At 47.4% G+C, this 142,065-nt stretch overlaps 6 protein-coding genes and 1 long non-coding RNA gene across 15 annotated transcripts in view; 3 read left to right on the top strand and 4 right to left on the bottom strand.

Moving 5' to 3' along the window:
• Positions 1-40,934, bottom strand: part of epha4b (eph receptor A4b) — a 61,682-nt gene extending 20,748 nt beyond the window's left edge. For both annotated transcript variants that reach the window (XM_048989679.1, XM_048989680.1), the window contains exons 1-8: positions 40,615-40,934; positions 29,793-29,857; positions 26,222-26,882; positions 7,374-7,529; positions 5,512-5,859; positions 4,058-4,170; positions 2,385-2,547; positions 1,968-2,076 (exon numbers count right to left, since the gene is read on the bottom strand). In XM_048989679.1, the coding sequence (XP_048845636.1) occupies positions 1,968-2,076; positions 2,385-2,547; positions 4,058-4,170; positions 5,512-5,859; positions 7,374-7,529; positions 26,222-26,882; positions 29,793-29,857; positions 40,615-40,702 (1,703 nt within the window). In that variant the 5' untranslated portion in view covers positions 40,703-40,934. The remainder of the gene's footprint in view (positions 1-1,967; positions 2,077-2,384; positions 2,548-4,057; positions 4,171-5,511; positions 5,860-7,373; positions 7,530-26,221; positions 26,883-29,792; positions 29,858-40,614) is intronic.
• An 18,532-nt stretch (positions 40,935-59,466) lies between these two features.
• LOC125717089 (proteoglycan 4-like) lies at positions 59,467-74,059 on the bottom strand. Of its 4 annotated transcripts, XM_048990059.1 has the most exons (5): positions 73,958-74,059; positions 73,511-73,707; positions 69,386-69,522; positions 61,981-62,095; positions 59,467-61,506 (listed from the first exon to the last, which is right to left on the bottom strand). In XM_048990059.1, the coding sequence occupies exons 3-5, from the start codon at positions 69,450-69,452 to the stop codon at positions 59,877-59,879; spliced, it is 1,812 nt and encodes a 603-aa protein (XP_048846016.1). In that variant the 5' UTR covers positions 69,453-69,522; positions 73,511-73,707; positions 73,958-74,059; the 3' UTR covers positions 59,467-59,876. The 4 variants fall into 4 exon arrangements, with proteins under 4 accessions (XP_048846016.1, XP_048846017.1, XP_048846018.1 ...); XM_048990060.1 differs by lacking the exons at positions 69,386-69,522; positions 73,511-73,707; positions 73,958-74,059 and adding an exon at positions 62,694-62,830 and having other exon boundaries at positions 59,467-60,105; positions 60,175-61,506; XM_048990061.1 differs by lacking the exons at positions 69,386-69,522; positions 73,511-73,707; positions 73,958-74,059 and adding an exon at positions 62,694-62,830 and having other exon boundaries at positions 59,467-60,174; positions 60,313-61,506.
• LOC125717091 (uncharacterized) lies at positions 60,025-67,282 on the top strand. 4 transcript variants are annotated; one of them, XR_007384477.1, is made up of 4 exons: positions 60,025-60,036; positions 60,106-60,174; positions 60,313-60,450; positions 67,161-67,282. It is a non-coding gene; the product is annotated as an uncharacterized LOC125717091 (long non-coding RNA). The 4 variants fall into 4 exon arrangements; XR_007384476.1 differs by having other exon boundaries at positions 60,244-60,450; XR_007384475.1 differs by lacking the exon at positions 60,025-60,036 and having other exon boundaries at positions 60,094-60,174.
• A 448-nt stretch (positions 74,060-74,507) lies between the features above and the next one.
• LOC125716747 (C-C motif chemokine 13-like) lies at positions 74,508-75,960 on the bottom strand. 2 transcript variants are annotated; one of them, XM_048989400.1, is made up of 3 exons: positions 75,790-75,960; positions 75,339-75,453; positions 74,508-74,925 (listed from the first exon to the last, which is right to left on the bottom strand). In XM_048989400.1, the coding sequence occupies exons 1-3, from the start codon at positions 75,860-75,862 to the stop codon at positions 74,787-74,789; spliced, it is 327 nt and encodes a 108-aa protein (XP_048845357.1). In that variant the 5' UTR covers positions 75,863-75,960; the 3' UTR covers positions 74,508-74,786. The 2 variants fall into 2 exon arrangements, with proteins under 2 accessions (XP_048845357.1, XP_048845358.1); XM_048989401.1 differs by having other exon boundaries at positions 75,339-75,450; positions 75,790-75,956.
• A 7,804-nt stretch (positions 75,961-83,764) lies between these two features.
• ccl34a.3 (chemokine (C-C motif) ligand 34a, duplicate 3) lies at positions 83,765-85,694 on the top strand. The gene is made up of 4 exons (XM_048989996.1): positions 83,765-83,923; positions 84,526-84,643; positions 85,085-85,159; positions 85,333-85,694. Exons 1-4 carry the CDS (start codon positions 83,848-83,850, stop codon positions 85,382-85,384), a joined length of 321 nt encoding a protein of 106 aa, XP_048845953.1. The 5' UTR covers positions 83,765-83,847; the 3' UTR covers positions 85,385-85,694.
• Positions 85,695-91,672: 5,978 nt separating this feature from the next.
• On the bottom strand, positions 91,673-94,262 carry ccl20l (C-C motif chemokine 20-like). Its single transcript, XM_048989357.1, has 5 exons — positions 94,218-94,262; positions 93,158-93,380; positions 92,398-92,515; positions 92,118-92,195; positions 91,673-92,035 (listed from the first exon to the last, which is right to left on the bottom strand). The coding sequence occupies exons 1-5, from the start codon at positions 94,245-94,247 to the stop codon at positions 91,939-91,941; spliced, it is 546 nt and encodes a 181-aa protein (XP_048845314.1). The 5' UTR covers positions 94,248-94,262; the 3' UTR covers positions 91,673-91,938.
• A 6,661-nt stretch (positions 94,263-100,923) lies between these two features.
• Positions 100,924-127,999, top strand: LOC125716914 (ephrin type-A receptor 4-like). Its single transcript, XM_048989750.1, has 17 exons — positions 100,924-101,167; positions 102,613-102,680; positions 104,071-104,734; positions 114,332-114,487; positions 115,629-115,964; positions 118,227-118,351; positions 119,045-119,204; positions 119,358-119,469; positions 121,540-121,598; positions 121,876-121,989; positions 122,122-122,307; positions 123,915-123,976; positions 124,170-124,379; positions 124,481-124,630; positions 125,101-125,294; positions 125,912-126,073; positions 126,173-127,999. The coding sequence occupies exons 1-17, from the start codon at positions 101,080-101,082 to the stop codon at positions 126,285-126,287; spliced, it is 2,961 nt and encodes a 986-aa protein (XP_048845707.1). The 5' UTR covers positions 100,924-101,079; the 3' UTR covers positions 126,288-127,999.
• The last annotated feature ends 14,066 nt before the right edge of the window (positions 128,000-142,065 follow it).

The raw sequence follows: 142,065 nt of genomic DNA, 5'->3' as shown, positions 1-142,065 counted from the left end.
TCATTCATTCTGCTTTAAGGGACAAATAACGTACTATACACATATAAACTAGTCAGAAGTATGTTTCCTGTTACCCTGTGGACAAAGCCAAGGTCGGCCCACCTCCCCCAGCCCAACTATTTATCCCAGAGCACTTCAGCTGTTCGAGGGTCTCTTCCATCACCGGTGTTCCCTCTGGGGCTGGTCTGTAGGACATTCGGTCAATGTGCTGAGTTCTGTGACCCGTGACAGTTTCATCTGGACCCACTACCCAGCAAGACTGCCACGTGCTCAGGTGATGGGCCGGCATTACAGGTGATGATGTCTGCATTAACATTCACGCACGCACATACACAAACACTTCCATGCCTTCACGTTGTAGTCCGCGCAGCAAATACACAGTTAATTTGTCTTTTACAAAACTCCCAATCCAAATATAACATTCTAGTGGCTTTTCAGTTGACGCCTCATTCATTTATCAAAACAAATCATTACTGGAACAAAATGACATTGGTGTCGCTAGAAGAAGGGACTATGGGTAATAGTTATGTGTCTATTTAGGGCTCCAGTGACCCCCAGACTTCCCCCTTCCCCAACCACCACTGTGGGAGCAGGGAAAGCATGAATCCCAGAGCTGAGACAGACAGTGAGAGGTAATTACCAGCCTGTAAGCCCTTGGGAACCTTTCTGAGTTTTCATACCTATGTTGGCACTGAACTGCACTGCATATAATTCAAATTGCACCTAAAAATGCTAAACCTCCCCCTTTATTTCTCTCCCCTCCCCCACCCCGTTCCAGTTCTCCTGCTCTCTCTCCACCTGGTCTTCCTGAGCTGCACTCCTCATCCTGTCTCCTTTTCATTCACCCCCGCATCCTTTCTCATTGTCCTTTCACTCCCTTTCTCGTGCTCTTGCCGGCCTCTGCTTTGAAGTGCTTTAAGATCACCCCCTCTATTACACATACACACACTCATAAACGAACATGCACTTTCTCTGAAGGCCTTTTGATGTGTCTCAGTTGAGATGCATCAGCGAGTGCCTCTCATTCGCATTCTCTGTCAATGCTCCCCCCCCCCCCCAGCATTTCAGCCCACCTCACCAACGTGCTTTTAATTTGGCCTCCGCAAAATGAAAAGGCAGCAATGAGTCATTCCTGGAGATGTATCGACTGCCCCGTAAAACCTGGTTAGCACCTAGTTTGTCAGATGCCTCGCCAGCTAGCTGTAATTGCCTCTCCCCTTCGCTTCTCTTTGGCCCAATTTCTTGGCTCTAAGGACTAGACAGCTTCATCACCGATGATACTGGCGTTAGAAACACTTATACCAGTTGGGGTGGAATTTCATATAAAATGCTTGTGGAGGTAGCAGGGTGGGAGTATGGGAAAGATGCGTCAGTGGGCTGCACACAGGCCTGTGCATCTTGGGATGAGTTTGTGTGCGTGTGTCCATGCATCTTTATGATTCACAGTGCAGAATGTGTGTATTAGATCACAATGCAGTCAATACAGAATACACCACTCAGCATCACGGGCAATCACATTTGATCAATATTAATGTTTCTGCAAGCTTTGTCATAGAATGGAATTGAACTCTGCCTGAGTTTATACACAACAAACTGTTTAGAGGCAAAGTAACTGACTAAATTACTCAGTCGTGACTTATGCTGTTCTGGAAACCTTTTAAAGGCAGCTACGACAATCTTATGTTCCACTTTCAGTGAGAGGAAACCAAACACAGATCCTGAACACAAACAATGTAAGCCAGGTGAATGATTTTGGATTAAACCTTTGCTGCATACACAGAGATCCTTAACACAAACAGTCTGAGCTATGTAAGATTCCTCAGATTAAGCCTTATGTAAAATAAATTTAATTTAAACTGACCTCAATCCAAAAGCTTCTCAACAGTTTCCCACTCTTCATCAACAGACCACAGACATCCCACAATGCAGCTGGGAGAAACCGTAGACATAATAGCTAGAAATCTCACCTCCCACTCACGACGAAACATGCCACGAGAAACACAAGCAGAATGACGCCTCCTGCGATGGATATCGCCAGGATGGTCGACTGGTTGGGGTCCCCGATGGCCAACATGTCTGTCATGAGAAAAAGGCGGAGGGAGGGAAGAAAATTGTGTCAAAGTTAACAAGAAATCGTCCAAGATTTTTTGCTCAAGTTCAGCATTTAGCCCATAGCCAGACACCTGTCAGGAGCCATAAATATCCCTGACACAGAACAATATAAAATTCTATTAATCTGTACAACCTAAAGATTTGCACGATGCACAACGTAATTTAATGCAGGACCCGCAAGCATGTTCAAGGGAAACATGGTAAAATTGCTGCTTTTCAGACTTGATCAGCAAAAAGCTCTTTTTCATGATCACGCACATTCTGGCACTCACCATCGTGGCTGGTCTCCAGCTCAATTTCTCCTCCGTAGTTTCCATACCCACCATCCATGCGTGCCCGCACCCGGAACACATAGGTGGTGCCCGGCTTTAGACCATTCACAGTCATGATGTTGGACTTGGTCTTCAGGACTGTGTAATTCTGGTCCCTCTGATTCTGATTGACGGAGGAAGGCAAAACAACATGAACGCATATGAACCCTACGTACACATTTTACTTCTGCTTCAGACACTTTTGTTCAAAGCGACGCATGAGCCGGATAGCGCATTGCGTGTTTACAGCTGCCGACTAAGGGGCCGACTAAGCATAAGTGCAGCGAGGCTGAGCTGCCAATGAATGCTCATTAACGGGTGCAAATTAGCATTGGAGCAAGAGCTATACAATACACTACAAAAAGCATTGTACCAACTCAATAGAAGCTATTCAAATCAAAGACAAGTGCACAAAACAAGAGCATCCAAGAACAACACAGGTAGGCGGCAATGAGAGCACCGTAAAAAAAAAGGAAAAGAGCATAGGAAAGAAAAAAATAAAAACTGATCTACCTGATCTAGGAGATGTTAGTGTCGTACATAACATTCTTGGTGCATAAATTGATATTTTGTGGTAACATGAGAATGAGTTTTAGGCTTCCATTGTGGCACTACCCTTCGTCAGATGTTGAGTCCAGATTATGAGTGACCAATGCTGAGATTAGACCCCTTTCGGGGTTCTTTGCACATTCGCCGCACGTCAGCTCTCTTCGTTATGAGACCCTGAGGGGGAGGGTCATCTGTAATGTTTGGATTCACGTACGACAAACGGCTTGTTAAGCCGCCACCCAGGAAACAGTGGGGTGGCCTGAGGGCTGCGCCAGTTAAGTTCATGTGAACATAGCTTGACTGGGATGGATATGGACGCCATGTTTGTTTGTTTGGCCCACAAACAAAGACACTTAAGAATAACGTAAAAGAGACGCAACCCTTTTCAGTGGCCCAGGGCGGCTCGCTAAAGACCAATGAAAGCTCCATTATCTTATGGTTAGATAGTGATGCATCAAGGACGGTGGAAGGCATGTCTGTGTGAACTCAGGGGATGCCTGTTTTCTGCTGCTTCTCCAGTACGCCATGGTGCCTTCCAGCGAACTGTGTTTTCTCTGAAGACTCTGGCTAATGGCCGTTCGCTTTGAGGAGCCATGCAGGAGCGCCACCAGGCACTTCCGCCCCATCAAGTGATCTCCAGCCCTTCTTCCCAGCGGGATCGCCGGTACTGGGGATCCCCACCCTTCACAAATGGGGCAGCATTCTCACTCGCTTTTTAAAGGTCACTGTGGCTTTAATGCACATGTAATTGCAACTTTCAAGGGAAGCACAACATAAGATCACTGTGACACCAGCCAGGGATGTGCATGATGGAGCACCCCTGCCTGTTATGTTCCGTCATCCGATTTCTCTGCCTCTTAATGTGATTTACAAACTGCCATTCATTACATGCATGTGTATAACAGAAGACAGCCAAGTTCTCAGACGATAAGGAGGAGCTCGGTTTATGTGGAATGGCTATAATAGATGAAAGCAGCCATTCCCCAAAGCCCTGGGACCTATAACACGCCTCACTGGCTAGCTGAGTCTTAGTCCCGCTTGGGTACGATACATGGGGCCGGCTGGCCAGCCTGGCAGAAGCTCACCTTCTCGTAGTAGATCACCTCATACTCCAGCACAGCCCCGCTGGCTCTGTCAGGACCCTGCCAGGCCAGGGTCACGCTGCCCTTCCTCTTCCTCTCCTTCAGCATCACGCTCACTGGGGCAGAGATGGCAAGACACAGCCTGAACATCGTCTGCCAATCTCTGCTTTTACTTACATTTCCCATGAATCTTTTGAACATTGTTTATTTTGTTTATTTTTAGTATGACATGCAATTATCGTGTCTAAGTGCAATGCTTAGCTGTATGTGAATTTTGTGCTGCGTACACATGTAAAACTGACGGTGTATGTATTTTCTGAGCTCTCCATGTATGTCCGCGTACATGTTTTAAGGTTTGGCGAATGAATTAACAAGTTATCGCCCCAATAATGCATTGAACTGAAACTAAGAGAGGGAGGAAAAGAAACAGGAGTGGAGAGAGAGCGCGAAACCGAGAGAAAGGCAGAGATACAGGACGAGAGAGAAATGTAGAGGAAGAGAGAGGCAGAGACTGAGGAAGAGAAAGAAAGGTATAAGAGCAGAGAGAGGTAAGGAGAGAGAGAAAGAGGGAGAGGAGAAGAGGGAGGGAGGGAGGGAAAGCGGGAGAGGAGAGGGAAAGAGTCATGGAGTGGAAGATGGAGAGAAAGGAAGGGAGGTAAGGAAGGAGAGGACAGCTGATGTGACAGAAGTAGTTAAAGTGCTGAGGCCCAGCAACGGAGTTTGACTTCTCTCATCTGACTGGAGGTCTAATTGGAGGCACTGGAGTCAATGTGGAACACTGGCCTGACACCTCCCCAAGTGACCCCCCCCCCCCCATCCGCCTTGCCTGGCCGAGAGACGCCCCATCTGCCCCCCAGGTTGACCCTACAGAGCAGTGTAGCTAATGCCCTGACTTCCCCAGACCGGAGAGGCGGACAGGAGCATGGCTGACATTTGCCCCCTTTACCCCTCCCCCAACATACAGGCAGCATCTCCAGTGATCCCCCCCCCCCCCCTTTGCTCTCAACAAGCGCCTCTATCCACTTCCAACATCAGGTAATTACCCCCCCCACCCACACACACACCACTCAGTGAAGTGCACCCTAGGTCCCGTTGTCGAGGCTTCATGCATATTTAAATGCGCTGCCTCCAGGCGTCAGTCCGGGGGGCGGCTTCTTGTCATTTCTAAATTACCCACGATGCCCTAGTGAGCCAAACTTTATCGCCGGCTGTGTTTTTTTCTTTTTTTTTTTTGTCCACAGAGAGAGCCTCTTCTTGACGAGAGCTTACAAAAGCACTTCAGAGAGCTTAAAACTCCACAAAGTTCATCTTCTCAGCCTCTTTGCTGAACGGCATTTTTAAGGGGGGGGGGGGGAGAAAAAAACAAATCATTTCAGCGCTCTCCGGGTTTCAGGCTGACGTGCAAGCGACTTTAAAACATGTTCAGGCCATTATTGTGAGGCCTATGCGCTACCCACCTGTCTGGCTGGTCGTGATGTTTACAGACACCTGCTGCCGGGGGGTGGGGCTCAGGTGGGACACACCATTGAGGGCCTCCACGCTGAAGGTGTAGTTGGTATGGGCCTGCAGCTCTGTGACCAGCACCTTGCCCATGGACAGGCCGAACTGGCGGGGGGTGAAGTGTGGGCCGCCCCCCCCACCGGAACCACAGGGCCCGCAGCTTCGCCCGGCCCCCGGACAGCGAGCACAGTGCACATTGTAGGTGACGTCCCCCCGGCCCCCATTGTCAAGGGGCGGGCTCCACTCCAGGGTCACCGACGTCTCGTTGATGGTCGAGATGGGATTCTCTGGGGCAGATGGGGGTCCTAGCAACAGACAATGGGGACGGCGTGAGGAAGAAGATGGTAGGAGGGATGAACCCATCAGTTAATGTACAAACTTCCCTCCACAACGACTTACTGCCATTAACCTACTGGAATGAATTTCGGGAACCCTGAGCCGCTGCGAGGTCCTTCACTAGGGAGGATGGCAGGTGAAAATGGACCCAGCTACCAAGTAGCGGCCCTGACTCCTTGCCTGCTCGACACTGTCAAAGTGACGTTATGGTAATTCCGTGTCAGACACACTCCCGCTGGTAGATGGCTTTGGCCCACCCCCAGGACAGCGAAACGCTACACCTCGCTACCCCCCACAGCGTGGGGCACGGGGTGGCGAGCTGCCAGCCACAGCCTCCCGTTTAACGCGCAGTCGGCTGTGAGCTGCTCGCACCCCATGGCGTCACTGGCTTCCTGTACCGCTGCCCCCCCCCCCCCACCCCGAGGCAGCATGGAGGCCACACTCGGGGTGCTGATGCCAGTGCTCTGCCTGTTTGTGTTAGTTTCTATTCACACGGCATGCCTGGTTACTGATTGTACCACATACTCATTTGGCCCAGAGTCACACCAAACCTTTTTATTCAGAATGACTCACACCATTTATTTGCTTATTGTTCCATTTTTCCAATGTGGCCAATTAAAATTTCACCTGTTTATGCCTCAGGACAGTTACCGCTCGTGTGTGTACCCATGAATGACTCTGTTAAAGTAACAGGCAGCGGTTACCGTGGTACCTGGCCTGCAACGCATGTTAATGTTTCCACGCATGTGGCAGAGTGCAGGCGTGTGAGGTAAACACCGCGTCTCCTTGTGCGTGTGTGGGTGCGTGCGGCTGGATGTGTTACCGCGTGTGGCACGTGTGAAGTGCCACGGCAGAGACCCAGCCATGTGTGCACGGGCTCATGATTGCGAGCTGTCTAATTAGACTGGCACATAATGGCCTTGTTCGATGGGTCCCTTATCTAAACAAACCCTTAGATGTTCCCCACCATGATAATAGGGGAAATTATTAAATTAGGACACTTCTGCTTTAAAAAAAAAAATGCCTGGCGCTGAATGTATTGAACCTGAATTTCCTCCTTTGTCCTTCTAAAGCTGCTCACCATCCTCCCCACTGCGTTTCTTTTTTACAAATGCTGACAAGGTAGTAAAGGGACAGACTTTTTCTGTTCGTGTGACGATAGGGGATACAGAGGAGGGTCGAGTCTCATTCTAATCCGGTAGGGGTGTGTGTGTGTGACCCCCGAGGACGGTCGCATTGCCTGTGCAGAGCCTGTGGTGATGAAGTATCGCACTTCCCTCCCGCTGTCTCTTCCTCCCTCTCCCATCCTGTCCATCTCCAAGGCAGCAAACCTAAGGTCATGTCTCTCATGTCATGTAATCTCCCATCATGCACCTGCTGGCAGCTACCAGCTGAGTGATATGCGGCAGTCTGGGTAGAGGCCTGCGTGTGTGTGCGCCTGCGTGCGTGTGCCCATGAGGGAGGGTGGTTCGGGTGGGCTTACTGGTGCAGGCCATGGAGCGGGAATCCGCCTCGGCCCGGTAGTAGCCCTTCTCGCAGATGCACTCGGAGGCCTGCTCCTGGGGAGAGTGGCTGTGGCCGGGGCATTTGGTGCAGTAGGCATCCATGGCTGACGCCTTGTAGGTTCCTGGCCTGCAGGCTGGTGGGAGGGAATGAAGCGGGGAGAGAGATGCCTTACAGCCAGGCCATGTGCATGCATGTATGTACAATCACACACACGCGCACACCAACTCACTCCTATATACACCATACATACCCACCCCCACTCGAGTTTCAGCGATACCAGTACTTCAAAACCTGCAAACCCTCACTGCCAGTTCCTCAAAGATGTTAGAGAAGTACATGTGACATGTTTTTCGTAGGCTACATCATAGATTTCAGCTGTGATGATTTGCATTACAGATGAAGAGCTAAAACGGTTCAATTAAGATACAAAGTATATCAGTGCACTAATGTACACTGCAAATGAAAAGATACTCCCTCACATACTTTGGCAGTCCTTATACTGGGTAACAAACTGCATTTTCATGTGTATACCCTGTACTTGTTTAAACACCATTTCAGCCTGCTAGACTCCTTGGTTGTTTCAGTGATTCTAGAGCTACTCCACCTATCAACTCCCCCCACCCCCGACTGCCATGATAATGGCTGCACACCTGCCGGATGACTGTGGAGTTGTGTATACCAGGCAAATCGGCCCAGTGGCACAGATTAAATGGAGACACCATGACTACAAAGCTGCAAGGATCAGGTGCCCCGGTCAGTTTTTTAAAGAGGAAACACAGGGAAAGTTTACTTATTTTCTACTGGATTTGCACATCTGATCGGGCACAGCTAACCAGTGCACATTTGGCGGAAAGCACTGCATCCGCTCCCCAGCCACGCCTGCTTCTGCCTCCCTGGGTGCCTGTCCACTTTCCCTGAAGTCTGGCCCACTTTCTCACACTGCCTGTGGGACTGGCCCGCTCTCCGGGGACGTTCTCCTTGCTGTATCGCTCGTCGGCGCCATACCTCTGCCTGTCCGCCTGTCCAGCACAGTACGTTTGCATGTGCACGTATGTGGCTGTTTAGTATGGAACTGGGGTGCGTTGTGGGCAGCAGTGAATTTTCAGTATAAGAGGAGAATACGACAGGCGTCCTATTGTTTGTAGAACTTTCTGGAACACTTGGAAACCACATCAGAAGCCTGACAGATTGTAATTAATCAAAAGGCATTTATGTGCTCGCAAGTCACATATGCAGATGACATAAAAGCATATTTGATGAACGAGAGGACAGTTCCCTTTAATTAAAGGAAGTAGTTGTTTACAGCTTCCTAGAGTGGCATTGCGTACAGGGGCATAAATCCAGCCTGGTAAAGTCATACAGATCCATGCCAAGTGCCGTGAAACAGAGGGCCAGGCGGACCTCAGAGGGCGGAGCCAATCATGTGGGCGGAACCTCAATCCAGCTGATGGATCAGCGGCACGCGGGTATTCTTCTTTTATTAAAATAAAAAAATAAATAAACAAAAAAACACTGACAGTGGTGCAGAGCAAACCATCAAAGCTGATTTGAGCAGAAGTGTCAAGCCGGAACAGAAAGCTGACGATAATTAAAAGATCGGGAAAAGCATTCCTCCATCTCCCGAGAATTTTTCCCGTTAATTAAAGAGAATTGGAGAGAATGCATGCAAATCCCCGGGACTTTGAGTCGCTGCAGAATTCTTTTGTGGGGAAGGATGGCGGGCTGAAAATCAACATGGCCGCACAGTATACGAAGGACCATGCCGCACTGACAGCAGTCCCCCTGAGCGCGAATGTCAGACGGCACCCATCCGGTTGGACGGGACGATGCAAGTGCCACCGACTGGTTCCTCGGCAGTAGGTCTCATGGCAAGTGAAGTCATTCTAATGGGCAGGGGGGAGGGAATAAGGAAAAATGCCTGTTATCTTAAGGAGGTCTGTCCTATTAAATATTAACATGCCACTGGCTGTTCTCTTGGTTTCTAGCGATCAGTTTGCTTTGAAATATACTCTGTGAAACCAGCAAGAATGGGACTAGAGTGGCGGGTGGCGGAGGGGTCAAACAAAAAAGCTGGAGAAGCGTGAACTTTTGTTTACTAATTGGTGTCATTCGTTTTGCTGCGAGGAGGATTGCCGTCCAGCTTCGTCATGCTATGTGCGAGGTGAAATTTGCCTTCAGGATGCATCATCTGTCAATGTGTGTCTTTTTGAGAAGCAGTAGCGAGGTTATCGCTCCTGTGTGCGGGTTTGTAGTTAAAAGCTGATTTCATGGCTTTCTGTATGTGATACCGCATAGTTGACCTCGTGCAAGTGGAAGAGAGAATATTTGGTGCAGATATCACAGTTAACGGTGTGTGTAATCAATTATGAAATGAATTATTCAGCACCCCAACACTCGCCGGGGTTCTGCACTCAAGGCGAAGGCTGCCGTTCGCTTCCCGCAGTTTACAGAAGGTCACTTTGATCCCCGGCATCTTGGGACCGCCATACCGGCCTAAGTGCCCTCACTGACAGACAGTTGTCTGGCAAGCGCCGTAAGGAGCGGCTCCAGGGGGGCGTAATGGCGCCTTAAGCCCGGTAACAAAACGTCCCATTGACTCTGTGGTTCATTTGTCTATTCGAAGTCCGCCACAAGCGTTTATGGTCAAACATGGATTTCACTAATTAAGCAATATTTCAAAGGCAGACCCAGTGCATTGTGTCAGGCATTCGTTATTGTCCTCATTTTTGTTGTTTTATAGGTACAGCTTTGAGAACAATACAAAATGACATTGGTGCATTGATACTTCATACTGGAACAACTACGGTGTATTAAGGTGTGACTGAATTCCTGTGCTCGGGATTTAATATTTAATATCGGCAATGTTCTTTCAGTGTTTTGTCTTTTAAAAGCAAAGTAACATAATCAAGAAAATTCCCATAATCTATAATGGAATTTCCATAAAAAGAAATACAAGCATGTTCTTGTGTACAAATACATCAGTGCCTTTATTTTTATTGAGAACCCAGTGAAAATGGGATTTGCTTAGAATTACAAATTATTCCTGGCAATTTTTTCTTTCATAGCTTATCTGACACCTTTATTTTTTCAAATGTATATTTTTTAAAGTGTCTTTTCCCTCCTTGCTGCTGCAGGAGTGAAGCAACCCTGTGCAGGCCTTCTAACCAGTCATTACCAGCCATTAATGAAGCATTTTTATGGGGGGTGGGGTTGGGATTGCATGGGGGGACAATGGGGGAAAGGGGAGGCTGTGTGGACACTATCTGCACCTGCAGATGCCCGAGTACTGAGGGAGTCACAGGAGAGCTTTGCCGAGTGTTGAAATAGAAACTCGTCAGTCTTCAGCAGAGCAAGCACAAGGGGCTTTGTGTGTGTGTGTGTGTGTGTGTGGGGGGGCGCTGAAGGGGAGGCGTGAAACTGAGCAGAAATAAAGCCGTGGTTGCCATCTTGATATCTCCTCCACCGGAAAGGTGGTGGCAGCCGGGCAGAGGAGCCCCCGAAAATGGCACACTTCCGCCTAGCCGTTATTCACACCCCGGCTGATTTCAGGGAGAGCCGCCATACAGCACAGGCCCAGCCACCCCCCTCCACCACAAAACTCCAGCCCTCCTGTCTGGCCTTTGATAAGCACTGCGTCGTGATATCAGGTACAGACGTGAGTCTGACAAGCAGATTAGCCAACTATACGCTTCCCGGGTCATGTAATATCACAGAGAAAAACTCCTTGCCTGCCAGGAAGACTCTCTCTCCTTCTCTGTCATATTAGTCCTGAGCTGGAGGCCGACAAGGGTGGTCATCAGACAAGACTGCCTCCCCCCATAATCAAACAGGCTGCATTTCATTTTACAAAATATAGACGACTAGGGATTATGCAGTGAAACATTACTGTGGTAATGCACAACATAAACTGCAGGGGCAGGGGACGCATGTCCTGTCCATGGCTGTTCTGTATGCAAAGTGTTACGTTTCCAAACGTATAAAAAAAAAAATCTGAGGTCTCTGAAGCTAACATAATGGTGACCATGGCAACATAATTCTGAAATAGAGCCCCTTTTGTGGGTGAGAATTCCATCCTGAATGGCACATTTCCATGGGATTGCCAGGCCCTTGTTCTGCCCATATAACTAGGAAATGGACCTATTGAGCAGAGGCCGGAGCTGGCTGAATGTATGGGTCTTGCATTATTGTGAGGAGTCCATAGGGGACAGATGTAGAATATGCTTTCAGTGGGCCTCGGTGCTGTGGAGGCGCACTGTGCGACATAAGAAGTGTGTCCAATTTATCGTTATTTAATAAGATTCTGGAGTCCCAGAGCTGTTACCCAGAGCATGGTAAACATCTTTTATGCAGAAGCATATAAACACCTTAGTGAAACATCACCCATCATCCCAGCTCTCAAACCAGCATCTCCCCCAGGAACAGCACACCAACCCCACGCCAGAGCCCAATGCAATTTCCAGCTCCAGCAGAGGATGCAAAGCAAGCTTTTCTAGAAAAAAACGATGGGAGAAAGACATGGCTTCTGAGGGGATTTGTTGACTGGTGCAGTGTGTGGTGACACGCTGATAGAGGTGGCTTGCCATGGTCACCTATTTCCACGCTTTCCCCGCTGTGTGCTGGTAAAGCACATCTCTCTGCCCCCCCCCCCCCCCCCCCCCCCCCCCCCCCTCCACACACATACAATACCAGGCTTCTTAAGTTGCCTCTTCACCCGAAAATTGGTTCCCGTGATGTGTGAGTAAACACACTTGATGAGGGAATCCTCAGTTCTGGCATCAAAGAAGGACTAATATACATTGTTTTGTGTAAGATCAGCTACCAAGACAAACTTATTACCCAAATCCACGTGGAACCGCCTTTCCGGTGCCACAATAAAGCCACTGACTCTCTTTTTGAAGCCAGTTGTCCAATGAGCTGGTCCTGAAACATTCTAGCACCTTACTATAAAAGGCGATCCATCCGATTGCTGGGCCACGACAGTCTTATTCAGATGTCACTACTGTGACACCAGAAATCGGGTTGGTGGAGTCTTAGGCAGAGGCTCGGAAAGGATTTAATTCAGTTTAAGGTTTTACAGCTGTCGCAGTTACTAAGCATTGTTTCTAGCTAAGCTAAATGCCAAATGCTATGAATAAAGGTCAGATCGGTCCACTTCCTTGCGTATTCTGCTTACAGGTGCAGTTCTGGTTGGGTTCCATCTCTTGGCTATGGTGGACATGCAGGGGGTAGCTTCTTTGCTAAGGATTTTCTGTGCGTGATGCTGGGTAGCCTGTTCCCCCCCATGCCCTATGGCCTTTCTGCAGGTGAAGACAGCCGCCCACCCCTACCAAGCCTGGCTCTTCAAGAACTGGGAGTCTGTCTGCTTCTCTGAGAGCTGAGTACCCATCTCCTAGCCAGGGAAAGCCATGCCAGGTAACACTAACCTGCTGCTACCTCCAATTCAAGACAGACCATTAAATAGAAGTCTCCATTAATGATGAACCATTATGACTGAATGCCGGATGACGAAAGAGCGTATGTTCAGCTCAGTGTTGCCCTCACACGCTGCCTCCTGCACCAGAGCAGCGAGCTAATGGGCCAAGATGGCCTTCAGTCTACTCGTCCAACCAGAACATAGAGGTCTGCCACTTCTGTTCCGGGTCACTCCCCCTCCTCAACCACATGTCAAGCTGTCCAACGTGAGCCAGATGCCATCAGACCTCAGAGGCCACCATCCGACCACATACAAATGAACATGAAAGCAGAGGCACCTAGATGGACACACAGACACGCCCACAACATGTATGCTTATATTCAGTCACGCGTACATGCTTCAGAAGTACTCTGTCGCGGGAATCCTGTCCAATTACTGTGGTTGGTGAAGGGGAACTATTGAGCTTCTTGTCTTTGGAAAGCATCCTGCCTTTTGCCGTCTTCCAAAGGACAGTGGTCTTTAGAAGATCGCCCCCCACCCATCACAGAAGCAAAAGCAATGACCCCAGCCTCCAAGGAACACAGAACCATGGTGGTAGGTTCGAGTACTGACACAAGTGCTCAGCATCTTCGCTGAATAACACGTTTGCATCCTTTGTCACAAATGCATCGTGTGCTGCAGTGGTGATCACTTTGGCGGTCCGGATGAAAGGTTTTTAAGATGCAGCCTAACTCAAATTCACAGCCACGGCCAACACAGGCACCTCACAGACATCTCACAGGCACCTCACAGACATCTCACAGGCACCTCACAGACATCTCACAGGCACCTCACAGACATCTCACAGACATCTCACAGACATCTCACAGGCACCTCACAGACATCTCACAGGCACCTCACAGACATCTCACAGACATCTCACAGGCACCTCACAGACATCTCACAGACATCTCACAGGCACCTCACAGACATCTCACAGGCACCTCACAGGCATCTCACAGACATCTCACAGGCACCTCACAGACATCTCACAGGCACCTCACAGACATCTCACAGGCACCTCACAGACACCTCACAGGCACCTCACAGACATCTCACAGGCACCTCACAGACACCTCACAGGCATCTCACAGGCACCTCACAGACATCTCACAGGCACCTCACAGGCACCTCACAGACATCTCACAGGCACCTCACAGACATCTCACAGGCCTCGTGGCAGCTGGGCCTGGCATTCCTTTCATCACCTCCTTCAGCAGAAGTGTAACCATTCTCTAAATCTATGGTTTGATTAAGACCTTTTTTTTTGTGTTTTTTTTTTTTTTGGTTGGATGAATAAGAAAATTCAGAGTTTTATTAATCACCAACAGTTTGGGACAGGAAACAGAGCAACACTAAAGAAAATGTTAGACCGCATAAAATACTATAATCTGCTGGATAACCAAAATGGTCCCACACCGCTGCCTTGAATGTCCCTGCAATCTCAGGGTTATTGTCCATCTTGAGCTAATGAAACTAGCATTTACCACAGGTGTGATCCCTCAGTCATGATTGAACCAAAATAGTCACGTGACACACGCAGTTGAAAATCAATAAAATAGGTGTAACATATAAGATTATCAGAATACACAGCTTGCCCTAACTTTAAATGTAATAATAATTTTGTAATTTACATATATTATTATATTATAGTGTTAACTGTGAAATGAAAAATGAGTTTTATAACACTACCAACCCTAACCCCCCCAACACCACAGGGACTTCATCTTTATAACTATTTTACAATCACAAGGTTAGGACTAGTCCTATACAAGCTCTTGAGCCAGCTAACCAGATAAATAAGTAAAGTAACTCAAACTTTCACTCGCAGGGTGTTACAACTGACAGCACAGTTAAACCATGACAAAATCTCCATTATTAAACACTGTAAGCCGGCACGACCACAGCTGTGCCCTCAGCACTGGCGCTGGACGACCAATTTGGGACGATTTAACCAAGCAATGAAAAGCAATCTGAAGTGATTTTTTTATATATATACCAGGCGTCAAATCCCTTCGGGGTAAATCTAGCAGAACGACACGTGCTTGTTATTCCACGCTGACCTTCGGGTACTACAGCAATGAGTGTGAAATAAAATAAATATTAGCACGGCGGATCTGTTGAAGGTCAGAGCCGGTGGCTGACAGGCAGAGGGACGGCGGCTGTCTGGCCAGTGATGTCCTCTGCGGTCGCCGCCCATTGAGGAAGAGCTGCCATCCATGTCCCCAGGCTTGTGTGAGCTCTGTGTCTGCTTACTTTTCTATCTATAGATGGCAAAACTGGAAAGGCAGACATTGTAGGGACCAAATACTTCAGGGGCTTAAAAAAGAAACGAAACACTCGGTATTTAACTGTGGTTACCAAATGTAATGCTTTTTAGAGTTTAAATGATTTAGTATGAATAATTGCATTAAACTGTTCAATGCTATAGAGTGATTTTGGTTACGAAGATGACAACACACTGATTTCATACATTGCAAGAGGCGCCACAGTCTGCTGTAAAAATGGAAGCCAGGTGCCTTTGCATGTGCTGTCTCGTTTTGGTGGACAGCGAGGATTTGGGGGCTTAGACCGATGTCCTGAAGTGGAATGACGCTTGTTTTTATTCACGCGGCGATGGGGCAGGAGACTTAAGGGGTGCAGTGGAAGATCGGGGCTCCTTCAGCTGGCATGCTGGGGCTCTCCCTGCGAAGTAGGGGGGAGGCACACTCAGTTACAGGTGGCAGACCATGACAGCCTCACTCTGTGGGTTTTATCCAGATTGGGGGGGGGGTAGGAAAAGGGGAGGGTAGGTTTGATAATGCTGACTGCCTCCCAGGATGGGAGACAAACCCGGCTGTAAAATATTTAAAAGCACTTTTAGTGCCTCATGTTTGACTGTCATCTAAGAGGGCAGTTTGCTGTGGGTCCACTCCACTTAGCATGGAGGATGGTTTATAAAAGGAGTGTGGCATTCTCCTGAATACCACCGCTTTTTCAAGACCTGATGCCACTGCATGACAGAGGCCCCCGATGTACACAGATTAAATTATACCCACAAACAATGTCCCAGCTCACTGCTATATGCCTGGGCACTGGCGACAGATCACTGGTTGTTGAAGAATGTTGCTGATATATAAGTGTGTACAGTTACACTCGCGTAATTGCTTGTCCCTTACAGCAAGGCAACAGAGCCTCGGCTATTGACTTCATAATCCAACAGAGCTTCAGCCAGGGGAGTTAGTGAAGGGCTCTGTCATGGTGACTGCGCACAGCGGACAAGACTGGGAGAGACAGTGAGGCTACTGCACTCACATGACCCCCTCCCTCCCACGCCCATTTGCTGACATCATCTGCCACAGGAGAGTTCCCCATGAGGCCCTGGGAATGGCGAAAGTCTGTTAGTTTATTAGTTTATTACGAACTCATCTCTGTGACATCTCAAATAAAAAAAAAAAGAAATCTAACTGAAATGAGTCCTAATGCACTCATGTCAGAAACGATTGTTACATGTGAGATAGAGACAAGATTTCTATAAAATTTTCAAATGCATTTTTTGGAGGATGCAAAAATAAGTGAGGAACGAATGGTACAGTGCCACATGGTGTCTGGGCAGACTTTCAAATGCCAAAATAAATAAGGAGTATCCGGGCCATAAGTACCGCAGCCATACTCTCCTAGCACCAGTGGGTTGTGTTGGTACAGGAAGCCACCCTTGTCTTAAATTCAGTCTGTTAACTCAATAGAATGAAATTCACATATCTTAGGAAAATTCATTTTCGCTTCCAATCTACTCTTGGAATCTGGTTTTGTTGAATTAGATTCACTTGCATCCTCGTACAGACTGTATTCTTTTCATTTGCTTGTTAAAGGACTGCTCACTTAAGTGATAACCTTTGAAAACTGGAGCTCTTGACAATGCCGCCTGCCCGGACCATTTCCCTAATTCCAAATCCATTGTCTGCAGTCCTTCCGCAGGGATGAAAGTGAAAAAGGACCGGGTGGCTTATTCCCATCTTCACTCATTTGCGGTGAAGATTGAAACACACCTCGCTATTCAGTCCCAGCATTAATGGGGAGCGATTGTCTTCTTCTGATGGGAGATGAGTGGGGTAGATAGCTGATCTACGTCAAAGAAGCTTTGAAAGCACAGACAAGGAGCTTTCGTACGGAGCTCCTCAGCTTCAGAGATGGGTTTGGGGTCTGCATGGACACCTACACCGAAGCCCCTTTCAGACATACACTGCCACCCTGAACTTTTCTAGACATTGCCCGGATGACAAATGTCCAAATCAGCTGTATTGGACATTAAACGGACTTTATCCTGCTAGCTCTCTAGTACAAAGACCAGGTAATTTCCGACTGAGCCCCCGTGTGTGAATGGACACGTGATTCTAACCGTCTGTGTAAGGGCCTACACCGAAATCGTACGACAGATTCACAGAATGGCAAGAGAGCTGTGTATCAAATTACAAACTGGCTACTTCACCATAAACAAGACGCTGCGATTTCCGCAGCCTACTTTTTGCATCATGTCCTGCCTCCTTCATGCGCTACCCCAGCGCCACCCTCACCTAAACCAGCTGGAGTCTTTCTAATAGGTTTGAATGCGTCTGACATGGACAGTCTCCAGTTGTGTGTCGATCATGTTTAAGAGCAACTCCAGAAAATGTCCAAACCTGGTTCTCCAGATAATGTCTGGAGTTCGTGCTTCAAAATGAGTCAGTAAACAGATCTAACATCAATCATCCTCAGTCTCTACCCTAAGAACGTGACTCCATGTTAATTGGATGCAAGAATCCTTCCAGACAGTGGTGTGCAATGTATGCAGCGAGGGTGGATGTCCTATCCTGGTGCCCATTTGAGGCATGTAGCATATGCAATTAGCAGCTTCTGTTTGTCCTCTAGGAGACTGGTGCAGGGAGTTTGGCAAGACACAACAGACAGACAGCCCCATCTCTATCCTGTCTGTCTTTATCTCTCCCGCTCTCACATATTCTGTCTCCATCTGTCTACACCCCTGACCCGCAGCATGTTGCCGTGAGTTACCACGACAAGCCATTTCCCCAAGCATGACAGAGGAGAAGCCCGGTTTCCTGCTAATCCTAGATTCCCATTCTAACCCTTGCCGCCCTCTGCGCCATGCCTGTCAATCAGACAGGGTCGCCCCCTGTGTGTTGGCTTCCTCTCCAATGCAAACTCAATAAGGTAAGTAAGAGGAAGAGGACCAAACAACTGCACTACGATCCAAAACACATTCACAAAGAAATGTAATTAATTTTGAGCTTAACGGTACATTGCGTTTTGTTTATATGGCACGTGTGCATGACTAATGGTAATATAATTTTCCTTCCTTGACAACTCAAAGACAATCATACCCTCCAGTCCCAGCTACACAGCTGGAGTTTACACTTCAGGGCTGGCAGATGGCCGGCTGGCTTCCACTGACATCTCACTGGGTCAGCTTAACCGCTATTTGCTCTGGGAGTGCGGCTGGTACATGAAGGTGTGGGAAGATCCCAAGGAGTAGACGCTGTGCCTTCCCTGCCTCCATCTTTGCCCGCAACTGCTTTCAAAGGGGTGAGTAACGCACACAGCCGGTCCTGTGACTTCACCACCTAGGCCTTTCTTCCCTCCTGTGGCTCGGTAGCTGAATTATTAAGCGCTCAACTGAAAATTAAGGTGGTGGGGGGGTGATGCTGAGGCAGCCTACGGGAGGCTGCGGACACGTGCAAGCCTCTCTGCCTCTCGCTCTCTTTCCTTGTCACACACTGAGCTCCCAGACTCTGTCTGAACTCACTCGGAGTGCACAGTAGCTTCTGGGACATACTAAGATTGTGAAAATTGTAATAACATAATAAAGGCTACTTTTGCCTTTAGCACAGTATCTTCGGTCATGGCTACATCTCGCAGGTTAGCAGGTAACCCTTACAGAGCTGATGGGGGAAAACCCCAAAGTGCAGATGGGGGGAGAGGCTTTCGTGGATCTGAAATGGGAGACTGGGGTGCGTGGATATCTTGGGGGCCCAGCTGAAGTCAGCTGATGACCCCACTCATTCAATAAATCCATCCCGATCTGCCTTTTTGTCTCAGCTATAGTAAACATGCCAAAACCTTGCATGCAGTTGCCTTCTTGCATATTTTCCCTGTGCTGACACCAAATCGGCTGCCTTGTTTTTGTTCCTCCCTGCTGCTCCTGTCACACGCACACACTCCCGTCCCCAAACAAGGTGCCCATTTCTTCCTCCCATTCGCCTGTCACATGCTCCTGTTCACTGGCCCATCCCATACCGAGTATTACAGCAGACAAGAGCCACAGCCGCTTCTGCTTACGGATCCACATTCAGATTCAGTGTCGATAAACCCCGTAAGCTCCATCCACCTGGGACTCAGAAGGGAATCTCAGACAACTAATATATCTCGGGAGTAGCCAAGGATGAAGGTGTCTTCAATCAATCGATCAGCTTTAGGTACCTCATCACCTCACTACAGCAGTGATGGCAAAGAGTAACCTTTGTACCTTAATAAGACAATAGGTACAGCAAAATGAAAGAATGGGGAAGTGGAAGTGAAAGAAACTTAAACCCACAGTTCACGTTGACTGAAAACCACTGCATTGCAGGTCTTCTGAAGGCCCTGGGGATTGTGGGTAATCTGCAGCATCGCAGAAACTTTCACAAATCCTTTAACTCCGGTTGTGGTGCGGCAGCCAGTTTTCCGAACACACTCACACAATCATGAAATCAAAGGGTGTTTCCCGCAAAATCTGTTGCGACACCCCCTATGAGGATCCCGAGGTCAAGGAAGGTCACAGACTGAGAAAAGAGGATATTTCTGCCCTCTTCTGTCCAAACAGGTCACAGCAGGACCTGGCTTGTCCCAAGCTGGACCTGGCACAGCACAGTTCTCCACATATCTAATCTGACCAGCCAGGCAGCAACAAGATTAATGGGCCAATTATGGACTGTCCTCCAGCCGGTTAAAAGTACAGCGACAAAATAATCACAAGCCCGACAAAAAGTCAGGCATGGGTAGCTATGCTCCCCCCCCCCCCCAAAAGTGACCTGATTAAGATGAGTAAAGATGAGTAGAACAGATGTTACGGTTTATGAATGGCCAACACAATAAACCGAGAACATTCTTCTCTAACAAGTCCAGTGTGATGCCTGTCAACTGACGAGGGTTTGGACGGGAAGGACAATCTGGGGCTAATTAAGTGAAGAAGCAGGAAGACAATGCGGTGTGTAAGTTGGAGCCTTAACAAAAATTAAATTCGCCATGAAAAACGTGAATGCGAAAGGATAAAGTGAAACATTTGGACAAGATAATGCTGCGGTAAATGCGTTTAATGTATCTCACGCTCATCGAGCCTAAATGCAGACATAATCCTTCAGATATCACTTTTTAAACGCTTATAATTTTCAACACACTCTGTATTCCTTCTTCCATCAGAGACATTAAGAGGACATTTAAAGAGCATGATTTTGAACATGTGATTCTTATCTGTCTGTCTCTGTCTGTCTGTCTGTCTGTGCACACCCACACACATATAGACACGTGTCTATTTATCTGTTTGTCTGATCAAGCTGAGTATATGTTTCACCAAAGGATGAGAGCATAAAAAACACCGGTTCTGGTCTGCAGGGTGCCCCCCCCCCCCCCCCCACCACCACCACCACCACCACATGATGACACTTCTGCAGTTTCTTAAAGGAAAAATCAAGGGGATTTTAATCGCTAGGCAAGAGTTCAAGAAAGTCCTTGTCCTTAAAATGCAGTGCGGATCTAAGGTGACCAGGTGTGCACGTTTGAATTCGGAGCAACTGCTGCTGAAAACGACCGTACAAACACACACACACGAACACACGTCACCACTCAAGGGCTGTTTTCCTCTAAAGAGTGCGTAGCGCCGCCAAAGAGAAGCCTTTGAAATGTATTAAAAGAGCCTTGATTTCCCAACAGAGCCTCAAAAGGACCCAAAGAAAAGGGGAAATGTCTTTACCAGCCTTGATGATAACCTTTTTTCCAGTGCAAGCGAATGTTAGCGCTAACGTGTCATTACTTCGTAGTTACTTCAACAAGACAGAAAGTGCCGTTTAATAAAAATTCAGCAAGGAGATTTACCCCTTCAATGTTCTCAAATTTCCATTCTTTTCAAGCACCATCAGACCAAACTTCAAGCCTCGACCGCCCGGCGTCATTCACACACTGAAAGCCCCGCACTGGCAGCTGCATGAGGTGATATATTAACAGCAGGCATAGAACGGTGTCCAAGCAAAAGCACGCAGCAGCACCACATGTGGCAAGCGTTGCGTATTACAAGGTGGGAGCACCGTGCAAGCCGCGCGGCGACTGCAAGAAAACCTCGCCAGACTGTTTATTTGTCAGAGATGCGTTACTTTTGCTGCAACCGATGTCAAAAACTGGCACCACCGATAGTCTGTTTTTTATCATCTCTCCCGTAAAACCACATGCCTCGTGTCCAGTGACCCAGAGCGAACACCCAAAACCTAAACGAAAGCGGAAAGCGCTGAGATCCGTGTTCGCGTTCCGCACTTTCCTTTTCGTTTCCTTTTCCCCCTGGATCTCGCTGTTTTTCCGAGAAGCAGAAAGGCAGTCCTGACGAGACTTCGCTTTTGTTTGATGGAGTTGCTCTGTGAAATCAGACATGAAACAGGCCTTTTGCGCGGCCACTTTCATGACCTACCGCCATAACCCTCCCCCAAATTACATTACTTATACATTCCACAAGGAGGGCGCTACTTGCTGAAATCATGTGAGTGACATAAAATAATTGACAGCTGTCAAAATAAACACATTATCCACTATATATATCCCAGGGAAGAAAATTAACTGACTAACCTTGGTATTGTCTAGCATCATCTAGTGTGACTCATTTAAAAGTCTCTCTAAAATGTGGGGACATACATATTTATAGTCCTTTGAGTAAGTAGGTTGTGGTGTTTTCAAACATGACTTTTTGGCATGGAAGCCAGCTCTCCTGGGCTGGTGTCATCTACACAGCAGATTAAATCACATGAAATGATTTCTGAAAGTCAGATAAAACAAAAAATGCAAAAGTAGTATGAATGCAAGCCTGTCAAAACCTGAAGGTCTATGGACCTGGTCTTTTGAGGTGCGACCGTTCAAGCGGGTTTTAACAGCCTAAACATTGAAAAGTCAAAACTGCAGGATCAGGGCCCTCGAGTGTTGGATTTTGAGTGTAGATCTTCTATAGAAAATGAGCTGCATGGTTACACTGTAGCATAGGGGACCCAGTCCAATCTGGCCCAGGGAACCTCAAGGGTGGAAGGTTCCATTACATTGGCTTTGCTTGAGAAGAGGAGGGGGGCATGATATTGGCTGAAGCCCGAGTAATTTGTTCAGCTCAGCAGCCAAGGGAGTGTCATTAGATGAGTCTCCCAGGCCTGGACTGAACCACACGAAGCTGGAGGAAAGTTACAATCATCCCTGTTTTTATCTCTCCTATCTAGCCTAGCCCTGTCACAGAATCATCCAAAGAGAGACAGCAGAAGGAGAGAAAAAACAAGTGAGGAGAGGAGTGATGGAGACAGAAAGGGAGTGAGGTGACAGGTGTCCCAGCACCACTGGACTCCATGCTGGTGTGGTAATGGTTTGTTGCGAACATGACCCACATAGACACCAGGCCGTGGTTCTCCTGAGGTGGTCAGATGTGAGCAGTAGGTTGCCTCACAAACAGTGCTGTATAATAATACATTGGGGTGGGATGGGAGAATGTTGCAAGAGACATACAAGAGGCAAAGGGGCTGTGTAAGGACTGCTCAGCTCCATTTCATCATCATATAATCCCGCTGTCATTACTAATGGGTCATTTCCTACCCTTCTCAGGATTCCACTCCACTGCAGGAGAAGGAAAGATAGCAGGCAGTACTTCATTGTGTGGAACAAGTGAAAAGAACAGCGGATAACACCTTCTACAGGGATGGTGCCAGCCAGGGTCTAGCACCTCTTACTCAGCATAGCGATGGGAGGACATCTCGAGCTTCTGAATACTTCCCGAGAACCTTGACACCTGAGTGGTCGGGCCGACGCAGAGGCCATCAGCGGACCAATTTGCAGAGGCAAGGAGTGTGTGGGCCACAGTAACGAGCATGGGGGCCCCCATCTGGCTACACTGCCATGGCGGCCAAGGGGTAACAGACGGCATGTAGGACAAACAGTGTCTGGTGTTTAGAGGCAGCAGTGGAACACGGACACACACAGGTAAACAGATTTGTACCCAAATCATTTATCAGATAAAGCCACAAACTTACGCAAAGCATATCAATCCTAATTCCCTCCAGTGCCCTTGATGGGATCAGTGATGGGTTTTTCTATACAAAGGGCTGGAGCCGCCCACCCTGACAGGTGAGCCTGGGTTACAGGCTCCAAGGGAGGACGTCCATCCCAATCTCCAACCTGGAGTTTTAATGAGGAATAGCTGAATCTGGCAACAGTCTGTAAGCAAGGCACACTCTACGTGATCACGAAACCAATCTCATTTCAGCAGGACTCTCTCCCCTGCCCCCTCTGCTACACTGCCACCCTCCATCAAAGCCACTGACAGGAAGCAGCTTTTCTGCTCTTGACAGATCCTCGTTTTCTCAGCAGTGTTTCCTCTTTTACTCAGTTTTTTTCCGAGTGTCCTTTTCTCAGACATATCGACTCTAAGTGCTCGTTCTTTAGAACACAGGTGCTGTGTTTTCCTTTGTGGGAGTGACGGAGCTCGCGCTTGTGCTGTGTTACTTCTACAGTCCGTTCCATATTTCCGTGCCTGCTCCATCCCGCCAGACCTCAACCGCAGCCACACAGCAGAGGCGGCCTTGGAATCACGCCTGACAGCCAGTCACAGAAACGCCAGCTCCAGTCCAGAATGAGCTTGACAAATGACATACTTCTGTTTTCTTTCCAAGAAAACGAGATCTCATAGGGCTGTTTGGTCTACATGTCACCGTGGGAATGCTGAGCAGTAAAGCTTAATGCTTCGCCAAGTTATGATTCAGACATTCAGGTATACCTTAACGGGCCATTTAACAAACCCACACATGTTTGTCTGAAGAACGCCATGAGTTGAATTGCTCTGCTTAGTCACCATTTGCATGCCAAACCTACAAACAAGCACCACAGCAACCCTTCGCAAATGGTGGCCAAAAGCACTCTGGATTTCCTTATTTACCTCCCTTTTTTGCATGTGGTTACAGAGCTGGACCCTCGAGACATGATTAATGTAGAAGCACATCACTGGACTTGTGTAGGAACCGCTCGGCCATGGCATCGATGCTGTGCTTGTACCCTGACTTTCGCCGGAAAGCTGCAGCGAATTGGAAAATCAGAGACAATAATTATGAGCAGCAGAGGTGCCAGCTGGAGACTGGGCCATGCTAATGAGATCCATTAGCACCTATCGCATAAAAAGGAGAGATAAAATGCCTGTATTACGGCAATTGCTGTTTTCCAGTGGAAACCAGGCACAGAGCATCCCTCTTTTCCCCCTGACAACAAAGGATGCTGGCCCTGTTTACCAAGAACTGCTCGATGGAGCTTAAAAGCTGAGGATTTATCTCCGCCATGGACCCACCTCTCCTTCAAGAGCCTCAAGAGTTCCATCGCACTGTCGTTCAGAAGACTTGCGACATTCCACCAATGAAATGCTAGATTCAGTTTACCCTGGAAGCCAACTGCCGCAGTACAACACAAGATACCATCCATCGCAACCAGGCCACGGTTCACCACTGGTCCCCAACTGCTTATTTAATTTTATTTTTTTTTGAAGAGTCCTTGTTCTGCTTGGCATGCAACACAGGCAACGAGAGCTAAGCATTTGCTGAAAAAGCAAGAATGATTTACGGTCCTTTTCTTCTGAGAGTGGAGACCCTCCTGGGCAAGTCATTAAATGTTTTTGGCAGAGACAGGAGGAATCTCTTCACACTCAATCCAAATAGCAGGAAAAGAAACTCTCAATGGGCTGGTGTTGGCCTTTTAGTGAAGACATTTTAACCCCCCCCCGACACACACACCCACCCCGCAAAAGCACATTTTTATTATTCACCTCAGTACCACCCCATCTCCAACCTACCCTACCAGAAGGGTCGGAATAACCAGGTGGGGGTGGAGAGTTTTGCAGTCCTGAAGCCTCACAGCCTGTTAATTGTGATCATGGGGATGGGGGCATGACAGGAGGTGGTGGGAAGCAACTTTTCCTCCATTGTTAACGCTCCAAAAAGAAAGGGTGTCATCATTTTCCTCTATTCCCATTGTCTGTTGAGCATGCAAGTAAGACTCAGCAGAGATCCACAAAGCAACGTTATTCCACCCAGCCACTATTCACACGGTGCACATGTGCAATCTCAATTATGGCTATTTTTCTCTTTCCCCTGCCCTGATCTTACTCCTTAAGATAAATGTCTGATCTGAGGCTCATTCCGCTATATACGAGGGCAGGACCTCGATCAGTTTCCCGTCACATAATCAGTGGATGAATTTTGATTTTGGCTTTGCCGCTGCCGCACTTCAGTAAAAAGTTCATTCTGGCTGCCGTTCTAAGCAACCAAGGGCGATAAAGACGTCTTTCTTAAACGATCTGGATCCAGGTTCAAAGAGACAGCTCTGTCTCCTACATTTTAGGTCTGAAGGCCACTGGGACCCATCAGCCTCACCACGAGGCTCGTGGCAGCGGCTACTGCAGCGCTGTTTGTAGCTTCATTGTGAAGGCAAAGCAAGTGAGCAAAGATTAAATTCCTCGGGGTGAGGGGTGGCGATTATTACTGAAAGTAATATTTATCAGAGGAAGCGGTACACATGGGCATAATTGACCGCTAGGCTTCATAACACTCGGCAGTGTTGTGTGAAAGGGGAACTAGGCTGTGACACGCGGCTGGTATTTAGCAGCACGGCTGGGGGCACCAGGATAACACTTGCTTATTTCCATCAAATGTCAAGCACAGGCAAGCAGAAAAGCACACCTGCACCCCCCCCCCCCTCCAATGACATAGCATCACCCATGCACACCCCAGCGAGCAAAAATGGTTTGGCTCAGGCTAGTCTTTTAGCGGAAAAAAACAAAAAACAGCATCCCCCACTGTCTAAAAGCTCACTGATCGGTTTAACTATGGAAAAAAGCTAACAGATATTCCCGGCAAAGCCCAGGGGATATAATACTGATGCTCGGTCTGGTGTTGCACCCAAACTGACATTAAGCCTTTTCGCACAGAGTCAGTGCAGGGCTGCTCTAATTCACTTTCAGGCAGGGGGAGCAGCTCATTTGGGCGATGGTGCTAATCCAGCTTGAGAGTGTCATACAGCGCGTTTCGGCAGCGTGGCGAAGTGTTAAAATAAGCGGCGTGTTCGACACTGGGGTCAGGGGGAGTACTCACGTCGGCAGGCGCCCTCCTCCTCCTCGAAGCCCGGCTTGCATACGCAGCGGCCGATGGGCACCAGCCAGCCCCCATCGGCGCCGCAATACATGCGGGGCGCCTCCAGCTCCTCGGCGTCGACCACGCAGGAGCCGCGCACCTCCACCAGTGCCGAGTCGCCACCTGTCACCGTGTCGGGGAACTGTGCCAGGTTACGGACGGCCAGTGGACAGCGTTTGTAGAAGACGCGCACGGAGACCAGGGCGATGCAGGCACCCACATCCTGGAAGGCCAGGTAGAAGCCCTTCTTGCTCAGGTTGCTGATGTCCCGCACCTCCGTGTTCAGCTTCATCACCCGATCACCCACATCCACCTGCGTGAAGCTCTCGTCGGCGGCAATGGTGTCGATCTTGATGAATTGGCTCTCGCGCACATGCCTCAGGTTGGCGCTGTTAGACTCATAGTAGTACATGTTAAAGGTCTCCTTGCAGGTGCCTGGCACGCCCGGCAGGCTGTTGCAGTCGCGCAGCGTGAACTTGATCTCCACGTAGACGCGGCGGGCGCCCTCGCGGGCGATGTGCCCCGTCCGTAGCCAGTTGTTCTGGCTGGCCTCCATCACATTGCACACCTGGTAGGTACGCATGGGCGTGTTCCTCTCGTCCATCACACTGATCTCCTCCCACTGTGGAGACAGGGATGGCTGTTAGGGACCCAGGGGCCACCACACAGATGCCATAGCAGCCAGCTTGAGTGTCAGCTGACACGGGTGCGTGTCTTTGTGCGCATGGTGTGACGGACGCGCTCGATTTCAATGTCGCTTATCAGTGACATGCTCAGGCCTCATGCCATTAGAGCTACGGATGAAGGCCCTAAAAGCTGGCTGCCCATTCTAAGCCGTCTCTACTGCATTCAGCAGAAATGCTCTCATGAGTGAAAACCATATCCTCCTCCTAGCTAAATAATTACCCAGATGTGCCGGTGAAACTGCGAGTATGAGCATGTGATTCTCCGGAACAAAAAGAACACGCATCGGCAAAATGAAAAGGAGCGATTTTATCGGAAAAGAACCCAGAACTGAAATAGGGAACGATGCTCAAACCACCTACAGCTTACATTAGCTTATTTGAGGCTTCTTCTCTGCAGCACGCGAGCCTGTTCGTACGTGAGGAAACGAGTGCGGATGAAACACGTGTTGGCCCTCCCGCTCTGCAGTCAACATCTGGGGGCCCCGTGATCATCGCTGCATGCTGTTACCCCCCGGACGAGATGCTAATTCGCCTTGACTGCTGTATAATGGATGTGATGCAAGAAAGGTTGGGGGTGCAGGGAGGGGGTGCAGTGCTTCTGCTGCAAGCTTTGACAAAAATGTTTCTTGACGTACAAATAACCTTGCACAACTTCCATGCATTATGCATCATGTTTATCATGATGTCGGCCGAGGAGATTCCAGGGCTCCAAGTTCTGTTTATTTAGCAGGCAAATCGCTGCTGAGCTGTAAGACTAATTTAGACACCGTTCTCATTCCTGGGATGTTTTAATTTCGTTATAAATGCTTCCTGTCCTGCGATGGATCACTTTGGCCTGGTAGCCATTAGAATGGTGTTTCATTTAAGACCAGATGTTAAGCAGTTGGGATGTTCCTTCTATTCTGGGAAAACGGCTACGCAAAACACCGGTTGTGGGAAGATTTGTTTTCTTTTTTTGAACTGGCAGGCAGGTGAGTAAGTGACCTTTGCACAGTTGCTTCACTTTGAGCTGTAGCAGATCAGACTAATGTATGCCGAGGCCAAAGGTTGCCGCTTGTTGTGGCCAGTTGGTGAGAACTTTCCTTATGGAGATAAAATGACGCTGCTTGGACAGAAGGGAAAGCTTAGTCCCTCACCAGCCCACGCTTGGGGTTTGATCTTTAATTAGGGACTCGGCCAGGGGTCTGTCAAATGCTTCTGCCATGGAACTCAGCTTGGAGCGGTAATTGAATTTCAGACAGCGCGATTGCTTTGAAGCCCGAGTAAATATGATGGTTCGGGGACTCGGTGAAACTCTTCACTGGCTCATTCTCATTTCGCTGGCCAGTCATTCAGCAGTTTGAGGTACTTAAGCATAATTGGCTTTAAAACCCCAGAGAACGTCTGCTTTACCCTTGCAACTGAAGGGTAAATGGTTTACCTGACTTTTCATTGACCGTGCCGTCCAGCCCCTAGATGAATGCTGTTGATCATCTCAGAATCCAAGGCAAACACTTAACATCTGGTTGCGTAGAAAGCCTGTCGTGCTTGATATGGCCTGTGGGACCACCGGCCTGTGGAGAAGCGTATTCACAGGAACGGCCATCTCCCCTTCCCACCCAACCCCAGACAACTCACGCTCTGAGGTCAGATGTCAAGGATCAACAACATAATCTCCTTGAATTAAATACAGACATTCGGGCTGTGCAGAAAATGGTTAATGGGGAGCGGGGGATGGAGGTACTAGATTCCTGTTTCATTTTTTTCCACTGCACCATTTGTTTATGTCAAGACCTGTGTGTCACCCCAAGGTCAGTATACATAGCCTCCTTATCTCTTGTCTCTTTAACATTGGACTTTGCAGGTTCCCAGTAGGCGCGAACGCTGTGCCCCTTGCCCCAGTTTGTAGCTCTTACTGGGCACCCCTTGATCTTCCTTCCCAATCTTGGCCCTTCGGCCCTCCAGCACCCATCTGCCTTACATCCTTCTTCAGGGACTGAGGATCGGGACAGCTCCACAAAACTCCTCTTTTTCCTGTGACGTGGTAGGTTCATACCATACGAAGAACCATCTACTGCCACAGCTATTAAATGATCTGTAACCTCAGCTTGTCTCCGGATTTAGCCGCTAAGAGGTGGTGCCCTGCCTCCCCGCTCCCCTTGTTGTACACGGCATAACGTGGAGCCATCTGATACCGGTCCCGACAGCTCAGCTGAATCATTTAATAGGCCGCTCTAAAAACCCAAAGATTGATTTTCTTTAAAGCTCAGTATGAGTTTTGCTAACTTGATTATTTTTCGGTCACAGTGGCTGAGTCATAAAGAAGATGAAGTAACCACTCCCTCTTTAAGACACGTCGGCCCCCAGCTGCCGGAGCTGGTGGGACCTCATTAGGAGACTCGGCCACTCTCTGCCGGCCCGATAAGAAACAGGAAGTACCGTTGGGTTATCTCAGTATACATTTGAGGGAGATGTGGTTCGGCGTGCGTACAAGACATAGCTTTGCCCGTCCCACATCGGACTCTGATTTGACTGGGAGGAGGTGAGGGAAGCCCGGAGGGGCTCTACCTTGCACATAAACAGGAAGTGTGGCTTTCAACAGGCACTGCCAAGGCAAGGCTACCGATGGCAAGTCTGGCCGTGAAGACAGCGGACATGTGACTCACTGCTGCTGCACACGGACTGGTGATGCAGTGAACCTGGGGTCCGCACGCAGTGACTTGAGAAAATAGCGGACCTTGGTGGGAATCTGAGGCAGGATACACAGGGGCACCTGTCCACTCAGCGGCTCTGCTTTCCACACTTGTGCCGGTGGAAAGAGGTTGCTCGTGGGTGGCGAGGCGGCAGGGTTCGACGGCGGCACTCACCCCCTCCGCCGGATAGGCCTCCCAGCCCAGATCACCAAGGGCCGACATGGAGTCCAGCAGAGTGACTGGGAAAACAGACCGGGGGGGGTGTAGAGGGAAGAAATGATTAATGAATTATTCAGAGCAGCACATAGTGTGGTAGTTCAATAAGAAGGACGTGCTGCTTGGACACAATCACAGACTTATTTTGGGGGGGAGGGGTCTAGTGCCATGGAGGCTACTATCTTCTGTACAGGTGTGGCGTTTGTAGTTCCGCAGCTCCGGAGACTGCCCCCCCCCCATCCGGATCCACACACATGCCTGTGGTGCCCCGTCAGCATGCCGATTCCGGGACCGGATGCCACTCAGCCCTACGGTGCCGCTGCCTTAGCAATAGGGCAGAGCGATTTACTCCAAACTAAAGGGCAGGAGAAGAGAAACAAATAAAAGCGAAAGCTAAGTGGCCATTTAACCCCCCCCCGCCCGTCCACCCCACCCCCATGGTTGCAATCCCCTGCCTTCCCGAAACTCTCTGAACCACGCTTTCCCCTTTCAGCTTCATTCCAAGCCAATTAGAGTCCCAGCACCGTGAGTGATTAATTTTTAATTACATCCAATCTGCAGATGTTCCTCTCTCACATGTGTTCCCAAACACTCGCCCGGCGCCGGAGCGAAGGCTGAGCGCATCCCCGTAAAACAGAGAACACTGGAAACGGAAACCAGACGCACAGGGATAAAACTCAAATGCATCAGGGGGAGATAAATGTGTGTGTGCGCATCCTGGGGAAAGGCGTAGGACGTCATAATAACGCTTTTCCAAGGTCGCTCCATATGGAATAAAGAGTAGAACTGCTGATTTAACATGGACCAGATCTAAAACACAGGCGTGGAAAAAGACGTACCTTACAAAGTCACGTTTTCTTTTCTCAACAGCGCTATGGTCAACACTAATGAGACACAAGTTTGTTTGCTGTGCGGCACACACACACACACACACACACACACGCACACACACACACACACACACACACGCGCTGCATTCTGAAGCCTCACAACCTCTCGTCTCCCTAAGGGGGCAGAGATCCCATAGGGATACGAGTCCTGGCTGCTGTAGCAACCAGGAGTAAGCTGTACCACCCCCACCCCCCCCCAACCCCGGCCTCATTCTCTCATTTCCTCTCTTGTTCCCCCCCCCCCCCCCCCCCCCCGAAATACTGCGGATTGATGAAGCCTGCTTCCAACGAGAGGTGGCCGCCAACTCGCTCTCACAAAAACGGCAAGCCGCTCTCCTCTTGTGTGATTTGAACGGGCACCTTTCAAAGGACGGCAAAGAAGACAGTTGAAGGAAACAGAGCACTGGGGGCCTTTGATGCCCGTTTTTCTAACAGGCAGGTAGCTGAACACCCTCTGAGGCCAGGACCCAACAATGAGAACAGTGTCATCTTTTTAAACAGCAGATGATCTCCGCCGCTCTGCGGGCCTAGTTGCTGCTGGGGCTAGACCTCAAAGGGAACGCGGGAGACACTGGAGGTAACCCCAACTGCATATCTGCGTGCAAAGGACAATCCACAAACCGTATTATGCCAAGGCACTAATCTGACTCCAGGGAAGGCTTCCATCCAGCGCATAAATTCTCCATTTCCATACTGACTCACATTAAAGCAAGAGTCTTGTGCCGCCTGCACTGGAGAACGAAAATGTGCAGTGAGCGAAGTGCGAGCTCCGCCGCGATGTTTACAGATCAGCGGCGCAGTGAACACTGTCCCAATCACTGCTCACGCATCACTGACGGAGGTTCATTTGGGAAGTGGGTGAACGGAGGTGGCGTCCTCCATCCAAGGCCCCCCAGGTATGTTTCTGTGGATGCCCCGGTTTGTGTTGAGGCTGCTTGTGGTTCAACCACGTCTTCCTCCCTCACTCCGGGGACTTCCTTAGACCGACACGCTGCCTGGATTTGAAATTTCATCCTGGCTTAACCCCCCTCCCACCGAGATAAAAACCCTGGACCATTAGTCACCTTGGCTGGGATCGTGTTCGATATTATCTAATAAGCATAATAGGAAACATCCACAGGGTAGGTGCAGGGAAATGCCTTCTCATCTGGGATGATAACAGCGGCAGCAGATGAAGTTTCCGCATCATATTGGATTCGGCCGGGCACATGCGCGGGTGCTGCAGTGAGGCTCAGTCACATGCGCCTCGTCCTGCCGCCTGTCCTGCGAGACACCACCCCCCACCCGCCACGAGCACGTCTGAAACATCATACATCAGCTAACTCCATTAATAAACACACGATATGGGCTTCCCAAGGGACACAGTATGGGATTTTAGAGGGCTTTGGGTTTCAAAGAAACATACACAGTTATTGATTATCATGCATTTTGGGCTTTTTTCAGTTACGGGGGAAAATAATGCGATGAAGCCAGAAGACAATGGGAATACACACTGCAAAATCATGCCATCATTTCACTTACATTCATTAAATGTGACTTTCTTGGGTGTCGGGGATAAAATAGCATTTCCAGTTACTGTAAGGAAACAGAGCTAACGTCCTTCACGATTACGCCCTACTGTTGAATGTTCTGCCAGTTTTTTAAAAGAGTACTGTGTGACTTACAGTCATAAAACCCTCATTACAAAGTCCTCAGGTGGCATGTGTCCAGATGTACACTGGCCAATCCATATCTTCTAAATTAAGCACGCAGGACCTGTAACCTTAGTTCCATCAGTCAAAAGGTAAATACAGTTAGGTGCTCATTACCGGTGCAAGAAATGAGGTTTTGAGCAAAGCTTTGATTGGCAGTGCACAGTGATCCCACCCATAGGAGATTTCTAAGCCTCATTTCACCCATTGCTGGATCTAGCCGCTTCAGCAAGCTGTTAGCCAGTGGCTCATGGTTCTGACTGAGCCAAGATGGCGGCTCCACCCACATCACTGCAGCACTCTCCAGTGAGATGGGGTACATTTCATCTGCTGTCTTCCCTGACACACGCCATTTTTGCAAAAGTGGCATTAGCTAGTCACATTCTGGATTTCTCTTTGAATGTCACAAGTGTTACTCATTTTGGTAGGTTAATCTACCAAATTAGCTCTCGTCTTCCCTGTTGAATCGAGTACTCTCTTACTAGCATACTTTTTGATGCATTGGGTGGAAAATCCAGTGAATCTCACTCAGAGAGATATACCACGCAGTGGCGGATTCAAGCACACACAGTATCCACACGACCCACTGCAATACCACTGAATCGCGCTAATAGAATTCAAGTATGAGTGCTGCTGTCAGATTTCAAACAGGACTGAAAAATCTGGGTCTCTGTTAAGCTGAAATATGCCATACGGGTGTCTCACTGAGACTGGCATTCAGTCATGAGAGAGTGAATTTTCTCAATTAGCACACAACATTGACTATATCCAGTTCTACCAGAAATGGCCTTCTGCTTATAAATCTTTTCATGTTGAAACAAAGATAATTGCTCTCTTTGCTAGAAAGCTACTATATGACATTTAACAGACATTGCAGCGTAGCGACAGCGGTTAATGTAATCGTTTAAAATAATCATTTCGAAGAGTCCACTGCAATATATTGAGAAACTGGAAGTATTAAAATCAGCTGTCAGTCGAGGTCACAGTAATAACAGACACAGACACTTAAATACACACACTGGCATGTTCTGGATGATTGGCAGTTACGCATTACAGTATACTCAGGGGACTTGCCATGGGTGCGTGTGGGGGGGGGGGCAGCCACCAAGGGTCACACGGCAGCCAACGTTGCATTAACACCAGTATAGTCGCCACCCGCAAATCACATCCCTCTACCTGAGTACCGCTCGATGTGACTCACATCCCCGACTATGCCTACGCCATTCATCGTCGGAGGCCGGCCTTGCCATTTGCTGGCAACCCACGTTGGGTCTGCCAGTTATCCAGGAATCTCATTTGATATCGGCGTCTGAGAGGCGTGGCCTATTACCAGCAAAAGGCCAGGGACAGCGCTAAGTAGGGTAATGAGTGTTTGTTCACATGACTCAAGCTGTTGCAGAGAGTCGCAGGTGTTCGTAATTGCACGGGGAATAGTCTGCGGAGGAGCGTTCTGGCTCAATGGCTGAATGTGGAATGAAAACGGGGCCCCTGACACCAGCTGCCGCCAAAAGGGTCGAGCAGAGCGCCAGAGGAGCACGGTGTCACGATCAGACCCGAGTGCCTTCACCACTCCTGTGTGGCTCTGTCTTCTGTCGCAGCACGATTGGCAGCTTGTGTCCCCTTGAAATCCTCGGGAGAGGATGCAGGAAAGACGGCCGGGAGCAGGTATTCCAAAGGGACGTCTCCCTGCACAGAGACGCACAGCATCCACCCAGGAGCTCGTCTCGCTCAGCACGGCCCATGTCTGGGGGGGGGGGGGGGCGTCATTAATATGAAGAATAGATTCCCTAAAACTCATCAGGTTGCAGTTGCTTCAGCTGGAACTTCGTACCTTAACTTGTGGCAAATATAACATTCGCAGAAAAAAAGCTGAAGATTCTCCATATTTGTGAATGATTGTCTTGTGAAAAATGGGAAGTCCTACACCTTGGCCAAAATATAGGATCTTCAGATGTACTCCAGAGTTAATGCTGCCAATGTGTTTTCAGGAGCAGCACGCAGTACCAGATGGACGCCACACAGTTAATCACACACAGCGGTAAGCATTTGCTGCCTCTGTGTCTCCCAGCGTAACTCCCTGTCCTGGGCCGTTATGTCTCTGACTCATCAGACACTGATAATGGCACCGGTTAATGGAGGTATAACAAACACCCCCCCCCCCCACAAAAGGACTGAGTAAACCTCTCAGGGTCAGATTGTGCCTTGTTCTCAGTGCTGCCGTGGAACTCGATCCTAACTCTCTTGCTAGACATGGCACCTATGAGAGAGATCGCATGCAGCACCCAACACTCGCTGGGGACCGCGGATATTCCTGTGGTGAATTACAGTATCCGATTCACACCGCTCAGTCACCTAAGAGGGACTTGTGTCTGGTTAACGGCGTGATACTCCTACATGACGAATCCCGGGTCTGATAGAAATATGCGCTTTTAAACATATTCAAAGGTCAGAGATCTTGTTTCTTGGTTCCCCACATGCGGCGTCGGGCCAAATTAAGCAGCCATCAGCAAGAGGCAGCAAGGGGCTTCTACGGCTGTATCCATGGGGAAGGGTAAGTGTTTTCAGCATGGAAGGGACCAGAGACTCAAAAGAGCTGATGCAAGGTCAGAGCCACTGGGGGAGGGGGGGGGCAATGGCCCCCGTCACAGACAGCCCTGACTGCTAACAGGATGACAAGAAGTACTTTCACTAGACTGACTGGAAGTGGATGCGGAGATTGAGGGGGGGGGAGAGTTGGTCAACTTAACGCAGGCTAACCGATCCGGAAAAACTCCAGCTGTTTATTTTGCCTTCCATTAATGTTAATTTAATTTCGAAGCGTGTGAAATTGAAAAGAGCACCCTGGGAAAAAAAAAGTGCTTTAAAAAAAAAAAAAACTAAGTAGTTTACAGGAAACAACCAGGGGGAAAGAGGACTGGTGGTCGGTAGAGAGCAGGAACAAAGGATGTAGGAGGTGGTCAAAGCAGAGGTGAAGGTGTGTGGGAACAGGAGCCTGTTGTCAGGAAGGTGGATCTGCTGTGTTCTGTGCGGCCCCAGGCCGGCCAATAGAAGAGCAGCTCTCCGCTGAGGCCCAATCAGCAGTCAACCACAGCCACTAGTACCGTTATACAAGTGCAGTGAGGTAGGGGGAGCGATTCTGTGCTTCCACATGCATATTCTCTTATCCCTCTACCCAGAAAATGCATTTTATTCAGTGTAGGGTAATACTCTTCAGTTCTGACCTGTTTTCTGTTTTTACAGCTGTGTAAATACTGACTGTAGGGTGGTGCCGTGGTTAACACTGAGGCCTCTGGAGTGGGGGGGGTTCATATCTTGCCGCTGTCTCTGAGTGTGTGCGGCGTTTGCATGTTCTCCTCGTGTTCATGTAGGCTTCCTCCCAGGACTCTGCTTTCTGCTCACGTCCCAAAAAAGAGTGGAGTCAGCAGAAATGATAACTCAAAATTGCAAATGTTTTGAGTGCGTACCTTGCGATGGACTGGTCCCCCTGCCTTGTGACCTGAGATTCTCAGGTCAGCGAGAGCCTATACTGGGCACGTTTACAGGAAACAGATGGACGATTAGTGAGGGTTTCTCCTGATGGGCCTCGCTCCACGTTCCTCATATGGCGTCCGTGACATTTTCAGCCCCAGTCCGGTTCCTCGGCACCTGAGAGCTCGAGTCTCCAGTGATGCTCCGGCTTTGCCGCAGTTTCTAACCAAGATTCCGGTGAATGCTGAGCCGTTACTCCCCAGGGTGGCAGATCATTAAGATGTGCTGAGCGTTGCCAGTTGGGGGGGAGGGGGGAGATTGTCATATGTACCCACACCCGCTGAAGAAGCTGTGTCAGAACGAGGTAATCCTCAGCAACATACTAAAAATGCAAAAAAAAAAAAATAAATAAGCAGGCACTTGTAACCTACGATATTAATAATCCTACAGGAAGGAGACAGAAGTAGACAGCCACCTCCTAACTGCTGTTCCTGGTAGGGTGGGGGCATCTGTATAGTGCAGTCCCAGGCCGCACAGCGCACAGGGACACCCTAGACAGGACGCCAGTCCATCTCAGGCCGCATACACGCACCAGTTACCCTAACTAGGGGAAAACCACACACACAGAGCAGAGGTGAGACTGGACCCCTTTCAAACCTGGTGCTGTTAACCGATAGTACTACCCCACTGACCCACCTTAAAGGTCATGGAAAATCGTTTTATGGTTTTCTCATTGCTTAGCAGTTCTGTGCCTTTAATCTGTATTTATTTGATTTTAGTAAAGCAAATTTATATATATTTATATATTTATTTATTTACTTTTTTGCTGAAGGCTCCATTAACATCCTTGCTGGGATTTAAACCTGTTAGTCTATGGTGTGAGCAAGAAGCAGGTAGACAAATGACACAGAGGTGGGTTTTTGGTCAATTCCCGCATCTCCATGGTGACTGAGCAGCTGCCCTGCGCCTACAGATGAGTCAGGTAATGAAGGCCAGCTGACGGTGATCAGTGTGATCACATTGTTAGGGGTTAAATAAGATCAGCCAGGCCGCTCTGGGAGACTGAGGGCGGCCGAATCGCAGTCCCTCCAAGAACATATTTGTGTGCAGAATTGGAAGCATATGGTTTTGTTTGCTAGGTTCCCGTTTATTAAATTAAAAAGCTTTACTCTATGCTTTCTGGTTTATTTAGTTTAATAAGTCTAGTTCCTTAGGTATTCTGTTACGGGAAACAAATCCGATAATATGAAAGAAGGGAAGGGGTGTGATTCATTTAGCTGACTGCAGCATAGTCCTTATATCAGCAGGTGAAGTGCTTTCAGAATATTCTCCAGGATGTAGTTGTGCAAATGGCTATACCTGTATATCATGTTGTGTCGGAGAACTCTAAATAGGATCAGGAGAAACAAGGTCAGGGAAGCTGATATCTTTCTGCAAAGCCACACCTCATTGAGGAAATATAGGGCTATAGCGAAGCATATAAGTATTAAGAACCTGGGCAATTAATGGAAGGCTGACCCTCGGCATTCACCTGGCGGTTCAGCAATCTTGAGTTATTCAGCCCAAGCAAGCCTGTTGAACAAAGTGTGTCTGACAACAGGCTGCCAGGTTTGTGTGTGTGTGTGTGTGTGTGTGTGTGTGTGTGTCACCGTGAAGCAAATGATAGCTAAATCCTGCAGCAACTCTGGATAGCGAAGGAGACACCGGACTCCGCGCGCATATAATAAAAACTAAGTGGAGCCGCAGATGACAGCGAGAATAAGCCCGTGTCATGCTGAGGTGCAAGCGGGACGGCGTTCCTCCCATCTCAGAGCAACCCCTGACTGACGCCAGAGGTGACATTAAACACACCGCCTTGACGAGGCTGTGACGAAGGGAGAAAAAAAATCACAGAGTGCCCGGTATTGAGGATTCTTGCTGCTCACAAAGAGAGGCCCATTAGATGAAGGCTTGGGCTCCATGCGGCTCCGTCGATAATGTCCTCCACACATTGATTTAAAAAAAGTGCAAGGACAGCTGTAAGAATGGGCATCCAGGTCGGAGGTGTCTGTCCCCGATGGTGTTTCGCGAGGAGGGAGAGGCAGGAAAATGGGCAGGTAGCGGGGAGGGAGGCTCCTTTTCACGACTGACACCCTTCAAGAAAGTAAACGATCAGCTAGGACTGATTCATTAGCTTTTACACGGTCTGACTCTCATCTTTTTGCTTGCTTTCTAACTGTGAGCATGACAGCAATTCTATCAGCAGATTTCCAGCTAATAGTATCTTATGCAAATAACATTTGTTAAATGGATATTTTGTTGATAAATCTAATAACGTGCAAATGGCACACACAAGGAATTTTAGCGAACAGTTGGGCGTGGGCTCTTTTCATGCATTCGTCTGTTTTTACTTCGGTGTTCTGTCACCATGCAGACCGTTGGTGACCGACAGGTTCCTCTGAGGAATTAAGGTTATGTGACTTTTTCGCTGCAGAAAGCCAGGGAGCCCGAGCGGGTGCTCCTGAATGGCAGGTCCGTTCTGCTTGGCTCTTTGGCATGTGCTGGACTTGAGGCTCTAGGGAACTCAGACCTTGAAGAGAAGCTTGAACTACCACCCTCAGTTCATGGTCTCCATCAGGAAGTTATCCCGCCTACAAAGGTCCATTTCACTTGCACTAGGTCAGAGAGATGTGTTACCTTTTCTAATATGATACTGGTCTGCTACAGAAACCACTACCAGACCTGAGCCAAGGTGCCAAAGACCACGTCATTGAAAAGAATAGCTACTGGGGCGCCATCTGGTGTACCATGCTGGAACTGCATGTTTCAAAGCTGCCCCATAAGCTTTTAGGGGTGCTGTTTGGACAGCTATAAACACATAAGAAACAAATCAGAGGCAGTTTATCTTGGCCGTGGCATGTATATTCTATATGTAAAGCAATCACCTAGATTTTTGAAAAATGCCTTCCGACAATCTTGGAATTGTATTCACTCAACATACGACATGGGTTAATGAAAATCCCAACTCACAGCACCAGCCTTCTGTGAATGAAACCAATAGCCGAGAGAGATAAACATACAAAGTGCCCCTAATAACAGTCCCTTTACACGAAACAAACAACCCAGTCATCACACCCAACGTTTTGCAAGATGGCGCCGTCTTGTAAACAGCCCAGCAATGTCTGGACACTTTGTAACCTGGTTCAAATTAGGGTTTGGGAGAGATTCAAGCTTTGGCCCTGCCTGTGTTTGAGGGAACCACCAGAATTTGGTGATTTATAAAGAAACCAGAAAATCCAATATGGCAGCCATATCCGCCTGCTTTGTTTGAACTGCAGTGATGTGGCTTCCTGTAAGCAGAGCGCTTGGCGACCCCAATTTTAACTTAAGCCAATTTAATTTTTAAAAAAACCTTATGGAGGCAGAATTGGTCAAGGATTAAATTAAGTCACTGATGAGTCGCTGATAAACCTAATCTCAAATTCATGCAAAAGTTTAAAAAGGAATAGAACATATTCTTAAATCATTCATGGGCTGAATAATAACGTTTCTAGAATGTTTCATTGATGAACACGGAACTTTAATCCAATTTCCCAGCGCATCAGCAAAGTTTAACACAATTCTATACAATGATCCATGAAAGACACCTATAGTAGCCTCATTTCAGTCATCAATGTGATGCCGCCTGATTGTAAAACACAGACCGCCGAAGCTTCATTATAAATATTTTGCGTGCGCCGTAGCTGTCAGGTTAACGCAGAGCTTCCGCAGGTGAATCCAAACGCAGCGCTTGCAGGACGTCTAAGCGGGCAACGGCAACATGAAGATGTTTTAGAAGGAGTCCAGCTTGTAGATCCACTGTGTAACATCACTATTCTGGTACAAGGGATTTTATTGAGTGTATTTCAATTTAGGAAAATTCACTTGCTAAATACAGAAAAATAAAAACAACTGGTCGACTTTTAATTAGGAGACTTGAACACACACGCATGCATACAATTGCATATATGCTGTTGTGTTCGTGACATTTCTAGAAGACACCGGTGAGTTACGACGTCGGTGTCGTTTCGCCGCCGAGCCGCCAAACTCCGTAAACTCAGTAAAGATCGTAATTTCGCGCTGAGCTTTAAACAGGCGGACTGCCGCTCGTCTGCGGAATCAATGTTATGCACTTTATCCTTTTTAAAAATAAGCCTCCCGCAGTATCAGTTGCGTAAATCAATTGAATAGGCTGTGGCTTACATATCAGTTAGCGCTTGACAAATTGCTTGTAATTTCTCTCCCGATTTGCTTTTTGCGATAACGTTTATTACGCGCAATATTGTAAAATGTAGTTGTTTTACAGGCTATTTAACCTATCATACAGTATACGAGTAACAGATAATTAAAACTTAGGTATTTAAGGGTAGATGATGATGCAACAACACCAATAATAATAACGATTGCATTGTTCATGAAGTTTGAAATATATTTAGTTATAAAGTAATAATAAAATGTAATGCTTCTCTAGCTTTGACTTAAAAGGCGCTCGGGTATATGCGTACATAGAATTCAAATTTAATGCCAGTGCCCTAGAAAAAAAAATGTTACACAATTTTCCATGCTTCTTTCCTGTTTCCTTGCTTCATACATGATTCATTCCAACCACAGGATCATAGCAGAGACCGCACTTATATGTATTAAACAAATGGGTAGGTCCCACCACAAATCCCCGACAATTAATTTGGGTCAAAAGTGGTGTAACGAACCTACCTTCATTCTCCGGGTAACTCCGTAAGGCTTGGTTCTGCACCACTGCATGGAGGATAAGCAGACAACGGTAAATCCAGCGGAGAGCCATTTTCAGGCTGTGCTGTGTGCCCGATGCATCCCTCTATACAAAGTTACTGAGAACGAGGGGAGAAGGGAAGGAGGATCCGCCGCCAGCCTGCTCTGTCAATCACAGTGGGGTGGTAAGAAAGCGAGACCCTGGGAATCGGGGCGCATCCACACTTTTAAAGGCACACACGCCAGCCGAAGGTCTCCGAGAGATCTCAATCAGGCACCAATCAAGCGTCTTTTCAGGCAAGAAAGGGGGCAAAGAAAACTTCATATCGAACGGATGCGGTATTAAACTGCTCCGTGCTGGATGCTTAAATACAGGGTGTCAATGCCCCTTTTTTTCTGCTTGTTACACAAGGCTAGGCTGAATGGATTTCAGACGTCGATCTAATGATATATCCATGCATTGCTTTGCGTAAACTGACGTATAAACTGGGTGAATCGGCTGGATAAACGGTGGCTTTTATCGCTACTGTAACTAATCCCGACATTCATTTAAAAAAATCTAAGGTTTTTCCCGAATTCTCTTTTCAAACAGCAAGTGTGAGCAGTATCTCCGTCACATATCCCACAGTAATTTTCAGATATCTTAAAATTGCGAAAATACTATTAATGCTATGCGAAGTAGTGGCGCCATGTCCAGGGTGTACATCTGACTTGTGCCTTTCGCTGCCTGCTCAAAAAATTGCATTATACATTTATTCATGTAAGTACTGCAAAGTGAATCACACACACACCCAAAAATATCATATACATGAATATATATATAAATGGTGTCATTTATCAATAAGGAGTGCTAAAATTAATATTTGCAGATTTACAAAAATTATTTGTAAGAGTTAACAAAAAACTATGCAAACACAAACACCTAATCAGATTCCAGACTCAGTGTGTCTCAAGCAGAAAACAATACCCATTCTTTTAATGCGATTTGTGTCAAATTCTGAGTCTCTCCCAGTTTCACACCTGATTTCCGCAATGCAGTTACCACAGTTTTCATCATTATTATTGCGTTCATCTTCCGTGATGGTAAACGTGCCTCTTTATCTGAGGCTCATGTCCCGTCTGAGCCGTGGGAAGCCGAGCCCTCTTGCGTTCCTGTTAGCGCCGTAATGCTACTTATGTAACACGGCTGGGGTACCCTCCTGCTGACATTCACAGAGGCTGCTCAGGTATCTCTGAAGGCTTCGGGGGCAAGAGGGTCAGGAAACATTTGGTCAGGCGGGGTGTGGGGCGCCTTGCTCGCTGTTTACAGCCCCGGCTTCACGTTGTTTGCGCTGCAAGGCGGCAGTATTTGTTCCACCGCTACTTAATCTGCAGCACACATCCAACCTTCCCGTTGACCTCATTATTACTGCCACTAACTGATTTAGTCTTTAATTAGACCTACGTACTCCGCCGCCCATTAGGAAACAGGCTGAGAAGCACTACTTTAAGGCATTGCGAAGGAGGAACTTTGTAAAAGGAGATTAATGAACCGTGTATGTGTTGAGGAGGCAGGGGACGCCCTGCTTGGGATGCCAGTCTGGGGCATGCTCACATGATCACACGCTCACACGATCACACAGTCGAAAGGCACGGATTCACTTGCCCGCACACTTCCGCATGCAGACACGGGGAGCACGTGCAAACTGCAAACTGCACGTGCAAACTGCACGTGCTCAGAGACGTGGCGGAAGCCGACCCACAGGCATCTGCATTTACATTGAATTATTTTACATACGCATGTATGATAATAATATGTTAGAGGCGATAATCACATCAGCACTGAGGAGATCAGCTGGACTGTAAATCATACAGGTGATACTCTGCTAAGGAAGCCAAAATATCTGGAATGAGTTGGGGGGGGGGGGGGGGGGTATGGGTGTGGAATATGGGGCAGCGGCAATGACAGGCTCATCTGCCTGGGTGAGTCTTTAAAGGGTTTTCACTGGCATTGGGAGCCGCTCACTCATGTGTTAATGTCTCTATTGTTGGGAGTGGAGGCCATTTAATGGCCAACAGCCTGTGCTCTCGTTTTAAGGGAAAAGAGAGGCTATAGGAGTGCATTCAGCATGCGGCTGGCTCACACCGCCTCCGTCGCATTAAAGCACCGGGCCTGGCGCTGTCTGCAAGCCCGGCGTTAGCCAGCGCGCGGCCGGACGAACAGGGAGAGAGTGAGGAATGGATTCCCTTTCGGCACCTTCCAGACGAAGGAAGGCCGTGACAGGCGGGCAAGCCGATTCATCATGCTCCCCAGCCCCCCGGTGGCACGCTGAAGGTGAAAGGGATTGTGGGAAAGCATGCCGCACAATGTGACTAATGTCCCCCCCAGGTTTGTGGGACCCTCGGGCCGGCGCCCATTCAGCATCTCCACAGCAGGTGTCACCGGCAGTGACCCCCCCAGCCCTGCTGTATCTCAATCTGCTGCTCTGAGGGAGGCAGAAGAGAGCGAGCCGACCGGCAGGAGCCTCAACACATCCGGCCCCTGCGTCATATGTGGCCACCAGCAGCCCAGACGAGCCCAGCGATCAGAGTGCGCTCCGCTGACAGCCCTGCTATATCCCACGTTATTGATGACATCGAGCGTTGTGTTGATTCCATGACTGCTCTGTGTCAGGAGATGCCGATTATTCTTTATGGCTGTTCCCGTACACGATTCCCTGCAGAAAACTCATTTATTAGTTTTACTGGAAAAAAAAACAGAAAACTGTAAATGCTGACAAATAAGTGTTGAAATATCTACTAAAACGTTACAGCCGGACCACAAATCTTACCGCATTCCTGACCACAAGTTATCTGCTTTATGACCAGATTATTGGCCGGACCCTTTCTGGCCTTCATAGATTTGGAAGGTGTTGTGTGATTTGTCATGATTTTCCCATGAATGGTCACTGGCCATGAGAGCCGCAAGCCTATCTGGGTTCTCTATGCGCTACACTAATCCCCCCCCCCCAATTGGTCTGCCAAAGGGAACAACACAAGGTGATTGGCTGAACACACTCAGTAGTACGAGTATCGACCACGAACACACCGTCCTTAGCGTGTAAATAAAATAAGTGTAGAAGAGCATCGCTTCTCCCTAGAAGGTTCTCCATCTATTAACATCTAATGATGATGTGAAGTCAAATGCAGAACGTGGACTTGCAGTCGGCAGCTGCCCATCCTACAGACATGGATTTCCATGGCAACCATAAGCAACATGCCAAAAATGTAATGCAAGGGGTATCCCATTGACGAATGGGCAGCCTCCACTCAAAAGTCACTAATAAAAACTGGGCAAATCGAAAAAGAAACTTTACGTGGATTGAAACACCTCAAAGAGGCCCAGACATTAGAAGCGAGAGGGCGATATATCTCTCTTGCGTGTGATGGGCCATAATTGGATCTAGCAGTGCTCCTGGCCACCATGAAGACATCATTTTCCCCACGCTGAGATTGCATTACTTGTGTTAGAGGAGCTAAGAATAGCGGGTCTGGACTCTGCCCATTCATGGACTGGACCTGGAGGGCCGGCCGGCTCAACACCCACCGTTTACCCAACACCCTGCCGGGGAAGGGGGGCGCCCGGACAGCATCACCCCCGGGGAAGGGGGGGCGCCCGGGCGGCATCACCAATATGCTTCAGGCAGCCTCCTTATTCCTCAGCTGAATGATCGGTTTGCATTTTGTTTAAAATGTTTACATTCAGATTCAAGGGTTCGGAAACTTAGTCATTTAGGCAAGTACAATAAAACACTTGCTTACCTGCCTCCCTGCAGACTTACACGACATATAATAATTAATAACAATAAATGCCAAATAAGGGTTAGCGCTGTCGCCTCACATCCCTGGGACCAGGATTTGAGATTCCGCCAGGGCTCCATGTGTGCGGAGTTTGCATGTTCTCCCCGAATCGTCGTGGGGTTTCCTCCGGATATTCCGGTTTCCCTCCACAGGCCAAAAACATGCTGAGGTTAATTGGAATTACCAAATGGTGTGTGAGTGTGCCCTGCGATGGGTCGGCACCCCCATCCTGGGTTGTTCCCTGCCTTGTCCCTATAGGCTCTGGATCCCCCCCCCCCCCCCCCCAGTGGATAAGCAGTTACTGAAAATAGATGAAAATAACAATATAGTGAGAACAATAATATTGTGTGTGTGTGTGTGTGTGTATACACAATACATATGCATATACAATACACTGTACCATAACAAGTAGGGCAGCAAGATGCTGAGGTTATAATGGTTAATGACTGACAGTGGCGGCTGGAATTCTAATGCACGTTATCCGTGCGCATTTGGCATTCTTATTACTGTCTGGAAGAAGCTGTTCCTGAGTCTTGAAGTCTGGCTCCTGATGGGTCTGCGGCATCTGCCGGTAGGGAAGGAGGGTGAAACACGACTGTCCGGGGGGGGGCTCTGTCATGTGCTGGGCTTTTCTGATGCAGCTTAAGAAGTAAAACCAGAAGTGAACCGGCGGCAGCAGCATCCCAGCGACGGTCTGCTGGTTTGGTGCGGATGCACAGTCCACCTGTAGGAGGGGCTGCGAACTGAAGTGTTACTGTGGCCTCGCAGCATAAAGACTGTTTAGCTCTTTGGCTGTTTATGGCAGCAGTGCCCCCCCCCCCCAACCCCACCCTCAATAGAACGATCGTTTCTGCCATCAAAACACTGCCGAATCTCCAACTGAGCAGCGCGAATCGATTACAAGACAAAGCGTGTGTGTGCTACGACAGGGATGGCTTTTCATAATTTCGTTTAATTATCAAACAGCTGGCTCGTCCTTGGCTAGAAGTGATCAATATTTCATTAAACCGACCGGCGCTCACAGGGATGTGCAGGGGCCAGTGAATGCGGCGGCGGCGGCTGAAAATACACCCCCGTTTCGCGAGGCCGAGCCTTTCCAGAAACTGGGAAAGGGACAGTGTGGCCAGCCAAGGCATCCTGGGGACCCCCAGAAAGAAGACCCCCAGTGCGAGAGACAAAATCACAGTGCTTTCAAGCAGTGTTTTCAAACATGCCAAAGATCTTGTTAGAGACAGGTCATGCCCCTCACAGGGAGAGCCCCCAGAAAACCCTTTCAGCGTGACCCCATTTAACCTGCTTGTCTGAACAGACGACCTGCGCAGTAAATTGAGGCATCCTGTCACATGGTCGCCGCTACACGGAATAGTTAATGTTCAGCCGGCAGCCAATGGGGGAAGAAAGAGCAGATGGAGGAGGCGGAGTCAAAGCGTTGCATAAAAATAGAAAAGACAAAAAAAAAAACTAAAATGGCTACTTTTATACAAATTAACATATCTCTGTGTTCTCATAAACAACAGAATTGTGACAATGGTATTATAAACATTACGTTTTTAAAGTCAATTTTGGGAGGACTGGATCCCAAGGATACTTAAACTATCGTTACATTAAAAATCAATGCATTTATTTTTTTGAACATTGCTACAGTTGCAGATGAATATGCGCCATCTAGTGGTACGTAAGCAAATAACGTAACAGCAAACTACAGAAAACCGCGGTCTAAAGACAACGTAGTTTGACTGCTGATTTGTATAATGTTTGAGGTCTGTAGTTAGATCTGTACTCAGAATGGATATTTAGAGGTCATTTCACAAATCTTAATTATGGGATAATTGTGTAATGACTGTACATAGTAAACGTTTCCTATTTTTTAATTTTTATTTTGAAATGAGGTTGAAGTTCTTCAGTGATGGGGGTCGTTGGGTTTGTAAAATTGACACAGCAGACAAGCCGGCGAAGCGGTAAAAGTCTTTATCTAAAATGATTGTTCCTGGATCGCTGGTTTCTTTGATCTGACGTGAACCGTAAAATCGTCGCAAGCGGCCGGCAAATGAAGCTGCTTATTGACTGCAAACCGGCCCCTCGGCTGCTTTCTCTCGCCAAGCCGACGCCGCCCGCATCCTTCTGTTGTCCAAATATCCGCCCGTGGTGTCAGCGCCGTTTTGCAGACCTATGTTATGTAAATGACCGTATTTGGATAACGAGGGCAATGAAAAACACCCCCATTTCATTATACGCGCTGGGGGAAGGATATGGTGCGGCGTCCAAGTGACTATGCAGGGACCTGATGGCAGGCTGGACACGACACGGCCAGCAAAGTTTGTCCTTCAATGCATTAAGTGTGACCAGGTTAACTGTATAAATAACGAAATCATCCAAAATAAATTAAAGACTTCTGAAATAAAGATCGTGGGGTTATTAAGATCGCTTTCTCTTAAAGTTTAATTTATTGTAATGTATTTTTTTATATTGCTGGCTACAGTTAAACCCTAAAAAGGCCACAAATTTGATCAGCGTCGATATTTATTTTTATTTTTGCTTTGCCTCTTAACAAATTCTCCAATTTATGTCTAATGTGGGAGAGAGAGCTGACGTAGGCGCTTCCTCCTACCGGCATGTGACAGTCGTGCATGAAGACCTTCAGCAGCACATGCAGCACCACCAACACCGTAAATTACCGGGAGCCTGGCTAAAAATAGTGTATCGTAAGCAACTCTAAAATACCAGCTCTTCTACATATAAATGCTGAGAATGGGGAGCGAGTCCTTTATAATATACCTGTCAGACTGCTCCACTATCCAGGAGCCTTAGACCTAACTGCCTGAAGCTCTTTTATTTATTTGAGGGATTACAAGTACTCCGTGAGCCCCGCCTAAGATAAGCGGCCAGAGGATGTATGGATGGGGGCGGGAAGGAATTATAAGGCTGGCCTGCCTGGTGTGTTCTGGGTCGTATGCATTAATTAAGCTGACTAAGTACCAGTTGGATAAACAGGGGACTGACCTTTCAGTTTCAGTGGAAATTTATTCAGTCCCGACGCCAGTGAGCAGACATTTTGACATGTATTGCAATGATATTTTCAGCTTCTGGAGGGTTACAGATGTATCGCAGCAGGTCATTGCAATATCTCAGCCTGCTATAGGCGAAGAGACGTGTTAGTCTCCTCTAGCTTTAGAGAAAATTTCTTAATGTTTCAGAGGTCCAGCAGGCGTGTGCTAGATGGGGAGTTTAACGCCGGTCTTAAGAGAAGAGGCTTGAGTTGGAAATGACACCTTCGTTGACTCAGCAGAACTCAGGGTAAGGAAGGCAGGAGCTGTCAAACAGGCTGTTGCATCAGTGCCGCTTCGTCCAAGGAATCGAGCTTCAGGTTTCACGGCACTTACAGAGGGAAAGTTCCCACAATCCATTTTTTTTCTTCAGTAAAATAGTCTGGGTGTTGGGTCTTCAAGTCTGAAAGTACATGGAAGTGATGATAACTGTAAGGGCCAAGGAACTGGCATGGGAGTCAAGCCCATGTAGTAGCGGTGAACAGTCAGTCAAACCAAAAACAGCATTGTGAACAGAAGTGTAGCTGACTTTCGTGCGTCAGAGAATAACTGTATATCTTCTATGACTCATGTAGGTTTTAAAAATTTAAATAAGAGCTCACTATGGATACGGCTTAGTGTTGTGTCCCATGAGAGTCTTACGTGTTATAGAAATCACCTTCGGAATTCGGGGCGCGTGGTCGGACAAACCTACACCTCGCTGGGAACTTAAAATTTTCCCATCATAACTCCCATTCCCATCTGATACGATTGACAAATAAAGAGGGAAAAAAAACGGACTCTTTTGTTCCGTGACACTTGTAGGCCTTTTAAGATCCGCGGAAACTTGAGCCTTTGTGCTTGAAAGGGAAAAGTGATAAGAGGAGTGAGTCTTCGTGCTCCATCCAGAACCGGAGTGTGCAGAATTTTAAAGAAGGCCGTCTGTGAGCGGGCGGCAGGAGAACAGCGTGCACAGGCTGGAACGTAACCCCTTGAGTCATGTTTATTCACCGTAAAATATGACCTTAACTTGCTTTTCAGTTTAACAAGGACCATCTCCTTGTCAGCAATTATTGCAACCTTGAGCTTTTCATGAGATCGGGAGCAGGCTGAGTGTGATCCTGCTTGGGAGCAGAAGGCTGTTCTACCTGGGCCTGTACCAGGTTTGTTAAGTGCTGCGTTAGTGTCGAGGCCAGTAAAACAGGAATGCGGGTAGTATGGTGTAAATGTGCTTCAGTGTGGTGCAGCTTACTTAACTGGCTGCTGATGGGCAGAACGGCTTCCCAGCCAACGCAGGCACACAGACACACGCACAAAAGTCACGAGTGCCTGCAGTCGGCAGGTCGCTCGTACCACAAACATGACCCTGTCTGGGAATACAGGGGGCGGAGCCACAGGATCTCCCCTACTCCAGACACGCTCCAGACACGGCCTGGCTATCTCGGGTCAGGCAAATCCACCTTCTCGGAAGACTAAAGGGGAGAGAGTATCGATTTTTTTTTTTTCCAAAATCCATTCGGACAGATAAATTAAGCTATAAGCATCATGAGGCCCTGGGAGTTGGGGAATCTAAGTGAGATCTCCAGAGGGGGGCAGCAGAGAGCCGACTAGAGCAGTAAAGCATTATAGAAACATACAAAATGTTTGTATATGATGTCATTAGCTCAGTATTGCCTTCTAAACTGCATAACCTCAACTTTCCCTGTATCTTTTATATGCTGGATATCTCTCCCCCTCCACTCCCCTCAGCTCTCACTACCCACAATCCCCTCCCATGTCTTTAGGCTGGGGCAAAATCACTTTCACTCTGCGAGGTTCGCAAACTAATCACCTTTCCACTGAGCCCATTATGCAAATGACAACAGTCGTTTCAACAGCCATAAGTCCGCTAATGGTAGACAATGCCAGTCCATTGTTTCTCGCCGTGTCCCTCCCCGTAGATTAAAACCCATCCATGCTCCGCAGACACCAGTGGCTGGAGCTCCAGACCAGGATGGATATCTCCATCAAGCTTGGCGTTTACCTCAGTCTGCAAGCTAGTCACAGAGTATGGAGAATGTCCTGATGTCCATCATCCCTACATGTCAGGCTGTCTGATCCAAAGTTACGGAACATTTTTGATTTAACAGTGAACCATGATAATTTTTGATCACTTTAACATTCATACTCACTTCAGGGCGATGCCACCTCTTAACGGCTCTTAAAATCAGCCGATCAGCAGGAGACCTCTTATCTCCCAGGATGTGGGTTTGACTTCTGCCCGGCTCTGACCTCCCCGGGTATATATGGGATTCTGGTTTCTTATGACAGTCTAAAGACATGTGATATAAGTGAACTGGTGTGTCTAGCCCGCTCTTAGCGTGTCATCGTGTGTGTGAGTGCAGATTGTTCACGGCTTACTGTACGATTGGCTTCCGTTCCGACAGACAAGTCATATGTTCAAATGGACGTATGTTTTAGTAGGATGATCGCATTGACTTTTAGGTGTGGGGATGTGTGTGAGGCTGGGTGGCTGCTCCCATACAGTACAGTACTTTCTTAGTATTTTACAGTACTTTCCCACGCCGGCACTGCTGGGCGTATGGGTGACCAAAATTTATTCTTACATACATTTACTTGTTTTATTACTTAAAAAAAAACTTTGGTTATATCTACACGTCATTGTAAGTTGCACAGGCTGTACATCGGGGATAGTCTGCGTGTGCCATTTGATGGACTGACATCCCGTTCTGGGTATACCTAGTACCCTCTTTCTCCTGGTATTGGCTGTAGGATAATCGCAGCACTACAGGTCCACCTCAGTAGATAGTGTCGACTCGTTATTTTAGTACCGGGCTACATGCCTGACTGGATGTACGTTATTCCACGTAAGAGGAGCACACACCAGCACCAGCCATGTTGTACTTCAACCTTCAACCAGCAGGTGGCAACGTACATATGAGTGTTATTCTGGTTACTGTTGTTTTTAGCCTAACAAATGAGAGTTGCTCGACTTGAAACAGCAAGCAGAACCATGTGACACGGCAGTTGGGTAAGGAACATCGGGTTTATTGGGGGGGGAGGGGGGTGATGTCAACACACAGGGAAGGCACAAAGAAAAAGGCAAGAAACAAAAATTAAACTTGGGAACAAAATAAACGAACAGGGCTCAGGTAGTGTCTCAGGATCTGGTCCAGGTTTATTTTTCATGTCGTTTCGTAGCTTTAGTCACGAACGACACATGGAGTGAATCCAAATGAACAGCCGCAGTCACCTTACTCTCCCCCCCCCCCCCCCCCCACATATCCATGCCCCCTCCCGCCTTCGATTACCTCATCAATTAAATTCTTGAAATGAATATAGCTCTGCCTTGCCGAGGATTCTCATCCTCTCTGCTGCTATTTAGGTCAACGCAGGACGAGCACAAGGAGTTAAAAAACCCAGGTCTGCCTCGCCGCCTTCCGGGGCTTCATGCCGACTGAAAACGGCATCGGGGAGGCTTGTGTTTAGCCAAGTAAACAGAGCTTTTGTTTTTCATTGTCTCTCGCTATCTATCTTTTCCTCAAAACGGCTCAAGTTAAGCGCACTTTGGAGCTTTGAAAATAATTTACAGGCGTCGCGTTGCAGGCCTCCAAAATGTGCCAAACCAGTTTCCGTCTCAAACGGCTGCAGTGTCTGAATCGGTTTCTCAGTCCCCGTTGTATCTCTGGTGGCCCGTTCTGGTTGACATGTTTCACAAGGTGGTGACTGACAGAGAGTGCCATAGATGCAGGCCGATATGATCATGATTACCATGAATACTAAGAAAATAGCAAATATATCAATAATATACAAATACAGGAGGGTTACGGGAGTTCATGAAATGAAAGTCTGCTGCGACAACATAAAACCCTGTGTCATTAATCACCCTCCTATAATATAATTATGTTTTTTTCATTATGAATTTTGCATGTTCGTGAATATGAACATATGGCATGTTGGCAAATACGTGCACATCTGAATACCGGCTTTAATCTGGAGATACCAAAGGTGTTTCATGCACCTATGTCCACATGTACGAAACGACACGATAAGCATCCCTGTTTATCTCAGTGGACTGTCCCATAACAGCTGTTTAGACCTACTGCAGTATATTCATTTCTATTCATATAAACCGAGGAAACATTTGAAGTGTAATCGTGTTGAGTTGGCGAAAGGCTATGTCAACTAAGTTTTAACTTTATAATTTTAACCGTAGAAATTTAGCTATTAACTTTAGTTAGTAAGAAGTTGCATGGAATCGCACGTCCCGAATGCTGTACAAAGTGCAACTGCAGGTTTGTAGCTTCAGATGTTCAGTATCACTCAAGCTCTTTGTCTCTGACTCCATCGGGTGAATTTCTGGTTTTATTTCTCTGATGGAACAGAAGTGTAAGAAATTTGACGTTGTGAAAGGTCAACATTGCTGATGAACTGGATCGCTAACAGGTGTAGCTATCAAAATATTTTTGTCACTAGACTGATTCCCGTTGAGTGATGTCATGTTCAGGCCCTTGAGCGCGATGCTAACCCTAACTGCTCCACAGACACTGGTTGACCCCATTTTCTCAATTGTATGTTGTTTTGGATAAAAGTATCTGCCAAATATATACAATGTAATAGTTATTTTTGACGTTGTGGGGACCATTTTTCAGGTCCCCACAAAACTCTGTGAATGCCGTCAAAATAAAAAATTAAAAATGCCAAAAGTTTTGTATTTTGTTTGGTTACTAATGGTTAAGGTTAGGGCTGGGTAGGGGGTTAAGGTCGTTATGTTGGGATTAGGGTTTTCCCCATAGATATGAATGGAGAGTCCCCACAAACCTGTGTGTGTGTGTGTGTGTGTGTGTGGCAGAGTGAGGTCATTAGCCACTAGGTTGCTCCACCGCCATTGAACCCAACCTCAGGCATCAGCTGAGGCTTTGGTGTCTACTTACTGGTCTAGACTGGACAGCAGGTTGGCCTGCAGCTTGTCTTGACCTCCCTGGAGCTTGAGTAGATGCAGTTACGCCATCAGGGACCGTGTGCCATGTTCTGCCCCGCCCCCCAACCAAGACCTACCAGCACCCGCCCCCCCCCCCCCCCCACCACGTTTCCTGACCTGCGGCCTGCTATTACTCAGAAATTGCTCTTTACCCAGACAAAAACCACATAGCATGCACACGAAACAGTGCTAGTTTTTTTTTTTAGATAGCACCCTGCCTTTTAAATAAGTTGATAGGTGTTGCTGCTCTACACGTCCTTTTTTCTACTCTTCCGCAGACACTGGTCTCGTTTGTGGGCTTCCTGTGTGCAAAGAAGACACCTTGCTCAGCAGCTGTGCACAGGTCAGCCTTTATGTAGGGTTGCTTGTTCGTATCAAGGTCCCCTGGATTATAAGAAAGGTCTGCTTTGTTCCGACACCCAATGTACAGCCTACAATTCATATTCCACCTCTTTAACCTGGACAGAGAGGAGGGTCAGGACTGTGTTGAACTGGTGAATGTACTGTGATATCCTGTGCTCTCCTATTCTAATCACAGCCCTGACGCTGATTCCAGAGAAACGGCAAACACAATGACAAACCCGTTCTTATTAATGGGCTTATCGGACTTCAAGAAATAAATCATTTTATGGGGTCTAAATATCACCTGTGGTCAATGCTTATTCTACTGTTGCTGCAATAATGTTTGTTTTCAAAGGTAACAGTAAATGCTGCCTGGGGGTCTGAATCAGGATAAGACCCCCCATCTCAGCTAATGTTAGCATTAGCTAGAGAGCAGTAAAAGTTGTCTGTGTTCTATTTGCAAAGTGATGCTTGACTTTTTTTTAGCTTTGTGAAAGAGTCGTCGCATTTAGGTGTTCATATGTTTTATGGAAAATAAAAGGCTTTCAGCATCCAGCTCCTGCACAGACCTCAGCTTTGCATTTATTCACGAGGGCCTAGAGCAGGGTTTCTCAACCTGGCCCTAGGGGAACCCCAAATAGTCCACATTTTTGCTCCCTCCTTGCTCCCTGCCAGACAACCCACATATTTGCTCCCCCTCAATCATCTTGGGAGGAAGCACTATCTGGGGGTCCCCGAGGACCAGTTTGAGACACACTGCCATAGAGGGTACTTTCCCTTCCATTTGAACTACTTTTGCGGAGCTACTCCATGTCGCCCTCTAGTGGGAATATTTTGAAATATTAGGTGTGACAGTGATAATCACTCTTTTGCTTGTTTTTCCGGCAGATTGTCAAACAAGCGAACATTATTACAGAGAAAGGGGCTGTTATTGCTTTTAATTTAAGGAAATAGAGGAATACGGAAAGAGTCCGTGTGTTTCATTGTATGTTTGTATGACATTTTTGGTGTCGTAATGTGTGAGTCTGTCATGTGTGAGTATGGGAGAGTATTTCACTTAGTAGCCTGGGGTTAGACAGTGAGTGTGTGTGTGGGTACATGTGTGGGAGAGAAAGCGAGACTATGATAATGAAAAAGTGTGTGTGTGTGTGTGTGCGCGTGTTTGTAGGAGGAAAGTGTGACAGCCTGAGCAAACACTAAGGGGTGACCTTTCTGTGGTGGTACAGCTTGTCACTGCTGCCACTCACACCCTTGCTGCTGGCCACAAGCCCCCCCCCCCCCCACACACACTTTTCCGGAAATGCAAATCTACCTCATTTTCTAATCCCTTCTTAAAGTGCCTCCTCTTTCACTGCAGCACTCTTCAAATATGGTTTTATATTGCTGACGCCGTGATTATTTCTGTCTGTCTGGTGCCTTGATTGGGACGCCGTTTCCATGTGTAAGGTTAAGCACCCCTCTTGAGCTAACAGCTGCCTTCACGCCGAGTGAGATCCTCCAGTCAGTGTGCAGATCCTTGGGTACATCACTCACTGGTCCGGCCCATGGATCCTTAACAGGAGACGGAGCCCCGATGTCACTCTGATCCTCAGACTCTGACTGCGCAACATATGAATGCTGCAAGTGCCAATGTGCAGACGACAGTGGGGTCAAAGGTTATCCTCACATGCTCCTGTCCTCCCCACGTTATCCGTCTGCCGCAGTGTTAGGACTTTGCATAATTTCATGGAGCGCCCCTTCCCCCAGGAATCGTCGCCATCTGTGTTGCCGGTGCCCTGACGAGGGCCCTGTAGCCGACGCGCTCGCCGAATGTGTCATGACTGAGTTCAGCTGTCTGCCCTTCTTCCCGATCGGTACCAGTCAGCTCTGCCCTTCCCTTCCCTTCCCTGAACTCCCACTCCCTCTGTTTTCACCCGTCCCCCTGACTCTTCCAATCTGAGAACCACACTAGGGAGTGTGTTTCCTGATAAGGACGCGGGAACTCAAGCTCCTCACAGCGAACACATTTTTTATTATGTACCTGAGTGATGTTATTCAGGGAGTACCTGACTTTGCATTACAATACAGCATCGTGTTTGACTTTACAGTCTGCAACTTAACAAGTCCTTCAGTGTATTTACAGCCCATATAACAGTATGCAACACAGCGTTTGGGGGGCCGTTTTTGGGGGGGCCCTCAACCCCCCTCCCTCCCCATTTTTGTTCCAGCTTTCCCAGAATAATATGTTTTTTCTAAAACTATTTAGCGATTTGTCCCATATTCCCATAACCCTCCACCCAGCAAACTTTACTGTGGGGACCCTCCCCCCCTGGAATATTTATTTGTGTTAGGTCGACAGAATTATGAGACAGAGCACTTTGGTTCGCTTGTCTGATGAGCACGGGAAGGGTCAGCCCATTCCCGGTATCGTGAGCTGTCCTCCATGACTGCTCGCTAGAAACGCTTCGTATGGGTGGGGAGCGAGCCCCCGCTGACGAACTGTGCTGTTCTCTCCGCCAGCTGCGAGGCCTTATGGTCTGAGGCTGAACACCTCCCAGAGCAGGAAGTGATACATCCGCAGAACATGCTCTCTATCATTCATGAGTAACAGCTGATCAGCGTCCTGGAAGACAGTCAGGCCTAGTTCAGGCGACGTTAGCAGAGATGGGTTGTTTCTGGTCCATGCGAGGTCCTGCCTACTGTCATCCCCAAGGACCTTGAAGAGAGGGACCTTTTTGCGGACCCTCTCCACAACACTCCCTTCGGCGTTCTTTGCTCCTCTCCTCTTCTGCATGGCTGTTGCAGTTCAGGTCCTGCTGGGCTAAAATGAGTCTCTCCTTCTTGGTTTTGATGAGCCTTTCATCCACCTATTAGACCAGCGCTTCCCAACCCGGTCCTCGGCGACCCACAGACGGTCCACGTTTTTGCTCCCTCTCGGCTCCCTGCCAGACAGTCCACATTTTTACTCCCTCTTTTTAGTCCATCGCCCTGCAGGTAATTTTATAAATTATTTCCCCTTTTTCTTTATACTCATCTACACACTTATGCTCTCTTCTCGCTTCAATTTCTCCACGCATTTACTTATTTTTAGGTGAATTTAAAGCTTTTGCTTGTCTATTCACACATGCTTTAATCCATTATTACTTCAATCATTCTGAAGGCCACATCTTGGTTATTCAAATCGTGGTCTGAGCCCTGCTGATTTTCCCGCCTTCCTTTACCTGTGAGCCAGGTATGAAGCCTCTGGCCAATCAGAATCAGTAATTATTAAACTGACTGCCTGGGAGAACTGAAAACAAGGCCTGGATTTGGAATGGAGGGCCAGGTTTGAAGAGCCCTGGCCTAGATGTACCAAAGGCATCTCTTTTATCAGCCAGAAGGTAATGAAGTCATAGTGTATGGGGGTTTACTTTACTGTGTTTTTTGTTTGCCTGCCTGGACAGGGTGCAGGTGTGTGCAGCAATGGTAAAATACACCCCGGCATTCACTTAGGGAACTCTCACACTTGGCCCGGTTGCACTGTACCGTACCGGAGCATGATTTGCCCCCGCTGGCCTGTGCTCACATTGTACGTAAGGATCCTCACCGTCCTTTTTCTGTTAAAGAAAACGTAGGAAATAAAGCGTTTTCGCGCAGAGCGATGGGGTTCGCAATTAACGCCATAATTTAGCGCCTTATTTGGAGTCGTTTCGGGCACGATGACACACATAGTTTATCATGTACGCAACGCAGTGATTTATATTTATTCGTGCTGCTCCAATAAGACGACAGCCCTACATTTTGCCAAATATCTTTGAGACTGTGTCAGAATAATGTCGCACTTAATACCAGTACTGAAAAAGTATCGTGGTACCCGCATTTTTGAAATCTGTTCGGTATTAAATTTCTTTAGTACTGGTACTAATTACGCTATTATAGACATAAATAACACTTTTGAATCAGAACCATGGACTCAATATGTCTGAACCATCACACTATACAGGATACTAAAATATCAGCTACTTAAATATCTTCCAAGCTTCAAGTCAGTGATTTATGTAAGGGATCTTATAATATGGCATAATGTTAGCAAAGTGATCCTTTGCCATCATATTTGTGAAATGTTTTTTTTTTTTTTCACGACTCAGTTTTGCAAAAAAAAAAAATAGAATGAACCCTAATGCCTGTGAATTCCGAGGTTGCATCCTTTGAACTACGCGGCCTGTACTGTGTCCTTGGGATCTCGGCAAAAGACTAATCCATTCCTGGGCTTTATATGAAGGAGCTGTCAAAAGGGGACGGCTTTGTTACGCTGCTGTGACACGTTCCGTCTCTGAGTGTAGCCTTTGAAGGATGCAGCTTCCCAGATTTGGACACAGCTGACCTGTGTAACCTGCCCAATCCGTTTGGTTCACGTATAGTGTATATGTGTGTCAGTCGCGTCATTGACATCATGTCTGTGTTCCGTACCTGGGCGCGGTTTGCGATCACACTAGGTGCATACTGTGCCCAAATCCGACTAACCGGGTTGTGGCCCAACTCATCAAGCAGACCAGCGCTCTGGTACGGACCGATCGCAGTAGTCAAACGAATTGGAGTTTTGGGAGTCAAACGTGTTCGGGCACAGTACCGATCGATTTTAGTGCGAGTGCACCCTCAGATGGCGCTATTGCTGTCGTACTCAGGGTTTCACCGCGTGCCGGAGGAAAGTACGCCGACACTCATGGTTCTTGTGGTTGTGACTTTCCTCTCTCGCTCAGTGTGCCGCCGCTCTCCGCGTCGCAGCCCTTGAGTCAGAGGTGCGACATGGAGCGATTCAGTAAGTTGATGAGGAGGTGGAAGAAGACAGGCAGCAGACCCAGAGCGAACTTCCGCGGCGTGGTGTGGGGTCTCAGACCCCTGAATGAGGGTCACGCCCCCTGTCGGGGTGGCGTCTGGGTCAGTGGGTCTTGACATGAGGCCCGTGATCAGACGTTCACCTGTTCAAATCCCAGCTTTGGCAATAAAATTTATTTCTCTTTTCTCTGCACATTTGGCATCGCAATCCAAAAGTTAAATATTGCGATTCTTTGATTAGGTTACTGACAACGTTTTTTTTTTTTTGCCAAGTATTTGGTAATCGCATTTCTAAAGTAACCCTACTAGCTCTGGCGCTCACACCCACAGCGAGCCGGCAGGCTGTAGGAGCGACGCCCCCAGGTCGCGCAGGCCGCCACACGGAGGCAGCTCCGTGGGTCAGCTTCGCGCCCCGAAGCCCGGGGTTGGAGGCACACTCCTCCAGCTCACAGATAGCAGCGATCGCAGGGGGTTTTTTGGCATTTCCGTTCCACTCACCGCTGCTCAACGCCCATGAGTCTAACCGCATGAGCTCATCTGCGGTGTCCTAAATGGTCAGGGGTCTGACCTGCAAGAAAGGGAGTGGGCGTGGATTAATGAGTAAACTGTGAATAGACGCAAGAACCAAGTAGCTGAGAAGTATTGTTCTATTTATATGACGATGAATCCGTCCCTTCGTCAGAATTCATTTCTGCCATTGACTATTTCTTTATTTATTTGCTAAACTTAGCATCACAGTGTTGTTTGCAAATTTACCTACTTATATATTTACATAACGATACAGTGACCACACTCACAAATTTGACAGCCGTGGTTCCGGTTATTCACGAGTTGGCCATGAAGATATAAACGTGAATATTTCTGAAGCTCGCAAAAAGATCGCGGGAAGTCGCTGAGCAAAGGCGAAGGAAATAATGAAAATTATTTGAGTCACATAAAATCATATGATATCTAAACATTAGCAATAATATCTTTGGTGTAAGTGGATATTGTATCCTTCATATTAAAAGTCCTGATTTGGGTATGTCGTGTTTCTTTGTCTCGGCTACCAGCCTCATTCGTGTGTTTGCTGTCACTGTGACCACAGAATCTTGCTTTTCTCACAATAACTTTTAAACTTTTCAGTGCCATTAATTTTGCGTTTTTAATAATGGGTCCAAAACGTTGTGCTCCCAGTAGGTACAGCAGTAACTTTGTTCATACAGGGGCATAATTTACATCTTGTATATTAATTAAAAAGTTCTAGATTGGAAATGATAAAGTAGTTTGACGCGCAAAGTGTACAGTACAATACTAGCCGACTGTTATGGGTTGAGATTAGGGGATCTGTGAACTTTCACATTGGCGGTGATCTTCTGCGCTTAACCTCCGAGAATGTGAAGGGGGGTGGGTCACTGTATTTATGAGGACTGAGCCCAGGCTGGCTTTCCCCCTTTTCTCAATCCTTCACTTTTCCTGAATCACCTGTCCAGAGCAGGTTCATGGAAACCTGGAGCCCATCACCAGAAACAGGAAGCCATGGGGCTTCAGGGACCATCGCAAGGCTCTCGCTCATGTACACTATAGGAAATGTATCGATGAATCACCTAACCACAGGTTTTGGGACTGTGGGAGGACACCCACCCCCCCCCCCCAAAAAATGAGTAGAATATATAACCACCACATGTATGGGGGCAGGAAGGAATACCCACAACCCTGGAGGCGTGCAGCCACAGCACCACCCAACACAACTCGGCTCCATCCGGAAACAGGACCGAGTTTAAGGTGCACATGACATCTCAGTCATACGGAGGACAGCGACTGTCGTGCGTGTCCCCCCAAGGGCCAACCACACAGTCATTTAGTCTGTAAAAATCACACGGAAGTTTTATGCATCAGTCTGATTCATGTTTTTCGACTTCATTGAGGTGTCAAGTTGAATGGAGCATCACTTTGTTCTATTTTACTGTATAAATTACTGAATTGGAATTTAGTACTATTAATATCATACAAGTACCATTGCTATCTATTTTCATTCATTAGCAGACAAAAAATTGATAAACAAAAGCCCACAAAAGCATATTTGGTATTTTGCTGTGCTTGTTTACATTTGTTTACATTCATTTATTTAGCATACACTTTTGTTCAAAGCAACATGCCATGAGCTTACTTTATGAAATACGTAAAGTTAAATCTCATCTGGAATAAGCAAAGTAAGTAATTAAAGCAGTCTGAAGTTCTAAGTTGCACATGAAATTCTGAGAAGGTCAGGAAATGACCTGGGTGCTTTCTCTGGAGAAAAACTACACTTAGTGGTAATTTTTCATCTTTCGGTTTTGCAGTTTTATTGAGGGATTCGGTCTGATTGCTGCCAATGGGATCAAGTTTTTTCTGTTTCTGTTTGCAGGATTTTCATTGGGAAGAGGCGTGCCTTTTGTCTTTCGTTCGGTTTGACATTTTCGTTGAGGGGTGCGGCACATCCTATTGGGAGAGGCGTGTATTTTCATCTTTCGTTCGGTGTGGCATTTTCGTTGAGAGGTGCGGCACATCCTATGGGAAGGGGCGTGTCTTTTCATCTTTCGTTCGGTGTGGCATTTTTGTTGAGAGGTGCGGCACATCCTATGGGAAGGGGCGTGTCGTTTCATCTTTCGTTCGTTGTGGCATTTTTGTTGAGAGGTGCGGCACATCCTATGGGAAGGGGCGTGTCTTTTCATCTTTCGTTCGTTGTGGCATTTTTGTTGAGAGGTGCGGCACATCCTATGGGAAGGGGCGTGTCTTTTCATCTTTCGTTCGTTGTGGCATTTTTGTTGAGAGGTGCGGCACATCCTATGGGAAGGGGCGTGTCTTTTCATCTTTCGTTCGCTGTGGCATTTTTGTTGTAAGGTGCGGCGTTTCCGTTGGGAAGAGTGTTTTGAGTGTAACTGTTCTGCTGTGGGGTCTGCTTCTGCATTTCTTGGATATAACTGTATTGCTGTAGAGTTTGGTTCTTCTGTTGTTAGGTGTGCCGGTTCTGCTGTGGGGCCTGATTCTTTTGCTGTTGGATCTGGCTGTTCTTCTGTAGGGTTTGGTTCCATTGTTAGATGTAACTGTTCTGCTATGGGATCTGGATCTTCAGTTGTTGGTTGGAATTTTTCTGATGTGGGGCCTGATTCTTCTGTTGGTGGGTATAACAGTTCTGCTATATGATCTGGTTCTTCTGTTTTTTGGGGTAATTCTTCTGCTGTGGAGCCCGGTTCTTCAGTTGTTTGGTGAAAGTGTACTTCAGTAGACTCTCTGTCTTCTGTTGTTGGGTGTGATTGTTGTGCTGAGGGGTCTGGTTCTTCATTTGTTGAGGACAGTTGCTTTGTTGCCGGGTCTGTTTTTTCTGTCATTGGGTGTGACTGTCCTGTTGTCGAGTTTGGTACGTTTGTAACTGGGTGAGGCTTTTCTGTCGAAGCGTTTTCTTCTGTTCTTGGGTGTAACTGTTCTGTTGTCGAGTTCGGCACGTTTATAGCTGGGTGAGGCTTTTCTGTCGAAGCGTTTTCTCCTGTTGTTGGGTCTGGCTGTTCTACAGTGGGACCCGATTCCTCTGTCGTTGGCTGAGAAGAGAGATGTTTTTCAGCAGATGTCATTGGCTCTGGCTTTTCCTTTGTTGACTGATACATTTCCATCAAGGAGAGGTGCATTATGGTAGTGGGTGCTTCTGTCTGCTCTGTTTGGTTCAGTCTTTCCAGGTATTTCTGTTTGTTTGTTGTGTGCGATGCTTCCATTGAAGAGGGGTCCTTAATGGAAGATGTGTGTGGCATTTCTGTCGATGGTTTTTCTGACGGACGTGGCAGTTTGGTTGCATGGGTATTTTTCGGATGTGGCTTTTTCTTGGCGTCCAGATGCTTCATGGCTTTAACTGCCCACTCATCAGATGGATCTGAGCAGATAGTAATGCCCTTTACAGTAGTAAATCTGTGATGACATAGGAGGGACATTATCAGACATGGTACTACTATGCTATGTCCTGCCTATTTCCTATTCTGAATGAGACAGTAAGGTTTTCACAGTTGTAGCGCAGTATAAAAAAGAATTTTGTTGGTCGACGCAAGGTTCACGTTTATTTCGGATTATCCAGGAGTTAATGGTTGGGCTTGACATGCATAACTAGGTTACTTGTAAAATCTGAAACATTAAAATTACCTTCAAAATTACTTCATAAATCATGAATGCGCAGTGAGAATTTTCCCATTTTATTGCGCCCGAAATTCTTGGGAAACTTGAGAAGAGATGTAATGGTATTGGACGGATTTAAAACTCAATAAAAATAAGTTTCATATATGTAGGATATTGTCTGGATATAAGCAATCCAGACTGAAACTGGGTGAGCCTCCCCTTTAAGGAGCAAGTAGGTATTTTTAATGAGCCGAAATAAATAAGAATGCTCACCGAACTGCCTTCACCGGACACATGTCGGTTTGTTTGTAGTACGTCTTCAGCTTCTCCATGGTGACTCTGGTTTTACTGGTTTTCAAACAACAGCTGACAGTGGGCCCAACTACCGCTGAAACAGAACATCGGGACACATGGTATATTAATAGCACCAGCACCAATATCGTACATGGGACAGCAATCGCATTTAACCCATAATCTCGCATGCAGCTTTAGTAACGTCTTCTGCAAGGAGCAACGTGGAACACAGAACATCACACAGCAGTGAGGTGTAGCTGCCTCTTACGTAGCTAAATATAGACCTATTGAGTGTTTCAGACCTTCAACAACTCTTTCTCTTTTCTTTCATTTTTCCATCACATGTGTTTCGCCAGTGAGTGACTAAAGGTAAAGTACTGATTTTTTTAGCACCAAAAGTATGGCACCTGATGCAGTGGGAAAGCCCCCTTAGTGTCTTCCCTACATTCCTACATCACCTGTGTTTTGCCAGTGAGTTTCACATCTCACTGCACATTTCGCATCTTCCTGCTTCACACCTCACTGCTGTCTGCCTGGCGTCAGTGCAAACACATGCAGCTAATGGCAGAAACTGCATTCGCTTGGGTTTTATCATTGAAAAACGTAGATATTTCTCCACATGAAAGAGGGATGAAAGTTGTAAGGGAGTCTGTGCCCTGGTGGCCCCAGGGCCCGATCTGACAGGAACTCACCTCGGCCTGAAGGAGCCCATAACAGCAGCAGGATCAGCGAGAACCTCAGGATAGAGCTGAGTGGCATCGCTGTGGTTCCTGGCTTTCTGGTACCCGGGTCTCATTTTCTTCATTCGGGTCGATCTTATATGATCTGACTGAGTAGAGCTTATAAGCTGTAAGTCACAGTTGCTCTTTCCACACACCCCCCCCAACCAGTGAACCAATCAGCATTTAGTCAGAGTGGTAATAATAATGATTCTGGTTTACACAGGAAGTACTTTTGGTTCCATGCATATCATCAAGTTAAAATAGCACCTGTTCAGCACCAGAAGTTACATGACCAAGTGCAATTTAACCCTTAACACCATGTGTGTTGCCTTTACTGTCATCGACCTACTTTTACCGTTTATCATTCTCTTCATGTGAAATCTTTGTCTCACTGATAGGCCATCAGAAGTCTTCTAAGAAAACATGTGGTCAAATTCATTGCCGTACGAACGGGGCCCGTCTCACAGACTATGATTATTTTCCCGATAAGAAGCAGATTCACAGTCTGAGATGTTTCACATGTTATTTAATAGAGATAATTACATCGTTGTGTACAATGCAATTTTCCTTTTGAACACCAATATCAGTGATGGAAATACCTAAAAAGGCTCCTATTATATAGGATTGTTTGTAGTCTTTATTGCTTTTCAAAAATACTACACATAACAAAGACACATGTTGTGAGTATTATAGTATATTAATGCTTTCCGGTTTAGTATTTCAGTGATAGGAGAATTAATTGAACTAGAATGTGTTAACATTTAATGTTTCAGTATATATTTATTGTATGTGTGTGGGCGTTATTAGTTATTATTACTAAAGAAGGAGCATTAAATTCAGATTTTAACCAATTTGTAAATAGGTTCTGGTACCTTGGGACAGAATAGTAAAACACATGTTTCCTGGAAGAACTCAAGGGGTCAAAGGTTAAGCTATAAGCATCAGAGCGGGCAGGTACTGCGTCTTGCCTCCTGGGGTAATTGTTTCTGCGTTCGCGTCATTCTTTGCCAACACGGGCAGCTTTGTTGTTGCTGGAGCCGCACTCAGTATCTCACTTTTGGGACCCCTGGTCCCCAGTGGAGCGATTCAGAAAGTTGATCAGGAAGTGGAAAAACACAGGCAGCAGACCCAGAGCGAACTTCCGCGGCGTGGTGTGGGGTCTCAGACACCTGAATGAGGGTCACCCCCCCTGTCGGGGTGGCGTCTGGGTCAGTGGGTTATGACATGAGGCCCGTGATCAGACGTTCACCTGTTCAAATCCCAGCTTTGGCAATAAAATCTTCTTATTCATATTTCTTGTCTCTGCACATTTGGCATCGCAATCCAAAAGTAACGGGAAATCGGATTATGTTTCTTAAATATTGCGATTCTTTGATTAGGTTACTGACAACGTTTTATTTTTTTTGCCAAGTATTTGGTAATCGCATTTCTAAAGTAACCCTTCTAGCTCTGGCGCTCACACCCACAGCGAGCCGGCAGGCTGTAGGAGCGACGCCCCCAGGTCGCGCAGGCCGCCACGCGGAGGCAGCTCCGTGGGTCAGCTTCGCGCCCTGAAGCCCGGGCTTGGAGGCACACTCTTCCAGCTCACAGATAGCAGCGATCGCAGGGGGTTTTTTGGCATTTCCGTTCCACTCACCGCTGCTCAACGCCCATGAGTCTAACCGCACAAGCTCATCTGCGGTGTCCTAAATGGTCAGGGGTCTGACCTGCAAGAAAGGGAGTGGGCGTGGATTAATGAGTAAACTGTGAATAGACGCAAGAACCAAGTAGCTGAGAAGTATTGTTCTATTTGTATGATGATGAATCCGTCCCTTCGTCAGAATTCATTTCTGCCATTGACTATTTCTTTATTTATTTGCTAAACTTAGCATCACAGTGTTGTTTGCAAATTTACCCATTTATGTATTTACATAACGATACAGTGACCACACTCACAAATTTGACAGCCGTGGTTCTGGTTATTCACGAGTTGGCCATGAAGATATAAACGTGAATATTTCTGAAGCTCGCAAAAAGATCGCAGGAAGTCGCTGAGCAAAGGCGAAGGAAATAATGAAAATTATTTGAGTCACATAAAATCATATAATATCTAAACATTAGCAATAATATCTTTGGTGTAAGTGGATATTGTATCCTTCATATTGAAAGTCCTGATTTGGGTATGTCGTGTTTCTTTGTCTCGGCTACCAGCCTCATTCGTGTGTTTGCTGTCACTGTGACCACAGAATCTTGCTTTTCTCACAATAACTTTTAAACTTTTCAGTGCCATTAATTTTGCGTTTTTAATAATGGGTCCAAAACGTTGTGCTCCCAGTAGGTACAGCAGTAACTTTGTTCATACAGGGGCATAATTTACATCTTGTATATTAATTAAAAAGGTCTAGATTGGAAATGAGGGGCGGCATGGTGGTGCAGTGGTTAGCACTGCTGCCTCACACCTCTGGGACCCGGGTTCGAGTCTCCGCCTGGGTCACATGTGTATGGAGTTTGCATGTTCTCCCCATGTTGTCGTGGGGTTTCCTCCGGGAACTCCGGTTTCCCCCCACAGTCCAAAAACATGCTGAGGCTAATTGGCGTCGCTGAATTGCCCATAGGTGTGCATGTGAGAGTGACTGGTGTGTGAGTGTGCCCTGCGATGGGCTGGCCCCCCATCCTGGGTTGTTCCTTGCCTCGTGCCCATTGCTTCCGGGATAGGCTCCGGACCCCCCGCGACCCAATAGGATAAGCGGTTTGGAAAATGGATGGATGGATGGATAGATTGGAAATGATAAAGTAGTTTGACGCGCAAAGTGTACAGTACAATACTAGCTGACTGTTATGGGTTGAGATTAGGGGATCTGTGAACTTTCACATTGGCGGTGATCTTCTGCGCTTAACCTCCGAGAATGTGAAGGGGGGTGGGTCACTGTATTTATGAGGACCGAGCCCAGGCTGGCTTTCCCCCTTTTCTCAATCCTTCACTTTTCCTGAATCACCTGTCCAGAGCAGGTTCATGGAAACCTGGAGCCCATCACCAGAAACACGAAGCCATGGGGCTTCAGGGACCATCGCAAGGCTCTCGCTCATGTACACTATAGGAAATGTATCGATGAATCACCTAACCACAGGTTTTGGGACTGTGGGAGGACACCCCCCCCCCCCCCAAAAAATGAGTAGAATATATAACCACCACATGTATGGGGGCAGGAAGGAATACCCACAGCCCTGGAGGCGTGCAGCCACAGCACCACCCAACACAACTCGGCTCCATCCGGAAACAGGACCGAGTTTAAGGTGCACATGACGTCTCAGTCATACGGAGGACAGCAACTGTCGTGCGCGTCCCCCCAAGGGTCAACCACACAGTCATTTAGTCTGTAAAAATCACATGGAAGTTTTATGCATCAGTCTGATTCATGTTTTTCGACTTCATTGAGGTGTCAAGTTGAATGGAGCATCACTTTTTTCTATTTTACTGTATAAATTACTGAATTAGAATTTAGTACTATTAATATCATACAAGTACCATTGCTATCTATTTTCATTCATTAGCAGACAAAAAATTGATAAACAAAAGCCCACAAAAGCATATTTGGTATTTTGCTGTGCTTGTTTACATTTGTTTACATTCATTTATTTAGCATACACTTTTGTTCAAAGCAACATGCCATGAGCTTACTTTATGAAATACGTAAAGTTAAATCTCATCTGGAATAAGCAAACAAGTAAGTAATTAAAGCATTCTGAAGTTCTAAGTTGCACATGAAATTCTGAGAAGGTCAGGAAATGACCTGGGTGCTTTCTCTGGAGAAAAACTACACTTAGTGGTAATTTTTCATCGTTCGGTTTTGCAGTTTTATTGAGGGATTCGGTCTGATTGCTACCAATGGGATCAAGTCTTTCCTGTTTGCAGGATTTTCATTGGGAAGAGGCGTGTCTTTTGTCTTTCGTTCGGTTCGACATTTTCGTTGAGGGGTGCGGCACATCCTATTGGAAGAGGTGTGTCTTTTCATCTTTCGTTCGGTGTGGCATTTTCGTTGAGAGGTGCGGCACATCCTATGGGAAGGGGCGTGTCTTTTCATCTTTCGTTCGGTGTGGCATTTTTGTTGAGAGGTGCGGCACATCCTATGGGAAGGGGCGTGTCTTTTCATCTTTCGTTCGGTGTGGCATTTTCGTTGAGAGGTGCGGCACATCCTATGGGAAGGGGCGTGTCTTTTCATCTTTCGTTCGTTGTGGCATTTTCGTTGAGAGGTGCGGCACATCCTATGGGAAGGGGCGTGTCTTTTCATCTTTCGTTCGGTGTGGCATTTTTGTTGAGAGGTGCGGCACATCCTATGGGAAGGGGCGTGTCTTTTCATCTTTCGTTCGTTGTGGCATTTTTGTTGAGAGGTGCGGCACATCCTATGGGAAGGGGCGTGTCGTTTCATCTTTCGTTCGGTGTGGCATTTTTGTTGTAAGGTGCGGCGCTTCCGTTGGGAAGAGTGTTTTGAGTGTAACTGTTCTGCTGTGGGGTCTGCTTCTGCAGTTCTTGGATATAACTGTATTGCTGTAGAGTTTGGTTCTTCTGTTGTTAGATGTGCCGGTTCTGCTGTGGGGCCTGATTCTTTTGCTGTTGGATTTGGCTGTTCTTCTGTAGGGTTTGGTTCCATTGTTAGATGTAACTGTTCTGCTATGGGATCTGGATCTTCAGTTGTTGGTTGGAATTTTTCTGATGTGGGGCCTGATTCTTCTGTTGGTGGGTATAACAGTTCTGCTATATGATCTGGTTCTTCTGTTTGTTGGGGTAATTCTTCTGCTGTGGAGTCCGGTTCTTCAGTTGTTTGGTGAAAGTGTACTTCAGTAGACTCTCTGTCTTCTGTTGTTGGGTGTGACTGTTGTGCTGAGGGGTCTGGTTCTTCATTTGTTGAGGACAGTTGCTTTGTTGCCGGGTCTGTTTTTTCTGTCGTTGGGTGTGACTGTCCTGTTGTCGAGTTTGGTACGTTTATAGCTGGGTGAGGCATTTCTGTCGAAGCATTTTCTCCTGTTGTTGGGTCTGGCTGTTCTACTGCTGACCTGATTCCTCTGTCGTTGGCTGAGAAGAGAGATGTTTTTCAGCAGATGTCATTGGCTCCGGCTTTTCCTTTGTTGACTGACACATTTCCATCAAGGAGAGGTGCATTATGGTAGTGGGTGCTTCTGTCTGCTCTGCTTGGTTCAGTCTTTCCAGGTATTTCTGTTTGTTTGTTGTGTGCGATGCTTCCATTGAAGAGGGGTCCTTAATGGAAGATGTGTGTGGCATTTCTGTCGATGGTTTTTCTGACGGACATGGCAGTTTGGTTGCATGGGTATTTTTCGGATGTGGCTTTTCTGTTGACAGGGATGGTTTTTCTGACGGACGTGACAGATTGGTTGCATGGCTATTTTTCGGATGTGGCATTTTCTTGGCGCCCAGATGCTTCATGGCTTTAATTGCCCAGTCATCAGATGGATCTGAGCAGATGGTTATGCCCTTTACAGTAGTAAATCTGTGATGACATAGGAGGGACATTGTCAGACATGGTACTACTATGCTATGTCCTGCCTATTTCCTATTCTGAATGAGACAGTAAGGTTTTCATAGTTGTAGCTCAGTATAAAAAAGCATTTCGTTGGTTGACGCAAGGTTCACGTTTATTTCGGATTATCCAGGAGTTAATGGTTGGGCTTGACATGCATAACTAGGTTACTTGTAAAATCTGAAACATTAAAATTACCTTCAAAATTACTTCATGGATCATGAATGCGTTTTTCCCATTTTATTGCGCCCGAAATTCTTGGGAAACTTGAGAAGAGATGTAATGGTATTGGACGGATTTAAAACTCAATAAAAATACGTTTCATATATGTAGGATATTGGCTGGATATAAGCAATCCAGACTGGAACTGGGTGAGCCTCCCCTTTAAGGAGCAAGTAGATATTTTTAATGAGCCGAAATAAATAAGAATGCTCACTGAACTGCCTTCACCGGACAAAGGTTGGTTTGTTTGAAGTACATCTTCAGCTTCTCCATGGTGACTCTGGTTTTACTGGTTTTCCAACAACAGCTGAGAATGGGCCTAACTACCGCTGAAACAGAACATCGGGACACATAGTATATTAATAGCACCAGCACCAATATCGTACATGGGACAGCAATCGCATTTAACCCATAGTCTCGCATGCAGCTTTAGTAACGTCTTCTGCAAGGAGCAACGTGGAACACAGAACATCACACAGCAGTGAGGTGTAGCTGCCTCTTACGTAGCTAAATATAGACCTATTGAGTGTTTCAGACCTTCAACAACTCTTTCTCTTTTCTTTCATTTTTCCATCACATGTGTTTCGCCAGTGAGTGACTAAAGGTAAAGTACTGATTTTTTTAGCACCAAAAGTATGGCACCTGATGCAGTGGGAAAGCCCCCTTAGTGTCTTCCCTACATTCCTACATCACCTGTCTTTTGCCAGTGAGTTTCACATCTCACTGCACATTTCGCATCTTCCTGCTTCACACCTCACTGCTGTCTGCCTGGCGTCAGTGCAAACACATGCAGCTAATGGCAGAAACTGCATTCGCTTGGGTTTTATCATTGAAAAACGTAGATATTTCTCCACATGAAAGAGGGATGAAAGTTGTAAGGGAGTCTGTGCCCTGGTGGCCCCAGGGCCCGATCTGACAGGAACTCACCTCGGCCTGAAGGAGCCCATAACAGCAGCAGGATCAGCGAGAACCTCAGGATAGAGCTGAGTGGCATCGCTGTGGTTCCTGGCTTTCTGGTACCCGGGTCTCATTTTCTTCATTCGGGTCGATCTTATATGATCTGACTGAGTAGAGCTTATAAGCTGTAAGTCACAGTTGCTCTTTCCACACACCCCCCCCCCCCAACCAGTGAACCAATCAGCATTTAGTCAGAGTGGTAATAATAATGATTCTGGTTTACACAGGAAGTACTTTTGGTTCCATGCATATCATCAAGTTAAAATAGCACCTGTTCAGCACCAGAAGTTACATGACCAAGTACAATTTAACCCTTAACACCATGTGTGTTGCCTTTACTGTTATTGACCTACTTTTACCGTTTATCATTCTCTTCATGTGAAATCTTTGTCTCACTGATAGGCCATCAGAAGTCTTCTAAGAAAACATGTGGTCAAATTCATTGCCGTACGAACGGGGCCCGTCTCACAGACTATGATTATTTTCCCGATAAGAAGCAGATTCACAGTCTGAGATGTTTTGCATGTTATTTAATAGAGACAATTACATCGTTGTGTACAATGTAATTTTCCTTTTGAACACCAATATCAGTGAAGGAAATACCTAAAAAGGCTCCTATTATATAGGATTGTTTGTAATCTTTATTGCTTTTCAAAAAATACTACACACAACAAAGACACATGTTGTGAGTATTATAGTATATTAATGCTTTCCGGTTTAGTATTTCAGTGATAGGAGAATTAATTGAACTAGAATGTGTTAACATTTAATGTTTCAGTATATATTTATTGTATGTGTGTGGGCGTTATTAGTTATTATTACTAAAGAAGGAGCATTAAATTCAGATTTTAACCAGTTTGTAAATAGGTTCTGGTACCTTGGGAGAGAATAGTAAAACACATGTTTCCTGGAAGAACTCAAGGGGTCAAAGGTTAAGCTATAAGCATCAGAGCGGGCAGGTACTGCGTCTTGCCTCCTGGGGTAATTGTTTCTGCGTTCGCGTCATTCTTTGCCAACACGAGCAGCTTTGTTGTTGCTGGAGCCGCACTCAGTATCTCACTTTTGGGACCCCTGGCCCCCAGTGTAGTGACTGTCTGCTGGCAATAGGGGGCCTCAAACATGGGGGCCCCTTGCAAATGCATACAGGCAGGATGAATAGCTCGTACAATGGCTATTATATAGATTTCCCGCTTAGCCAGATAACTTGTCTGTTTTAAGGCACCCTAGATTAAATGGATTTTATCTTTGTTTACTTATATTTAGCCCAGGCTACCTTAAATCCGACAAGTAATCTGGCAAAGCAAGAAAATCTGCTTCGTGATAAGGTACAGGCCTCCGGTTGTGCTTTCCAGGTGCTGATTGACAGAGTAACAGTATAGACTAATAAAGAGCTGAGATTCTCTTTCCTAGTTCCGGGTAATCGCCGCCATGTTTGTAGTCCCCAGTGAGGACTTCAATGAGGGCACAATGTCAGCTTGGGCCAGTTGTGAAATAGGGCGTCTCCAACAAAAATGCTCACGTCTTGCAAACGGAGTATCACTGAAAGATAATTTCAGTGCTAGTTTATTCCGGAGACTCTCCAAAGTCCAACGCTACTCAGTTAGGTAAATCCTAAATATCCCCTGGTAATCACTCTAGTATGATACCTGATCGGAATTTAGTGGAAAAGATAAAGTGCTGATTTTTACCTAAAGTACGGCATCTGATGCAGTGGGAAAGCCCCCTAAGTTTCATTCCCACATCACCTGTGTTTTGCCAGTGAGTTTCACATCTCACTGCACATTTCGCATCTTTCTGCTTCACATCTAACTGCACATTTCGCCTGAAGGAGCCCATAACAGCAGCAGGATCAGCGAGAACCTCAGAACAGAGCAGCTGAGTGACATCGCTGTGTCTCCCGGCTTTCCGGTGCCTGATCCCACTTTCTGCGTACCACCTTATATAATCTCACCGAGCAGAGCTTTACAAAAGCACACAGCTGCAATTCACTCTTCCCACAGTCCCCCGCCCCGGGACAAATCAGCATTTAGCTTTAGTGACAGCATTAATTTATCTGGTTTGCACAGGAAGTAGTGTTCCACTCATACCATGAACTTAAAATAGTATCCGTTCAGCACCAGATGTCACATGACCAAGTACAACTTAATCCTTAATTTAAACCCAATTATGTGTCTAATTATGACAGAGACACTGGGCCTCTACCAGCCAAACAGCTGTAGCCCACATAAATTGGTTCAAGATTACATCCATTGTCCGATGTTTTAGCATATTAGTGGTGGAATCCTCTAATGCTAGACGTTTCCTTGGCTATGCTTGATGCTGTTTCCTTGGCATCTGATGTTTCTGACGTTGGGTGAGGTTTTGTGGACAATAAACATTCAACCATTTCAAAATGAGTCGTCTTCTCCCTCTCTGTTATCTACCTATTATCATTCTCTTCTTGCAACGTCTTTGTGCCACTGATACATCGTCAGAAGTCGTCTTAGAAAACATGCGATCGTGTTCAAAGTCCTGTCAACAGGAGCCGTTTCACAGACTAAGATTATTTTCCTGATAAGAAGCAGATTTGCAAATTGGGAAGTCATTTCACGTTCCATTTAATGGTGTCATTTCATTTAATGTTTCCCATTATGGAGGTAGTTAGATCAATTGTACAATTAAAATTTCTGTTAGAACACCAATGTCAGTGATGGAAATACTTAAGAAGGCCCTCGTTACAGAGTTTTGTTTCCAGAGCTGGGTGATATATCAATAAAATATCCAATCGTGATTATGAACTTTCATTTTGTTATCAGTTTGAATATTGTGAGTGCTGTAATATAGCCTAAGAATTTGTTTTCTTGAATTATCAAGTTATTTAATGCACAATTTTTACGCAAATTCCATCAAAGAATGAGTGACTTCTCTGTGTGATTTATTGTTATACCTGTCACAAGCTCCATAATGATTAGTAAAACAATTTGGTCACAGTCATAAAAGCTGAAAAACAATTGTCATGTTTTGCTGTTTTACACTTGTGAATTTTATAATATTCTGATAAATCTCAGTATTGTTGAAATCTATTAAAATATTTGATATAATTTTTAGGGCCAATTACGGAAGAGGACCCTGATGATTATTATTTTCTTCCTCTTATTTTGAGATCACCACTTATCTTTCTTGTGATCTTGAGATAACAGAAGTTTATCTCGACATCACAAACTTTACTTTCTGTTTTCTTGACGTAGGTGCCTGCCGTTCACTGTGTACGCCACAGCATCAGCACACAGGACCGTGCTATCAAATAAATTCCTCTATTTGAGCTCTATCAGTGGTGTAGGAGAGAGTTTGAGATGGGGGGAGGGGGGGGGCACAACTTAATGATTGTTTCTGTCCATTATTTCTGTGAACTATCTAGTACAGATCTAGTGAGTAGTAGTGGTGGACAGGGTTCTGCTAATCCGCTAATTAGCGAAGATAATTTTTCTGTTAGTGGATTAGCCCTTCTGCCAACTTTGAAAACCATTAGCAGACCAATTAGCTTCTACTAAATTTAGTTCCATTCACTGTAAGCCTACTAACATTTTTCTGCAGGTAAAGTAAGTCAACGTCCAGACTCGTTTGTGAATCCTAAAATCGTACATGTGTATTCCAGTCTGTTGTGAGCTTGTCTGCGACAGTCTGTCTGGCACGCTGTTGATCGACCACGTGTAAACACAAGACGTGATTAGTCGATAATTTCTTGTGTTTAAATTAGTCTGAGCTAAATTTAAGTTAACAAAGATAAAGTCCATTTAAACTGGGGCCCCCTGCAGACTGGGTTCGTATGGCTTTCTCCTCACAGTCAAACTAATTGGTCTGTCAGTGCTTTTGTCCACACATTACATATGTTGGTTTTATTTTTCAGGTACTGGAAAAAACATCCCGTACTCCTCCTACCAATAGCAGTAACACATGACGTATTCTCCGTGATGGGCGACATTATCGTACAAATTACTCGAAGCGGGGGATCGTAATCTCCAAACCTTGAATGCAGTTGCATGGCATGTTCACTCCTCTTGGTCAGAAAAAAATAAACAGGTGTAGCAAAGCCAGACTTAGGAATGTCATTGTTACCTTCTGCTGTCCTCAGTGAAGCTTCTCTGCCGTGCGGCTGACAGTTGGGCTTCCTGCATGCTCTGCCCCCGTCGGCAGCCAACGTGTCAAGCATCAGCTGAGCAGGATGACTGTCTAACAGGGAAGAACTGGGCAAGCACCGGCATCATGCGTCCCCACTTTTCCAGTGCAAGGTCGCGATGAGCCTGGAGCCCATCCTAGAATAGGATTGGACCCCAGGTTATCCCAGCCAACAGATACCTTGGAACACTCAGCAGTGTTTCCCAACCTGGCCCTTAGGGGACCCCAGACATTCCATGTTTTTACTCCTGTCCAGTTCCCGGAATGTGAACTGTCTGGTGGGGAGCTGGGAGGGAGCAAATATGTGGACTGTCCATGGGTCCCCGAGGACCGGGTTGGGAAACACTGCCTTCGACAATTTAAATCAATGTAAAGCTTTAAAAGAACCTTTTGAGGCTTGAGCTTCAAGGAGCAGATAATGGTTAAAGAATCTCCAACGGAAGTGCAGAGTGCCGCCCAAATGCCAGGAGTGACTGTGCAGAAGCGAAGGCAGGTCTGAATGCTGTGGAAAACGTGACGAGTTTGAGCGGGAGTGAAGTTCAGGAGCACGCTCACTGGTGGTCCGCACCTCAGTGCGGGCAGGCAGCGCACATTCTGAGAGGGTAGGGGAATACCCGTTACGCATGGCGTCCCCACATTGGTTGACCCGCTGTGGCTCCTCCCACACAAGCCGAGCATGCCGCGCCATTGGCCGCACTGAGAACATTGGGTCCTTTTGGGTGTCATACCAGCAAAATGGGTGAATTTCTTTTGAGGTCTGAAAATGTACCACTAAGGAGATGGGAAGATAGCATCGGTGCATTGACAGTGCTGTGTGCATTTTCATACTTAGATTTTCCACATTGATTTATTTATTTTTTTGTAGTTCTCACTTATTAATAATTTCTTACTGTTATTTATTTCCTTGAAAGGTCCAATTGCACATCGTAACGTAGCATTTCATAATAACCATTTTATTAAATAAATAAACATAGCTTATATACATATATAGCTTTGACATAAATACAACCTCCAGGTGTAATTATGTGCACTGTGCAATCACGTAAATGAAAAATTAGTCCATCCATCCATCCATTTATCCATTATCTTTAGTCAAACCATAATCTTTATATATGTGCCAGTTAATTTTATTAATAATAATAATAATAATAATAATAATAATATCAATATAAAGCTGCTGCTAGACAAGTCATGGGTCAAAGGTTATGCTGTGGGCTTAAGTGGAGGATGTTCTGGTGGCTGGGAATATCATCGCTGCTTTGGTCGCTTTCTTGCCATCCAGGTACCGCATGGCCCTCTGTGCCCATTGGCTCGATGGATCCGAGCAGATGGTATGGCCCCTATCAGTCCTGATCCTGCGAAGACAAAATGGTAACTTTTAACACTTGTTTTATTCACGCGATGGTTAATTAGCATGCACTGCCAATTTTACAGTGAAATTCCGGCTAAAGGAAATGGTTTGATAATCATTGTGTGGGACTGTAAGAGACTCTTTACACTGGCTATTGCATCTCATAGAATCTGATTATATTATTACAAATTAATTATTATTTCTAATTATTACTTTTATTTAATGGAATAATAAATGTGCGTATTTTGGAAAACAGATCTTAGTTTTAACTCATAGCAGGACCTTCCTGAAAGACATACAACACTGTTACTTGGTTTCCTGCTAATGATCCGAATGAATTTAATAATTATCTCTGTAACAGATACTAAGGATATTTGAAAGTTAATTATATCGGAAAGCTTGTTGAAGGATACTCACTGAACTGCCTTCACCCCACACACCGCGTCCTGCTTGTGGTACTCCACCAGCCTCTTCAGGGGAACTTTGGTGTCGTGAGTTTTCAGACAACAGGAGGGTACTGGGCTAACTGCTGCTGAAAGAGACAAAGGACACGCGTGAGATGTGTGGATCTTTGACCCAACCGATACGGATCAGAGTTTACCGAGAGCTTCGCTCAGCTTTGACCGCCGTCCGTTAGCTGATTTAGAATCTGTCTGATTTACCATTACTTGACATTTTGTGACACCAGGTACTCGATTGTCTATAAGACTCATTATTATTTGTACTGAGACTAATTGACTACAGTAGACGTACAAGCCAAGTGTCCTGTGTGAGTAGGGCACCAGGGAGTGGAAGGCGTAAAGAGATCTAGGTATGGCAAAGTCCGTCATCCACCTCTAGCAAAAGAGCCAAACATTTGGTCACTCACCTTGGCTGGATGGAATATTCAGGAACAGCACCAGCAGACAGAAACCGAGGACGGGCAAGCTGGCAGACGACATTTTGACAGAAGGATGGTTTCTAGCATCTCCATCCAAACCCTGCTTATATACGCTTCTCTTGCTCCACGCAGAGGGGAAAAAACAGTAGCACTTCTTCCAGTCCCCCTCCTCACCCACCCACCAACCCCAACAATCGTCACCTTGCTACGAGCGAACTCTTACTTTCTCTGGTTTGTGGTGGTTTTTAAATATAGCACATCTGCATCAGAAACTGTGGCGGAATGCATGTGTGCAAACACGAATGCTGAAAGTAAATCCTGCGTGTATGAAGACGGAGAGCAAATGAATGCGAAACATGTCAGGCAGCTCAGTATCATTCACAGAGCATCACACTAACAAAACAGAACTCGAAGATTCCTCCTTTAAGTCTGCGAAAGATATTTGCTGGAACTTATGTGTTACAGTAGAAAAGTGCAAGGATTCTGCATTATGTTCTAAAAATTGATGCTGGATTTGTTACTATAGCACAGTATCTGGTTCGAATTTCTCCAGATAACAGCGAGGAAATCCACATATAGCTGTTTAAATGCACAATGAAGTCTCCAGTGGCTTTTCCTTGCAGCCAAGTAAACATTTTAGTTCTTCTATGATAGACAAACAGAGTGCGGCCTCACTGTCTGGCTCAGCCTTTGTAACGTCCATCATCCCGGAGCTCCTCCTCATGCTCGCTTTCTGGAGCCATCTCCCTACATATTATATAGCTGTCCCATCAGTTGGTGACTGGTTTGGAATCCAGCTGCTCCCATGAGCCTTTCTACAACACTTTGAGGCCTAACCCTGCCTTCAGGATTCAGCAGAAGTTGCCCCAAGGCAGCAGAAGGCTCTGCGGGAGAGCCTGTGGTCCCTCAGGCCGACAGTGCGCTCGCGCGATCATCACCCCACTTGCTGAAGGTGCTGTGAGGCTCCACAGAACAGGGGGCAGTTTAGGGATCCTAGAATCTTCTGTGGTGTCGGCTGTTGTGGGCCTTCTGCAAAGGGCTCTAGACTTATTGCAAATCCCCCCCCCCCCCAAAGAACATTAACCAGTAAATAATTAAGCAAAAGCCTTGCGATGACTATTGATGACTGGAATCAGCCTTTTTTTGCTGCTATTGTGCCACAATAAGGGGAATTATCCATTCCACGATTCACATGACACATTCGCTATTCTCGTAATTCTGTCTAATAGACAGTCGTATCAGCTATTTTATTAGCAGTAGGATGAGTACTGATAACGAAGAAAAGTAACCTAGACGGACGAGTATATTCCTGATGAAAAACAATATCAGTGCATGAAATAAAAGTATTCTTAATCCTTAGAACTCAATTTGCAACTGTATAAAGGGATATAAATCAGCTTTTTTTTTTAAACACTAACTCACCTGAGGGGTCATTAAAGATTAATAGGTATTTTGTGTGCACAAATTGTGTATTATTCTCTGACATTGTTTCAGTGGTCCTTCCAGAACCGACCGTGGTGGACGTATGTTGCTATTAGCTCTCCCAAAGACCCCGACCTCTCAGTGTGTAGCAAAGACGTGTAATTGGTTATTCAGTGCGAGGAAACATGGGGGGGTGCTGGGGGGTTGTAAGTGGAAGCAGTGTTCCGTTTCTTAGTAGTAAGCTGCCTTGGCCACAAAAACCTCACCCCCCCTGCCGATGAGTTTCACCAAAGTTCACCCCCTAAGCACAACTCCACCCAGGGGGCATCAGCACCCATGTGACTCCCTCCGACACTCATGATTGGCCCGTCACAACTCTTACATAATTCCGATTGCCTGTTGCCAGGAAACAATGAGTCATGTGCCGGCTCTTGTTGAGACTCACTGATGCATGGCATCAAGTCCTTAATGGCGTGTATAATTATGCAACATCTACCCACTTGTTCTGTATGGCTGTGAAACCTGGTGGACCTCATTGGCGCTCAGTGAACTATCAAGGAGACCCACTTCTAAATTGCTTCTGATTTTCTGCGAGAAATTGCTGTTGTGCTCATGCTGGAATGTGCCACCTGCTTTTTCACTCAGATTCTTACCTACCGCCATGACGGAGATCCCACTGTAGGGTTGACTCTTCAGAGTGACAGGGCAAGGAAAGGTCACCCCGAATACACTTTATCTTGATTTTGGCGGGACAAACATTCGAGAGAGAAGAAAGGAAAGCGGTTCCTTTGTCATCGTGCATCGCGTGTGGACTCTGGAAGAGCCGAAAGCCGTGTGTACATTAAGTGTGCGAATGGGTAGATGAGTAAACCACAGACAGGGTGTAAACCCACGGGTCTTGGTTTCGTGCGCGATCTCCAAAATTTCACATCGACTGTTTGGAATGTACAGCAAATTAAAATGTGGTTTGGGCAAGGAATGAGACCCCAGATCCGAGGGTGGGGCAGGGGGCTTTAAGCAGCTAAGGCTGGAAACTTTGACAGTTTAGTTTGCACAAAGCATTAGTCAGTCTTACGCCCCTTTATGGCGAAGCAGCAGTGGAAAAAAAAAACTCTTTTTCAGACCCTGTCAACATATAATTAAATATCAGACTATATAAAAATTGCCATTGTATACACTGTATGAGCAAATGTATCGGCCAAGTAGGTATAACTCCTGTCTGTTCCTGTTCTAAGACGACACCCCCGGCGATGTTACTGTCACCGTCAAGCCAAGAGTCTGACAGTGTTCAGTGTATAAAAACTAAATATTAAGACTTTGTTTTAGAAAAGAATTAAATCTGTCACCTGCAGTAATTTTCATAAGCATCAGTATGTAGCCGGTCCCCCCTTTGCGACTGCCACTCTTCTAGGGGGGGGCTTTCCACTAGATTTTGGAGTGTGTCTGTGGGAATTTTTGTCCATTCATGCAGAAGAGCGTTTGTGAGGTCAGGCAGTGATGCTGTACATGAAGACCTGGCTCGCAATCTCCATTCCAGTTCATCCCAAAGGTGTTCAATGGGGTTGAGGTCAGGGCTCTGTGTGGGCCAGTCAGGTCTTTATGGACCTTGCTTTGGGCACTGGGGCGCAGTTACGCTGGAACAGAAAAGGACCTTCCTCAAACTGTCCCCCAAAGTTGGAAACATTGAAATGTCCAGAATGTCTCGCTAGGCATATCAAGACATTATGAACAATTCTGTGTTGACAATTGTATATTGATGCCTATGGATTTAGAATGGAATACAATAAAAGTTCAAGTGGGTGTAATGGCCTGGTGTCCCAGTACTTTTGTCCACACAGTGTATGTGTCTATACCAGGTAATATTAAGGTGCTGCGTGTGTGTTATACTAAATTTATATGTATATATATGTGTGTATACGCACACACACACACACACACCAAACACTGGCTTGAAGGTCACAGTGACATCGCCAGGGGTGTCGTCTTACAACAGGAACACCCAAGAGTAAGACCGACTTGGCTGGAGAATAGGCGACAGTTTCACATTAGATAGTTTTACATTTTTAAAAGATCATACATATTGAAATGGATGTGTTACAAAATAAACCATTTGATGTCTTCTGCAAAGAACATCCCCAAAAAACATCAAAGAAGGAGAAGGGCCATCTCTTCCTTTTACGACAGTTTCTATTCTGTCCGCCACCTTGTGTCACTCTCCTGCAAGGGCATCTAGTTTCTGGTCTGAAACTCCCAGTCAAACTGAAACTTATGAAGAGGGGGAGTGGCAGATACCAACAAGAAATCAGCCAGTTCCACTGTCTGATTCACACCGTTCATCCTTCCCGTCTCATTCCTCCTGAATGCCTGGTGTTCCAGAATGTTGAGTAAGACTGTCAAGGCTACAATAAGACGTCTGGACTTACTGTAAGCCTCAGCCACTGGTTTCTGCGGTTGTTCTCGCATTGACTCTCCATTGACAGTTTGCCTCAAAGAGCGTCTAGTGAACGGAAGTTAGACAACCTAATATCTACTGCATGAAAAACCAAGATAGACCCCTTTTTACTATTAGGGGCTGTTAACCCCTCCAGCTCCGCATTTATGACTCAGCTGTGATCTTATTGAGGGTTGCCATACTCAGGGGTGGTGGGCATACCATAGTAGGCCCCCAACCCCAGACCAATCCAATTAGGTTCCAAACTGTCCAAACTGTCTGTCACTCAGGGGCCTCTGGAATCATTCTAACTTCCCTCCCCAGCCCCCCTTTCCAGTGCCTCAGGACATGCTACCACCAACTTATTGGCAATCAACTTAATGCCATTAGTTCAGGACTTTCATGAAAACTAGAAAAAGACTCTTAGGTGCAGAATACTCTGATCCTCTCCTGGACATGTTGAAAACCAGACTTCTGGGTTTAAACCGAACAAAAAAATTCAGCTTGGTATAAGATGTTATTTTTTTAATGTTGCCATGGCCACCTGCTCAGTCTATAGGCCTCAGGTTGATGGACAGGATATAACTATTTCTGTGCCCACGTGTGTAATATTGCTGGGTTTTTTTCCCAGTGAAGATGCAACCCGGCGAGTGACTGTCAGCTGCTGGAGGGCCGACCTTCCCCAACGTCGGGTGGAAAGGTTCAGCCACTGCGTTTAACTGCACGGAGTTGACACCCTCAGGTCTTCCTCAGAAGGGATTTTCTTGTGACACTTCTATCATGCATTTTTTTTGAGAAAGTAGAGTCAGACAGTTACAGCTGCAAATGGGGATTACAAGCTTTGTTAGGGAGCTCGGCGGTGAAATCGCTCCACCGACCCTGGGATTTGAATTAGTGACCTTCCACTCGGAGGCGGAGGGTTCTGCCCCACCGACTCGCCACCCAGCAGGCGTCCACCACTCATACCTCGACCTTCCATGCGTACGTAGCGTGTGAGCTGTATATTTACTCAAATGTAATAATGGGTCATTCGATTTACTGGACCCATTGAAAGCACATTATTCTTCACACATCGGGGATGAGGGGGGGGCGTGAACATGCCAGCGTGGGGCAAAGGCAGGTAACCAGAACGGTCATTCACCTCATCTTTCCGAACCCCTAACTACACTTTTTGATACTAGCAAATGGAATTTCTCTTTATTTTAAACACAAAGGGAACTACTATAAATAGTGGGGGAACAGTCCTTGGGTTTCTGTGCAATTCCCAGTTTCTAAATCATACAGAACTTTCTGTTTACCATAACAAGTAACTCCTGATTTAGGAACTGGATTTTGAGAGGTCCAGTCTCCAGTGAATATCGTAGCGTAACTTATCTTTGAAGCTGCCTTCGCTCAGAGGTTCCACTGCAAAATTAGCTTGTAACAGGCAACAAATTAGCTGCACATTAAGGGGCGAATTATGAATGAAGAAAATCTAAGCGGAAGGAACCGAATGAGTCTGAAAAATGGGGACCTGTGGCAAATGTGAGGGGAAGTACTGGGTTTGCTGGACACAGACCATCACATTTTCACTTCCCCAATTAGTGGGCATGCTCTCGTTTTCACTGCTTATTCACTGCCAGGTCATTGGGCCTTGGAGCCGATCCCTGGCAGCATAGAGCACAAGACCTGAACCCTGGGTGAGATGCCAGTCCATCACAGGGCACATGGCCTCTCATAACTGGCAATTTAGAGACACCCAGTCACCTAATTGCGTGTTAATTGCTGGAAATCCCCAGCCGTGCAGGCATGAGGCAAGAGTGTTTCCTCTAAAGGGATATTCAATCCTGTAGCTCTACACGTACATTGCACTAATGATGCATAGGTTGTGGGTTCAAATCCCGCTCATAAAAAAGGTGCAGTCCTGCCCTCTGCTTTTTGGATGAAATCATCAGATCAATGAATAAATGTAGATTTATTTAAATGTAAATTAGGGCTGTGAAACAGACACCCTAATAAGAGGGCTTACAGCTCACAGTACACGTAGCTACGTTTGACATTCCAAAGATCCAAGGCTTCGTTACCCGAACATACCTGCTGAAGTTGAAACGGCTGTCTTTTGTGTTCTATTCCCTTGTTTTGTTAAACTCACCACACCCAGGTGAAGCACCTGTCGCTGGACTCTAATGTGTCTGTTTGCCATCGTACCCGGAGAAAGACATGCAGTCGGGTCTCTTCAAATGTGGCCCTCGATTCCAAATCCAGGCCTTGTTTTCAGCTCTCCCAGGTAGTTAGTTTTAATAATTACTGATTCTGATTGGCTAGAGGCTTCACACTTGGCTCACAGGTAAAGGAAGGCGGGAAAAGTAGCAGTAGAATGACCTTTAACCCTTTACTCTGGAATGCCAATGATGTCGCAGATATGAATATTTTCAATAGATATTGTGGCTTTAATGCAAAGGAAATGCTTTCTGGAATCTGGCCCAAAATAAAATAAACCGAAAATTCAAAGTAATAAGTTTAGGAAGAAATTCACTTCTCAGCTATCATTGAATGTCCAGGAAGGATGTTGCATCAGTCACATATCTGACCGCTAGCCTCCTGATCCAAAGAAGAGCTTCCTGCCGCAGGCCTCGTTGCGTAACGCTGTCTTTGGGCACTTTCTTCTCTATCAAGCTCCTGCCAGAAGTTGCGCTGCTCTTTCGAGATCCTGGCCTGATACAACACCGGCGAATTCAGCAGATACAGAGCTTCATAGATGCGGCCTCCACGCATCCCGCCTTTCCCTCTTTGCACTGATTTAAAATTTCTGCCTGTGGTGTCGTCAGTGAATCTGGGGATTCCCCCCCCACAGCCAGCAGAGGACTCTGCACTTTCAAAGATCCGGCCATTTCACTGTTTCCTTCCTCTTTCTGAGTCTCTTGGTGTGACTTGGCGTGGACAGACAGGAAACAACGGCGAACCAGCTCGTGATCGCCCATCGAGAAAAAGCCACGTGGCGGATGACCAACACCGTGAATTTTCAATGCTCTACCGCTTATATCATCAATTTTTAATTGGCGCTTTTTGACATATGAATGTTTTGTTAGAAACTTTATGGTAAAATAAAACTCAAGAGTCCAAGGCATCAGAAAAATGACAAATATGATAAGAACAGGGAATCCAGTCGTATGTCGTCTTCAACCACCGTGCACGTTCTCTACAGGGAGCAAAAAAATCATTTTGCTAATTGTTAATATCGGCTCCCTTGTGTCTCCCTACCATCCAGAATCAAATACCTACCAAACAACTGAACTGGAAAATTAACAGAGCACATAAAAAGCATCACTGACTCATGGTTCATTTTTGCCAATAAAGGAACGGTATAGTGTCAATTTTCTAAGTTACAGTGGCTGTGTCTATTAATGTATTTACTGAAATATTTCAATATTGTTCGTTAAATGTAATCTATTTGTCATTCATGGTCATAGAATTATAATTTGTGCTTAATAGCTAGTTCTCTGCAGACTCTAATGGAATCAAGTGAACTGAGTGATAACAAATGATTACATCTCACATTTACACATATTTATTTCGCAGCCTTTTTGTCCAAAGCGATGTGGAAGTGAAGCAGATAATATTTCATAAGCATTTAGCCATAAGTGCTACTAGGCTAAGCAACGAATGTTTGACTAGTAACAAGTGCAAAGTGTGTTTAAATATAAAAGGGTACATTTCCTAGTATGTTTTCTCACTTTGCTTAATCAATCATTAAATCAACTGATTCCTAGACCATCCAGTTCTTCTCTTCCTTGGCATCAGCTATCATGTTTAAATAGGGAATTATCAAGTGGCCTGTTAAATCTACAACCTTCAACCTGCAACGGAATACTTTTTCTCATGCTGGTCTAGATGACAAGTTTTTAAATGCAATTGAGGATAACGAGATTTCCGCTGACTTTGACCAAAAGCATGTCTGACTCAACCGCAGTGCAACACCACCCCAGAGATTTAAGCTGGGGAAAAAAAAAGGGAAATGCGCACATTTGGTTCACCAAACTTCTTCATTACTTGGAAGCAATCAGAATTATCCAACATCCTGTCAGTTCATTCATAGCGCGAAAAAAATGCTGAGTTTGACATCCTCAGCGGTATAAATATGACTCTCCTGGTAATGTAGCTACCAGTTAGTAATCTGAGCTTCATACAATCACTGAACAACACTAACGACGAACATGTCTCCCTCCAGAAGACTCACAAGCTACTTGGTGGTTCTCAGCATCGTCGTAGCCATTATGGCTGTCAGAACAGGTAAGGTCATCCACATCCGTACTGTCTTTTTCATCGACTTGGTTCAGGCCATAACTCGAAAAGCCTGAGGTTCTAAGAGTAAAATCTGCGTACTTGATGTAGCTTGAGCCGGCCTTTTGTCTCGGACATCGACGGCTGCGTGACCGACGCCTCTAATGATATCCCTGCCTGATTAGCATCATTAGCATTCAGATTTGTAATGTCAGGCTCCTGCACTGCAGATCACATACTTCTTGTGAGACTGACAGCTTTTGTAACACGGTATTCAAAGTGCTCAGAACAACCTTCCCTTTTCTTTGTCTGATGGTTTTCGACGTTTGCTCCGTCAGTTTTCCCACTGCGCGATATCTTTAAAGTATAAACTAGCTTCTATCTTCTATTTTAAGAAAAACGGATCCATGAGTTTAAATAGCACTTCAAATCTGCCGTGCATTTTCTAACATGTCTACTTAAGAAGGGACTTAGATGTTTCTGTCAATCAGCTGAGGTGACTGTTGGATTTTAATGAACATTCATTGAATTCAATTAACAAAAGCTGACGCTCGGTACGGTGCACACTCTGCATGCCACAGAGATCGATCTGCAACCATTTATCCTTTCAGATGGGGATGAAATCAAAGTCACCAGCTGTTGTACTACAGTGTCAAAGAAGAAGATCACATCACCCATCCTGGGGTACAGGACCCAGAAATGGAACCCACCTTGCGTGAAGGCAGTGATGTAAGTCCGGCTACCAATCAACAGCGATTTCCGGTGTCTTTTAAGCAATGCTTTGCTCGTGGCTGAGATCCATCCATGCCACAGCAGCAACGATAAAGAAGTCAGAATCCCCGTGTGAACAGAGAGTAATGCAGAGATGTGACTGAATGACATGTCTAGTAAAATGCGTAAATACGCTGGACAATCATGCTCCACCTGACTGACATCCTGAATAATTGGGATTAACATTCAGTTGCCATGGTGACGGACAGCGTGTCTCTCATTCAGCTCAAAAGGCCAAAATCGGTCATTCTCACAAACCAGGCTAGCATTAGCATTAGCGGCACCAGCCACCTGTTGCCGGTTAGCGGACCGCTGTCTCAGCTCGCCCTCTCCTGTTTCCCCAGTTGAGAAAATTCACAATACCTGCACAGATCAATACGTGCATCCTTTTCTCCCCAGCTTCGATACTGAAGACGGACCTGTGTGCAGCCACTGGAAGGAAGAATGGGTCTTTCGTAAAGTTAAGGAACTGGAGTAAGTACCGGATGAATCTTACAGACGAATTAGCGCATTAGCAGTCATGCTAGGTCAGTGGCAGACGAATCCTACAGATGAATTAGCACATTAGCAGTCATGCTAGGTCAGTAGCACTTTGGGAAAGAAAGCAGCCAGACCTCAAATGTGACGCATGGCTCTCTTCCATACAGGACGGCCCGGAGAACCCAGATCACCACAGCCCCCACCTCGAGGGGGGTCTGAGTGCTCCCACAAGCAGATTCTATGGCTCAAATCAACACTCCTTTCCAGTTATAAATGATGGTCTCCACAGTAGCTCAATTCACTAACATCCACGAGTATTTAAATCTTATATGTTTTAATGTAGACTTAAATTATTAACTGTTACTCATGATGCACTTTTATTTATTTCTTTAAATTATTGTTAAGGAGTATGTATTGGCAACCTTAATGTATATTGTTTTAGATTTGCTGTGGAGATTAACCGTTTATGGAAATGTCTAAGATGGATGTGTTACTGCGGTGGACGAAATAAAAAATGGAAAACGGCAAACGCTGCATTTGTTGCTCGTCTTTCGAAAATGTGCGGTTTAAAACTAAAAGCCGGAGATGCTTGGGATTTGATGTCAGGCAGCGTCTTGTGAAAGATCCAGGGTGAAAGGTGTCAGACAGCGGGGAGTAACAGGAGTCCGTGGGACAGTTTGAACATGAAAGTGCCACAGCCACCTTGCTCTAACCTCGCATGTAGGGGCAAACACAAAGTCTGTCTGCGGGGTAAATACAGATTAGCCTCATAGTGACAGAAAAGCTACATGATACCGATCAATTATCACCACAGAATGTAGGAAAAGTTGCAAGGAACAGATTAATACGAATAAGATGTTGGTCCCCATGTTTACAGGGCCACCGGCATCTAACTATTCTGTCAAAGCAGGACTCAAGCCGGTAGACTTTGAATTACAGGTAGAAAGACTTAGCCCGCCGTGCCACCTACCGCCCGTGATTGGTACTGCAGGTCATCATCCTGGACAACCGTTAAACTGCAAGACATGCAAATGGAAATTTTTCGCAATGAACGGCATGCTTTTCCAACCATGATAGATCAGTCATACCACAAATTTAGCACCTTGCACGATTTCGCCTCCAGCTGTTGTGTTTCGTACCACAGTGCAAATCTCTTTCTTATTCACCTTGTAATGACGTGGGACAAAGATGGCTCAGTAACTGAAAGTGAAATTGCCAGAGATGTCTGTCAGCTAGGGATTAAAGCTGGAATGTATGTATGTATGCATCCTTGCATATTAGATTTTTCGCTTAAAGATGAAAGACTATTAAAACTGACAATATGTGACCAGGGAAATGCGTGCTGTAGTTTGGAGCCTCACATTTGTTTGCTTACTATTTTTATCTGAAGTGCTCTAAATATCCTAAAATTTAGCACACTGAGTAAGTAGAACAGTACTAAACAGAAGCACTTTTCTGTTACAGGTTTTCATTCAGCGTTGGTATTTTATTCACAGACAAGGCCTGTAGGAAATTTCATACGTTACAGCATATTTTATCTTTATTATTAGCTGTTTTCCGTAATTCGACTCAAATTGAGGATTTGTAATGACATTGTTTTTTTCTTTTCTTTTTTTTTTTTGAAGGTAAGTGTTTTTCCGTATGTCATGCCATACAGCTTTGGGCGTAGCTCAATAACGACACCTAGTGTCCGAGAAGGAGTACAACCGGCGCTGCTTTTAACGATACAACAGCGTCCCTCCGTTAAATTGTCCAGCGACCCACCGCGATACCAGCCGGAGCCCCAAAAACCGCTGCTGCAAGCAAATGAATATAAAACCGATGGTCAGGCATGTGTCTGTGCGCCATAGGTAGGTGCTATTTGTTTTACTGTTAGTACTACTAATAATAGGTGGTCTAAGCTGGTTTCCTAGCGCGGGCTATAAACAAACTTAATAAAGTAAGTTAATAAAATATCTGTGACTACAATGAAAAAACTAAAAATGCAAAAACTTGTATTTTGCTTGTTTACTTATGGTTAGGGCTGGGTAGGGGTTAAGGTTGTCATAGTTAGCGTTAGCTTTTTTGCCATAGAAATGAATGAGCGGCCGCCATAAAGATATGCTTACTCGACATGTGCATGCGTGTGTGTGTGTGTGTGTGTGTGTGTGTGTGTGTGTGTGTGTGTGTGTGTGTGTGTGTGTGTGTGTGTGTGTGTGTGTGTGTGTGAGCGAGCGAGCGTGCGTGTAACCGTCCAGTAATAACTTCATATTACGCACAACATGGACAAGTTTAAATGTTAAATGCAGTTAGTTAACCTTTGCTTTGTTTTCTAGTTACTGTGAAAATAGGAACTTCTTACCAGTTATTGCAGTTATATGCTAACCAATTATGTGCTAACCAAGCTCATTTTGTTAGTGCTACATAAAATAGTTTTACGGTTAAAGTAAACCGAACTAAAAACCAGTCTATTATTTCCCTAATGGTATGGTTATGATAATGTATGAATATTTACTTAAAATCCTTAATTTCAACACAGAGTTTCTTTTATAAGATCCTTCAAACATTTTCCTCCTTGACTGATCATTACATGCGCAATAAATTGACAGCTGTACAGTTAACGTAAAGACACCGGTTATCCGCGAGGGACTGTGATTGTGGCTTTAAATCTAATCTTACATATCAAACACGAAACGATGTATGGTTATTCACTGATGGCGGGATAAGGGCTCCAGCTATAGGAGCCTCAGAATGAATAGCTTATCTTCGTTACAGTGCAGTAATACCTGGAGATAAGGGTACAATACCAAAGCTGATAATATCACTCAATGCAAACCTACACTGTTCTTCAATGAACTCGAACTTAGACAAAATAATAATAGTGATAATGATAATCAGGGGCGTTGCTTAACATTTTTGGCCCTATGACAGCATATCGTATTGGGTCCTCCAGTCCAGACCAATCCAGTTATTTTCTCATTTTTTTTATTCAGGGGTCGTTGGACTTGTCCTGACATTCCCCCTCTTACAGTGCCCATAATAATACTACTACTACTAATAATAATTATAATAAAACATCCATCTTCTATACAAGTGTTTCTCAACCCGGTCCTCCAGACCCACAAACGGACCATGGTTCTGCTCCCTCCCAGCTCCTGGTAGAACAAGAACGTGGACCTCCTGAGGTTCCCCGAGGGCCGGGTTTGGGATACACGGCCCTAACCACTTATTGTGAATATGATCAGGATTAATGGAGATCTGCATTCCCCTTTTGACAGCTTAAGACTGGGGTGGTGGCCCTGTACAGGGTGCCATTCCCTCACAGGTTACATTCATGCACATATTATAAGAAATATGGAGACGCATATGTGTGGACTGTAGACGCAGACCCATGTAACACAGGGAACGTGCAAAGACCGTATCCACAACGTAGGGACAAGATACAAAGCCTCAGCCAAAGACCCGAGGGAGCAAGTCGTAGCCGGCCGAGATAAACCCGATCATCTGAGATCTCTGTCATAAACATGCTCAGAATCTACAAGATAGGGTTAGGCTTAGGAAAAGCTAATTAAACGTAGTGAGCTGTATTGTTAAAGTTGCCACAGTGTCGTCGTCACAGTAGGGGGGTGGTGTGTTTCAGCGCTTAGGGCCAGCACCTCTGAGAGGCCAGTCATCCATGGAATACGCTGAGAAAGAGTGTAAATTGAACGCGATCGCTAAGATAAGGAGGAACCAAGCTGTAAAAGGGTCTGAAGGTGACTAATAGAGCCTTGCCCTACAATCTGAGTGGAAAGTGGCGAGACGCTCCATGGAGGCTGTGGTCACATCATCTAGACATGGCGGGCGACAACCGCGTCTGAGTTCGCCGATCGATGGGGGACGGTTGGGTTCATCCTGCACTTGAATGAAGGCTGCCGGTGTGGAGGATGAGATGAGAGAAGGGAGGTTGACAAAAGGGGCTCAGTTTCCATAAGATCGTGTGGGATGGGCTTATCAATAGCAAACAGCCAATCTGAATTTTGGAACTTAATGTGACAGAATGTTAATTGCCATCCGAGAGTTACCTAAATGGGCCTGGGGTGACTCAGCCCGCCTCACTGAACGCTCATATTCTTTTTAGACCCAGAATCATCTGTTTTTCACCAAGTACTTTTACATACAGTTAATTCTGAGGGCTCTGAAACCTGTCGCAGAAACTCCAGCCGTAAAACACACGTTGACCCAGTAATAATACTATGAACATAAATAAAATACTGTGTTCTAAATTGCAAAGAAAAAAAAATCCTTGTAACCATTAGGTACTTTGCAGAAATAAGCTGTAACTATATTTGAGTTTGTCATAGGTGATAATGATCATAAATGGGCAAGGAGACAGACACACCGGTGTCATGCAAATTAGTACTGAAATTAAACGTGAAACCAAAGAAAGATCCCAATATGTGTTAGTTCAAAAGAGAGCGGCTGCTTTGAATGTATGACGTTGAAAAGCAGGTCACCTGGGCTGCATCTCTGAAGGGAAATGTCAGTAAGACAGAACCGTGAGTGAATTACGACCACGCTGCTGGTAAAAATAATGATGTGACTGTGCATGTATATACACACACAGTCGCATAACACATACACTCACCGGCCACTTTATTAGGTACACCTTGCTAGTACCGGGTTGGACCCCCTTTTGCCTTCAGAACTGCCTTAATCCCTCGTGGCATAGATTCAACAAGGTACTGGGAACTTTCCTCAGAGAAATTGGTCCATATTGACATGATAGCATCGCGCAGTTGCTGCAGATTTGTCGGCTGCACATCCATGATGCGAATCTCCCGTTCCACCACATCCCAAAGGTGCTCTATGGGATTGAGATCTGGTGACTGTGGAGGCCATTTGAGTACAGTGAACTCATCGTCATGTACAAGAAACCAGTCTGAGATGATTCGAGCTTTATGACATGGTGTGTTATCCTGCTGGAAGTAGCCATCAGAAGATGGGTACACTGTGGTCATAAAGGGATGGACATGGTCGGCAACAATACTCAGGTAGGCTGTGGCGTTGCAACAATGATAAATTAGTATTAAGGGGCCCAAAGTGTGCCAAGAAAATGTCCCCCACACCATTACACCACCACCACCAGTCTGAACCGTTGATACAAGGCAGGATGGATCCATGCTTTCATGTTGTTGACGCCAAATTCTGACCCTACCGTCCGGATGTCGCAGCAGAAATCGAGAAACAAGGCATTTTCGCCCACAGAACTGCCACTCACCAGATGTTTTCCCTTTTTTGGACCATTCTCCGTAAACCCTAGAGATGGTTGTGCGTGACAATCCCAGAAGATCAGCAGTTTCTGCAATACTCAAACCAGCCCGTCCAGCACCAACAACCATGCAACGTTCAAAGTCACTTAAATCACCTTTCTTCCCCATTCTGAAGCTCGGTTTGAACTGCAGCGGTTCGTCTTGACCATGTCAACATGCCTAAATGCATTGAGTTGCCACCATGTGACTAGCTGATCAGTAATTTGCGTAATCGAGCAGTTGGACAAGTGTGCCTAATAAAGTGGCCTGTGAGTGTATATCCATCCATCCATTTTCCGTACCTGCTTGTCTTCTTTAGTGTTGTCGGGGGATCTGGAGCCTATGGGCACCAACCCCTCACAGGACACAGACACACACCAGTCGCTCACATACCCAGAGGTGGAAACTTCAGGGCCAGAAAGAAAAAAATCCAGAGTTGCGCAGCTCATTGGTTGAAACAAAATCTTTGTCTGGATTTTTACTTTCTGGACCTGAAATTTCCACCTCTGCACACTCTTACAGGCAATGTAGTAATTCAGTTAACCTCAGCACACTTTTGGACTGTGTGGGGGGGGGGAACCCCGTGATGACATGGGGAGAACATGCAAACGGCACACCTCTGGAACCAAGCCGGAGCCTCGAACCCCGGTCCTAGATACGTAAGGTTGATTCTTATATATAGATGCTGTCTTTAAATATATCTTATAAGAGCATAAAAGCAGTTACCTGTCAGCGCGCATATTTAATCTTGTTGCTGTTAGTATGTACTGCCCGGTTTTATTTGAGCTTTTGTATTAAAGTAAAAATTGCAAACTTACACAATCAAGTAGTAAGACACCAGAGACTCAAGAGTCCAGGTTGGTCTTTTTGAATTAGTGAGTCTGCATCCTTGGTCTTTACTGTAGAAATGACGTTTCCACCCGCATGTTGCCAATAGGCTGTATGGGTTCATTTGCTTTACTGTCCCCTGTAAGATTTGTGCTTCGGAATATGTAGGTTTTTATGCTGATATCGTGACCCTGCGGAGAGAAGCTGATCCGCTGAGGCGGATCCGGTACCTCAGGGACCCAGCTGTGTGTGTCGTCACATGGTGCTGATGTCACCAAAGCAGGACGGGGACAGTAATGGGGGCCGGGATGGGGAGGGAACCATTTCAATCTTGTCCATCCTCCAAATCCCGGTTAATGGAGGAACATAAAATGAGTAGATAATGATTTCAGAAGAGAGCGTTTAAAACTGCTTTGATTAATGTGTTTATTTTGATCTTTTGATGTACAGTCAATTAATATATAAGCGTACAGAAGGTATTTTAACTGAAAGCTAACATATGTGTGATAGTATAATCATATTAGAAATAAGTAGAAAGAATATGAGTCTCTATTTTATATATGTTAATTAAGAGGAAGTGCGAAGCGAGTTTATATAAAAACAGAGTAATGATTTTATTAATGGCGTTAAATCAGCTTAAGAAGTTTACTGATGCTGTTTATCTGTTTCTCATGGTTAGGTAGTGCTACCGTTGACCATCTTGAGAGCCCGGCATTCTCTGTTTAATGGGTCATCAACTTCTCCGCTGTTAGTCATCCCGTCTATCTTCTCGCTGTAAAAGGACGGCCGGTTATCACCCGATTAAACTGCTTTAGGGCACAGGAACGAGGGTATTGGGGGGTTTGGGGTGTTACCTGAGACAGAAGATGGCAGTCTTGACCCAATCGTCTTCAGGACTGGCACAGACTTTGTGGTTCTTCATCGTGACGAATCTGTACGGGGGACAGGACGCGGAGAAAGAGAAGCTATCAGAGGCAACAGTGGACCAGATTGTCTTGCAATTTCTCCGTCTGTCTGCCCTCACCTCACCCCCCCCCCCCCCCCATGTGCGTCGATTGTATTTCAGTTCTTCTGAAACTTTGATACAGCGTCTGACACCGTTGGATGGTCCATCGCCGGGTCCCCGGGACTCACATGATAGCGTCAATACGACAGACCTCCAGGGAGCTTTGCACCACGTAGCCCTTGATGAGGCGGAACGGCAGGGGTCTGCGGGTGTACTTCACGCAGCAGGCATGGTTCAGAGGGCGGTCTGTGAACGGGAGGCACATACATCCATCATGGGTCAAAAAAGTCAGGACATCATCGGGGAGAGCGAATCGGGATAGGAGCAGTTTGGATCAAAGGAGCGGTCTTTCCCATGTGACCTTCTCCACAATTAAAGAACCCGTCAGTCAAAGCTGGAGATCAAGTGACCAAGAGACTCAAACCATACTTGACCTAAACCTCCTTAGTCATTTTTATGGTTTATCAATCTTACTATAGAATAATCATGGAATAAAATCCACAAATAATTATAAGAAAAATATTATAGTAGCAACTAGGAATTAATTTCAGCTTCTGTAGCAGATAGTTAGCACAGCATTTTATTAGCAGTGTAAAGGTTGTGGGTTCATATCCCACGCAGCACATGAAAAACTGTAACTCTTCCTCTCACATGTAAGTTGCTTTGGATGAAAACGTCAAGGAAATGTAGTTTCCTTGTCCATTGTTACTCGCCATTTAGCCAAAAAGCTGTTAGCTAATTTCCAGATACGCGTCAATATTATCGATTTAATTATGCAATTTTTATAGATTCCGCACAAGTTATTGAAGCACACGAAATGACCACGTCCTACACAGCCATGTTTTCTGGTGCTGAAATCGACCAAATGAGAGGAGAGGTGAGACTCACATGCTTCTCCGGACTGAAAGAACTGGACCAGGAGGCAGACGGAAAGGGCGATGGTTGCGAGGCTCCTGCAGGAGGTCATGATGACAAAACCGGGGTTGAGTCTCACTGGAACGAGATCACCTGCCCCGTGCACGTTTATACCTACCAGGGCCAGGGGAGGGATCTCCACAAGGGTCCCGTCGGAAACCGCACTCCGGAGCAGTGATAAGATCTTATCTGCAGCCTGCAAATGTAGCACAGAAAGGCAAGGGACTGAAACCTATGAGCATGGGTGCAGGAAGGACTTGATGTTCTAGGGTTTTTCTGAGGGGGCACATTCTAATCAGTGTGCCCCCCCCCCGGGCCCACTGATGCCATAATGGTGCTGCTGAGCTCAGCAAATACCAAACGTGCTTTTAAAATGGGACCATTTTTTACCACATACAGAATAATGACCCGAGATCAACAATAAAAATTTAGTTTCTTATTTGTCGTGAAAGACATTTATGTGCCTCACGCATATCCACGCTAAAATGTCTTACAGCATATCCACGCTAAAATGTCTTGCAGCATATCCACGCTAAAATGTCTTAATTATTATGAAGCAATAAATATCAAGCATTCAAATATATATTATAAAAACTGTTTTCACGTAGATCTTCAAGCAACTTCAAAATATATTTGAAAGAATTTCAACTTTACAACAAATTAACGTGTATTAATTTACCAATCATGGCCTTGACTAGTTAACAGACAGAAATCTGTTTATATACAGAAAATATAGTGCAGGTCCCATGCGATGTATAGTAGGTTTTAAAATTATTTGTCAGCGATTGATTTTAAACCTTAAAGAAGAAGATATAATATTTAAACTACCCTCCTACTTGTCAGCGTATATTAAACATTCCATATCGTCAAAAAATGGCGGGTTTAACGCAATTTTGTTTTTCAAAATATAAAACAGCATGTGTTCTTCTTTATGGTTATTGTGAGCATGAGGGGAAAATGTATGTCATGATTGGAAAACAAAAAAGAGAACTTTGACTTGGTTGACCTATTTAGTTGTGGGAAAGAAACATACGTTTGATTTCCTTGAGATTAGGATCTTCATTGCCGGTTTCTGTCGCCATTACATGTCTGCTGACTGGTCTGACCTAAAACAGGGACGAAACGTCTTGGTTTAGAGCTGAAATGGTCGACATTGAGTCGCATTCGGGGAAATGAACGAGAGGATTTGCTGTGCGCCATGTCCAGTAAATTCCATGCCCCCCAGCCTTATCGCCCCCCCAACACTGTGACCGACGGTGTCCCATACTGTGTCCTTACTGTCCTGCCTACATGCAAAGGAGACACACCAATTATTCATAACTGATGCTTATCAGTGTCTCGTGCCAGTGTGGATATAGTACTTTTACACTTTATTTTCAAATTGTTAAAAAAAAAAAAAAACCGCGATGGATGCTGAAGATCTAGAGTCGCCGTTTTAAAATGTGCAAAAGCAGAATTTTAGCTGGTTTTTCATTTAAATTTGGCCTTCTGTTGTTTGTGATCTCTGAAATACCTCTGTGCAAATATCATTCCAGCTGGAGGTGTATGAAAGTGAAGATAAATATCTTTACAGATAATTTCGTCCTCAAAAATCGTATTGGAAATTCTTTGGCTTAAATGGTACGCATAGTATATGTAAACTGTGTTATTACTTAACTGTGTAACATTTGTAAACTGCGTTTTTCTTCAAGGAAAAAACTTTTATACATTTCATAAAATAGTTTAAAAGGCCTTTAAAAAGCTGGGGACTCGTGGGAAATTTGCACCCCCTCCTGGGCGAAGCTGGAACAGGCGCTGTGCTTCCCTCTCAGCCTAAGGGCTTCGCTACCCCGGCTTTAGCTGACCGTGACAGAATTGCCTTTTGTGTGGATAATGAGGCAGTTTTGTGGCATCGCACTGTGAGGCCTTGAAAAACGAGACAAGCCCCTGTTCAAACCTCACTACTACTGGAAAACCCCATGAGTAAATACCCCCCCACCCCCACACATCATCCACCGGATGATGGAGAGATAAGCTAAACAAAGCTATAATCGCTTATCTTGGCCTTCCACCTTAGCTTTGTAAGGTACCAGCCTTTGGGGAATGGGCTTGATTGATTTCCTCACGATGTACTGCTCGTGTGGGTATGGGTGTCCAGCGTGGCCCCGGTGGGAGTGGGGGCTCTGTCGCGCTTCTCAAGCTCCCTCTTTTTGCCAGGATGTTTTCGAAACTGTCCGACGTTCGGCACGAGCAGTGACAGCGACGTCTCGAAATCCAGTAAAGTTCGGTCTGCGCACAGCCTCGAAATTCAGATCCCTCCATCTTTTCCGTTTTTTCAACAATTCCCTAGTTGTTGTTCAAAGGTGGGTCGTCTCAGTAGGTGGATTGGGCTGACAGCCAATCAGCTGGCCTCAAATTAGTCATGTGGTCTTAAGACTGGATGTAAGTATCCATGCAACAACTATGTAATTTGTCACCCTAAAACCTCTGCTGCTTTTTAAAACTTCTTCAGTGAGTTCAGAATTTAAAACAGGACATTTTTTATGCTGGTTAAAACATTTATCATAGTCCTTCGTCACAATCTCCCACTCAGTTGTTGTTCAATGTTCCTCTCAAACTAATACAATGGCTCCGTAGGCCGTTGGGAGAGAATTTCTCAATGCTGTCCCATCCCATCATGCAAAGTATGGGAACCTGATGCTGTCTGTCATTAGCAAAGGGGAGAACTCAGCCTGGTTCGCAGGAGAACCCACACAGTTCCCTAGGAGAACCAGGGCTGTGTACAGGGTTTGGTTCAGAGGAGAATCTGCTTGGTGTTCCACAGAGTGAGAGAGAAGCTACGCGTAAAGGCGACAGAATAGCATAATGCTAATCACTCAAGGCTGTCGTCAATTAGAGCAGTACCCACTGGCCTAGAACCCAGACGCAAGCCAGCAGAGACCTCACAAGCTGCTGAAGCTGGTCCGGACCCAGTTCCCTTCTTCCCACGGCCATGTTTCCTCAGGGTCACAGCGTTACGTCACAGACCTTCGCAAGCTGCAGTGTTTCGTTAATTTTGGCTTTAGTTCCTGTCATTCTGGATGCCGTTTCACTGGGGGTGGCAATCCTACACTCATCTTCATCATCATTCTTGTCTCATCTCCATATCTATCTCCTCCCATCTTGGATGAAGCTGTCACCTGAAGATGTGAGTCAGGAGCAGGGGAATACCGCAGGGGGGGGTGGGGAGAGGGGTTTGGGCACTTCTGTTATACCCACTTTCACACACATGGCCCCCATCTACTATCCCCCACCCCCAACCAACCCACACACAGTCAACCGTGGTCCAATATGAAAGGGGTCTGGCCTGTTCCATGAAACAAAACAAACTGTGATATTGTTTTTAAATATAAAAGGAAAGAGAAACGCAAGTTCCACTTGGCTTGCTGCAATGGAAAATTATGTATATAACATAGAAATTCAACCATCAAGATCTTTAATACTCATTACAAAGGACTTCAATGTCTTTAATGTCTAATCGTTGGTGGGGCTGACATCTGCAGCGCCGGCTCACATGATGTTGCTGGATGTTGTACGACTAATTTCTTCGTGATGTTCATCTGTGTGGTCGCTGGGTTATATATAAGCATCGAAAAAAACTGAGGAATGTAAACCTTTTACTAAAGCTGTCAAACTGATCTGTGCGCTGGTAGATTTGTAGGAAATGCAAGCTGAAGTTTGAAGCACAGTCAGTATTGTGGTCACGTCTGTCCAGCTGTTTGTCCCTCTTAATGATGGGAGGGGACAGAATTGGACACTATACTCACAAGGAGTGAGAGGGTGGCCACAGGGGTCCAGGGTGGGCCAACCCTAAGCCATTCACCAGTAGTTCTGGGGTTTGGTTTCAGGTAGGAACAATGTGTAACAAATGTGTTAACTTCCCATAATTTCCCAGGTACACCCCCCCCCCCCCCCAGGTGTCCCCACCCATCAGTAACGAAAGTTACTGATGGAAGAAAGTCTCCCACCCATGAAAAAAATACAGGAGCAACAGTGAGACCAACCTGGAATGTGACCCCTTTCTGCCCCCCCCCACCCCCCCCCCAGGAATGAGATGGCCTCGCTGTGTTGAGGGTCGTGCTGTTACGTGTTCCCCCTTGCTCAGCAGACCGCAAGCTGGGCGCGGTTTCCAGAGAGGAGGGATGTCACCCTTTTTGAGAGAGCGATTGTCCCCGCTGAGATTCCAGAAAGATCCTGGGAAATAAAATAACGAAAGATGTGGTCAAGCTAAATCAAGCCAGTTGCCTTCCACTCGGGAAACAATGGGGGGAAAAAATAACACAGAAGACAGAGTGGTGTCTTGCCCCCCCTCCCCCCCCCCCCGACGAAATCCCTCTGGCCATGCCAAGACCTTTCAGCTCAAGCCGTTCATGTACTCCCACAGTCTGCAGCTGGGGGGGAGGCCCAGTGGGGATGGAGGAGGCGCAGAGTGGGAGGATAAGCTCTACAGGGGCAGAGACGGCCGGGGGGGGGGGGGGGAATCACACAAACAAGTGGGCGCTGGCGACCACAGGAGGTCTGTACCACAGGAAGGGCGCCTTTGCCTTTAAAGCACGAGAAGAATGAAAGAAGCCTGTTGGTTTGAGCTATTTGTGAACAGCCTCAAAGCGCCGGCTTCTCACTCACGCTGACAACAATGCCCCAACGTGCCCCCCCACCAAACTTGTCTGGTCCCATACCCTCCCCCCCGTAATTAGTTGCACGGTTGCTGTGCTAAACTCCAGGTTTCGGATAAAAAAACAAACACAGATCTCCGATGACCCAAATCAAGATGGATGACGGTAACGGCACGTTCCCTCGCCCTTTTCTGGGATGACCGGGGGAGCTCGGCTCCAGGCGGTCGGTCTCACACACGGTGACTCCTACACGTGTTCTTGACGGGCTGTTTTTACTGCCGCCAGTAAATCATGTCATGCCGAAACACCCTAGGAACCAGCCATAGGATGTTGTGAAACCCAGCAGGACTGTTCTGGGAGGACTGGAGTTTTCCTCTGTGGCGCCCAGTGCAGGGCGCGCATCTTCCAGAGAAGAACCCGGAGAAGGTGTGTGGTTGGACATGCGTGAGATTTTCCAGCTTCCTTGATGGGAAGCTGAGACTCTACTATCATAATATGCATCACTGAGTTCTGGTGGAATCGGAATATTAACAAAACCATCTCATAACCAATCCACAAAACTCGATCTGAAGGCCCCAAGTGCCATTCATTCTTGCCAGCAGTTAGAGCAAACACAGATTTCTGCCTGGGCTTCCTTGTAGGAAGACATTACAGTGTGAAAGGAGGAGTAGTTTGGGATAACATGACATGTACGGTGTAAACACTCCTTGCCGCCGTGACTGATCACTACACTCTCTGGGAGATTAGAGTGTAGAGAAGAGGAAGAGAGAGTGTGAAACATGGCCGCTTGAGAGAGAGAGCAGACGATATAAATCAAAACAGGTGACTGGAGGCATTTCACAGCCGTGGAAGGCTATTTTTAGGCTCGCAGAACCTCAGTATGTATGTAGGTAGTGTAATATTTTTATGATTATCGTGAACACGCCGGTGTAAATAACACACCGGCTCGGGGTCGAGGTAATATTATCAGTGAAGCTCTACCTGCATCAGTGAAGGAGATCTCAAGAACATTGCTTGCATGTGCTTGCGGGATCTATAAGGGGTTTCCACCTTTATGTTTGCAGATATTGCTGATCAGGTTTTCATAGTAGCAAAGGGGTCTGGACCATAAAGCACCACCTCCTCTATTTCTGAGATTATATTATGAAACAAGTCCCTTTGAAATAACTCATTACTCCAATTTTATTGTCATTTAAAAACACATTTTCTGTCTCCTCTGGAGAGATTCACTATTGTAATATTGTGACATTTCTTACCTTCTCAGTGTTCTTACCTCCTTAAATCTTCCTAACTTCTCAGTGTTTTTTACCTCCTCTACTTCCATATAGTAATTTGGTGAGTCTCTGGCAATTTGGCTGCTGTTTTTTCCCTGCTGGAAATATCAACAGCAGTTGAACGATTACGGCGCTGGAAGATCTCGACAAAAGGAGAATCGAAAGGGAACGTCGCAGACATCTCACGCCGTTAAACTTTAGTTTATCGGCGGGCATCACAAGATCGGCGCTATTTCAGAACCTCAGCTCCGCTCGTGGCAGGCTGAGGGCGATTTTATCGCCGGCGGTGCCTTTAATCTTGGTGCCTTCCAGACACCCACGTGCATCCAGCCACTCTTGTGGTCTGTGTCATGACCCTGTTGTCTTTGGAAGCTGAGAACCCCAAGATTAGAGATAAATGTCCTCGGATTGTGTCTGTAAAACTGCGACGACACTCGCGCAGAACGAGGGCCGCTGTGCCACGGCGCCCTTAGAGTATAACGACCACAGGCAGACTGAGAGGGTATCGCAGCAAAGCAACCAGCGCAGATAAGAGGGAGCGCAGGTCCACTTCACTACAAATGGCCCAAATGCGTGGGTTGGTGCCATCTGGGCCTCCAGGACAAAGGGCCTTTGGGCTGCCACTCAGCGAATTGTTCTGGTTCACCCAAGAATCTCAGGAGAAAATGGGACATAATCCAACGGTAATCAATCAAAAACCCAGTGACACAAATTGTTAACGAATGTCACGATGGCACTATGAACCCCCGGGTCTCGCCGCCACCTGCGACCGACCCCCCGCCCACTGGCGTCGAAGATCAGTAGGCCTCGGAGGTGCCGCTCGCCTCCCATTGGCCGAGTCGCCCGAGTGCGGTATGGTTAATTCGACCATTATGATTGCGCAGCCTGTCGAGCGAGTCAAAGGACCAGCGATGGTCCAGGCGCACCAGCTGACAATCGATGCTGCCTCCATAGCGCCAGATGCTCGGTCTATTCTCATTATATCAGTTGAGATGCTTTCGTCATTCGACTATCTAATCAAGCCACGTCAGTTTCATACCAGATTTCCGTTTTACGACATAAAACAACCAAGGTCGTTTCAAGTGAAGTTACGTAGAACATATTTATTTGAAACATTTGTAAAACCATAAATTATAATGATAGCTGCGATAAATATAACAGTTCTGATAGTTGCATGTCCTGCGTTTTTCTTTATTCCAGAGTAATATATCCATGCATGCATTTATATAAAATAAAAATGATAATTAAGTGTTTCATGACACAGGTGACTGGTTCAAAGTGCATAGCATTGGTGGGGATGTACTCGAAGTAGCCGCTAAGCGGCGCCCTTGTTTTGCCACTCTTCGCTGCGCATTGCAGTATATAGTGCTATCAGGAGAGCGTATATTGGAAACGTTTCGCGTCGCGAGCGGTAATGGGGGTAGCAGTAGGCGTTTTTCAGGCACCCTCTCTGTGTTGTTATTTTGAGTAAGGCAGCCTAAAATATACCGAACGAATCGTGCTGGTTCCCGTTTTTTTGTCATTGATCGGGACCCCAAGAAAGTTTCACAAGTTGTTTGTCTTTGCCATTAAATATGGTGCAGTTTGGAGATGGAAACGGTAATTCACGCACAGCTGCGACAATAATATTCAAGCAGACCTGTAAAAACAGTGGTAATTGTTTTAAAAAAAATCAGACCCTCTAACTGAAACCCATAATTACATTTAGTAAAATACCGCAACAATGTAACATGAAACTGGTAATCGATTGACGCTTAGGCGCAAATAAACCGCCGCTGTGTCGGACGGCAGTGCGCGAAAGGTGCGCTGCGGTAAGTGAGTTTGTAGGGATGCACGCGGGTTGACTGGCGCGTCAGAGGCGGCCGGAACGCCCCTTGGCGGCGGGTATAGACGCGGCGCTCGCTTCCAACAGCTATTCCACAGGGATACGAGCGCACCTCGGACCTGGGCAGCTCGGAGCGAAGGAAACGGAGTCGAACCCGAGCAAATGGCTGCCTTTCTTTTCACGGTGTCGTCTGTACTGTTTGGAATTTCCAGCTTTGTTTCCACATCTCGGACTTATCCTCCGAATGAAGGTAAGACAGAAGTGGGATCTTAATGGAATTTGTTCCCCCCCCCCCCCCCCACCGATGGCTCTTTTATGAAGGACTACAGCATTTTAGTCTGCGGGCATCGCTGTTAAAGTCCCGCATCGACTGAAGATGTGTTCAAGAATTTACCAGGATTTTTTCATTTTTAATTTCTTTTCTGCATGCTGTGTTTTTATGGGTTTTATGGGCGAGTTGGAAACGTCGCGTCCTTGCATACAAATTGAGACGGACTCGACTTTTTTGTAATCAGAGATCCGCGTATGCAACCTGACGAGCTTCACGTTGTGGCGATTGCTGTGCGCGGAGGGGACACGAAGATGCCGTGCTATCCAAAGACATACGTTACAAAAAGTTCGTTTTTATGCGAAATAAAACACGCAAAATCGCAACTATACATATACGTGCTTTAATGCACATATAGTTTTGTCCAGCGTAATATAGAACATAATCCTGTACTTCACCAGTTATTGAAGATATTGTTCTTTCCGTTGAATGAGTGAAGTTTATACGCGGGATGTTACTGGTAAATTTTGTGCGTTCAAAAATAGTTTGAACATTGCAATACATGCATTAAATACGGTACAAGGAGCCTAGTTAACTTTGAACGTCACCGTTCACTGTACACGTTAGACTGCGTTCTGAGACCGGTTTCATACAGACCAGATGCTCTGCGTAATTATTTGTCTTTCTCTGTTATGCGACACAATTTGTCACATATGGATTAAGAACTCGTTTCGAGGGATTCATTCCTGACTGTGAAATATAAATTCTTTGCTGACCAGTCCTTCTCGGATACTCAGATCAAACCGTTGGATCGCATCCAAACCCCCTATTCTTTTCCAGTCAGTGTGTAGATCTGATTCGAACTGCGCGTCAGATTAAAGCCATACACATTCCTAAAATTGTATCTGTTCGTTCTATATAAATACAAATATTTTGTAGCCTAACCAGAATAAATTACCGAGTAAGTAGACACACAGTCTGTTGTTTAATGGTGTTTTCTGGAACCTCATTGTTTTTTTTGCGTGAATTTTATCTTACCGTTTGTTTCAGTATTCCAGGGAACAGAAAATCAGTAGGCTATTAAATAAGTGTAGTAAACGTTTTATGTTATCATGAATTGTTTATTGTTGACATTATTATCGCAGAAAGGTCCCATTATTCATAAATATTTTTTTTTTAAAAAACTTGTTTGTTTAATATTGAGACAAAGATACAAACTTTAATGCTCAATTTAATGATCGTAAACAAGAAGGATTACGTGGGGAACGTCGCGCTACTGTGACTATGGCTATGAAATTGTAATATTTGAATTGAATTCCCTGCGCAGAGACACACACGGGGCTGAGAGCTACACTTTTGTCTTAATTGTTGCTCTTGCATGCATTTTCACTCAGCGGGGATTTCTGTTCATTTACTTTTTGTTTTAGTGACGCTCCTGGACTCCCGAACAGTGCAAGGGGAATTGAAATGGGTGGCAAGCCCAACAGAAGGAGGGGTAAGTGCACCCCTCGCATAATATCTACTCTTAAGAAAAGACCTAAATGTCTTTTTTCCTTGGTAACGCGAGAACGATGTTGTTCAGAGGCGTCATATTTCATGAATAGACAGTTAAATGAATCGTCTTTTGTGGGGTAACTTTATATCCCCCACTCGGAAAGAGAAAAAGGTGAGGGGCCTTTTCGGCGATTACAGAATCATGGGGGATCACCTGGAAGGAGATCTGGATGAATGCCGCGCCCGTGACCCGTCTAATTGGTGTATATAGGGTAACACTGATAAGGAAACAAAGTGCAACTGTTCAAAACTACCGATTACGGGGAAACGTGAACGTCTGTATCGGGCCCGAGCGGCGTGCGGACTGCGGGCTGATTAAGCGCAGATACGGGAGCGCCGAGACGTACGGGGACGCTCCAGCAAACCGCCTTTATTACTGCTGGCTTCGGAGCTGCCCCACTATGTACAGTGGCTTATTACACATCAAAATTATGTGACTCCTTGGGCTCCTTTTGGCTCATGTCTCAATCTATATATAGGGCCTAGCCGTATTGTGAAAATTGAAATATAAATAAATAATAACATTGATAAGACATTTTAGTCTCTCATTTTTGCGTTTAAAATATAAGTAAATGTATAATTACATTTTCTTTATTTTTTAAGATTAAATTTAAGATAGATTAAATTTATGGCCAATTAACTTAATTTTTATCTAAAAGCTGCAACAGCTGCACTGCGCTATTTATTATTATTATTATTATTATTATTATTATTACTATTATTATTTTTAAAACTCTTGTCCTCAAGCACACGTTTACTCGTTTTTCGGTAACTTTTAACGGCCGGTATAGCGCACTACCTGCGCCTCGGATATGGAGATCCGATGAGGGTCCGATAGAGCGACGTCCCCTGCGGCATTTCCTTTGATATACTTTCAAGAAAATAAACAGTAAACAAATGTGAATTCTCAAATCCTTTTTTGCTGCTACGTATAATGTTACACGTTTTTTCCCCATTACAGATTTTGATTACAGGTTTTTCAGTTTGCACAACCGCTTGAAGGCACGCATTTAGCTACCGATTCATGGGTAAATTGTGTCATATATTTTTTGAAAATATTGAAACTTTAACGAGAGCTTCAAGCTGCGTCTGAGAGTCCCGTTTTCGCAACAAAAAACGCCTGAGCGATTACTATCGTCCTAGAAACGAAAGGCCAGCACCGTAATTGCCTGCACCCTGCAACTGCTGAGATGATAAGCAGGCTTTCTGTTTTATTCATTTTTAAATCAATGTTTGTGACCTGTGGGCTCTGTAGGCGCTGTGGGTTCTCCCGTGTTTGGTAATGAGTAATGAAAATGAGCATTGTCCTGTTTTGCGGCATCATCTACTAGTGGGAGGAGGTGAGCATCATGGATGAGAAGAACACGCCCATCCGCACCTACCAGGTGTGCAACGTGATGGAGTCCAGTCAGAACAACTGGCTGCGGACGGACTGGATCGCTCGCGGCGGCGCCCAGCGGATCTACGTGGAGATCAAGTTCACGCTGCGTGACTGCAACAGCCTGCCGGGGGTAACAGGCACCTGCAAGGAGACCTTCAACCTCTACTACTACGAGTCCAACGACGACAAGGAGCGCTACATCCGCGAAAGCCAGTTCGGCAAGATTGACACGGTGGCAGCAGACGAGAGCTTCACGCAGGTGGACATCGGCGACCGCATCATGAAGCTCAATACTGAGGTGCGCGTCGTGGGCTCGCTGACCCGCAAAGGCTTCTACCTGGCCTTCCAGGACGTGGGTGCCTGCATCGCCCTGGTTTCTGTGCGCGTCTTCTACAAACGCTGCCCGCTCACCGTCCGCAACCTGGCGCAGTTCCCCGACACAGTGACGGGTGGTGACACCTCCTCCTTGGTGGAGGTGCGCGGCTCCTGCGTGCACAACTCCGAGGAGCAGGACGCCCCACGCATGTTCTGCGGCGCCGATGGCGAGTGGCTGGTGCCTATCGGTAGCTGCCTGTGCAGCCCCGGGTACGAGGAACGTGGCGGCACATGCAATGGTAAGTTACCCCAGTAAGGGACACCGAACAAGAGGATATATACCCCAGCTCCTCATCTTCCATCCATCCATCTACCCATACATGTGTCATATGCTGTTCAGGTTGTGTCTGGGGTCCTATGATATAGGTGTCCAACCATTTGCCTGCTCTGCTGGTTTGTCTGCAGATTGTGTTTGTACTTACCTCCAAATGGAGCCGCTCCTTCTCTTTTTGCACCCCCCCCCCCCCCTCCCCTTGGTATTTGTGTTATAAGTACATTTAGTCCATAAAAGATTATTAGATAGGAAATGTGTTTACAGAGCAGCTCAGAGCAGGAGGAGCGACGTGGAGCCGGGCGAGTTAAAAACGCCGCGCTGATTATGCGACTTGAGAAGCGCCCCTCGGGGTTTGCTCGTCAGGTGGCGGCATAATCGAGGATCTCGCTTCAGCTGCTTGCCAGCGGAATGAACTTAACGTGCGGACAGACGCTGGCCCACCCCCGAGAGGCCGTTTAATCGTCCCGGGGACGGGAACAAAACAAAGGACGGCAGGCAGAGGATGAGACGATGTAAACGGCATCGGAAAGATGACGGCCGCTTGCCCTTGGTGTGCTGCATGGACATTTTGAGGGTTTGAGTGGCAAGACGGGGCAGGGAGTCTTAAGAGCGGGGTCAGGGGTCAAGTCTGCTCTGGGAGGGTCGGGGGTCAAGGCTGCTTCGGGAAGTTTGATTGCCGGTTAACACCCCATCGCCGAGCCCTCCACCTCTGCTGGTGCAGCCCTCCAAAGGGATCCAGACTCAGAATCTTTGAGGAGCAGATCAAGCTGAAATGTAGAGGAGAAGCTAGAAAACGCCGCGAGACGCTTTCACACGGAGATTAGGCAGGACGTCCGCTTTAATCCGCTGGTTTATTCTCTTTGTTTTTCAATAAATACACAGGGAAGGGTTTGCATTTTCTCTGGCTGCATCTGAACCGCAGGACATCTTTCTAAAGTAGAGTAATGAACCTTGAAATTGGAATAGATGACTGAAAAAAAAGAAACGACGCAACATGTTTTAGAAAAAGCGCAGGCTTTGCAGAGCCGTAGGGCCTCTTTCAGCGATGCAGCGCCGTCTGTAGTTCTGGTCAGTACAGTGTCAGTCCTGCTGACATTCACGCCCCGAGTCTCGCTCTGGCTAAATGGGCGCCGACACGGTGGATTATCTTGTCGCTTCGCCGTCCCGACTGCGACAGCGTCCGGCATCCTCCTCTCCAGGGTGAGGTTGAAAGGTCCTTCACACTCCCAGGCTTCGGGTTCTGCTTGATATTTCGGAGCGTGAATCCAGAGCGGGGGTCGGATCGAAAGGTCCGCCTTCACTGTGACGACCATGACGGGGTGACGGTCTGTGGGGAGAAGGGGGCGTCGCTCGGTGGGACGTCCCAGGGCGTCAGAGAAAGTCGGACGGCTGCGGAGGCGGGGGGACGGGTGAATGCGACAGCCGCCCTCCTCCCCCCCCTCCCCGCTGGGCTGAGGGCAGTCAGGGGCAGGAATGCGACGGGACGGACACTGGCGGGGTCAGAGGTGCTCGCCGCTCCCATCCATCTGTGTCCATTAGAGACTGACGTTGATTAAGACCTCAGAGTTTGACAGCTTGCTATTGTAAGTTGACCCTGTCACTAAAGATACGGGCGTACAGACACAAAGACAGACTCATATGAAGATACACTCAGACAGACACACGCCAGGAGCATAAACAGGCACATACATGCCGCAGATGTGGACACGCACGTGTTCAGGGTAGCTCCAGATGCACTTCATAAGGACCATGTTGAATTATAAACATTTCGGGATTCTCTGGCCATTTTGTGCACCATACATCTCTCTGTCTCTCTCGCTCTCGCTCTCTCTCTCGCTGTGCTGAATCCCCAGCCGCATCCCGAAACCAAGCATCAGGCATTCATCTGATTGGCAACAGATTTAAATGACTTAGAAACTTGCAGTGTTTCTTTTTTTATTAGGGCGAGACGTACTTAATTATGGGTTATCCGCTGTCGTACAATACTTTGTGCCTGGAGACTTTGGCGCCGAATAGGGTCGACTGTTGCTATGACGCCGTCGGAGATGTCAGCGGTAAACTGAATGTTCTGGGTCATTCGGAAGCTGCACGCTGCCTTCATTCACCTCGCCAGATAGCTGCGCGCAGCAGTCCACAGGCAGTTCAGCTTATTCATTTTCACTGGCACTTTAACAGTTATTATCGAATGTGTTGTTTACGACAGTGGTGAATTTCAGGGGTGTCGGGACTAGAGGGGCAGACAGGCGAAAGAGAATTTGTGGAACCGAGTGAACGTCATGCTACGGGTGGATGCCACAGATATGGCCAGCAGGGCCCCGCGAAGTTAGGATCATTACAAGGGGGGCGAAAAATATCCGTAGCATACTTGGATTTGGTCTGCGTTGGGGCCCAATGTACTATGTTTTTAATGGGTCCAAAATCGGTAACGTCACCCCTAATGATCAGTGACCCGTGAGGTCTCAGTCGCTGCTCTGTTCTGCTCCACTGTCTTGGTCCCAACCTGCTGAATCGCGCCTGTCCTCCATGGCCGGACTCGGCACTCGCCATCCATCATGTAAAACACACCGCCCCCTACAGGCCGAGCGTGTTTGGGAGAATGCGCCATCCATCTCTGAGCCAATGCGGGCCACGCACGTTGATTCCTGTCACGATCCCCCCTGCACCCCCCTCCCCCACACACCCCTCCCCCAGGCCTGTGAAAAGAAGGGCCGTCAGCTGTCTGAGAGGAGCGAGTGAGGGAGAGAAAGGAAGAATGTGGCAAGAGGAGAGAAAGAAAGAGTCCTGCACTTTGGTCGCTGGTGGATCCCTCATCTGCATATTCTGTATGTCCCCCAAATGCAAAGCGACACAGCACATGGCCCCCAGGCCCCCCTCTTTATGAAGAGGCCTGCCCCCCTTGTTCCAGAGCACCCCTCCCCCAGTCACTGATTTACATTTATTTGCTTACATTTCAGATCTATAATTCAGATTTTATAGCAGTGCCGCTTCTAATTTCCCTGGACCAGCCTTGAGGTCAAGTCGATTCCAAACTGGAAGTGTGTGTGTGTGTGTGTGTGTGTGTGTGTGTGTGTGTGTCCGTGTCCTGCATGTGTCTGTGTCTGTCTGTGTATGTGTGTGTCTGTGTCTGAATGTGTGTGACTCTGTGTGTCAGTGAACTCTCCCCTCGACCTCCACCAGCCTGGCATGGAGAAGAAGGTCATGGTCTCAGGTGCCCCCTGGTGTGTACTGCCCCCCCCCCTTAATGCTCCATCCCCTTGTCCTGTTCCTCCCCTCCTGCTGAGCTTTTCCTTTCTGAGAATCATAGAGACACACGAGCCCTAAAGGCTGCTCAGAATTCCCCATGAGCCTCATCTTCAGTCCAGTGTCAGTTTGGTCTGAGCACCTCGCCGCTATCAGCCACTCGGGGACATTTAAGACACCATCAGCCTCCCCCTGACACATGAATGGCAGATCGCACACATTTTCACGCGGGAGTGACGGCAGACGTTCCGGCCGGGTCTCTGGGAGAAGCATTTCCGCAGCTCAGAGACGGACAGTGTTTTTGGTGAGTGTATTGAGAGGCCGCGCCCTCAGAGGGAAGCGGATTCGCTCGGTGGCTCTCTGGTCTTTCTCACTCTGTCTCCAGGACTGTGTGTGTGTTCATTCTCATTATTTCCAGATGTTTCTTCTCTTTCCCGTCTTTCCTCGAAGCTTTTCCCCTCTTGGCTCTTTCATCGCCCGGCTTGCCCCGTCGCCATGTCCTGCGCATTGCATTGAAACACCCGCCTTGCTACCTTCCCCCCCTCCATGCCCACCCCCCCCTTACTGCTTCCTCCATGTTTCTTACACGCTTGGGAAAGTAACCCGGGCGGAGACAGCCGGTTCGACGGCGTGCGTTTCGGTCGCCATGGTAGCCCCCCCATAAGAACGGCCTGGATTACCTCCACCTCGCTCCCCTTCCTGTGGTCATATGACTCCAGGGATTGTGGGCTGGGGTCGCCGTGGTGATGCCGCCCCCCACCCCGGCTCTCACAGACGTCTGTCGGCACCTGTCTACCAGTCAGGAAGGCATTATGGCGTGATAAAAATGGTTGAGTGAATACGAGTAATTAGGTGTGAGCCTCGCAAAGCATTCTTTACCACAGAACATTACCGCTGCCAATTAATTTGAAGGGCTTTCATCTCACTGCAAGACCAGTGGCCACCCCCAGCCATCTCGCTCGTTACTCACCACACAGACCCGATGCAATTAGAATATTATATGATTTATTTAATTAGCTAAGTCCCTCTCTTGCATGAACTTACGTGTCGCACCCGACTTCACTCAGTAGCTGAGGTTAATCGCCAAGGGGGACTTCATTATCTTACATAGCTGTCTTGCTGTCGGAACGTGACCCCCCCACCCCCCAGGAAAAGAGCCCCCCTTCTCTTAGAGTGGCTATTTTTTTTTGTACATGTGATCTAAAGGCTGTTAACATCACTCCTCTTTGAGCTGTTGACTGGACATGGGGCAGAGTGAGTCAATCAATCACCTACTGCACCGAGCCCCTGACAGAAGCGATTCACAGCAGGAGAATGTGGTTTATTAAGTGTGACTGAAATGTGGTCTAAGCCACCGCTGAGCCTATTAGCATCCCAGCCTGGGGGGAGGCGAGAGGCGGCGGGGGGTTGGGGGGGGCGAGGGCCAAAAACTCTTGAATGGATTAGACTGGAAGGAGGGGCTCAGAATCCAATTCGCAGAGGTAGAGCCAGAGAGTCCTGCAGACCTACACGTGACTCCAAGGACATTCCTAAGTGACAGGTCCTGGGGACCCTCGTCTAAGCTGGAATGGTCCCCGCCGTCACCAGATTCCGCTATTTCCACGGCAACATGGCCACCGCTACCGCGGAAACAGCGAAAGGCAGTGACGGCGGGAGCCGTTCTAGCCGTAGGTGGCCCCCGATCGGAGCAGACAGACTAACGAAAGAAGGCAGAAACAGGCCGCATTCGCAGTGTGAGGATGCTTTTTCCGTTACTTTCGCAGAAAATTGCTTAAAGGTCAGCGCAGTTTTTCCTGATCGTGTCGGGGATATTCAGCAGTCAGAGCCGTGTCAGCTGATGGTGGGAATGCATGGAGGAGCCTCGGTGCTTTTAGCTGAGCGTGACGCGGCTCAACGAGCCAGACAGCGGACCCCGCCAGTCCGCACTACCCGTCCCAGGGCTCCGCGTCGGGCCCCGCCTGGGGGGGGTCGTGACATTAGCGTTGGAGCATCCAGCTGTGGCTGAGAGGCTGCATTAGTCGGCTAACCCGTGCTAACCCGAAAGCCATTAGCGGATCGCGTTGCACAAAGAGTAGCCGGGCTCGCGTAGGCTGCTGCCCGGGGTTAATGGCGGTTGCCGTGCACAGGGGGCTGGAGCCTTTACGCATCACTTCCTTTTGGGAGGCGGGCCTCCACTCAGGCCCCGCCCACTTGGACCATGGTTCGTTGTGTGCCCAAGCAGTTGGGCGATCTTGCTGCGAATCCTCGTTCTAATACGCTGATAAAGATAAAATATGAAAAATGATGTAAAGGTTGAACGGAAAGGAGACGGGGATCGGCTGGATTATAATATCAGAGCTGTCCTGCTGCTGCGGGATGCTTGCGAATGATGACAACTTCCGGAATGTGTCAGGCTTTGGATTGACTGTCGCCATACAGAGGCATTGACGCGCTAACTTGCCTAGCAGCTGCCCCCCCCACCATGAACCGTCGTTTTATTGTGCGGCCACCTTTCCTTCCTGGTTCGTGCCCAGATTCCGTCTTGGTGTTGCTTTTGGAAAATCCATGTGCCCCCCTTCCTTTGAGCCATTGTGGTGAGTGGCACCGTTTTTGTGGTGAGTGGCACCGTCTTTGTGGTGAGTGGCACCGTTTTTGTGGTGAGTGGCACCGTCTTTGTGGTGAGCCTGATGATAAGGCCAACATTAATACAGCAACGAGAAGTGCGGAGAGGCCCACCCATGGCCGACGCCCAGAAAGCCGTCTCGTACGGGGTGGTTATGAATCGCTTTGCATTCCTGTCTCGAAGCAGAGGTGTGGGACGAGCACCGGGGGTTTCTGGGAAACGGCAGCGGGAGGGAGGACTAAGTTTGCCTTCCAGTGAACGGAGATTAGTAACAACAGGCTTTGTCTGATCCTGATTGAATCATTTGCTTCAGGTGGGCCAGGCAACCCCACAATATCTCAAGGGGCTGCAAGCTGTTTCTCTAATCCTACAATGCAGGCCCCCCTCCCTACCTGGTTTTACTGACGTGGAGGGAGCTGGGGATCTTGGGGGGGGCGGGGGGGGGGGACAGAGTCTGAGCTCCCTGTGTGTGAGTCTGCATCTGACGCGTTACTGGCTCTCCAAGCCGTGTGACGTGACGTGGCCCTGCTCTCTCATCAGGCTTCCCTCCCTCCTCTGTTCTCCCTCCTCTGTTCTCCCTCCTCTGTTCTCCCTCCTCTGTTCTCCCTCCCTGCAGCCTCGTCCTCTCTCCTCCCCCCCCCCACACACTGTGAAACGCTACAGCAGAACCTTCCAGGGCTTTTGAAACTTTTGGTCCTTTTGTTTTCCCCCTTGTGCCCCTTTGTTTTGCCAAAGAGAGATACTTGCTGCTCACACTTCCTCTTGCACACTCACTCACATACACAGTCTCACATGCACACTCACGCACTCACACAGTCTCACATGCACACTCACTCACATACACAGTCTCACATGCACACCCACGCACTCACACAGTCTCACATGCACACTTACGCACTCACACAGTCTCACATGCACACTCACGCACTCACACAGTCTCACATGCACACTTATGCACTCACACAGTCTCACATGCCACTCATGCACTCACACAGTCTCACATGCACACTTACGCACTCACACAGTCCTCCATGCATACTCACGCACTCACACAGTCTCACATGCACACTCACGCACTCACACAGTCTCACATGCCACTCATGCACTCACACAGTCTCACATGCACACTTACGCACTCACACAGTCCTCCATGCACACTCACACAGTCCTCCATGCACACTCACACAGTCTCACATGCACACTCACGCACTCACACAGTCTCACATGCCACTCATGCACTCACACAGTCTCACATGCACACTTACGCACTCACACAGTCCTCCATGCACACTCACACAGTCTCACATGCACACTCACGCACTCACACAGTCTCACATGCACACTCACGCACTCACACAGTTTCACATGCACACTTACGCACTCACACAGTCTCACATGCACACTTACGCACTCACACAGTCTCACATGCACACTTACGCACTCACACAGTCTCACATGCACACTCAAACACTCACACAATTTCACATGCACACTCAAACACTCACACAGTCTCACATGCACACTCACACAGTCTCACATGCACACTCACACAGTCTCACATGCACACTCACGCACTCACACAGTCTCACATGCACACTCACGCACTCACACAGTCTCACATGCACACTCACACAGTCTCACATGCACACTCACGCACTCACACAGTCTCACATGCACACTCAAACACTCCTGCAGACCCCTGTGCGCACACACCCACACAAACTGCTTTCCTGCTGCCCACATCCACGCGTAGCCCCCCACCTCCATGCCAGCATTATGCCCTCACTCCAGCAGGGCAGGGGAATGAAGGTTCAGATCCACAAATGCCATCAAGGCCTCTGCCTTTGTTTAGCGTTACAAAGAGGGCACATTGTCCCTCTTTCAGGTTGGGGGGGTAACGATCCTGAATAACAGGGGAGAAGCCTGTAATCACTGCCTTATTATCAATGGGCAAAAAACCCATCAGTTTAATCCAGTGTCAGCCCCCCCCCCCCAACAAAGCTGCTTTGCCCTGCGGCACAAATAGCCCCCCAGTCAGCTGGCTTACGTTTAGGATGGGACAGTAGTGGCCACAGTAAGGGCTCAGCTTGGCGGGGGCGTCCCACTCAACATGTGGCAGCTCCCTGTAAAGTCAGATTTCTTCGGACACTTCAGTAAAGAGCTGAGGTCTTAGGATCAGGTGCAGGCTACCCCCCCTGGTCCCCCCCCCCCCACCCTGTGATGTCAGAAGCCCCAGGGCACAACCCTTAATTAACTCTCCCCCGGGCGTTCCTCTAAAAGGAACCAGCGGTGAGCTTTTTTGGTGGGGGGGGACTTCATCTCGCTTTCCCCTCTGCTGCACAAAGATAAAGCCCCCCCCTGTTAAAAGTGCCCCCCCCCCCCGATCCTGCCTGAAGACCTGTTCTCCCCCCCTCCCCCCCCAGTCAGCTTCTGCATCTGAGACCGCTCCCAATCAAAGTGGGAATAATCTCCCCTCACATCATCTGCAACAGCTCGTCTGTCGAATGCCGATTAACACGACCCCACTCCCATCTTTTTTGCTGATTGGCTCCCCGCTTTCAGTGAATCGGTTAGGCTGGGGAGGGGGGACGTTTCTGAGCCACAGTGGAGGGGGGTCATCAGGACACCGCTGCTGTGCTGATCAGTTGGCAGACGTCCAGCTGTACGCCTGGGTCAGTCATCTGGTACCTTTCCATGCCTATCATTATTCTGAACTTAAAACTCTTGGTAAGTGAATTACCAGTATAATTTCATTTAATGTATTGATTTAGCAGCGTTTTATCCAAAGCGCTGTTAATTTGAGAAAGCAGGGACTGTCCCTTGCGCAACTGGTGTGAAGGGCCTCGCTCAGGGGCCCAGCGGTGAAATTACTTAGCGGACCACAGGTTTTGAACCGACAACCTTCTGGTCACAGGCAATGTAACTTGTTGAGCCACACAGTGCTCCCAGCGGCTGGGTTACAGGCTGCTCCACATATGGGGCTTCCTGACCCTTCCTCATGCCCAAAGAGTCCCTTGCTGTCCGAACTCCTCGCCTGTGCGGTGGCTGTCAAACCGCATGCGGTTCCCGTGAAGGTCCGGAACAGCATGAACATGCCAGACAGGACCCCCTGTGACAGGCAGACATTCCTGTGTTGCAGTTTGTAGTTCAGTAAAGGGTGGGAAGAATACCCATCTGGTAGAGCCATCCCAGACGACCGCGGTTATCCCGCGGTCGATTTTATTAAGCCGCGGCGTAGATTCAAGTAAGATATACGACCGTAAAAGTCCAGATAATGTTTATGGCCCAGTGGTTCAGAAGAACGCAGAACACTTGAGATTCATGAGCGTGTTTTATGCCGCCGTTGATAGGCAGCTATTGGCCACGCTATAAAGGTTCTATGAAAAGCCACAAGTTGGCCTTCCATCGCTGGCAGGGGGGGCGTGCGGCGGTGTCTGCCGGATCACGCCGCACGATCCCAGGAGGGGACTGGAACGCCGACGATAAGGCGCTGACAGCATTCCCGGGAGACGGCCGGGACTGGTAATTAGGGTCATAAACAGGATCTCAGGCCAGCACACTTTCATTCATGCATTCCTGCCGCCCCTTATCGCTTTGATTCCCCGCAGAATGGTGGGACGTCTGTACCCGGAAACGTGGATGACAGAAGGGGGTCGTGGGGGGGTCTTGGGGGGGTGGGGCGCGGACGGGTGATGACAGCAATGCCTCTCGCACTCTCAGCCTGCAGACCCGGCTTCTTCAAGGCCCAGGCCACGGAGCCCGGATGCTCGGCCTGCCCTCCGCACAGCGTCTCCCCCACTGAGGCCTCCCCCACCTGCCGCTGCCACCAGGGATACTTCCGCTCGACCTCTGACCCCGTCTCCATGGCGTGCACGCGTAAGTGTCCCTGCGCGGGGGTGTGCGTGTCAGCCTGTGTGTGTGTGAACCTGCATGCAAGTCTGCAAATTACACTTGTTAGCCTTTCCTCTTAATTTCTTTTAAGGATACTATAACTTTTTATGGCAGTTGACTTTCGTTATGGTGGGTAAACATTAAAAGCAAGAGTTTGCAGGAATTTAACCTCGTGAGTTTAGAGAAAGTATGTCGGAATGTACATGTGTCTGTGGATATTGATTGTTCACTGTAAATTTCTCATTGACGTACATGTGATGGTGTGTGTATGTGTTTGACTATATGGGTATGTCTGTGTGTGTTTTGTGTGTCTGTCTCTCCGATTCACCGTGTGCGTCCCATGTTGTTGTATTCTGTTCTCGTGTCTCCCCTTTACTTTTGGCCGCCATACTTTGTCACCGGTCTCACCTCTGACCCCTGACCTTTGACTGCTGTAGTTGTAGGGGCATCCCAGACAGGTTACTGTCGTTATACCTATAATCTTAGCTGCCTCAGTAAAATATACGATAAATTCAGTGTCCAGCTGTAGACTTTGTTAAGCTGCCGTGGATGTTGGTCTGTAACCCAAACCATCAGAATTCTGCGACAGCACAGCAGGTTGGCAGGTTTGACAGCTCATCTGGAGCTTAATGTCAGACACAAGCTCCGTCTACCATGACAGAGGGTGTCACTGTCTCCTAGGTTAATCAGACCTCATGTTGACCCTTCGAGGTAAAAAGAGAAGGTGTGGTAATTCTCAGTAACGCAGAACACCGCCCCCACGCCCACACACACACATGCACACAGACACACACACAGACACACACACACACACACATGCACACAGACACACACACACACACGCTGTCCTGCATCCCCGTCCCTCGGAATGCTTTTTTTCCACATATCCCATGTTATTCTCTTTTTTAAACACATATAAGAATGAAACTTGGAGTCAGACATTCATCTGGTGGCCCTAGAACGTTTCTCATGGGGTTAAGCACTAACTGCCCAGCAGTGATGTGGAGTGGGTCAGGATGCCGGTCTGACAGCAATGGTGATCCATCTTAATGTCTGCGTGTATCTTTTTACACATTTACACGTGCAAACGAACTCACGAGTGCCCGCCCCCCCGTCTCCGTCCCAGGGCCCCCCTCGGCCCCCCAGCAGCTCATCTCCAACGTGAACGAGACGTCGTTGACCCTGGAGTGGACGGCGCCGGAGTCGTCCGGCGGCCGCGACGACCTCAGCTACAGCGTGGTGTGCCAGCGGTGTGGACCGGACCCGCGGCGCTGTCAGCCCTGCGGGGGCGCCGTGCACTACTCTCCCCAAAAGGAGGGGCTGCGAGACACGCGGGTCGCCATCACCGACCTGCAGGCCCACACCAACTACACCTTCCAGGTCTGGGCCGTAAATGGCGTGTCCCAGCAGAGTCCCGGGCGCGAGCAGTCTGTGTCCGTCACCGTGACCACCAACCAGGCCGGTGAGTGTGTGTGTGTGTGTGTGTGGATTATGTTTATGTTACATCGTGGGGACCAAAGTCCCCCACAATGTCATAAAAACATGTTATTTTGACGTTGTGGGGACCATTTTTCAGGTCCCTACAAATATCTGTAAATGCAAACGAAAACTAAAAATGCCAAAAGTCTCCGATTTTGTTTGGTTACTTATGGTTGAGCGTAGGGCTGGGTGGGGGATAAGGTTGTCATGTTGGGATTAGTTTTCCCCATAAAAATGAATGGAGAGTCCCCACAAAGGTATAGATACCTGATCCTTCTGGGGGGTGTCACCGCTAACCAGCCATTTGTATGAAATCCTTGTGCCATAAATGATTATATAATGATCAGCAAGTGACTACAGAGGAAAAGCTGTGAAATGCTTTGGGGTCAAAGCCTAGTAGTTCTTTTACAAACCTGCCTTTGCTTTTCTTTGTTTCATTCTTAATTACATACCAGTATACAGTCATTAACATAGTAATGGCTTTCCCTGAAATTGCACTGCCATTGGCCCTGTCACGATTGCCTGCATCTGTAGCCAGCATCTGATTGGCCGAGTTAGACGTGTGTCACACAAACATGTCCTGTAACTTTGCTCTCCAGCTTACAGAGTTTAACTGAAAACTCTCGATGCGCATTATTTTTTGTTTCCTGTTCGCGCTCCTTGGTTTCTTCCCTCTGGGTTTCCAGAAGCCGTCTTTGTTCGCGAGCGGCTCTCGGTGTCCGCGGGACCGGGGAGCCTGTCACGGCCACGGCCCTCATTAAAGCGGTTTACTCGCCACTACGAGCTGCCGGACGTGGCGTTTGCTGTGAGGATGAGACAGCTGCTGGCTGAATGCCCGAGAAACAAAAGCCCCCCAAAATAAAAGCCCCTAAAAGGTCTTCTGGGGCTTCCAGGGAGGAGGGGCCCTTATACTAATCACGATTTTACAGGCCCAATAGCCAAGCCTTAGAAGGCCCGACTGTTCCCACAGTTGGAAAGCAACCCCATTGTGGTCAGTCCTGTCATTTGCACGTGGGGGGGGGGCCTGAACAAAGGGGGGGCGAGTGTGTCAGGGGCCGAGGAGACCGGACCTGCGTGAATGTGAAAGCTGTCCGGTCGGGGTGGGGGGGGGAGTGCCATTATTTTAAGTATTTTCTGTAAAGTTACAATTTTGGCTTTAGTGGTTAACAGCACGTCCCGCATTTATGGCTTGAAGGCCACAGCTGTTTGTCAGATAAACATGTCGGCTGCACAAGTATACTAATTAAGCATCTTAAATTGAGTCGGAGACGCTGAGGCTGCTTCTGTCAGTCTTCATCTAACCCTGGACACATTCTCCCACTCTGCCGGTGGCTTTCGGTGCACGTGGCCGCAACTTTAGCCTGAAACTTAGCAAAACAGTCTGGTGTAGTCAGCTGTTAGCGTGCGCCGCTCCGGTGTGGTGTCAGCTTGTGGCAGATGGACAGGGCGCGCGAGGGAGAGCTCTCGGCTTAGCGCCGCGGGGACGTCCGCCGAGCAGCGCCACACCTGCGCGATAATCCGCGCGGCCGAGCTGAGAGAGAGAGAGAGAGAGACGCTCGTCGGCAGCATGAAGGGGAGTATCCCAAAAGTGGCTTCATTAGCATAGCATTAGCGTAGCGTGGCGTCAAACCTCAAGTTGACGCACATTGAAAACAGAGCCGAACAGGCTGGTTGGAAGTTAGCGACAGGGTGATCTGGGGGGGGGGGGGCAGTCGTTAAGTGGGACAAACAAATGCAGGTTTCCAGGACGAGGAGAATCACCTCAGATGGGAGCGGCGTGCTCTTTGTAGCCAGGGAAATTACAGCCGTTTGAACAGCTTGGGTCGTTCTTAAGGAGCGCCTGAAGAGGCCATGATTACAATAATAATGCCCATAACAAAGGCCTCAGCAGCCCTGTAAAATTCAGACGGGCACTCAGTTTCACTTGGAGTGCACGTGCGCGTGTGTGTGCGCGCGCCCCTGAGGTGTGGAGTGAGTTTTTGAGCTGGTTTGCGTTTTTTTTTGGGTCGGGAGTGCAAGGCTGTAGTAGAGCACTGGCCCTTTAAGAGGAAAGTCAAACGCATGCCTGACGAATTGGAGTCCGGCTCACATTGCAGGAAACCAAGTTTTACTGAAACTGTAAATAGTGAGTCTGTTTTGTTATTTTAAAGTTAAACTGGGGCCGAATGGCGGCTCCTGCGCCGGAAGGGAACTGAGCGAGACCTCGGCGGGCCGGACCTCAAGCGCTGTATCTCTGCTATTGTAGCTCCCTCCCAAGTCACAACCATCCAGACCAAAGAGATCACGCGGCACGCCGTCTCACTGGTGTGGCAGTCGCCCGAGCGATCCAACGGGGTCATCCTGGAGTACGAGGTCAAGTACTACGAGAAGGTGAGGAGCGGCGTACGGCATTCCTGCCACCAGGTGGCGAGGCCGGCGGTTGCGGAGGAGACAAAATGTCAGCGCACCGTAGCGGAAATGGCGGATTTTGAAGCCAAGGACCCTTTTCCAGTAACTTGTGCCGGTGTCATTGTTTTGCCCAAGGCTTCCTAGATGATCCCAGCTATTTCTGTCAGACCGCCGGCACCGCGTCAGTAATGATTTATGGAGGCGCTGCCTTTCTGAACCACCGCTTTCCGGAAGCTCCGACATGCTGTCGCAAACTGGGACAGTAGCCCTTCCTGCGTGATGTCAGCAAAACACGACCTTTAAAGCGTCCGAGCGTGCGCTGCTCAGTCGAGCCCACCAGGAACATTCCAGAACACGTAGGGTTGTGTAGTTAAAGAACACGTACACAAGCGAGAGGATTTTCAGCATCTGACTGCTGACTGGTGAGGCCCAGCCTTGCGATGAGGTTGGTCCTTGACCGCAGGTCACTATCTGTGGCAGTTAGATGGCGAAATGAATTGAGCCCTAGATCACACGTTTAAATATCTCCACTGCTCTGCATAACGTACACAAGGAGGATTAATGAGTGGGTAGAACCTTCCAGAAAAGCATATTCACCAAAACACGCTGAAAGTAATCTCCTTGCTCTCCTCCTTCCTCCCTCGCTTTGGTCCGCTCTCTATCTGCCCTCCCCAGGACCAGAACGAGAGGAGCTACCGAATAATCAAGACCTCCTCCCGGAGTGCCGACATCAAAGGCCTGTCGCCCCTCACCTCGTACGTCTTCCACGTGCGGGCGCGCACGGCCGCGGGCTACGGCGAATTCAGCGCCCCCTACGAGCTAATGACTAACTCTGGTATGTTGGGGTGCTCTGGACCCCGCAAGGGGCTGCCTATTCTGGGCCGCGTAGACCGCACGGCGCATGCTAAAATACCCTATGCTTGCTTTTGGCACTCGCAGCATGGCCAGGCACTGAACCACTAATAAATCCCGTTGTCTCTCATCTTAGTCCCATCCCCAGTCATCGGCGACGGCGCCAACCCCACCGTGCTGCTCGCCTCGGGCGCCGGTGCCATCGGCCTGCTCCTCGTGGCTGTGGGGGCCTTCGTCATTTCCAGAAGGTCAGATACCTCTCGCCAAGCGCTCTTTGCTCTTCCGCGATCCTCCGTTTCCGCTGTCTTCGCGCCCTGTGGTCCACGTCCTCTCTGCGACAGTACAGCTGATTCCTGCCGCTTATCTGCTCTCGTGATTCGGAGCCGTACCCACGGAGTTAATAGCTATATTTACAGAGGTCGTTTATTGTTATATATGCCGCCGCTGTGGTTTCAATTGCACGCCACTCTGCACGTGTACCGACAGTAAGACGCACACAGAACTCTGAAGCTGGTGTTTTGCCAAGGAGAATATTTCAGCGTTTTTTTGACCACTGTCTGAAGCATTTCACTTTTCCATCCCCTTACAAAAAATTGTCGCTCATGCCCTACCTAGCTCTAAATCTGCAGATCACGTCACCCGCCACGCAAAACACACTGTCAATTCACAGCGGTTTCACGGGAAAACTGTTTTCACCCTCCACGAATTCTCTCAGCCTTTGGCCATTTGGATCCGTGAGCAGTTTCGTTTCATTTCGAGCATTTTCGTTTAGGGCTATAATCCCATATAATGCTCCCAGTGATGTTTCCAAATATGCAGTCTAATAAAAAATGCTTTTATTACTGCGGCTGTGACCCAGGACTGGATGAGCAGGTGGATAAGACAGATGCATTATCAATATTATTATTTTTATGAGAGAAAAACAGGAAGAGGCCGTCCTAACAAATAACAGCAAAATTGTTTCTTGTTTGTGCTGAAAATGGCACAAAACCCCTGGTAAGAGACAGTCTTAAAAGCCATACATGTATTTATACACAGGGGTGACATTTAACTTGGATGCTCAGAAAAAAAGCTCTCAGAGGAATGATTTATAACTCTGCTTTTTTCCCCCAAATCATTTATTTTTGTACTCAGGAACACAAGGTAATGAATATATGTTTCACAATGAATATAGTTTCTCTAAAATGTTTGTATGTAAAATACAGGGGATGTCACAGAATCGCAAACTAAACATTCCATATTCTAAAAAAGACCTATTTTTATGTATCCGTGGCATGGTTGGTTCTGGAATGAAGCGTAATAATTTGACCCCCCCCCCCCCAGCAGAGTGTTTTTGGTGGGACGAACAAAGGGAAGAATCGTAATGAGCCTGTCGTATCGGTCGGCATCTTGACAGCTTCCTGTGTTTTTGGGTGTTCCAAACGCAGGACTCTCGGCTCGCTGAGGATTTCCTCGCTGTTGTTCCCGTCTCTGGTGGGAGCGGCGCCTCGGCCAGCTTTCTGCGGGTTACGGATACCTTAGTTTTCGCGTTTTCTTTGTTTGTAGAGGCTGCCGTTGAGGAAAGTGATATTTCGATCCCAGTTTGAACCTGGCGAAAGCCTCACACTGCAACACGTGACACACATCCCTCACAAGGTCTGGTGTCCTTAAGATCACCCGCCGATTTTAAACGAAGGAATTTGCCTGCGAAACCGACGTGAACTTTCCCCGCCTTCCGCAAAGTCTTTGGTCTCGCGTCCGCAGTTTGTTTTTTGCGCGTGCCGATAAACTACAAATGGATCGGCGGGAGAATGAAGAGACGCGCTGTTTCCGGAGGGACGCGCATTAGTGAGCGGCTCCTGAGTGCTTCCTGCGAGGCGCAGCCTAAATGCTGAACAAAATGCCTCATTTGGAGCGCCGCTGCCGCCGGCGTGCTGACATTTCCCCGGCGGAGACGCAGCCGGCGAGCGAGCCCAGGTGCTCCCTCGGCTACAGTGTGTGGCCTTTTTCGGCCACGCAGGTGGTCCCTCGCTGCCTTTTATCTTCTGGCTCAATGACCTTTTATATGTCTCATTCACTCTATTGTCTGTTGCTTCAGTCTCATGGGGAGATTGGGGCTTTAAAAGCAATAGCCAAGATATACAGTGTTGTCCATCTGTGATCAGTTAATCTCTTCTCTAGATCTGTTTATGTCCATCTCTTCTTTGTGATTGTACCCTGCCCCCCCCACACACCAACAAAAACACACACACACACACAACAGAGCTAAATGGAAGCTTGTACGTTCTTTAGATCTCGGGTGTGTTAGCAGCTCTCATCTCTCGTTGGACTTTTTTTAGGAGGAGTAAGTACAGCAAAGCGAAGCAGGATGCGGACGAGGAGAAATGCCCCCCCCAAGGTAAGTGTCGATGCACCCCAACACAGGAAGGTGGAGGGCAAGAATTAGGCTGGTTCCTCCTTGATTTTCGCATCCTCCAGGAGCCGTTATAGCAGGGAGGCGGCTTGTGCTTCTGATCAGAAGGTCATCGGTTCAGTTCCATGATGTTGCAGAATGATGCCCTGAGCAAGATCCTTAATCCCCTATTGCCCCAGAGACTCTGCTTTTTCAATTGTATGTCACTTTGAATAAAAGCTTTTGCCAAGCAAATATGCTGTATATAAACGTTTTTTTGTAGGTATGAAGACCTACGTGGATCCCTTCACTTACGAGGACCCTAACCGTGCCATTCGACAGTTTGCCAAAGAGATAGACGCCTCCTGCATTAAGATCGAGAAGGTCATCGGCATCGGTAAGCCAAGTCTCTCTCACATGGAAAAGAGGGAAGCTCATCCAAACAGCAGGCCGGTTTGAAAATGTTTGACTCGGGAGTGGAATAGAATACCTATAAGCGGCGAATGGGATGGTCGGCTGTGTTCCTCAGGGGAGTTCGGCGAGGTGTGTAGCGGCCGGCTGAAGCTGGCAGGAAAGCGGGAGATCTGCGTGGCCATCAAGAGCCTGAAGGCCGGCTACACCGACAAGCAGAGGCGGGACTTCCTGAGCGAGGCCAGCATCATGGGCCAGTTCGACCACCCCAACATCATCCACCTGGAGGGCGTGGTCACCAAATGTGAGTTCCGTGCTTGGTGCCGCTGACATGGTAGCATTTAGCTGGAATACAGTAATTAGACTGATTTTTCTCATCTGAGAAGCTGGAGCACAGTGTTCCTGGACACGTAAATATCTTAAAATCTCAAGGTACCTTCAGAAAAGGAAATGATGTGAATTTTGACAGTAGGAAGCTTTGGGGTTGACCTTAGCAGTATTATCATTAGCTTGCAGTGCGCTTGTGGGGTTGCACCTGGCCGGTGAGATGGGGCTCTTAGTAAGGTTGGGATTTAGGGCTTTTTATCCCGCCTCAATAAAATCAGTTTGACTAGATTGCTTTGGTATAGTATGGGAAGAACCTTCGAAAGAAGTCACTCAAAAACCACTACGAAAGCTTAATTTCTGACCTGCGCTAGGCCTGCTTCTTGCTAGTGGGAACCAGTTGACCCCCAGTCCCGTGGGGAAGGAGCCCGTCCCAGGGAACCCAGCTGTGAGGTGACTTTTTTCACAATATGTGAAGAAGAAGTCATTCATCACAGTGTCAGCTCCACATGGTTCCAGGGCTCTGGGCTGATACTCTATCTGTATTCGTTCTTTGGGCTTTCATTTTTCTTGGCATGGAGTTTTTGGATTTTTTTCCTCCCCTTGCTCGAATGACGGGAGTGCTGGTTCGCCGGCGTTTGGACCGCTGGATACTGAGCTCTGGGCGGACAGCGCCCGTGAGAGCTGGCGAGTGCGGGTATGAATAGCAGATGAGCTCTACGGTCTCCTCCGAGACACCATTCTGGGCTCTTAACTGCTCTTGGAGAAGAGGGAGAAACAGTGAGAGAGCAGGGAGCGGCAAGGATGGGAGGAAGAGACCCCCCGCCCCCCGCCCAGCCCAAGACAGCAAGCGTCAGCAAACCCAGCACCAACCTACATGCAGAGGGGACAGTGATAGTCCGGATGGGCGATGTTGTGATTGTAACTACACTCATCTCCTCAGTCCCTCAGGCCTGGCTGGGATGTTTGACATGCATTTATTTAATAACTGTTTGAGGTCGTCTCCGGTGTGAGTATTAAATGTCGTCGAGGGAGTGGGAGAGCGGGTCAGGGTTAAACAGGCCTCAGAGCGGGTGAGCTTGTTATGGCTATTGTGCCGCTCTCGTGGTGTCCCACCCCCCCGCCATCCGCCTCTTATACCATTTCGATAGCAGTATGTTGTCTCCATGGTAACCAGTCGGCAACCCAGGAATTCGGAGAATAGTAACCAGGACCCCTCGGCGCGTCCAGAGATGTAAACAAAGCCAGAAAATGCAAAAATCATGCAAATGAATGGGAGAGAGAATAAGGCGGAGGAGGAGTTAGGGCTAAGGGGGCGGGCTTTGTCTTCTCAGGCCAGATCGGGAGCTGTCAATCAAAGGGGCGCTCCTTTTCATCCGCTGCGAGCAAGGCAGTTGTCATGCTTCATGAGTGGCCTCCCATTGAGATGAATTTTCTATGGGGGAGTGGCGGGGGGGGGGGGGGGGCTAGAGAGGTCCAGATGACGGGTGAGCAGACCTTCCCAAGGTCCATTCTCCTTGCTCGAGGTCTCTCCCCCTTCCCATGAGCAGTCCTATCCACGCTGACGCCCTCGTCCTGTCCATGCAGGCAAGCCGGTGATGATCATCACGGAGTACATGGAAAATGGATCCCTGGACACCTTCCTGAGGGTGAGTCGCTCGTCGCTGTCTCTACGTATGTAGCAACCAGACCAAGCTAACACGCCAAAAAGAGATGACGGCCCTCCCCCCTGCTGAAGTGCCCTGAGGACATGGATGGCAGGGCAGTAGGGTTAGGGGGCAGCTCTGTATCCCGGTGGAGCCGGGTTTTTCCGGCTTTGCTCACCTGGCCGTCGTTCCGCAGAACAACGACGGGCGCTTCACGGTGATCCAGCTGGTGGGCATGCTGCGTGGCATCGCCTCGGGCATGAAGTACCTGTCGGACATGAGCTACGTGCACCGCGACCTGGCCGCCAGGAACATCCTGGTCAACAGCAACCTGGTGTGCAAGGTGTCCGACTTCGGCATGTCGCGCGTGCTGGAGGACGACCCAGAGGCCGCCTACACCACCAGGGTAAGACTCCAGCACCTCCGCCTATTCACCCCTCTGCCCCCAAAATGCCTGGCCTGCATTAAGCGCCCACTCCGCCATAACGGGGGACTTATCTACCACAGGGGGGGAAGATCCCCATCAGGTGGACGGCCCCCGAGGCCATCGTCTACAGGAAGTTCACATCGTCCAGCGACGTGTGGAGCTACGGCATCGTCATGTGGGAGGTGATGTCATACGGCGAGCGGCCCTACTGGGACATGAGCAACCAGGACGTGAGTGTCTCCACCTGCTTTTCCAGAGCCTGCCGCAGAGCGAGCCTCCATTCGTTGTTACCAGGATGACAAGTACCTCTGAGGAGCAGAGATATTAAAAAATAAATACCCAGCTACTTAGCTTCATTAATGTAATAATGGGATCTTCGAGCGAATAGGCAGCTTGAGACTAAATATAGCACGTAAACGCATTTCCTTCATCCCTGTGAAGCTGCGTAGTTTTCACACACCTCTATATACAGGTGACAGTTTTTGGGTCAGAGGTCAAGGCCATGCAGCATTCAGCTGGGCCTTACCCAAGGGCCCAATAGTGATATGATTATTCTGCTAGTCACGGGACTTGAACCAGCGACCCTTCTGGACACAACCACAGATCTCTAGCCTGCTGAGCTGCATATTGCACTATTTAATTGGGGTCCAGACACTCTATGCCCTCTGAACTTTGACCCCTTGCATTCCCACAATCCCAGGTGATCAAAGCCATCGAGGAGGGCTACCGGCTGCCCCCACCCATGGACTGTCCCGTCGCCCTGCACCAGCTAATGCTGGACTGCTGGCAGATGGAGCGCAGTGCAAGGCCCAAGTTCAGCCAGACGGTCAACATGCTGGACAAGCTCATCCGCAACCCCAGCAGCCTGAAGAGGACGGGAGGGGAGGCTCCGCGGTGAGGCACCTGATACTCCGCACCCACTGCGTTTACACACACACAGGTCTCAAACATACTCACATTCATTCATACAGCCACACATGCTCACACTCAGTCACAGAACCACACACATACTCATCCTTGTTAACAAACACTCTCATTCATGTAACCTCACACATACACTTTATGGACAAAAGTATTGGGAATCCAGTCTGTCCAACATCTCACTCTGAATCACAGGGTATTAATATGAGGCCGGCTAATCCTTAGTTGGTATAGTAGCCTGTACTCTTTTGGGACGGCTTTCCATTAGCCACTGGGTCATTGCTGGTGGCATTCGCTGCCATCCGTGTTGGGTATTGATGTTGGGTGATCAGGTCCCTGTCTGTGAGCTTGTCTGGCTCCCACCTCACAGCTGGACTCGCTCCCAGATGTTTCCACTTTGCAATCACTTACCAATTGCCACGGCCAATTGCTACTTACTACAAGATTGCAATACTTTTGTCCATATAGTAGACTCACACTTATTCATGCAGCCTCACATATATTCACACTAATTCACAGACCCACTCATATACTCATACTCATTCAAACACTCACTCACATGCACCTGCCTCGTCTCTCTCCCTGTCCAGGACCGGTACCGGCTTGCTGGATCCGAACAGCCCTGAGCAGCTGTCCTCCTCTGGAGGATCCGTGGGAGACTGGCTGCATGCCATCGGGATGGAGAGGTCCAGGGACAACTTCAGGTCCACCGGCTTTCCCAGCCCTGAGGCCGCAGTCCGCATGACTCAGGAGTAAGTCTCCGAAGGTACCCAAACCCAAGGCCAGCTAGCCCGTGAGGGAGAACTGGGCGTTGGCACGTGCGCATTAACTCGAGTGTGCTGTGTCGGCAGGGACATGGCCAGAATGGGAATATCTTCAGCGGCGCACCATAACAAAGTCCCATCAAGTGTCCAGGAAATGCAGTCCCCAGTGCAACCGATGCAGGACGGGATGGTACCGGTGTGAAGGATAAAGAAACCACAGACTAACTCGAAGCTGGCCATTTCTGAGGAAGGTTGCGAAATAATAAAATTGTTTACCTCATCCATGCACTTTAAACTACGTTGGGAAAAAAAAAGGAATATAGGAAATGAGGAGCAGGAAGCTGCACTTTTACACGACATCATTGCTGCCCTTTTGCGACAAGACAGTGGAAATGTTGTCTTGGACTGGAATGTAGTTCTGAAGGACCAAACCGGCACCCTTGCCATGTATTTGTAGGAAAGGAACTACGAGTTTCTTGCGCGTCACATTTATGGTGATTTCTCGCATACTAAGATATAGATTGTTTGAATTTTCATTTTATTCGTATGTCTTTGTATAAATCGTTCTTTGTAATATACTGCCATGTTATTCATGTTTACTTTCCTTGCACCCTCACCTTCGTTCGAGCCCTTCTGTATCGCACAGCTGTGTCCTCGTCTTACATATGAGCCAGTTTTGCCTTGGACCCCATAATCTCTGACCGTCTGACGTAAGATCACGTGCACGGACCGCCGTAGCCCTCACGGCCACCTCCCCCCGTGATTTCTCCCTTTGCAGCAGAGCATGTCCACCCAGGCACGTACTGTCTCCCCGTGTATGCCGCATTCGATGGACGCCAGTCAACACAGTGGCTGGGGAGTAAAACCCCGGGAGCTGTGTGGACCGAACCAAACGTGTCTTTAACCTGGGGGAGGGGGCATTTTCTCGTCACTCACATTTAAGGTAGTTCCAAAAAAAGTAATGAAGCTAACAACACAGATCGGGTCAGTACGGAATGAATATGAATGTAATTATTTTTCCTGGCTGAAATGTTTTTTGATTTGCCAGCCTGTGATTCGTTTTCTTCTAAAGGGTCTGTCTGGTCTTTGATGAGCACGATTTGTGGTTGGGGCGTCTTCACACTGTGTCATTGTGTACTGGGTGCGGCGACACCTTTCCAAACGCGGTCTCGTAGGCCTGTGTGCTCCCGAAGCTCCCGAAAGAAAAGAAGAGAGAACTCCTCAAGGAGATTTTTGAAATCCTTCCCGAAGGACTGCGTCTGTTCATTGCTGTTCCAGCCATTTTACTTTCCCAGTGACTGAGTTGAATGCTCTGTTCCGGGTTCGAGTTGGTTCACAGCCAACAGTGGAAGACCCCTGACGTATGGCGGACAGGAACGTGGATAGAGGTTCTGTCCACGTGAACCGTTCAGCTTCTCATCGAGGGGAGCTCCAGGTCTTTTGGACAGAGACGGGAGCAGCATAAAGAATCGGCCCTGACGTCAGTCGCAATCAGGGGACAAAGCCTCTCTTTTTAGAGCCAGTGTCTTCAGGAGACTGACTGGTTTTCGTTTTCACCCATCTGGCCTCCCAGCAGTCGGACCCCAGGGACGCTGCCGGCCGTCTCTCTCATACGGAACTGTTCCACCCCACTATACCGGAGGTCTCCGAATCTGCCCCAGGGTGCAGCGAAATCTCCAAGATGCCCTGAGATTTCCGGAAGGTGCTGCACGGGGATGCATAGACGGGAAAAAGAAGAAAACATTTTATCTTCATGGGCTGTTTTTTAAAATAAGACTGATACGCGTAAAATTCATAAAAAAAGAATGTAAAATAAATGCTTGCAGATATTACGCATGAGATTCTTACTCTCTTAACGTGGCGTCTTTAACGCCTGTAACGGATTGGGAAGTAAGTAAAGCATTTCATCCTCAATGGTAGGGGGGTCTATTTTTGTTTATTACTCGGTAAAATGGCCTCCGCTTTTCTGTTAGGTGTTTCTGCTGTTTTTCTTACGAGCTTAGCAGATGTCCGCCTTCTTTAAATGGTTTTAATATTCCTCAAGCGTAAGCGTGTGACCTGTGTAATTGGCTGTGTTCCTCAGGGGAGGTGGGAATGTAGGTACGTCCGCTTAGTGCCCGGGTCAGATGTGGCACACCTGGTGTTTGTGGAGAAGTGGGCAGGGTCACTTTCAGCTCTTTCTCCCTCCCTCCCTCCATCCTTTCCTACTCCTCCCCTTCGGAGCTTATGTGGGGGCGGTGGCCATATGCAGAAATACCCCAAACAGGAAACTAACACAATCAAGAGACATTGATCTCCCTGCAGGAAAGAGATGGGGGGGGGGTGTCAGGCACTGGGCACAGGTTTCGAATTGGGTGGGGGGGGGTGGTTGTCAGTTCACTGAGGACCGATAGAGCCTGGATTCTGTTGCATTCAAGCCTTAACTTGGCTGCTTGGGTACGGAGCAAACGCTTAATCAGAAAACATCTGTTTGTCGCAGCTATTGCAGCGGTGATACACGCTGATTGTCCAAGCCTTTGATTAACAAAGAAAACAGAGTGTGGGCAGATGGGTAATTTCAGAGCCACAGTAAATACGTATTTGAGCTGAGCCGCCTTTTCCCAAACAATCACCATAATGAGCCATGCATACATTAGGTACACGGAGCAAAGTTCTGAAACTGTTCGTATCGCGAGTAACTTTCCAGACGATGAGCTCAGCTGTCATATGATTGGTTCTCCCAGAGCAGCAGGTGGCCTTTGATTGGTCAGACACCTGTCCCCTCTTAATATAGGAAGACACCGTTTGCGTTTAAATGCTCATTGTAGCCGCTTTCACAGAATCGTGTGGGTGGGGCTTAGCCACCAGATGGACAAGTCTTACGATGGGGGTGTGGCTTACGTTTCATTTCTGAGCCACTTAGTAAGTATCCGCACAAGTGAACTTTAGGCTGTCATTTAACAGATCTCTCAGAGTGAAGCTGTGAGGAGTCGCTGAGGGCTGGGTATGGCCATTTTACGTTTCCATGGTCACCATCCCTGTGCCAGCTGCCACCTACCAGGCAATGGGCCTGAGTGGACTGACTGACTGCTCGCTATTTTGCTCTACTTTATATTTTCGGGTCTTTTGCTTATGTTTGAATATTTAAGTCGGTGTTTGTGTCTCGTTCCTTTATTATTTCATAGCTTGGCAGCATTCCGCATCTGGCCGATTGTTTGGACAAGGCGGAGCGGAGTGGTTGGGGGGGGGGGAGGGGGGGGGGCAAGGAGTGAGATGAAAGACGGGGAGAGTGAAGCGGCTTGACTTCAAAGGGAGAGACACAGAGGTGACCAGTGACGGGATGGTGAGGAGGCAGGGCGAGCCAAAGGAGCGACCGACAACCAGCGGGCGATGAAGGGGGGGCGGCAGGGATGCAGTGCATGGGCCTAAAGAAGATACCAGCCATATTCACGGAAGACTGCAGGAGCATTTGGAAAGACAGAAACGGATCTGAACCAGCAGCGGCATGGGAATTATTTATTCTAACACCTTAATTGTAGTTATTTAAAAATCAAACCTAAAGTCCTGACTCAGTGCAGACAAAAAAAACATGTTTTTTTGCACCTTTGACAATGACGTGCTAATTACGGTGGCAAGTGGCATTAATGGCTCAGTATGTTTCATAAGATGACAAACTGACAGCCTGTCTGAATATCTGGACTAGGAACATAAAGCGGCACGTTAAAAAGCTAGGAAGAATAACACCTGCAGCCGAAAATCAAGGTATCAAACCTTAGACTTAAAGGAAAATGCATCTACCTTCAGTAAACTTGATATCACAGCCACCCAGACTGCGGCCATCTAGTCACATTTTGCGACCATTTTTGGAGCTAGTGCGAATAAATTTAATAACTAGGCTGCCTTAACTTATGGTTAGGGTTAGGACTGGGTAGGGGTTAAGGTCGTCATGTTCAGATTACAGTTTTCCCCATAGAAATTAATGGAGAGTCCCCACAATGATATAATTACAGACGTGTGTGTGTGTGTCTGTGAATGAGTGAGTGTGTGAATGAGACAAGGCGATATCCTACCACAGGAACTTTTTCCCAGAAGCAAGAACTTCTGCCGTGTTCCCACCACAGAAGCTTATTTCAGAAACCAGAACCTTTTTCCAGATCCCGGGACTTTTGTCGTGTTCACACCGCAGGAACTTGGCCTGATTGTAGTACATGGAAGTGCAGGAGAAGAGGCGGAAGCAGCGGAGCAAAAACTGAACAGATGGAATTATTTATGTACCTTAGTTACATTTAATACATTAATTAATACTTTTTTGCTTGTGTCTCTATTTCTACATCGGAAAATCTGATCGATAACTGATATACTTTGGTCTAATATTGCCAGAGTCGGCGGTGAAACTTGCTATTGTTACATCGTTTTTTTATTCTGTAGAAAATTAAAGGTCAGCTATAATAATGAATTATAAACATGTCGCAGGTCAATTAAATAAAAGGCTTAGTCCCATTATGATACCGATTGATCCCCATGGTAACTAACAAATAACGAACAGTAGACTGGAGCCTGGTTCATCCTCCATTGGTTTTTTTTTTGGGGGGGGGGGTGTAGTTTCTTATGAAATTACGTGTGAAGTTTAACCTACGAGCTGCAAAACATTACATCGTTATTTCTGTAAATTGTATGTTTATTACCAAAGCATTCCTCAGAAATACAGATACGTCTGAAAAAAATATGCATGTGTTGCATTGCGTGCCGATTTAAGTGGTGACCCTAAAATTTTCAGTAAGGAACAGAAGTGTTTATTTCCAGGAGTTCAATTGTCCAATCAGGCCAAGCTGGCTGACAGATTAATACACATTACCCAGAATCCCCTGAGTGTTTGTATTATTTTTGCATGTACAAATTGCATACTCATGGCGTACTTGCTTAGTGCTGTGTAGTCAATAAAGAACTACTGGTAGGGTAAGTATTCAAATTGTAGAAGAGTGTAAACTTTTAAATAAAATCAAAATCACGTTGAAGTCGCTCAAAGATTAAGATTATTGTTGGTGCAGATGGAGCAGGTCACATTTCCCGCTGACAGTGGTAAGGCAGGCTTTTCCTCCTGTAAAGGACACAGCTGAGTCTTTCATAGAGATCTCGAAAGGCAATTTTTTGGGGAGATTCTGTGATTTCTCACTTGTAACACAAATACGATGTCAAAGGCCAATTTTGTCATTATCCAATCACAGAATCTAAATTTGCTTAAAGAGGCAGTCATTCTCTTTGTGTGCCGGGGCACTCAAGCGGTGTGGGAAAGCCGGAACGACTGCGGCACGGAATCATGTGACCCGAGGAATGTGGCACACACAACAAACAAACAGCAAAACTGTTCAAGCCAAAAAAAACGACAGACCGAACTGCCTTTAGCCGCGAGGATGAGGGGCTGCTGTTCATAAACTGCCACAAAGTAAACCAGGTAAGACTCAAAAAAGCAGGTCGTCGGAAAAAGGAACAGGTGAGCTTTGAAAACCGACCCGGTTATTTGACTCGCTTGGATGGTGCCCGCACCTTCTGAAGGGGTACATTGAACATGTGTGGAGGTGAAAGGGCACATCGCTTTCCACACGCCCACCTCCCTGAGCCCGCGTGCCTCACAAGGCCGCCAGGAAGCCGCTGGCAGTGGCATGAGTGCGTACGCAAACAGCCCTGGCCATATTGAGACATTATTTGTTTTTATACAGTAATTATAACAAGTCATGTTATCTAATCTGATGAAAAAAATACAACCAATAAACCAGTATAACCAGTAAAATTTGTTTGTTGCTACCACCTATTAAAATTTATTTTATATTTATTTTAGTTATTTAATATTCTTTAAAATAAATGTATCTATTTCTTTAAATATACAAACAAACAAAAAAGACGGCCTTCTCAATTTTTATTAAATTTACAGCATTAAAAAAATGCATTTAAATTAAAAGTTTCATTCAAAAAGTAAAGCTTAGAATTCTTGTTCAGAAAATAAAAAAAAAAACAAGGTCTGGCAAATTACTGGCAGCCCTCAAAGGCATTTCGCTGATTTCAACGAGAGGCAGCTGCTTCTCGTTTCCGTCACGGTTACCTCCACCAAGCTGCGAGTGCCGGCCGCCTCAGTGCCTGCGTGCGACGTGTGCTGCGTGAGCCGCGACCGCGGATCTTTCCGTTACTTTATTAGTGTCTTTTAAAGTGAAGGGCTGCATCTGTTTAATGCGTGAGTGTGGGGTTTTCACCAGGGGTCAGGAAGCCGTGATGAACCTCGATCTCCAACGCGGGGCAGACATTGTAGCTGCGTCAGCGACAGGCCGTGGTGCTGTAGCGAGGGCAACTGCATCTAGATTATTTCTCATCGCAATTCCCCATCGAATCAGTACAGGTTCTACACCATTTCAGCTGGGGGGGTGCAGACAGGGGCCATTTGTTCTGTTTCGGGGGTGGCAGATACATTTGACCTTAATGTCCTCCATGTATTACTTGCGCTACTTTGCCAGCATTAAGAAGCAAAAGACAATTTTGAAAACGATGTTATTTGTGCAGTGTTTCGCAGTTACATTTTACAGTTTTTTACAAATATGTTACTCACTTTGATTTCGTGTTTAGACCGTCTTGCTTCCACAAGTTAGATTTTTTTTTTAAACTTTGCTTTTCACCAACTGAAGCGACTCCACCACCTGCCGCACCTGCGTTAAGAGTCCATCACAAAAATGTGCTTTCGTTTGGGTGTCGCCTGCTCCCAGCGCACAGAGATTTAGCCACATATATAAATGTAAATTATAATAATAGTAATAATAATACTTTTATATCAGACTCACGCAGCACATATATTCAGTAGTTTTTCAGTAAACGTACACAGATGATCATGGTGAACATCTCAATTTAATAATGACAGGTAAAGGATGCCCTGGATACCGGGGTGTAGCTATCAATTCAGTGCCTCCTGAGTAGATATCACTTTGCTTCCCAGTATAATTTCACAAACTCAAGATCCCCTTGAAGTGCTGCCCACCCCCCCCCCCCCCCTCCCTCAATCTGCCAGCGTATACATGCCTCTGCCCCATTATGACTGCCACTATGATATCCTATGAACATTTATCTGCTCTGCCACCAGTCTGGGTCACTCAAAAACTCAGTGTCCAAATCTGCAACCTGGGATCATCATCAGCCTCGGTGCCTCCATTAAATAGTCTTTAATTACAGACTGTCCACATTTTTGCTCCCTCCCAGCTCCCAATAGGGAGCAAAAACATGGACTGTCTGCAGTTCCCCAAGGAGCAGATTGGGAGACACTGTTCTAATGTAAGATGGACTTAGCACTTCAAGGCCTTTAGGGACAAAGGGCCCTCTGTACTGTGCAGCCAGGTCACCACGGTTACTATTGGATTATTATTTGAAACAAAGGTTTTAAGTGTCAGGCACGAAAGTCCCGACCGTAGTTCCGAAGGGCGAGAGGGGAATCTGTTACCACGCAAAGCTTCCCGGTCGCCTCCGGGTTTGTTTAATCTGCACATTCCTGCCTCTACTTTCGACATGTTAATTTACTCCAGCCTGCAGTCACTGCCCTATTACTCTAAAGTGACTGCTTTAATGCTGCAGCCCCTGACACCGGACAGATTCTCAGGAAGCTGCTTGTCTGTGGCTTTTAAATGGCTTTTATTGTACGTGTAATGAACACGCTTACATTATGTATGTTATTAAGGCAACACAGACACAGATGAGCGTTTTAAATAAGCTTTATGTCCATATTTATTACCAGAATAGGCCATTTATTGACCTGGGAATTTTTCCCCGGGGTACAGAAGCAGTTTCCCAATAATTCAGACTTTAATGCTCACATTAACCAATGCAGCAAAGATGAATGAAGTCCACCCACGATGAATAAGCCAGGATCGTACGAGCTGACCATTGTGTCCGATCCATCCCCCCCCCCCTTCATAAAATCAATATTTCAACTGGATTAGCTGACAATAGGTTTTTAATTTTTCAGATAAACATGTGACCGAGCTCTTTACGTTATTTTCTGGCTGTATGTAGAGATGGAGGCAGGAGGGTAAGTGGTGAAACAGTGCTTCACTGGCGGAATGCAGCTGTTTACACACGGGCAGTGCTCTGACAGGGGCATCCATCACGCCTGTCGTCCCAGGCCGGTGTAGCGGGTGGTGTTTGCTCAAGGCCGGGCGTGGAGCCCGTCTGCGCTGCAGACGCCCTCGGGTCTCACCGGCTCCCCGCGCCCGCCGGGTGCGGACCCCTCCGCCAATTGATTTCAGCTCTATGGACGACCCAAGAACAACAGAGCAGAGCAGGGTCACTTCTAACATCTCCATATGGGAGCCGTTCGCAGAGAACCTTGCGGTTAATGGCTCGGCCTAGGGAACGGAAGGGGGGTGGGGGGCAACCAAAACAACGGGCCCGAGAGAGGGGGCCGGTCTAAATAAAGAGCTCAGACTTTCATTTATGATCACACACGCATCCCTGTTTAACACGCTAATGCACGACGGACATTGCATTAAGTCCTCTGTGGGGTTCTTGAAGCGCATTTCGGCTCGGCGCTACACGCACGGTGCATCGGGGAGGGAAAATCTGTACGGCAGTTTGCCAACAAGAGTGTAATAAGGTTATTTGTGGATCTCTGAAGGGCATAATTGCATGTGCTTTGCAAGTCATTTTTACAAGGCATTATGTCGCATGGCATCAAACGCAATTCTGCCGAAGCTGTTCCATGACCTCTATTAATCTATCGTGGATTACGGGCCGGATAACGGTGTCAGGCCAAGTCTTCCATCCCACTTTCCGCCGCACTTCTAAACGGGATCTTTCTCTGTCTCGTTTTGGGAGCAGTTGACCCCATTGGACTCCATGGTATTGTTTCCCACCCGGCCCTCGGGGACCCACCTTTTTGCTCCCTCTCCACTCCTTGTCAGACAGTCTACATCTTTGCTCCCTCGGGATCTGGCCAACAATGTGGGTCTCCGAAGACCGGATAGAAAACAATGCTCCATGAGAATGGAGGTGCTGCTATTATACTTCAGTTCGCTCCTTGCACCCGGTGATGAAGGTGATTTGTCTCTAAGTTCTGGTTCGCTGGCGTTCATACATGTCTAGTCACATGTGTGTTTGCATTCACGTGTTCGTTTATTTTTCAAACGGGGAAGGATAGTGGCCCCCATCTGTTCCTACACTGGGGGGAGACAGTGACAGGTGTTATCTTCCATGGTGATAACTTCCACCTGTCCTTTTTTACCCCGGTACTGACTTTGCAAATCGCTTCAGACTTTCTTTCCAACTCCATTCCCAGGAATCGGAAGGTCCCACGACTCCATCCACCACAACACTGTGGCCATTTGTTAATTTCGGCAGAACAGCGATTCTGCGTTTGTTTTTCCGTCCTTTTGACCCGAATGGTCACTATTCTTTAAGTAAAAACATTCTCCCATCACATGACCCTTTACCCCTTCTGCTGTGGCTGAATAATAAAATTACAGCTATTTCCCTAATAACGGGTCAAAAAGGGCAAATGTCAGTCACATTTAAGCCTCAAGAAAAATTCACTTACATTAAACATAGTTTGACATCAGCTCCGCCTCCAAATTCTGCAACCCATCATGCACCTCTGCCGTCTTTCTCATTCATAGGTTAATACCTGGCAGGCTTAGAGGAAATTAGTGACAGTAATCCGCATCTTGCATAATAGCAACATCAGCCCAATGCCTGAGCGAGGTCTTTAAGGGCCTTTACTTACCTTGGGGGGGGAATTACTGAGGTCATATTCAGCAATTCTTTCCCACAGTCTTGCACATGCGCTGATCATGTGACCACGCAAACAACCAAACCTGTACACCGTGAACTGGCAGATGGAGGATTCTGGATTTCTCTGCAGAAAGACAGAGGACGGTCTCTGAGCCCTTCCCTCCTCCCTACTCCGGAAGAATCCAAATTAAATCGTGGTTCTTCCCTTTGTACCCCGGGGCTAGAGGAGCACAGGTGATTCATGCGACTGCAGCGAGAGGAAACTGCAGGAGTTTGTTCTGGGTCTGGATATCCAGTTAGGCTGGACAAAAGCGGTTCTGTTTCCATGGAACGGTCTGTCACACTCCACAAAGTAGCGCAAGTCATGCACGCGATTGTTTTCCCTGCCTCTGCCAAACCCCTGATGCTGAAGACCATACACATCTGGTGGGCTTGTAAGAGGATCCAAACCTGTGCCCCCCCCTCCCCATACTTTTAGCTGAAAGTTTTCCACCCCCTTCAAACAAAACCCCTCCGAGCTCGATCTTCAGCCAAACACGTGGCAGACCGCACCAAGCCGCCTCAGCCATAGATCTGCACGCCGTTAAACGTCGTCGTCATGCCAGTGCTCGGCAACCCGTCTGTGACATGGGAACGCCACGTGGCACGACTTGGGAGGGGGGCAAGGGGGCTGCATCTATCAAATGCTGAGTCCTAAGGCTCAAATGATTAACGGCCTTTGTGAGTCCTCACAAACACTTTACTCCTACAATGGCTCCTATCATCAAGACTGTTTATAACTAAACATTTCCCAGTGGCCTGTACGTGTGCACATATCACACATGTACAAAGTACAGTTACAGCCGTTCGGCAAGCTTCTAACACATCTGGCCGACAGTACACGTGTAATTTATTTATATATTTGAAAAAATAAATTGCTTCCCTACTTCTTTATCGTACACTCATCTGATTGATGTTTAACTTATTTCCTAGACTGTTTATGCACTCTCAACATGACGTGAGTCATAAGAACGCAAGCTATAAAATTAAAACCAAAAATTAGATAAATCTTTCTTTATTGTTTTGCGCTGTTAACGAGTTAGCCATTACGGATTTTAAAATCCTCCATCAAGCGATCGGTTTCGCTGCGAATACGGCCGCAAATGCTGCGCTTTGCTGGAGAAGCATTCTCGCTGTGTCTGTAATGATTTACATGTATGAGACAGGGACTTGTAAAAACTCGAAGAGTTTATGGTGCTCGTAAAAAAAACGACAGGGAAACTTTCGGTTTCAGCTTTTATACGCGTTGCCTAATTGCACAGGCTTTGCGTGTACTGCTGCTGACAAAAATAATTAGGAACTACATTAATTAATGTAAGGCGACTTCATCAGGCAAGAGTTTGGAGTAATTTAAATGATGGATATTTAATGGGTGAAGAGTGTCCGAGCTACCCCTGGTATGTCTCCTTGTACAAATCCTGACATTGCGGCAGAGTTAACTCCGGCATCTTTGGAGTGGCTCGCGGGGGGCTGAGCTGCGCGTGCCGCAGGGGACCTTTCTGCAGGCTGGTGGTCTGGGCGGCCGTGCGGATTTACCCCCCCATTCGTTTGCCAAAGTGCACGATGAAGAGAGGACGTGCCCGCACATACATGCATGCAGAGTGTATCTGACCGAACGCCAAAACCATTTTAAATTCAGTCGCGGCTGTGTGCGTTTCTCACAGTCTGCACTCGGACAGGAACATGTGAATCGCATCAACAGATCACGGGGACCGAGAGAACTCCAACATTCCTGTGTCACTTCGATATTTATTATTTTTAAAACATGACATTAAAAAAACATAATAACCTAAGAAATAAAGATAAACAATAAATTACGAAAAGACCATAAGTCTCTGAAAACACCACACGTCCCAAATATGTAATGTATTACTTTAGATGACAGTATTACTGCGTCTCAGCGTTACTGTGTCAAATTGCTTCAGAAAAGCCAATCCTATAAAACGTTTGTACTCCGTTTTAAAACATACGACAGAATATACAGCAGATAGCAACAGTGGAACGGATCTTGATTAATTATGTATGTATGGTTTTCAAATCGGGGGGGTCAAACGCATCTTGGTCTTTAGGCAACACTTACGCACTCACCGTACGCTGCCTGCTGCAGAGAAAATAGTTATATAATAAAATATAAGCTGGAATCTGTTTGGCTTAATAAAACACCCAAGGCTTAAAAAAGAAAGATGTTCCTCATACTAACTTGAGCTGGCTCAGAAGGATAATGGAGGATGTCTTCAGGCCCTGAGCCCTCCTGCTTCTGCCTTTTATATCGCAAGAGAGTGGTGGATAGACAGGGTCTCCAAGGCAGGAGTCCAGGGGCGCTTACTCTTTCAAATTAATTCCGGCGCCTAAATCAGAAACCTTCATTCTCTGAGAGCCCTTACAGGTGTTGGCATGCCTCTGACATCTCAGGACAAGCTGTGTCCTTCAACCAGACAGTGCAGCGCTCCGTGTCACATGGTCCTGTAGCGGTGGCGCCTTCGGTGACCGCAGTCATGGCGACCAAGCCTCCCAGTGCAGAGCGGAGACGGACCTGAGCTACTCTCCTCAGCACCTAATCCTTTTATCCACGTTAGACATGGCTCTCTGCATTCCTTCTAACCCGGCTACTTTCAAAGCATCCCCGTAACATTTCTGTAATGCTACACAGCATCCTTTTCTCTTTTGTCTATACATTTCTACACCCCCCCCACCCCCACCCCCCGCTCACTGTCGACTTGGACGGCAAGTGCTTTCGACAGCTTGGATTGGCTGAGGACGGCTTAAGTTCGGAGATTAGCCTGCATGGTCGCTTTAATCTCTGTAGGCCGGGTGCTGCTGGACGACCAGGACCTCGTTACCTGCTAAGTAAGCTGTCCTCTGAGGCGCGGAACCGACCAGGACTGAGAATCAGTCCTTACTGGATACATTTCCATTTAAATGCATCACTCTCCGGGCTGGGACCCCGCGGCGGGTGTTACCGTGGAGACTGCTAGGCTGGGCTACACGTCTCAAACAATAATGATAAAGAGAGCGAGGGAGACAGGGAAGAGCCCATCCTGGAGGGGCACTGGACGGAACCCCCCTCACCCTCACCCTGCTGGGGTGTCTAAGCCCCTGACAGCTCAATGCGCTTCCGGCAGGCCGCCCCGCAGGGGACTGCGCCTTACCTCTCTCTCTCTCTCCAGCAACACTGGCAATTATTTCCAGATCTTTCCAGGGTTTTTTTTCCTCCTTCTTTCTTTCTTTTTACTAATTCCTTATAATTACATCTTTCTTTGATAATTACGGGGGTAATGAGGTTTGTCCCGTCGTACGTCCTGCTGTACCTGCTCCGAGTGCTTTAGCCCCGACGGCCGATTTACCGCTCAATGTAGGGGCTCTGGGCTAACATTCCTAATATTTTCCGGACTTGCTTCTTTCCCTCAGATCTGGGTGTAAGAAATGGGAAATGCACAGGATGGAAATAGGGAATGAAGCTGGCACAGGACTCGCTGGAAGAGTAGGTCATAGGACCATGTCCACACAGCACGACTTTTCAGATCGGGTTCTCAGACGTGTGACGGAACGTCCCAAAATGTGGGATCTGAACCCGTAACATTCCGGGACACAAGCCTAGCTCCCTAAGCACCATGCCGCTTGCTGCCTCGGATAATAGATGTTATTTCTCTGCGAGTTTCCTTCTCCGCTGGAGAGTATTATTTGCAGCATAAAGGATTTCACTTTGTGGTTGTAGTCATGAATATTCATGAGTGGGCGGGTCTTGGACACTATTTGATTCTGAATGATTGTTGGTTAGAACAATTCTCTGCATATGTTCCGTGATTAGAATCAGAGCCAAGTGACAGTTCTGCGGCTGATAAATATTCATAAGGACTTACCTTCTTTAGACCTCCACACTGAAGGAACAGAACTTGTGTGTGCGTGTGTGTGTGTGCGTGCGTGCCTGTGTGTCTATGTACATCTGTGTGTCTCTATGTGTGCGCGAGACAGCGAGAGCAACAGAGAAAATCTCCTTTTCTCCCCGAACCCTGTAAGCTACCATAACTCTCATTTTCTTCCTAATCACAGGCAGGCTAATAAAAGGGACGTTTATGACTCTCTGTGTCACCCTGAAAACTTGGTCTGTCTCCCCGTTCAAGGAACCTTCCTGTCTGGGATGACAAAAATGTACAAAGCAAAGAACGGCTCGATGCAGCAACAAAAAAGAGATCTCGTCGGCGGGGGCCTTTCAATGGGAGAGCGCTGCTACAATTTTAGCCTTTTATTTTTAGCACTTAGCGTTCAATTACCAGATCATTCTGTGCATCCCGTGGCATATCGTGAGGTGCTTTAAGATTCCTAAAGGTGCACAGAAACTGATATGACGAAGGACAATGGGAAGCGTAACTGTCCCACTCTCTCCTCCGCATCTGAAGGATGTGCTTGTCTTTTTCTCGAACCTTTACAGACTTCGAGAACCGTAATGGATATATCACAGTTAATAGCATCTTAGGCCTTGTGTGGCTTCAAATTCTGGATAAATTGAGTGGTGAGCCTGCACCGGGGGGGGGGGGGGGCACTTCTTATATGACCTCTCAATGCAGGTGGGCATGAACAGCCCATTACATTCTGCTCATTTAGCCAAAGGCGGGGAGTGGGGGGGGGGGGGGGGGACTCACGCCCAATTGAAAGGAAAGATTTTAATTATAAACTCGTTGCACCGCCTCGGCTGCGGTGTTGGTGTCGGCTCCAGCTGCGGATTGTGCCACGTGCCCAGCAGCAGCTGAGTGTCGTAGCGATAAACCAGAAACAGTTGTGGCCGCCACAGCTGCCCTAATGTCACTCCTTTGAGTCATTATCGTATCCGTCTCCTTAAGCTCTGTGCCAACGTGGATCCTGTAAACGTGCCGATTGTTTTTAAGCTGCGACGGACCCGAGGCACCACAACAGCACCTACGCACATGCGTATGACATGTAAACATTCACGGTTAAACGTACAGTCACGCACATACGTGCCGACTGCTCATTCTCCTTCCAGTTCCCTCCAGTCCTCGGACTGTAGGCGATTTATTTTTCCCACGACCTCCGAACTCCGGGGCTAACCTAGACGTGGCCCCGCCCCTTCCTAGCTCCATGTCCAAACATTGACCCCAGGGCCAACTTCCACCCCGCCACCCTCTGAACGTCTGTCAGGTGTGTGGCGGGGGAACCCCGCCCTGACCCCCCCCCCCCCCCCAATCCACCCCAACTTCCAAGCTCTGTCAGCTGTCATAACTCTGCCTTTTCACCTGAGACAGCCGGGGCTTGCATCTCAGCAGTGGTGAGACGCTTGAAGGCACGAACCGAGCCTCACCTAACGAAGCGGTGTGGTGTTGTGTCCGTGCCGTGTGGCGGTAATTACCCGACGGCTGACAAATAACCCTCCCCCACTATAGGCTTCTGAATGCTCTCGGGTGCTATATGAGAACGTCGGAGAAGAAGGGAGGACCCCAGAGACAGACGGCATTCCTCTTTGAAGTCGTTTGATGTTGCTTTGAGCGGGACGGCCTGTCTCTCCAACTTGTTCTTCACCTACGCTGAAGCCCAGGTGCGTTCTGCCAGTGTAGCGCATGACGGCTTCATCCTGAGCTGGAGGTACAGCCCAGCTGACTGGGGAACCTCATGTTTAATCCACTTTGATGAGAAGCCTTCTGTCCTTATGGGAAACCTCATCGTTGGTCTACTTCACATGGACGTCAGCTTACATTACCTACCGGTCCTTTCGCGACTAGTTACAGAAACATGCTCTAGAGGCTAAATAAATATTATTCGATTATAATATACACCATTCCATCCAGCAAATGACTAATGAGTTGGGAATTATTATTTATCTTTTAGATCTCTTACAGCGTTTATGGAGTTGATGGCTTCTACGTTTAACCAAAGATTTGAAAGGCTAAATTGCATTTAATTGGGACTGGAATGGAAATGTATCTTCAGAAAGGCTCCTGCATCTCACTCAGCAAGGCAGACATGCGAACAAGTAAATGCTTGTTGAGCTTCTTCCCATGACCACGCCCTCATTTCACCTTGAACAGCAGGAATGTGTCCTGTTCCTGTTCCTGTTCCTGTGTCGTTTTCATCATGGCTTCTCATCTCCTTGCTCTTGTTCACATGTCATCCTTGGGTTGCCCATTCTCCCAGCGTGTTCGAAGCTGAATTCTCGGCAGGTTATCATCCTGGGGTGGGCATACAAGTCTGTTGGG

This window comes from Brienomyrus brachyistius, chromosome 21 (assembly GCF_023856365.1).
Source record: "Brienomyrus brachyistius isolate T26 chromosome 21, BBRACH_0.4, whole genome shotgun sequence".
In the NCBI taxonomy this organism is placed as follows: Eukaryota; Metazoa; Chordata; class Actinopteri; order Osteoglossiformes; family Mormyridae; genus Brienomyrus; species Brienomyrus brachyistius.
This window is presented reverse-complemented; position numbering and strand designations above follow the sequence as displayed.

Bases quoted from the DNA above. Each gene is read 5' to 3' on its own strand.
- LOC125717089 (XM_048990059.1), bottom strand. From the start codon at position 69,452: ATGCCACTCAGCTCTATCCTGAGGTTCTCGCTGATCCTGCTGCTGTTA. The intron at 62,096-69,385 runs GTGAGTTCCTGT...GTTCTGTTTCAG, and splicing joins ATGGGCTCCTTCAGGCCGAG to CGGTAGTTGGGCCCACTGTC. The intron at 61,507-61,980 runs GTGAGCATTCTT...ATGTCATCACAG, and splicing joins TGTCCGGTGAAGGCAGTTCG to ATTTACTACTGTAAAGGGCA.
- LOC125716747 (XM_048989400.1), bottom strand. From the start codon at position 75,862: ATGTCGTCTGCCAGCTTGCCCGTCCTCGGTTTCTGTCTGCTGGTGCTG. The intron at 75,454-75,789 runs GTGAGTGACCAA...TGTCTCTTTCAG, and splicing joins GAATATTCCATCCAGCCAAG to CAGCAGTTAGCCCAGTACCC. The intron at 74,926-75,338 runs GTGAGTATCCTT...TTGTCTTCGCAG, and splicing joins TGTGGGGTGAAGGCAGTTCA to GATCAGGACTGATAGGGGCC.
- ccl34a.3 (XM_048989996.1), top strand. From the start codon at position 83,848: ATGTCTCCCTCCAGAAGACTCACAAGCTACTTGGTGGTTCTCAGCATC. The intron at 83,924-84,525 runs GTAAGGTCATCC...TTATCCTTTCAG, and splicing joins CATTATGGCTGTCAGAACAG to ATGGGGATGAAATCAAAGTC. The intron at 85,160-85,332 runs GTAAGTACCGGA...TCTTCCATACAG, and splicing joins CGTAAAGTTAAGGAACTGGA to GACGGCCCGGAGAACCCAGA.
- ccl20l (XM_048989357.1), bottom strand. From the start codon at position 94,247: ATGAAGATCCTAATCTCAAGGAAATCAAAC. The intron at 92,516-93,157 runs GTGAGTCTCACC...TCCCGTTCACAG, and splicing joins CTTTCAGTCCGGAGAAGCAT to ACCGCCCTCTGAACCATGCC. The intron at 92,196-92,397 runs GTGAGTCCCGGG...TCCCCCGTACAG, and splicing joins TGTCGTATTGACGCTATCAT to ATTCGTCACGATGAAGAACC.
- LOC125716914 (XM_048989750.1), top strand. From the start codon at position 101,080: ATGGCTGCCTTTCTTTTCACGGTGTCGTCTGTACTGTTTGGAATTTCC. The intron at 119,470-121,539 runs GTCAGATACCTC...GACTTTTTTTAG, and splicing joins GCCTTCGTCATTTCCAGAAG to GAGGAGTAAGTACAGCAAAG. The intron at 125,295-125,911 runs GTGAGGCACCTG...CTCCCTGTCCAG, and splicing joins ACGGGAGGGGAGGCTCCGCG to GACCGGTACCGGCTTGCTGG.